General features: G+C 44.0%; 1 protein-coding gene across 1 annotated transcript; it reads right to left on the bottom strand.

Annotated features, from left to right (window-relative positions):
* Positions 1-600: 600 nt before the first annotated feature.
* On the bottom strand, positions 601-109,981 carry LOC111837684 (GDNF family receptor alpha-4-like). The gene is made up of 8 exons (XM_023799948.1): positions 109,331-109,981; positions 16,750-17,040; positions 14,432-14,512; positions 8,785-9,130; positions 7,020-7,129; positions 5,519-5,653; positions 2,167-2,327; positions 601-1,522 (listed from the first exon to the last, which is right to left on the bottom strand). Exons 1-8 carry the CDS (start codon positions 109,371-109,373, stop codon positions 1,385-1,387), a joined length of 1,305 nt encoding a protein of 434 aa, XP_023655716.1. The 5' UTR covers positions 109,374-109,981; the 3' UTR covers positions 601-1,384.
* Between the last annotated feature and the right edge of the window lie 11,915 nt (positions 109,982-121,896).

Below are 121,896 nucleotides of genomic sequence, written 5' to 3'. Positions count from 1 at the left end.
CCCAGTGGAATGCAGCTGTCGTGTCAAATGTTACAAAGTGGAGGTTCTGGAGAGCAACACCATTGAGGCCAAAGCCATTCATGTACCGCAACCTGGACGACACCGAACCGAGTCTGCAGATAGGGTTATGCTGGCACATATGTATAAGAGCATGGTTCTGTGGTACTTTCATTGCTTATATTTTGTTCTGGGGCTCAAAAAACAATGTCTTGGACAATAGGGTACCAGTGTCTACATTGCTGTGCCCCTTCAACACATCGCATCTGGCCAGCTGACTGAAATTGTCGGCTAAATGGGAGACTGGCTGGTTAGATCGGTGGCTGGCAGTGTGAAACGCCTGGTTGGTTGGCTGAAATGGCTGGCTGGCTGTATAGCCGGCTGGTTGGTTGGCTGAAATGGCTGGCTGGCTGTATAGCCGGCTGGTTGGTTGGCTGAAATGGCTGGCTGGCTGTTTAAATGCTTGGCTCGCTGGCTGTATAGCCAGCTGGTTGGTTGATTCACTGAAATAGCAAGCTGGCTAGAATGGCTGATTGTGTCGGCTGGCTCACTAGAATGAATGGCTTGTTGGCTAAACAGGAATACTCAAGGACCGGCTCCCCCTAATTGGGAAATCCTTTATTCTGTCAGCCTGGAGAAAAATGCCACCATCCATCAGTTCCCCTCTAGGTGGCACTGTTACAAGCTGAAGAACAACATATTCATATCTCTTCATAAATGGTACTGTACATTCTTTTCAAAACGATAAAGTACTCTTCCTCCAATTGAAATGGTACAGTCTTCCTTGAGGGTAGATGTACACAGAGTGTATGGGGATGTCACACATCATCCTGGCATGGTGCTGGGGAATAACTGTCCACACTGAAGCACACTCATTACAAAAATATAGTTCCAATCTCACAGCCAGTGGAGGTGGCAGCAAGAAACATCCCAACAATACAGACCAAAGTATCCAGCCGCTTCTGCCATACACACCTGCAGGGAATGGGGCATGAGAAAAGATGACATGAACCATTTCTATACAGCCAGAGCATCCAGAGGTGGTAGCTCTGAGATAGTCTGCTTAACTGAAACATTTAGGAATGTTCTGACAGGGAGTCCACTTCTTCAAAACGGAGAGTGAGACACACATTTTACACCTGGCATTACGCCAGCTTGCACATCTGCTCCCATAGACAGGCTATACACAGAGCAAGCTTTTGTACACATCTCTCAAGGAATCACAAGTGCAGCTGGACCTCTGAGATTAAAGAACAAAAAAAGAGATAACTGTAGGTAGTCAGTAGGGAGGTGGGCTCCACATTCTCCCCACTGACATAGAAGTAATACTCCACCAGCTAGCCCCACATAGTTCAATCATGGGGCCCCTGAATTAGGACAGCACCCTCTAGTGGATGTAGCTCAGCAGCACAGAGAGCAAAAGTCCAGTCCAGGAAGCTGACAGCACGTCGACATCGCTGCGGCTGGGGGGGATGGGGGCCGCCGGCAGGGTGGGGTCACCCCACAGCTTGTCCTTCTCCATGGCCTGTGGGGAGGAAGGGAGGAGTCAGACATCAGAGCCACAGCCAGCCCCTTCGTCACGGGAAATCAGGCTCCAACATCTGCGCCGACAAGGTAGATGATCTGTTCGTCTGACCTTCAGATATATAGATACTGGGGGGCAGGTTCACAAAATCATGACGGATGCAGAAATTAGCATTCAGATGAAGCGAGGGAGGTGATCCTACCCCCCGTTCATCCAAAGAGCAGCCAGTGAGCAGTGAATGAGCACAGCGGAGGGAAAAGCCTTAGGGTCTACACACTCAAGGTGCTTCAGAAAACAGCCCAGCAGGTAGCCGTGTCACATGTTAACACTCCTGGGTGTGCATCCCGCTGGATATTGCATATATACAGTACCTTATGTTGGGTGGATTTTGTCAGAGAACAAGAGTACATTCAGTGACAAACTGAGCTGAAGATAAGTGCTTGAGGTGTAGCCCAGCTCCTATCATTTTGCTGGTGACACTGCTGTCAGATTTCGGTAAGCCTATCATAGCAGATGTGCTGGTTTAGGATTAGCCATGGTAACACTTAACCAAATAGATCAATCTGTGATGGTCCCTGCTGGGCAGCAGCCAAGCAAGACACAGACTGATTGATGAAGCTTTACACAGGTATCAATGTGGGTACCTGTGTGGGTATCATGGCACTCAGGATGCTTCGGTCGGTCACCATGACGACGGGAGGAGCGGCGCCTGGATCGTCACTATCCGGCACCGTGCTGGGCTGCCCCGATTGGGTGGGAGTGGAGCTCAGGTCTGTCCCATTCCCAAATGCCAAAATAGCATTTTCTGTTTTGGAAAGAGAGCATCACATTGTTTCAACATGGGATTGTCATCCTTTCACGCATCAGATTCTCTACTGACATCTAGTGGATTGACTGCTTTACCACATCTGCCTTGCTCTCTAAGACTTGAATTCCTAAAACAGTAAAAAGTCAAATGGTAATCAGGCATCAGCTGTGATTGTTTTTGAACACGAGCACAAGCAGCAGTGGTAAACATGTCCCTATATCATCAGATTGTCACCCAGTAAAATATATGCCATAGCATTCCAAGGCTTTAAAATTTTAAATAAATAACTTCCCTCAGTAGTGTAACAGTTTTTGCATCCTTCTGTTGAAAAACATACCACAAAAGAACATCAGGGTTGTGTTTTCTTAACTTGCAGGACTTGCAATCTGCTGCCCATCAAAGCAGCCACAAAACTGGACCTGGTCAGTCTAATAGCCATCACACAGCAGCAGTTATGGTTCAGTTCACTGCCACTTATCTGATAATGGCTTGGGAGGGAGGGGTGGGACTGGGGTTGAATTAGCGACAAGAGCCCTGATGTGGGATCCTCCAGGGAGGAACGATTACATGTCAGGGGAATCAGATCTCACCTCAGCCGGTCATTAGTCATAAAGGCCACCTCCTGATAAGCCGTGATAGCATTTCTGTAAGCGTTTCTACATGCTTAACACAGTGGGGGGGAGACGTGAAAGAACGTGTCATCCCATCTACATGAGGTGTCCCTCTCACCAGGGGGGCAGATCGGCAAAGCCTGCATGCCATAATCCATAATCCATAATAAGGCCAGCCTCCTGTTCCTTTGGAGTCCTGCTTTATCGTGGATTATCTGAGATATGAGATTTCAGAAAGTTTGCATTTAAAGGCTCTGACCCCAACTGTTAAGTGTGGTGGTGGATTTGTGATGATGGTCCCAGAACCCTTGAGATCTTTGTTAGGGTGCCTGGTATCAAGGAATACATAAAGTACCATGAGATTTAAAATCAAAACCTGACCACCTCTGCCAAAAAGGTAAAACTGGGTTGTGTCTGGATCTCCCAGCAGTACAGTGACCTGAAACATACCTCCAAATCATGAAACTGACCACAGAGTCGTCTATGACTGTCCCAGTCCCCTAACCTAAACCCCACTGCTACCTGTAGGGTCAGCTGAAAAGGAGAGAGATGAGACTCTAGGAGACACGTGACCCCTTGGAATGCAGTGCAATCAGGCTTGACTTCATAAGAATGTCCTCGGTGAAGGACCCCCCACCCAATATGCAGCCATAGACAGGCACATGTGCACGTTTCACCATGGAATTGCTGTCTCTCTCGCACACTGATTAACTTTCTCTCTACGTGGTCCTATCCCACTTGATCCTTCCTGTTTGCCCCATTAAGTTCCACAGGAAATTTAATTATCTTCAATTATAGGGATTCAAGTGGTCTTCAAGGACTCCATATCAGCAAATGAGCCATGGACACATTCAACAGTTTGGAAAGACAAACTTGACTCCTTTTTTTCATAAATGCACTTGACTGAGCATGAGCACATTTTTGGAAGGCCAGCCATGAGCCACATGCTAATACCGTCTGCATGTTTGGACAATAGATTTCAGGCCTCTGCATTTCATGTGTCAGAGCCAGTTGGTGGTAATTAATTGCTCTAATCAATCCTGAGCACTGGGTTCTGAACACTTGAAGTGAGCCAGCAGCATATCACAAGGAACTCGGGATACAAAACCGGGCTCATTTTCTGCTGAATGACAGTCCATCAGGGGGCGCACTAACTCATATAAGTGACAAACACCACATTCTATGGGACTGGGAAGGAAGATACCAGTAACACTCTCAGCAAAAAGCAAACTTAATAGGAGCTTCTTGTTGCATGTTCATTTTTCATGCCCATTTGGAAAATTTGGTGTGAAAGCTAATCTTAAGGGAAACCTACTAGTAATATTTGGCCAGTGATAGCTCTCATTAAATATGGAGATAAAATACTGCAATGGCTTACAAAAGACATAAACACAACTGATTAATCAGGAAAATTTAAGAGATCACCAAACTGGAAAAAAAATGTGTGATTGATTCAGAGTCCGGATGAATTACATCAGATAAAGGATCGTTATGTACAGTTTCAGCCAGACAAATTAATCTTTTTAATAGGACAGCTGTGAAGCGGTTAGGCAGCAAGCAGATTTTTCAGACTGCTGGTGTCCCTGAAGTTCCAAGAACATGCAGGATCCTCCAGCTGCTGGCATTAATGTATACACCTGCCTTTCTGCCACCCCACATCAAGACCTACAGAGATAAACGTCTGCAATGGGCTCAGACACACAAGAGAAGGGATTCTCCAAACACCTTCGTGTTTGGATGGCTGGTCAATAGTGATTGAGGCATCAACAAGCCGGTGGTGGAGTGACGTTTTGGGGAGGAATAACAGGAAGTGAGATGCTAGCCCCCCTTTAGGGTCCCTGATGGTGTTAAACTGACACCAGCAACATCTGTGAACATTTCCTGCCCTGATACAAAGAGTCGTGCCTTTTGTAATAGTGTGACCTTCATGTAGGGCAATGCACCGTCACATGCTGCTAAGGACACCAATGACTCCCAGGGTGCATTAACACAGATCCAGTCATAGTTTGGCCTCCATCATCCTCTGACCTCAACCCTATTGAAAACCCTATTATGGAGAATTTTGAAAAGGAAAATCCATAAGGATGGGTGGTAGGTCACCTCAAAAGGGCAGCACTGGGAGGCAATACTGGCATCTTCTACTAAAATAGGGGCAGACACTATATATGCACTCAGCATTTCAACAGATGAGAGTAGGTAAAGTAATTTCAAGGAAGGTCTTGTGCATTAATATGTAACTAAGTCACTTAAGATGCTTCTTTTTTAAGAACAATATGTTTATGCAACAAATACACCCGATTTCTATTTTGAGTCATTAAACTGAATGTTCCAAAACTGCAGCCTGCATAATGATTTGGAAAGCTGTGTTTTGCAGTTGCTCAGAATATATGACAGTTGCCGCTATTACCAAGTATTGCTACTTCTGTTTACATCTGCACTCAAAAAGCAATTGGCAATAAAAAGTGCCTGAATTGAGCTGACATTTTTTTTAGAGGAATCGGCTCCTACGTAATCATTTGGTAGAAGGTGTGGATGACGATGGATGATTTACAGATGAGGTGGAGACTCGCCACTCACTGAGACAGACGTTGTCCGTGAAGTAATCCAGGAACTCGGCGCACTGCTCTCGCTGGTTGCCACTGGCCGCACAGGAGCACCACGGGGACACGTTGGATGTGGAGTTGTCTATGTAGTTGGGAGTGATGGTGCTGCCTGCAGAGACAAAGGTTTTCACCTCCCGTAAGAGAAGCACTGGTTCCTGCCACCCAGACCCCCATCAGGGGTATAGTTATACATTCTGCCCCCCCCCCCCAGGGCTGCCGCTATCAATTTGGAAATACGGGTCCCCCATGAAAGATTGAATTTGGCAAGGGGGGGAGGGATTGCATAATGTTCCCCAAGCGTATAAATTATAATTTTTCATATTCAGGGACCCCTACAAAGTGGCCGGCCCTCTGCATCGGCACTGAATGCATTATTCATGCTCCTCCGATGCCCCATCTCAGGAGGACTGCTGTGTCCCATCCGTTTTCAAGCGAGATCCTCACCAAGAATGACTGGCTATTTGGGGTACATGGCCTCAGTTAACTGCTCAGAATGGAAACCCTCACACTACAAAGTGTCCTATCAAAGTCATTTTCGTTGCCACCTCACCTATAAGTAAGCCGCTGCAGATCATCACGACGATGACTCATCTGAACCAAATCATTTCCTGATGTTTTTCAAGTGAGCTGAAAATTGGCTGCCCGTGCTTAATAAGACATAATGATCTTATAAAAAAAAAATACAACTCTGAGAATGAGGGACGCCCGAGAAATCCTCACAAACAGACAGGAAACGGAACAAAAGACGCGGCGTCCTTCTGCACATGACGTCCGTATGAGGCGTTAAGCTCGAGGAGCGAGAAGCTCACCATTCTGTGAGGTATGAGGCCCGTGGTTCTGTTAACTCACTGAGGATTGTTCTGTAACCATACATTTTTGTAAAAAACAAAGTACACCACGAAATCTCTAAATCCTTATAGATCCTCTGCTCTACCTGGCAGATATTATAGCACTCAAAGGCTTCCAAAAGAAACATCAAAAATCATAAAAATCAATAGATAATTTGATGAACACCCACCGAAATTACTAATACTCTCTAAATCTCTCTGGTTTAAGAGTAAAAGTTGAAGGAGGTGAGAGGTTGTGTGTAAAAATAAGGCAACAATTTCGATAAACATGACCTATCACCTCTCTACCACCATTATCTACATTTTCTTCTCATTCCATTTGCCCTTTTCCTTCAACCTGTCTTTTGGCATCGCTGCTCCATCCAGCATCTCCACCTCCTCGCCACATCGCTTGAGTGGTATAACGGGAAACATGACACCTCTCCGTTATGTCTGTTCCTGTGCAGCAGCTTGTGAAAATGCTGCCTTTTCACAAACACGAGACTCATGACATCTTCTGGTAAGTTTCAGTCCCGTCACCGATCATGCCTGTGTAGCCCAGCACACAGCACTCACCGATCATGCCTGTGTAGCCCAGCAAACAGCACTCACCGATCATGCCTGTGTAGCCCAGCAAACAGCACTCACCGATCATGCCTGTGTAGGCCAGCAGACAGACTCCGTAGTTGTCCTGCTTGCAGCCGCTGGCCGTCTGCTCAGAGGGTTGGCAGTCGTATTGGAACTGTGCCAGGCGGGACCTAGGGAGACATAACTGATTATCAGCGGCCCCCTCATCCTCCGATCAGGCAGCCTGGGCCAGGTTCCAGACAGACACAAGGCCCAGCAGACGCCCCCCTCTTACTGAGTGTGGCCAGGCCTCATGTATCCTTAGGATACTGAGCGTGTGCATGTACTGTAGATGTCTATATCATCATTTGAGTAGATGTCTCCCTCCTGCCAGCTGATATCACAATAGACCTCATGCTTGCCTCATGCCTAAGCCATCGACCCAGTCACACCTAGCATTCTCACTTCACGCACCGTCATCGATATTTGACCCCACTCCCCACCCCGTTCGGAGGTCTTGGAGATATTTAGCAGTGGACCGACCCATCAAGCCATCCAAGCGCTTCATTAATAAGTGCCAGAAGCTTGTTTAAAGGTGGTTCAGAATTCTCAGCACAGCAAAGCTCCCTGGTGTCCATTTTCTGAAGTGCAGGGTCCAAGGTCCCGTGCCCCGTTCTGTGGCGCCCTCCAGAGGGCCGGCACCAAACGGCGCCAGACTCCCTGTGCCATTATTAGTCATTGCCACTTCTGTGACCGTGACCGGCCTGTGAATGAGTGAGCAGCCAACGGCACAAGGACAAACAGCGTGCTCCACACAGGCCTGTGAGAACAACCCCCGACCCCCAGTGTCTGATTCACCATCCCTCACCTTCAGAGTTTACAGCCGGAAACAAATTGCCAAAGATGTTGGCATCGCATTCAAAATCAGACCTCTGTTTACCATTTTCTACTTTATAAACTAATGTGAAAACATTAACAAAGGTCATAACATGAAGCAAAAAAGTTACTATCTCTCATTGACTCATGGATTGGGTATGTCATCCTTAGTAGTAAAGCTCATTCATAACTATACCATCCAGCATGGTTATGGATATGGATTAGAACAAAGGAAGTCCAAAACAGTTGCTTTTGCTGATTTGCATTTCAGGTCACTTTCTTGCTATATTAACCAATTGGACTTCAACTCACGGATGGATGGTCCACTAGTGAAATTCATGGTTTCTTCAGCTTCTTCGGCAAGTCACTGGCATACAGATTTGGTAAAGTAACTTCAAACTACCACCATCGTGCTTGACAGTTTACAGCATTTTACAGATCTACAAAGGAAGTGGAGCATTTTGTTCAGCCATTATTTATTTCTTCTTTTCCAGATTTTCTTGAGGGCCAAATAAGGTGTTTTTGTTAAATTTCAGATTTATGTAATTCATTCATAAACACTGCCCTTAGGTCAGAGTGGCAGGCAAACATTTGTATGTCATTCAAATGTTCTCTATGTCTTGCCCAAAGACATGACCACTCCCAAGGAGATTCAACTTGGAGATCATGGCTTCCACCTTGCTGACTATCAGTCAGAATATTTGAAAGGATCGGAAAGTATCAATTTGCCACCCATTAAGAGAACTTGGTGGGATAAACTGCCAGTTCTCCACCGTTACCCCAGATGACCCTAATTATTCATCTTTAAAAGGGGTGTGAATTACGAGATGAGCTGGCACAGAAAACTCCTCAGGCTCCATGCTGAAGTTTATCACGTCATCTGTAAGGTGCCCTGGAACACCGTGCGAGTGAATCAGAGATTAGGGTTTACTTTGGCAGTGCAGACAGGGCGGCGTGCATTCATACTCACCTGCAGACATAGTCGGCTTTGCAGGCGCGCAGCTGAGCCAGACAGTTGGGCTTCTCCTTGGCCTCGTAGGAGCAGGCTGGCACCACGGTCTGCCGGCGGCGCTCTGCGCAGGCCGTGTCCGTGCAGGGGCAGAACAACAGCTCGTGCGTGTACTCTGGCGGCACGCGGTCGAAGAACTTGCGCAGCGCCTTGTGACACTTGGGCCGGTTGCAGTGAGCCACGCGGCCAGCCGGCTTGATGCACGCCGATACGTATTCCGTACGCAGCTTCTGGCATGTCTCGTCCACATTGCAGGCCTTCGCTGCATCCAGGCAGCGATTCACTGTCGCCACTCCAACTTCCGAGCCTGATAAAGGCAGATGGGGACATATAGGTTAAATGTGTATTATTACTAATTCACGTATGGGCTTCAAATGCATTAGAATCAAGTCTAATTAGGTTAAATGTGACACCTGATCTTTAGCTAAAATATCTTCGCGTCTCAAGGTCAACCTCATAATTAATAGACGCCGACAGACGGAGTGCAGACAGGGGTCCCAACGGAATGCAGCACCACAGTTAAACGTTTCCAGGTCACGATTCCAGATGCCTACACTACCAAGCCTGGCCTGGTCATCCATGGCGACCGTGGCACCCGATTTTCTTGCAGGCCTCTGCAGGTCTCTCCTGGACTGACACGTGCTTCCAACTCTGGGAGGGTACTGGTCAGGGGGTCATTTTGTAGCACCGTTTCAGAGCCATCATTACCGGGGATCTCCAACAATGGCCCGGTGACACATCCTCACCTCAGATCCTGACCACTGCTGGCACAATCTGTCAGATGTTCTAGATGCCTGGAGCTTATGGCGTGACCCAGCTGACCAGATGGAAGATGCCACTACAATAGGTATGGCCCATAATTTCATAGTGCCATTCTTGAGCAAAGCACTCCAGATGTGTTCTACTTCCTAACAAATCTGAAAAGTCTCTTCACGACAGTGAGGTGGAGGTGCCAAGGCGTAGGCTTCTCGACATCTGCAGGTCGTGAAAGAACTAGGAGGAGAGCCAGGGATGAACGTCAGTCATGGGCCTGGCTCTCGGTGATTGCGACCTCACCTTCCATCTCCTGTTTTTCACCATCTCCCCATGCTCTGACACGCGTCAGCCTTGCTCAGTGGGCTTATCACAAAGTTGTCATCACACATCTATACACGTGAGTATTGCACACAAATGATACAATGTATACTACCTACTTAACTTTAAAATGACATGGGTTACAAAGATAGGACCATGCAGAAATTGATCTTCCTGGAAGTGTAAACCAAAGCCTTCCATCTCCCGATTTTCACCATCACTGCACTCTCTGGACGTGCATCTGGACCACCCTCAGTGGGCTGCCGTTTTTCTTAATTTCATACTGTACTTTTTGTTTATGGTATTAAGAGAATATTCTTTATATCCCTGCTCATGTAACTAGCAATTACATTCTACCATAGTGGGCAGGAGCAAGAAATGAAAAAATGCCATCATTTTGATAAAACAGCAGAAAGTAACCAATACCAAGCAGAAATCCTTCCACGTTTTTGCTTGGATGATGTTCCAGAGAGGCCAGGCTACACCTGCAACACACTACACAGCATGTGCTGCTGTCATGGGTTGTTTTTTGGCACCTAATCACCCTAATCACCTTTATCCTATCTGAGCTGTTTTCCCAGCATTGAACACAGATGCCTTTAGGTAGTATATTAAAAATAGAAGGTCTTCTAATAAACATTGCAGTGAACAGTGACAGAGATTTATGATCACTAATTAACTCATTACTCTATGACTTATGAACATCCAGAAATGATCCTGACGCAAGAGCCTACTTTTCTTCCGTGCTGCCTTTTGCATATAAGCTCGCATCATCTTCCAAATATTCGGTGGAACAGCAAACACCTGGAACGTTAAAGTTCACAAAGACTTTGTGGTTTCATCTGAATCCGACTTAAAACCACAATCAGATAAATATTAGGTTAAATGCCAATTAACGGTATGTTTCACCAAAAGATGCCTGACAGTTCCACATTCTAAAAGCTCACATCCATCACAGAGGCTGGAAATAAACTGGCACCGCTGTGACTCAGTTACACTGTATGTCCTGAGCTTCACAGAGCAGGAGTCAATGGCAGGGCTGGTGTGTGAAAAACGCTTGTATACGGGGCAAAGGCACAAAGATGCAAATCTGGTCAAAGGAGCACAAAGCCTGAGCAGCGGGAGGAAAGAAAAGCTGAAAGATGACTCATTAAGTCGTATTTTCCCCACAGCCAGGTGCTTTTACCTGCAGTGCTTTAGCCTGCAGAGCCAGTTGCTGACTGCTAACCAAAGAGGGGGTTACATATCAGTATGGATCCCATAAGAACATAAGAAATTTACAAAGGAGAGGAGGCCATTCGGCCCATCAAGCTCGTTTGGGGAGAACTTAACTAATAGCTCAGAGTTGTTAAAATCTTATCTAGATCTGATTTAAAGGAACCCAGGGTTTTAGCTTCCGCTACACTAGCAGGAAGACTATTCCATACTCTAACTACACGCTGTGTAAAGAAGTGCTTCGTCAAATTTGTTTTAAAATGTTCTCCCGCTAATTTCCACCTATGGCCACGAGTTCTAGTATTGAAATAGCCATTTGGCTGAACAGCATCCAGACCCGTTAGAATCTTATAGACCTGGATCATGTCCCCCCTTAGTCTCCTTGCTCAAGGCTAAACAGATTCAGCTCAGCTAGCCTCTCCTCATAAGATATTCCTCTAAGACCAGGAATCATTCTCGTAGCCCTCCGTTGCACCTTTTCTAAGGCAGCAATGTCCTTCTTAAGGTATGGTGACCAAACCCACACACAGTATTCTAGGTGGGGTCTTACCAAGGAATTATATACAGTAAATGTAACATCACCTCCCTTGACTTAAACTGCACACACCTAGAGATATAACCCAACATTCTATTGGCCTTTTTTTATTGCTGCCCCACACTGGCGAGAGTGGGACATGGAAACATCAACATACACACCGAGATCTTTCTCGTAATCAGCTACCTTTATTTCAGTGGAACCCATAAAATATATGTACTTTATATTTCTGCTCCCTGCATGGATTACCTTACATTTATCTACATTTAATTTAATCTGCCAAGTATCAGCCCAGTTGCTAATTAAATCCAGATCCCGTTGTAGCCTCTCTGCTGCTAGATCAGTATCTGCTACACCACCCACCTTGGTGTCGTCTGCAAATTTAACCAGTTTACTGTATGTATTGGTGTCAATATCATTAATGCATATTAGGAACAATAGTGGTCCTAAAATTGAACCCTGCGGTACCCCACTATAAACGCAGGCCCACTGTGACATTGTGCCTCTAATAACTACTCGCTGCTTCCTGTCAGTTAACCAGTTTTCGATCCAAGCTGCCACAGTTCCTAAAATCCCTGCATCTTTGAGCTTTAGCAAGAGCCATTTGTGGGGGATAACATCAAAGGCCTTCTGGAAATCTAAGTAGATCACATCGTAGGCCTTTTTGTGATCAATTTCACTTGTAGCTTCCTCAAAGAACTCAAGTAGATTCGTTAAACAGGCTCTACCTCTCCTAAATCCATGTTGGCTATCCCTCAGAATGTTATTTGCATCCAGGTAATCTACCATTTTCACTTGGATTATAGCTTCCATTATTTTTCCAGTAATGCTAGTTAAACTGATTGGCCTATAGTTTGCTGGATTACTTCTATCCCCTTTTTTGAATATGGGTGTTATATTAGCATGCTTCCAATCTGAAGGTACCACAGATTTCTGGAATATTAAAGTTAAAGGTTGGCTAATAATATCCCTCATCTCTTTTAAAACTATAGGTAAGATGCCATCAGGGCCCTGCGATTTATTTATTTTGAGTTTAGCTAGGCTTAGTACCACATCAGCCTCAGTTATACATATATTGGTCATAAACAATGCTGAATTCGTACTAATTGGTGGTAAGTTACTCGTGTTCTCTACTGTGAACACCCATGTAAAATACTCATTAAACCCATTTACTATATCAATTTCATTTTCAATTATAAGGCCCTTACTATGCTGCAGATTAGTGATTTCAGCTTTTAGAGCTCTTTTGGAGTTAGAATATTGGAAGAAACTTTTATTGTCATCTTTAGCCTCCAATGCAATTTTTCTTTCTACATCCCCATGATTCCTATTGCAGTATTTGACTCTACGAACAGTTCCCTAGAAATATTCCCCTATACCATAAAAGACAATGATACCTCAGCACTAAACAAATTTAAGCATGATTTCACCAAAACCCCAGATGGACTACACACCCTAAAGAGAAGTCCTGTAACCCTCAAAGAACTGGAGGCTTTCCTTTCTGAAGGTTGCTCCGATATCCCCTCACATGCAGTTCAGGATTTTTCTCAAGAAGGATCAGAGCTGTTCTCAAGGTACAAGCCAACCCTGCTTCTATCAGGTGCTTGATATTAACCTGTGATTGGGTGTTTCTGCGATTCTGTCCACCCCCTGTGTATTAAGCCTTAAAGTTGCCTGTGTTTATTGGTGACCATGGGAAATACTAATCCCTATATACCTGCTATGTGTAGACACTGACATTATATCCAAATGTATCCAACATATACAGTTAACTGACACAAGAAGAGACAATGAATCATTTACTGATTAAAAGACAATTCAGTTATTTTCTATTTTAAATGTATTTCCTGTCCTCATCAATTATCCAACGTGCACTACTGACTTACTCGTTTTCTTTTTATTAGGATTTCCAGCAGCCAGATTAAAACCAACAATTACACGTTACTTTGCAAAAAGAAGCATCACGGCCCACCATTGGCATTCACTTTTGCCATTTTACGAATTCAAGTGTGAAACTATTTAAATGGGTCTCGATCAGTTTATGTTGAAGTTTCCTGAATGATTTTGAGGGGTTTTTTCTCAATAATTATTGGATTCCTTAAATTTATTTAAAGACACTCAAGAAATTTTTATTTGCTCTGGTAATTGATAATTACAGTTTCTGAGGATGTTCACCAAATGGCTTATGGGCACAATGCAGTTTCTGAGCCTGTGCCTGTTCTGGAGGGGGGGATACAGATTTTAAATTTCCATAAACAGTTTAACAAAAGGAATGATGACTTCTCAGATAAAAACCATTCCTCAAAGCATATTCACCATTGCCTTACCTCCTGCTGACTCGAGTTAATAATGGTAATCACTTCTTCATACTAGTAAAAAAAAAAAAACAGTGCACCTATTCTACAGTATATACAACTGCTAATTTGTAACTTTCATACATTGCACATGTTTTAAAAGTCGCACATATCACTGTTAATTTTAAATTAATCAGCCATGATGTTTGATAAACTAAAATGGGCATCATTAGTTGCTTGAGAATTCTTGAAATTCAAAGTTAATTGATCAAACATTGTTAACACATTTTGACGTCAAGATTCATGCTCATAAAAAGTTGATTTTTCTTAATGACAATTTAAATTTCATTGCGGTAATTATTTTACAATGATATATTCGACTTAGTCAAGCTCAGTCAAGTCAAATGATTCAAAAAAGGACAGAGAAATTGGGTTTAGAGTGACTTTGTAAGTATAATTAAGACACACAAAATGCCAAGGGGACTCTTACCAGCAGCGATGGAGGCCAGACGCACGTACTCGTACCCTTTCTCGACTGCTTCATATGGGTAGCTCTCCACCAAGTTGAGTCCTGGGAAGACAGATACAGACAGAAATGGTTATGCCTTCCAGGGAAAATCTCTCTAGCTGCCCAGTCCCTCGATTTCCAAACCATTGAATGTTGAGTCCTTCGCTCACACCCACAGTCGGCATTTTCACATTTCCACATTTTCAGCATCCGTCTGCACATAAGAAGCTGAAGATGTAGCTAAACGTTGCTATGAAAAAATGCACACTTCCCACCTTGCGTGTTTTATCAGTAATCCAATAACTTTTGTATACTGACACTTATAGCACAATGATAAATCCTGCTTCTCAAGCACAACATTTTTTTTTTTATTTTTAGTTACTTTTATTTGAAAGCATCTCCAAAAAGTAAAAACTGCCACCCTTCTCTTCTTAGATTATCCATAATATATTAATGAAAGAATTGAGGGAAATGTAACTGAGGAGAGTCACTCTCCATAGCTGCAGCTAAAAAGCATTTCCTGAAAATCAAACCCAGGCAAAAACAAGACAGGGGCTTTTCAAACAGGGTTGGATCAGGTGCAAAATCCTAAATCATTTCTGAAGATCGTCAGGGGTGTACATCAAGGTCAAAGCAGCCCACCCTGGTGGTGAAACTGAAACATTCCGGGTCACTGATGTGTCCTGGGAACGAGAGATAGTGTGATCTGGGAATTTCATGCATAGGGACATGGTAGCAGGTTAGCATGCTGGTAGCAGGTTAGCATGCTGTGAGGCCCTCAGATACAAGGGTATCGTTTCAAGGTAGCATCCTTTGGGAGGCTTACAGCTTTATGGAACGTTTCAGGTTAGCGTCCCAGGGAAATTTCATGCGTTGGGAGTCCTCTTAGGTTAGCATGGTGTGAGACCCTCAGATATATGGGGCTCATTTCAGGTTAGCTTCCTTTGGGAGGTTCAGCACTGTGGGGAGTATTTCAGGTTAGCTGAGTGGAGGGGGTAGAGAAACTGAGAGTAGCGACACCACACAACACAGAGAATATTAATGGAAGGAGACATCGTGGAGCCGAAACATGTGGCTGAACAGATGCTCCTTTCATATGACAGGATTAATATATTTCTCCAGCGAAAACAGATATTTTGGCAAAATAATGCAATTCCCAAACATTCTGCCTCTGGATGAGTACGTCTGGCTTGTTTCCTGTCATTTTACGCGACACTACATGCATCTATTTCAATCAGTGTTTACTGGCTCCTCACATAATAGTGTCTTATAGTCTACTTCAACCAGAAGAAGATGACACGTTGTGTGAAAGAGAATGTCTTAGTCATGCCGTTTTTTGTATTATCCTTAAAAATATCCAGAATGGACATACAACTAACATACTGGTGATGCAGATTATTGTAAACACACTTCCAAAACACTACGGCCTCCGTGGACCATAGACGCTTTGGAGTCTCGAGGTTTCCCATGCTGCAAGTGTCACTTAATTTCATGCCTGCAAATGGCATGAAACTGGACTGATATATAATACGCCACCCATCACTAAAATGTCTGTGCAAACTAACAGCCACTATACCTGCTAAGGCCTGCATTTCGTCAGGGCAGCAGCTACGAAGCCTGGTGTTCTGTACTTACTATGGACAGCAGCATAATCATATCACTCCTAGTCCCAGTTACACCAGGAATGCTGGCTGACTTTGGGTTTGGGGAAAAAAAACAAAGCGTTTGCTAAGATACATGTAAATCTCACCCAGGTGTGGCTCTCACCCATATCAGTCTGCTTTGTTACCACAAGTCACCACTACTCCTCACTGGTACTGTCTCCTCAACACTTGCATCCTTGCTGTAATACGAGTGGAGCCTCATCTTATGTTTCCGTCATCTTCATCATCGTGACTCAAATTCCCCACTTCGCCCTCTCAGCAGCTAACACAAGCTGGCATAATAGAACTACAGTTATTATGATTAATTGATGTAATTTTAGCTCGACTGCAATGATTAGCCATAGCTGCCTCCCAGTCAGACACTCTCTCTCTCTCTCTCTCTCTCTCTCTCACCCCCGTGGGCCATGGCTGCTCTGGGTGGAAGCTGACTGACATCCTCTTCATGCTTGATAGCCAGCAGACTCTCACCACATAAGGTGCCATCTATTACATTTTTATATGAATAGCTGTTTACAGAACTAAAACAGGCATTAGTGTTTTCCATATGATCAATGTGATCCATTCTTAATCGGCTAGCTGTGGGCCCCCGCCGGCCCACTCCGAGACAGTAAACGCCCTGATTCAGGGCTCACTCACCGTGCAGGATGGACTGGTGCAGGCTCCAGTAGATGCTCAGGCAGTTCTTCTCGCGTTTCATGCCTCGCTTGCACTGGCAGCCGTGCAGCGGGCTGGAGAGCAGAGCCGACACTGCATTGGCGCACTGGTTCCGTGCGCCGGGGCCCAGCTTCACGCTGCCATCGCCTGCCACGCACTGCCGCAGGGTCCGCAGCCGGGGACTGCACGCCTCGTCGCTGGAGCAGCTGTCACCCGCTTGCAGGCAGTCCTGACCTGCGGATAGCGCCACCTGCAGGATGCCAGCAAGAGAAGCTGTGGGAAGAAAAAAAGATGAATACATAAAAAATGATTTAACAGATGCTTTTGTCCAAAGCAACATACAAGTAAGGCAGATAACACATTACAATCACATGTCAAAGAGTCGACTCTAGGTTGAACTTTCAATGAATTAGTTACACTGTAATTAGTACAGGAGTAAGAGCTACACAACATTACATTTACATGTATTGCTTTAGCAGACGCACTAGCTTTAATCCAAAGTGAGGCACATTTTTGAGAAGACAGGGTCAACCAGTTCCTGGCCACTTGTGCTCAAGGGCTCTACTCAAGGGCCCGACCGTAAAATCATACTGCCAGCAACAGCTTAAAATAATGGCAAGATAGCAACTCAAGTCAAACCGACCAAGTGCAATACGAAGAGCATTCAGGGAGCTTCGGTTGGTGCAGACTTGTACAGGTGCTCCTAGAACAGACAGGTCTCGAAGAATTTCTTTAAGGTTGACAGAGAATCTGATGACCAGATGCGGTTTGGTTTGGTTACGGGGAATGATGTCACGCTGATGTGGGCTGTAAAACCTGATTGGCTGACAGCGGCATTCCAATTTGTGTAATGAAATATTTATTGCTGTTATTACATCCTAGCCCTGTGTGTTTTTGCCTGGATCGTAAAGGAGGAAAAGCGGGGCAGTCTATTTAGGCAAAAATAAAAGGATCAAAAGCTTTGCGGTGAAATTTTAGATGGACAGTATAAATGTGTCCGCTTTCCATAAACTCGTACCCATTAGAGGGTCATCGTGAGCCTGGAGCCCATCCCAGAAAGCACATGGCATCCGACCGTGACGTCTCACAGCCTCGCCATGGACACCAGAGACCCCCAGAGGTACGCCAGTGTCCCTGATGTGTTAGTGGAGAGCAGAACAGAAGCGGAGAAGCCGCACACGGTGCTGGGGAAAGAGTGTCACTTGGAGGCCTGAAGGACAGGAAGCGAACCGCTACGACACACGCCAAACAGAAACTACCTGCAGAAGGTATCTGTGAGCTTCTGGGAAGCCCCAGGCAAATAGGAGCCTCTCGCGTCATACCGATCGGCGCTGTGCCATCTCTGAAACCACAGCACACGGCAGCCTCCCAGCGCTTTATAAATCAGTGCGGAGGGACACAAGCAGCAGTTTAATTTGTGATACCGTGAAAAATGGCCCAGTAAGTTGCTGGAACAGAGCTCCCGTCAGGGAGACTGGAGCCAGATGTATGCATTTATAAAGGAATAACCAAAATTATTATTCCTTTGACCTCTAATCGCTGCGCTAGTTTGCAGTCTTGTGATTGTCTCATTAAGTACCATTTAATATTAATGGAAGATCAACGATTTGCTATATTAAATTTTATGATTTGTATGCAATATGACTATTTTATTCAGAATGTCAGAAAAAGTCGCTTTCGCAATCAGAAATTATTATAATAAAAAATCAAGGAAGAGGCATATTTTACAGATTTTTCAGCACAAACAATGACATCACCTGCATTTGTAGTGTATTACAGAGGATCACCTTATCTGCTTAGGAATTCTTGTTCAGAACGGACAGGAAGGCACTGGCTAGTCAAAGAGAATCTAATGAAAGCGGTTCAATTTTTTGCTTGATCAAGAATGGCTAAATTCACACATCACACGGTTTAAGTTAAAGTTGGTGGAGCACTGCATTGCTTAAACTCTTCATTCTGCCATCCCTGCTTCCATAGTTCAACCTCAGCGGCATCCACAAGAAATTCAGAAGTTAAATTCATAATTAAATCCCCATGGCCGCTTCATCTCCTGCCTTTTGGCACTGTTTGTGCATCGAAGACTCTGCAATGTCATTGCAAGTCATGTGTGTGCTTTCGGATTGGACACTGAAAACTGACCATGTGACCGTTCCATTTACATCTGAATGGCTCTTTCCCTCTGCCAAAAAGCATCCACCTTGCAACAAAATACACATTTCTCAGGTTTGAATCCCATGAAAAACTCACACACAGCACAGTCGTAAAATGCCAGTAATTGTGACACAGACTACAAGAGAGATATGAAAGGTTCATTACATTATTACGCTCTGCTGAGACGAGACTAAACGTTGAGACAAAGGTGTCAAAATGAGAAATGTCTCAGAAACGTCCCTGTTAAACGAATGAAAGAAGCTGCCTGATAAATCACTACAAAGGACAAATGTTACTCCAAGCATCTCCTTAAAGGTGAGTTTCTTAAGGAGGGCCTGCTTCATTGCATATACAGTACACTGAATGCCAGCGCATACTGTATGCACACATGCAGAAACTTACAGGGGTATACCAGGGTCAATCTTGACAATGTCTACAGTCATCTCAAATTCTTATTGAGAACTGTACTATTCTGTATATGACACAACCTATCAGAATCAAATATATATATATATGGCTATATTCATTCACTGCCCTGGTCTTGCCACAGGCAAATCCCCCGTTGCAGAGAATCACTGTACAAGATTTGCAAACAGCCTCTTCGACAGACATTTTCCATTGGTGCATGATAGACCAGCTGTACTGCCGGATGTGCCATTTTTACCAGTTATTTACATATCTAAACTACCAATAATGGACTGCAGTGGGAATGCCATCAATTTACATTATACATAGAATTTTGGTGGCTTAAATGATTTTAAGGTCTGCAATTAAAAAGCAATGGCTTCGATGAGCCATAATCTTGTTTATTTGAAGACTGCTCTCCAGGAAATGAAAGATCTATAGCTTTCAGCTCTTCACAGTAGCACCGTAATTCACCGTAAGTCTGTGTTGGGTGTATTGGCACATAATTCAGGCTTTCACAGGCCTGTATACTGAACCGAAGCCCATATAAAAATGTGAGAATGTAAGACTGAGCGAGAAACACGGCTGAAACCAAAACTGAAAAATGACTGCAAACAGGAATGTTGGATTAAAGGAGTTCACACCTGGGAGCTGTGACAGGCCAGTGTCATCAGAATCTGCATGTGACAGGCACTGCAGTCTGTGCTCCTCTACTCCCCGCACAATGAATTCATTTTCAAATGAGAGATGCAATGTACATGTATAATTAGATTCAATGCTTCAATTCATACCATGGCTCGTTGGTCTAGGGGGTATGATTCAGGTGTGTGAGGTCCCGGGTTCAAATGCCGGCCGAGCCAATTACAGGGGGCAGTGTGTGGCTCAGTGGGCTAAGCCTCTGTGCCTGCGATCAGAGCCCAGCCCCCACACGTCTGTGGGTCCTTGAGCAAGCCCCCTAACCCCCAGCTGCTATGGGGGGCTGCCAACTTGCTCTCAGCTACAGAGAGCAAAGTGGGGGAAGCACAAAGAGAATTTCCCCATGGGGATCAATTATTATTATGATAGCTTAATATGTATCAAGTTCTCACCTTTTGCAAAATGTTTAACTACTAGCAGTTAGCACCTATTCAATTGGGTTACCAACTGGAGAAAGCACAGCTCAATAACAGCCAAGTGAACTTCTGTAGTAATACATACAGAGCAATGTGTTATGATTTTAGCGACAGCTTAAATCAGACTTTAGTAGATAGTTCTTTGCCTTAATCCAAACACCATCTATTATTCATAAACACTTAGACAGTGGAGGATCACAAGGAGCCTGGGGTGCATTCTGGGACACACAGAGTTTGAGGCTAGAGAACACCATGGACAGGATGCCAGTCCATTGTGAGGTCCCAAATGGAAACGTCTCACTTGCCATAAACTTCTCCAAGCCCCCAGGCCCTTCCCCTGATGCCTGTCTCTTAAAGAGGAACAGGTGTTGGAAAGGTGTATTTCAGGTGGTGCATCCATGAGTATCCAAAGGCATCTTTAGGTCATTATGTGCGGAATCCCTTAGCGCTAACTGCTAAACCACCACACCTTTTATAAAGATGTTAAGCCGATTTGGACACCCTGCTTATATTTCACCGGTTTGCATTGGACACACAGCAGCGAGCAGTAACGATTCCATGACCCAACCGGGATTATGGGTGACCTGTGTAACGTCTCGTTAGGACACCTCAATTCACAGCGCTAACGCTGACATGGCTGGGTATTAAGGTTGATCGTGGAGCTCCGTCTAACCAAGGCAAACTCGACCTGAGGTTATGTGGCGGAAGGGGTCGAGACGGGGGATGGCAGATGAAACGCGATGCTCCCAGGCCGGGGACGTGACCGCCACACTGAGCACTAATCCGATCCACCGGGCGCTTGGTGTGGAACAGAAACACTTTGATATTCAGTGGAAACGTGATTGTGGCGATAAGGCTGAAAGTGAGCCTTAGAGCTTTAGGTCAAGGAGCGGAAGTCAAGAGCGATCGTGGAGATTTAAAGTCTCGTCTTTCAAAATCATTCCATCTGCTTTTATCGTAAATATTAAGTGTCATTTGTGCCGATTTTAGGAGGGAGATCTGATAAAGACGATTGCTGCTTCCTGTTGGCTTGTGTAAAGAGTGAGCTGTCTCTCCGGGCCTGTGGTGGGCAACTACTGTGCTGTAAGATCGAAAATGGCACTGGCTGATCTTACTGCAGCCTCTTCAGCAACTGGGTGCTAGGGCTGTGGATAGAACAATAAAGTCAGTGTCCAATTAAAATCAGGTCCTATATGACTGTCAGATAACACAGCTTCTGTTTCTAATTATAATCAAAAGCTTGCAAAAAGTTATACACTGCACATGGAAGCTGAAAAGGGCACTATGGATAGCCAGTGGGGGGGGGGGGCTATGCCTCAAACTTCCAGGGTTTGCTGTGTCCAGCAATGCAGTGGCATCTCATCCAAGCTGCCCCTCAGCTTAATGCCTTATACTGTAATAGCACCATAAAACGTGCTCCAGATGACAGATTGAACAGAACCACATGGTAAAGGCATGGGAGGGCAGAATGGGGTTTCGCAGAAAGAAGGGGCAATTTGGACTCGGCAAAAGAGACACTTGAAACAAAATGGCGATCGGAAGGGCAGGACAGAGGATCAACCAGCCAGCTGGGAGATGAAGTAGCAGTTCATTTCAGTGATTAGGCACAGGCGAATGAATGAGCTCGCCAGCTGGCTTTGCCCCGCCCACAAAGGCTAGGGATTTGAAAAAGAATGAAATAATAAATAAATTAATAATAAATTATTTTGGGTTCCTTTTTCTAATGTGAAAACAGCATTCTACAGCACAGTGATCAACTCAATGCCCAGAAGAACCAGAGGATTCATCAACATAACTATGCTCCAGGAAGGTCATCTCTGAGGTTGGACAGTGCAGGGGCTCAGTGGGTAACACTGTGGCCGCACGCCGGGGCGTGGGTTCGATTCCCGTCCCTTGCTCGGCGTGAGCGAAGTGGGCATAATCCAGTTTTCCACATTATTCCCAAAACGTCTTTGAGAATCATTGACTCCAAGGGCATTTCTGCATGCAAACGTTTGTCCGGCTATGTTTCTGCATCAGGCGAGTAGCCTGTGCTTCCTGAGACAGCTTCCACGCTCACCCTCGGTGATAAGCGACTCAGGAAAGCAGATAGATATCTGAGGACAGGTAGGTGGTTGCCTGGAGGGACTCTAATTGATTTGTCAGGAAGTGATTTTACCTCCTTAATAATTCAGTTTGCAGCAGCGGGGGGCTATCAACCTTAAAGATTCCTTTACTTCGTTAAATATGCTTCCCCCCAAAATGAATAAATACTGTCTATCAATACTCAGTTACTGTTAGGATGAGTTTACTGCCTAATTTACATACTTCATTTAAACACGGTGCAGGTGAGCTTTGTGCCCCAGGGCATCTGAGGAGGAATCCTGTGAATATGGTTAATGTTCCCAGTCTCTCTGGAATTTATTACACCTCTACCTACTTGCTTTGATTTATGTAAAATATGTTTGATATAAGAAATGGCTTTTATTGTTCTAGTTTAATTTCTAGAAAAGTTTTTGAGCACAAAGCATATTTATATGCAGACCTTTCGTAAGCATGTTCTTAGATAAAGTTGCATTGCCTGTCAGGGACAGGAACCAAAAAACAAATAAAAGAAACGCTTCCATTATGACTTATAAATGGGCCAGAGACTCATGGTGCTCATTGGGACCATCTGTAGTTTGGCCCTTTGTTGTTGTATCTGTCTAGAGGAGGGGTCTCCAGGCGCCATGAAGCTGAATTATTTATGCAATTTCCTGTTATTTTGTGATAAATTAGCATTACTAATCGTACCTGATGATAAAATGATATAATGAATCGACAGGGGCAATGATGATGCTTTTTACTGCATGGGCTCCTTTTCATAAAGAAGGCCCTTAATTCACTAGTATTCTTGCCATCCCATGCAGTTATATGCGGATACACTTCAGAATTTGAATTATAACTTGAGAACAGATGGCTGCTTTTTATACACACTCGAATCACCACGTGACCTGCATCCCCAGTGCTAAAGATGGTCATTTCTACCCTTGTTAAATCTAAATGTGTTTCTTCCACACATCCATTCACATGTCACCCAGCGGCGTCACCTGTGCACGGCCCGCATGAGTGACACGAGGTGACCTGCTTCTGCCGGTGGTCGGACAGCCAGGCGTTTCGATGTCTCTCAGTGCCTCTGCTCTGGCCCCTAACGATCAGCATACGATCTTCATGCCATCTCTGCAGAAATCTGCAGCGCCGTCTATTTCAGACACCTTCTCGAAACGATCGACTCAGCAGAGAGCAAGGGCAGAGCGGCAGGTCCCGGCCACGGTCATGTGATCCCACGGCCAGGGTCCACACAGGCTATTTCTCAGAGGTTGTGTGGGCTCGTGGTGTCTATACGTGTGCCGAACACAAAATGACAGTGACGCTAAAGAGGATGTGCTCTCCTCGCGACCCCTCTGTAACAGATAGGCAGTTACGTAAGATACATGCCTGGCTAAGTGTGCAGTGTGCAGTTTCTGAATGAGTCACTGTGAACTCACCATCCCCCAACAGGTGAGGTGACATTTTGAGCTTCCTTCCCGTTTGCTCACCTTAATGGGACTGGCCATGTAAAAATAAGGAAAGTTTTTTTTGGACAAATTAAGCTGCCTGTTCCTTCCCGTCACGCTAATTGTCGAGCACTTAAATAGAAGACACTGCCTTCCCAGTTGTTACTAGTTTGCAGCTGGTTTTCTGACAGATGATAAATGTTTGGGCCTAAGGCAGCAATAAACAAACAAATACCCTCTTTTCTGGCCTTTTCTCTTGTATTTCGGCAAATTTATTACATGAAAGATAACAGTGTGGAGCAAACTGATCTCTCCCTGCCTCCTCAAAGCAGTTTGTACCCAAGCCGTAGGGAGATGCAGTGGTTACAGATCGCGAGCGTGATACAGTGCATGGATATGTTGGGTGTACCTTTTATGCCATTAGGAATACCGGAATTCCGTCTGTGGTGTCATCTGCAGTGGGAGCCTCGGAGGCGACAATCTTAATCATCAAGAGGTATCCGTTCCATTTGCTATTACTCAAGTCGACCACCCCCATGTGCCAACACTCCTGGCATAATGATCAATCCAGGTGCCGTGACAGATCGAGCCCTTTTCCTTCAGTGATGGGATTTAGTGTGGACTTGCTGCATTGCTTTGAATGGAAGAGATCGATTAGTGGGGCGTGTCACACGGGACGAGAGTACAAATGGAACCGCAATCTGCACACGTCGTATGTGAAGGTGGCGATTCTTAAGCCATGCAATGTACATTAAACCCCTCCGCCAGCCATCCAATGCCCCCCCCGCCTCCGCCCCGGTGGTCTATCTCTGCCTCTCTAGGTCAAAGAAATAGTTATTAGGGTCATATGATGTACGTACATTTGAAATCCTTATATTCCCAGTCTCCACGATGAACGGTTTAATTAGCACATGTGACTGGGTGTGACAGAATCTTAATCTTTTTAAGCCTGATGTCATTTGTCTTTGTGGCGGACATCCTTGCCAACAGCGGGGAGTCATCCGCTAATTGCCGATTAAGGCTGCACTCTAATTGAATCCACTGTCAGATGTATATAAATAGATTGTGTTGATGTGATATTCACAAAGTTAATGCAGCGTGCTGAGTAGAGATTGGCCCTCTCTGAGAGGCTAGTTTCAACACGGCCTTCTAATAACCTTTTTTTTTTTAATTTTTGCTATTCTAGGAACTGGCTACATATCATGCTTCGGGGACAGACAGGTCTCTACGCTACATTATTTAGCTAATTTTCAAACCTTTCTCGACATAGGTTGACCCACGTGCTGACACTACACAGAACCAAATTATCCAGTTCTCCAGGGGAATCTGCCTTTCATGATGATAAAATGGAAATAAAACATGAATTTGTTTTATTAACATTTAATCAGGATGGGGAAATATTAGGCATTTGACCTTGTGTGTTTTGAGCTTCATTGGATAGACTGATGCAAGAAAGCATCCCTGTTTTAGCTTGCCTGTAACACACTGACACATCTCCCACCTGAGAGCCAGTGTCTCATTTTGTGTCCGGAACTTGCCTTTTGTCGGGTGTGTTGCCTCTGGATATGCCGGTTCTCTCCTATAGTCCAAAGACATGCAATTAGGCTAACGGGTTTCTCTGAATTGCCTCCTGTATATCATTGTGTGTGTGTTCAGGAAGTACCCCAGCCCTGTACTACCTGCAAGACACTTCAGGCCCTCCACGACCCTGACTGGATGAGCAATTGGAGGATAGATGTAGAATCTCAGATGGTGAATATCAAGCAGTGAGACCAAAGTGAACTCAATATTCAAACCTGGTTTCCGCTTAATTAATATCAAGATTGGAACATGTGCAGGTTGAATGCACAGCTTAGATATTCAGATCTGGTCAGGTTATAAAAACGATCTCACATGGTGGCTCTCCGCAGACCAATCAGAGAATCATCTTCCATGACCGGAAACCTGCAAAAGAACCTCCTGTAATACGTGACCCGACACCACTTTCCAGGAGACTCCAAAGCTTCTCCCCTCATCGATTTGTCTGTTTACCTCTACGTCTCCCAGAATGCATCACTGATGCAAATAAGCAGCAGCCATTGACCGGGCAGTGGTGCATGAAGCCAAATGACCAAGTCAGTGATCAATTTCACTACTCCAGCTGAATACTCCGTTGTCCTCCTGTATAAATCACTGACAAACCAGCTCGATTATAAAGGATCAGCAAAAACACATATTTATAAAGTGGACTGGCTCGAAATGCACAGTGGCTGAAGAAGTTACAAGGAGGCTGATGATGGATTCTACGATAGACTCTACCTTCAATCACAGCATAAGTGGTGCATTACGGGGACAAACTAGAAAGGTTTAAACTCATACATGTCAAAATGGAGCTTGAAATGATGTTAATTGGAAAACGTTAAAAGTTAAACTTTGTCCAGGATACGACTGGATGATGGTGATACACCAATACAACAAAGAAGTGAGTCAAGATCACCTTTAAAGAAAAATATAGATTTACCGCAAGTTCTAATCGCACATTGTCTTAAGACAAACTGAAGATTAGCATTGTGTTCACACATTTAAATGGCCTGTACATATCAGGAACAAATTCCAGCTATGCAAATTATAAAAGTAATAAGAAATGTTTTCTTCATCATATGGTCTGATTTCATCATTGCAAAGATTGATGAACGCAATCTTCTGTGCTGCCTTTGAGTTAGAATTCTAGCAACAGTTTGTTCTATTGCTAAAAATGATCCAAAACATCAATCAACTATACGTTAGCTTTCAGATAAGCCTTAAATGAACACTCCACACCTGAAACATATGTTTGTATCTGTATTTGGTATTTCTGTATTTCTGTATTCATGATTATTTTTCATCTTTGACTACTGTGATGTGAATTGTGAAGCCCTAGAAAGATGAGTAAACCCAAGATCATGAAGGTTATTTCATAAATAGTACATATGAGGTAGACTGGAGTGTCAAACGGCCGGGTTAATGATTACGAATAATAAATACTTTAGTAAATATAGTTAGACCTGCTGTCACATGGGTAAGGTGGATGTCAACATTATCTCACACCTTCAGGTTGAGTGTTTGAATTCTGTTTTTCATGTTCATTTACTCTGTGTGATCTGGCTGTACCTCTGCCTCTGGTCCTACACTGTTCAAACGACTGGGATGTACTCCAACCACCCACAACCCTGAAGCATGCACCAAAATCTGGGGGCCTTGTGCAATTTGGAGATATAAGGGGAGGCTTGGGAGACTACCTAAGAAATAAAAGTCTACTTCTTGCAAATAAACTCTAAAATTATCAGAAAAGTCACCATGTTGGAAAACACAGCCAAAGAATAGTTACGGTTTTAGCTGGAAGCTGGTAATGTCACATTAGGAGGGGAGACGCGTGTTTTGTTTTCCATGATTTGTAAGTCTATGAGTGGTTGCATGTTCACCTAGAGCCAGAAGAAACCACCAAGAAAGTCATGGAAGGACTTAAACCTGGAATTTCTGTTCTCTGGCCTGGGCTCCTAATGACCATCCACAAGATCAAAACATCCTCCCTCTCCTGCCTCTCCACATGTTAAGGCCTTCACAGACGGCTACACAGCCTGCATTTCTCCGTGACAGAACACATGGCAGGCCCACACAAACACACTCACCGACCTGCCTTTGTAATTATGGCTTTTTTGTATATTGTTACTATGATCTGTCACAGAAAAATAGTAACGGGGGCTGGGAAGTCGACGGCCACGGCTCCTTAGAAGACAAAAGCAAATTAATAGTGACCAATAACTGTAGGCATGTGTTCTTAACCTTGATTCTTTGCTAATCCTGCGGCCATTTTTCATCAGACCGGAGACCCTGCATGGGAGTCAACTGTCAGGACGATCACAGGGAACACGACGGCAAAATCGACGACACTAACAAATATGCTGCACAAAACGAACTTGGAAAAGTGCTTTGAACGACATCCATTCAAAATCTCACATCCCTTAGTCTGGACAGTGTGGGTATTTCAGTAGTGAAACCCTCACTACATTCACATCAGACGCAAGCAAGGTGAGTGGTAGAAGGGTGAATAGCTACAGTATGTGTGCAGGTTATCACCCATACAGTAAATGTGTGCAGAAACATGCAGCAAACATGCATCCCTCCCGCTACAGTCCAAAGCAGCCTCTGATTTATATGTAGCCAATTTTCAACATAATGCCAGCGGGTGACCAACAGACACTTTTTCATCTTCATTCTTTTGATATAGAAGACACATGAAAAGAGTGGTCGGTTTTGCTACTCACATTCATAAGCAATTACACGTTCCATAAATTGTACACGATCTCTTAGTATCAAGATATACCCAGTGGCGCCCGACACCGGTACAAGAGACGGGACAATGATGCCCCTGTTTCACGCAGAGTTATATTAAATAAATTATTAATAGGAAATGATCACCTTGGGTGCTCAGTTCACAAAGATCTCTTATGTGGCGATGACAGGAGCAAAAGCAGGGCATCCTCAGCATCCCAATCGATTGGACAAGGGATTTCTGCACGTCTGAAGTCTGGTATAAAGCCTCTGGCAGGTGTGATCACGGAGTCTGAGTGGGTCTGTGCACTTACAAAACAGGCACAAGCATATGTGAATGTGTGGCGTAAGATTTGACAGCCGCGGCTTGAAATGATTTTCTCCCGATGTGTAGGCTGTGCCTGTCGCCATGGTGAACTGAGTCCACAGTTTGAGTCTAGGTAGTAACAGCGAGAGAAGGTGCGTGAGGAAAACATTTTAAAGGATGAAAGTGGGGGAGCCAAATGAAACCATCAACTGTGATAAATGTTAAAACTGCTGGGTATGTTCACACACGTACAACATTCGGACGAGTCTAAGCAAGTGGAAGAAGTCCAGCTGCTCCCCCAGGGAAAGTCCTGGAAACTTTTAAGAGCCGTTTCTATGAGCTGAAACTGTGAGTTGTTTCTCTGTGCAGGGGGTCACTGTTTATTTGGACAGTTACATGACCGAGGCGACCTACACAGATAGCCAACCATCAGAGTACATGACCAATCTGCAAATGAGCCAATGCTTTCATTAGCATCGCGGTGGTTTCCAGCATCGAAACTAATTGACGATAAAAATATAATCATTACATGGGGAGCTTAATGCCGTTATACAATTAAGAAATAAAAAATGAAGCAGAGTTAATCATTCTAGGCTCCCACTGGCGTTTTAACTCATCTCGGTAAATACAAACACTGTTTTGGCATCCTGCGGTCTTTGTTAGTGGGTGTCACACATCCACCCCTGATACTCATATACCACCCAGTGCTTATTAACCTCAGATACATGTGGCATAATGTAACATTTGATGCAGAATATTTTGTTTCAAGATGCCACAATACACAAGTTTGAATTCAACCATAGACAGAAACATTTATTTCCATCCAGACCATTAGCCACTGAATATATAGTAAACAGACACAAGAATGATTTAAAATTAAACCATTCCTAAAACTACTAAATATTAATGAAAGTATTGAGTGTGAAAGCTAAGAGGCCTCTCTTATGATTATAAAATTCACCTCCACTGGCATTTTGAGCTCTGCCTAATCAATCGGGTTATCTCAGGGCTGAAATTGATCGGTTGGCTTTTATAAAGTGCAGTGTCACTGAGCAGGTTCGATTGCCGGCTCTAAATTTACTGAAATGTACGGCCGCGTTCGGTATAAGTTATCAGTTACTATGCAGGAGAGTAATTACCATCTTTAGAATGCAGAGATAGATGGTATGTTTCAGAAAAGACAACAAGCCTTTTGTACAGATCAGTGTTTCTCAACACCAGGGACCTGCAGACAGTCCACTCCCAGCTCACTGCCAGTTCCCTACTGCACTGTAGCTGAGAGGGAGAGAAAATATGGACCGCCTGGGGGTTCCTGAGGACCGGGTTGAGGATCATGCACGCAGGCCCACCTCCTTGTTCAAGTATAGGGACCAGTGGACCAGTGCAAGGAGAACCATGGCAGAGAATAACCTCAAAGAAACCAAATAATCAAAGCAAAGGCTACAGACAATGAGGAAACTGCACAGATCTCAGCCAACCTAAGTTTTAGAAGCAAAGCATTACAAAGGACAACTAGCATGATATGTGTGATTGTGTGTATGCCTTGTGATGGAGTATACTTCCTGGAATAGGCCCCGGACTCTGTGACCCTGTACTAATTAATGGTTGGAAGAAATAAGGGTGGATGGATATTATGGTGTCTACTAGTCCAGGCATCTTTGGTAGAAAACAAAAATATGAATTTGAGCTTTCAGTCTCTATGTGTATGTGTGTGTTGATGCTGAGGTGTGGTCTAAGTCAGAGATGGGTAGTTCAGTTCCAGAAAGTAAAAATCCAGACCAAGATCCAGACCAAGATTGAGTACTGAGTGACTGTGACTCTTTATACTCAACTGTTTGGTTGAAACAAAATCTTTGTCTGGATTTTTACTTTCTGGAACTGAACTACCCATCTCTAGTCCAAATGCTGCAGCAAGTCTAAGAATACGAGCTGCACAAGAGAAATGCCGACTTTCATTATTCAAAGTCAATTTTTCATCAAGCAGGACAATGATAAATTGAAAATATAATAAAAGCTCCTTACCCAGCAAGTGCCTGGCGCTGTCTGAAGATCACCCTGAATGTGATAAATCAATGCTGCTGAACTATATAATTTCATTAAGAGCCAAATGATACATACTTCTCAGGTACATCCCACTTCAGCCGCACTGTATCTCGTACCGGAATATTTTCATTTTTACCATCTTACGTCACAAGCTGGATGTAATGCGAGAGGATGGCATCAGTAGATGTATAATAGTAGGGAGGTATTTGAGAAAGATACAGGTCAAAGATGCAGTGGTGTCATGCCCCTCCTCTGGTACGTACCGACAGGCCCTTTGGTGTCATACCTCCCCAGTGCATGCTGGGTAGCCGAATGTTTTTTAGTGTATATGAGCTCCACGCCTCCTGCGAGACCCTAGTGAGGCTTATTGCTCAGCAAATGAAGAACTTGCTCCCATTTACTGTCCGGTCAGCCTTCTTACAATCGTGAAAAGCTGTGACAGAGATGGTGAATGACGGGTATCCTGCAGACGTGCTCACTCTGCATGGAATTGGCATTTTACTGTCAGCTGGAGTATTCTGTGTGCATCTCAGAGTAGCTCTGCGTCTCCAGCACATCTCTGCGAGCTCGTCCCCCCCCGCCCCCCCCCGCCTCATGCACAGAAGGTTATCTGGGCCTCTCCCTTTTTCCGTGAACGTTTCCCTTTTGTCATATAGCGATGGATGTCGACCCGTATCTGGTTACACGGAAAACAGAATCTCTACCCCGGAGCCCAAAATCCCGTCACGATCGACCCTGCCTCGACCAATCAGAAGGGCCCCGTGGTGGGCTGGCGACCGCTGGCCGGCGGTTCTCTGGCGACGCCGGGATAACAAGCTTAACCCGCCGCTGTCAGCTTAGAGTGCGGACGGCTGGTGTTCTTGAGCGCGAGCCGCTGCCTCTCGAGACCTGAGCACCATGTAAGTAAAGGCTGACAGTAGCCGTGTGCAGGAAGTCGGCTGATAACAGCTCCACCAGCGGGGCTGCATGCTGCTGCGGCTCTAACGCCCTCTGCTACTTTCAAGCGAATGATGTCATTCGGCACAGTTCGTGTTAAAGGGCCAGGATTCATGGGATACTCTTACACTGTGCCTGGCCACTCATGACTAGATGATCACTTCAACACCCTGTGGCGCAGGTTGAGACTGCCTCAAACTCCAGTTGTGACCAGCATGGGGCGTAATCTGAGGTCACATGTGCTAAGACAAATACCTCCTGCCCAGGGCTCAGGGGGTATAATATGGCTTGCATGATGACCGGTACATTAATGCACAAGTGAAAATCGCACAACTATTAAATTTGTGCCAAAAAAAAACAGGCTAAACAGATTAACTACTGACTTTCAAAGGTTTCAATAAAGGACATAACTCATATCTCTGTCATTCTGGAAGACATGCCTCATTAATGCAATAATGCTTAGCAGTACCATTAAAAATGACATCTTAATAGACAGATTTAGAGATCAAAAGCACAGTGCTGGCCAGCAGAATACCAAAACACAAAACTAAATAAAAAAGAAAATCATCTTGAAAAAAGGCTAACAATTCATTTATATACACATAACATTTCAAATGGCAGCTAAACTGGTTATGTAAGAGCAACTTCAACAGCTTGAAGCAGTTTCCAGCTTTGGAAGCGTGGCAGCAAGCTTTAAAATTCCGTTTTATTTCATGCAAGAAAAGTAAAAATACCCAGGTTTGGACCACCTGTCGTATAGTGTGACTCAGTATCAGTATTCTTTTATACAAGAAAATCGCCGTGCTACGAAAAAGATCTTCATAATCCAAAAAATTTTTTTGGAACATTTTCAGTAATTATGACTTAATAATTTTAAGTAATATTCAGTGAAAGATTAGCTGGGTAGTGCGGGGTAAGGAGGGATAGTTTTAATGTTAACCATTAAATTAGTTATGTGTATCCCAAAGAATCCTGAACTAGGAATTACATCATAAACACAAATGTTGAATAAAATATCAATGGGGTTAATCAAATTAATTAAACTCCTGTATATTATTCAAATTACCGGGTACAATTAATAGGGGGACTAAGATTTTTCACAATCATAGATTTAATTCAGCAGCTGAAGGGTTAAGATAATGTCAGGGGAATTGAATCAAAATCCCATTACACATAGCCCTGCGGAGGGGGTCTGCGTCACACCTGCCTGCCCTATGGCATGTCTCACAACGCCGGCTCAAGTGCGCGTCAACGAACTCCAAATGTATATTTAGCGATTGTTCGGAGGACGATTCTGAACAATTTTCTGGAGCAGCTTAAAAAGCTGTCCAAGCATGGAATAGCGTGGATGTGACGTCCGCGCTCTGTGAGCGAAGGTACTTGGCAGGCTGTGTTTAACGTCAGTGGCCATCGTCTACATGACACTGGGGACTCAGTCACCCATCTATCCCGCTGAATCGGGCTTAGCTACAGAGTCGTCAGGAATCTGTCTGTAGAGTCACGTCCCTGGGCACATGCTAGTTCAGCCACTTCCTATCACCTTGGTGCTGTCAGTGGAATCCCCCACTGCCTCATTGACTTCCCTCATAATCATTATCCACTCATAGTGTCTATAGTCAGTCATCATCGCAGAACACTGGGGCATCCTTACTGCTGTTCCTGCACCAGAAGATGAATGGTATAGTAAGTTCAAGTTGACATGCCTATTATGCTCTATGTGTGTATATATACATACAGTGGTACCTCAGTTCTCGAGCTCATTAGAACTTGAATTTCTTAAGTCGAACCAGCCAGTTTGAAAAAAAATTACCTAGAGCTCGATCTGAATCTCAGAAGTCAAACCGTGAACGCCGGCCTAAGATAACTTGTACGTGCGGGGAAATTAGTCACGCGGCACGTCTCTCAGCGGAAACAAAGGGTAAAGCTTCAGTCTCAGCCTTGCATGCGCTGTGATAGCGCCGAGCATGTTTACACTAGCTGAATACATATATTTAGACAGTAAAAATACATTTAGACAATGATAGACAGTGACAGTAATTATTATTATATAATAAAATACATTTAAAAATAAAGATTTCTTATTCATTATTTTAATATTAACAATAAACCATTAATACATTTAATTATAATAATATTGTCGTGCAGAGCGGGGACGGAATGGAGACAAAGGCGCAGACGTCAGGGTATCGGGGAATACGGGGTTTAATTACAGGTAAGGGAGGCAAAACGCAGACGGACAATACAATGACCGGACTGGGGAAACAAAATACAGAGGACTAATGACAACAACCAGAAACAGCTGATCACATGGGGATTCCACATGGGGTTAACGAGGGGGCGTGGCACACGGAAGGAGAGGACGATTGGGGCAGGACACATTGTTTTTTTTTTAACACATTGTTTGGATACATTTATTTTCTTACTTTACAAATGATTGTTTTGATAAATGTGCTTAGATGTGTTTAGTACAGTATATGCTCTTCTTGTTTTATCCGGTTCATTTTGTGTTTAAATGCTAAAAAAAAAAAACATATTTAGGTGCAATTTTTTGGGGCCGGGAAAAAATTAATTGGTTTTCCATTATTTCTTATGGGGGAAATTCGATCACAACTCGAACTTTTTAGGATTCGATCTGGAGTTCGAGTTCGATTAAGTTCGAGTTTCGAGGTATCACTGTATTTATGCACACATTTCATATATACATGCAATGCATATATACATTTTATTATCTTTATATATACACATCAATGTATTGCAATTGTCATAATACTCCTGAGATGAGTGAAACATTAAAGCTAAATGAAAATACAAAACGTAAATATACTTTGATCCTATTGTATAATTAAACCTATGGTATTCATATCAGCTTGGTCTTATACTAGGATGTCTTGCATTGCCCAGTAGGGCAGTTCATGCTGTCTGATTCGCATACGATTAATTCTTTTTATGATTTTGACATTCACTCTGTTATTGTTACATAAAGCTAAATGAGAAATATTGTCTGTAGACCACCTCATTAAAGGCATGTGAATGAATCATTTTAATATTTAATGAAACATCCCCTCGTGCTACCTTAAAGCTGAATAAATCAGAGTACCTTTAGTCTTCTTGCCACATTTCCCACTGAAAGGTATCTCTGAAGCATAACAACACATTCACGGCAGTGAGCGTCAGCACAATGGACGAGTCTGATTCATTTAGCTCTTTAAGATGTAAATGCTTTTTGGCACCAAAACCGTGTGCTACTGGAGGCCTTATGGGCTTGGAGCTGCCTGGGTAAAGGTCAATACAGTTTAATTTCATTGTAAATCAACGCGAGGGCACTGTCTGCAGTGCCCGTCCTGTGATTGTGCAAAATCATCTTTAGTATCAGCGACGTGAGAGTGCAGTTGCTGATTGCTGATTTCTGGATCTGTCCACTGGCTCTGTGTATCTATGAATGCTGCTAAACAGCGCATCTGATTTCTTTTCCCTCCTCTCATCCTATATGACCGTTCCAGATATATCCATTTTCCATTATTGATCATACCGAGGGCTACATTTTTATCATTTTTGGATTGCAAAATTAGAGAGAAAAACAAGGACAATTAAGTCCTTTATCATGCTGTTAGTGTATCCAGTATTAGAGTGCATTTTTCGTAAATGACAGCATAACATGCATCTGCTTCTAATAGAATCAGTTCTAGTTTCAAACACACATTATCTAGCATCTCTTTCTCTCCACTCTTTCGTTTTTTGGCTTTGAATATTTCCAGAGCACCGATGGACTGGCTCTATGACCTATGTCAGAGAAACAAGTAAGTACCCTGTGGTGGGAATGGCCAAGGCGCCGTGCGGTAAACTAGGTGAGTATCCCCGTCCTCAGCCGCAGTGTAAGGAGGCTGTAATCGGTTTGCTCTAACAGTACCACTGCAGTCAGCATGATTAATCTCTACCTCAGCAAGGGAACGAGAAAACCAACTTCTCTGGATACAGCAGACTTCCACTGCATTATACAGTGCACCAGGTCAGTGTCTCAGTCATTACACTTCATGTGTCATATCCAGCTGCAGTTACACCAGGTTTATCAACAGAGAGCCCACCTGCATGGCTCAAGGACCCCGAATATAAACAAGGACATGCCACTTAATCCTAAAAACAAAGGACCCCAGAACAGCTTTAGTGTAATCACAGGACCCAAAGCGAGGGATCACTCCCAACTACATTGCCCACCCACCAGTTTGTACCACCTACGGGAGTTTCCCCGATGGCTCCTGCATTGCAGGCTGCATAGAGAATGGAGATGAGTCAGAGCATATGAGAGCTAGTGGAGACACTTTGTCCTGTGGTGCAGGGTGAACCACCTGCAGTTCAACGTCAACAAGACAAAGAGTTAGCGGTGGACTAGCGGCATGCTGAGGAGTCTCAGACAGCAGTTTCCATCCAGGGAGAGGAAGTGGAGGTGATGCAGTTCAACAGGTGGCTGGAGGTTCACATGAACAACAGACTGTACAACACAGTGGTGCCGTACAAGAAAGGCCAGAACAGGCCCTACTTTCAGGCTATGGCCTGATGTGATGTGTTCAGCAAGTTGCTGGAGATGGTTTACCAGTCCCTAGTGGCTAGTGTACTTCCCTATGCTGCAACCTGATCTTTGAGCATGGGGTGATGAATATAGTTTGTGTAGGTCCGGCCTTCTTTGATTAAATGGCCATATGTGCATGATGTACATCAGCTGAGGTATATAGTTTGAGGCTCTATAATCAACTCCGCAGCACCAAGCACAGAGGAACCTGGTACTCAGGGCCCCCTGAACGACACATATCATTCCGGCACACAGACAGCCCCTGACTGCTTGGGAAATAACATTTTTTTCCACTGATGATTCATCTATATGCTGAGGCATAAACCACAATCAAAAGCTGATTGGCAAATAATATTGTGTCCCTGTATTCCAATGTCGACTCTTCTCACCCATTCAAAATCAGGTTGGTAAACAAACAGCAATTTCAGTCATTCCACAAACAAAACTATATATCGATTTATAAAATGAGACCGATATCACAGTTACCAGTATTTTTAAAGCTTTATTGCATTGAACAAAATTGACACTTAATTGCTCTGCTAAATTTATAAGGAAAATATTTCTGGCCAGTGCCCCTGGTGATCAGCCACAGGATAAAGACATGCCCCCCCCCCCCGCCTTTCGACTAGGCTGGATGGATTAAATTACGTCTATGTCTATACCCACACCTCCCTTGTTGTTGTGAGCACAGAGGGACTACAGGGCCAGGAAGGATGTGGATAAAGTGTTAATTTACACAAAGCTTATTAAATATTTAAAGGTTTTTAGCCAGGCACAAGGACCTACCGTAAAGCAAACCCTTGTAATTCCTGTCACCTTGGGAGCAAAGACCAACCTATCAAAATAATGGATGGATGCATGGCACAGAGCAGTTACAGAATTCCTCCTGCGTTCATTTTTCATAGCTGATTAAGAACAAAATGGTATTGGGATTATTATCCTCACTGTTAAATACTTAAATGCAAATGATCAGAAAATGAATTTGTTCTGTGAATTGATCTTTAATTGCGAGTGTTTTGCATCTCGTAATTCAGAAAAGTTTAATAGGTATCTTCTGAAAAATTGGTAATAATTTGAGCTATTATATAAGAATGATAAGGTGTCATATAAAGTATCAATAAAGATATGATGGAATAGATACTTGGGTAATAATAAGTATCCAGTAGCTCTCCAAAGACATCTCTCTTTGAATAATGCTTATTCCTTTCTGAACATGCCATGAATCAGAGCCTTCAGACTTTGTTTAATGTGAAACGTCTGCTACACATGCAAACCCTTTCCAAAGGCACACTTTTAGCAAAGCCCTTGGGTATTGACATTAGCCTGTCCATCCGGGCACTATGGCTCAAATGCCAACTGTCCTGTAGTAGCTGCCAGCTCCTCATTGTAGATGCCAAGTCATCATTACAGAGAGCCAGGTAATGCCAAGGCTTGTCAGCACAGAACAAATGGTCATTGTCACCGTCAGCTCTGTCACTGTGCTTCCAATGTTTGATTTCACCAAAAGCTAAGATACTCATCACTCTGTTATCTGTGGTCACCCTCCCCATCAGATCATCTCTTAGCTTGCTTCTTCAGCACCACCCTGGTTGCTTATGCCCCGTTCTGCACTAGCAGAGTCTCCAACCTCCATCCTCCCTGGTTTTCATCTCTTACCAGACTCTTCACGACTCTTCACCACGTCACAATCCAATGGAAGTTTTCATCACACAAGGTCGTATTTTTTTCCCCTGAAATCTCTCTTTCCATAAAATGTTCAATATTGTTTTGAACCACAATCAGAAAATCTTAGAAAATCTGTGCCACAGACTGACATTAATATACTTCTCCATATCTCACACCTTTGTAACCACAAACATTATTGTACAATGCTAGGCACATGTTGCAACTCTATGCGCCTCTACATACCTCTAACCCTGAAGGTAACTCCACAAAAAGTTCTATGACTGAAAAACAGCTCGATTGCTTTATAAGAGAGGAGGCCCACACACAGCTTTACAACACCACAGTTTCATAACCATGATCATAACCATAATCACTTTTACACACATATGACTATATCAAAGTGCTCTTGCAACTGTTTAGGCATCACACTCAAATTCATTAGAGTCAGCAATAAAGCACAGAATGGGGAGTAACTGCACATCTTACTGTAATGTATTAGGGAGGGCAAAGTCAGCTAGATGAATTCATGCCAGTTATGACCTCTCTGTCACTGTACAAGGGTCATACTGTATGTTGACAAGGGTGACTGATCAAAGCACTTTAATGTGAGGTGCGATCCTCAAACACAGTCACTAGGGAGCAGAAAGATGCTGTAGCCGGGAATTTCATCACACCCGAGTTACACACATTCCAGTACAACACGTTGGAAAGCCATTTAGCAATACCAGTTCTAGCCCAATTCATCATTAGCTGCTGTTAGCAATACCAGTTGATAACAACATAGTACATGGCATTCTGTGCATACAAGCATCACAGATAGTGATTGGACAGTTCTGTGTGTACAAGCAATTTAATAAGAAATGACAAATAAGAAATTAGTGTTAATAAACAGTATTTAACGACACATTTCACTTCTGTTGATGAAGGTCTTGAATTTTGAGGTCAAGGTTGCAGAAGCTCCTCTGACTTTCCCAGTCAGAATTCCGACTTCGGTGCTTCCAGTTGAAATTTCCGACTAGGAACTTGGAATTGCAGACATACCATTCCCCATCCCAGACTCATGATGCTACACCAGAAGGTGCTGATGAGGAGCTTTTAGCTGAGCCTCACTGTCCATAGGAAGCCTTTTAAAACCGACTACATTCTCTTCTTACAAATGATCTCCATGGCTGGTGCTTCAAACCACACTGACAGGCCACCAGGGGTCCGGGCAGAGGGAAAAACGCACAGCACTGATGAGAAGCCTTTAATGTCTTGGGGGCAAGAATGCAGCCGTGCCCTAGTGATCAGTCATGACAGCATGTCGGCAGGGAAAGGGCTGCGATACCAGCATATTGATCACACCGAAATGGACACATGAGGAAAAGCGTCTGGATTGCGGGGCATGACTGGGTCATGTGACTCAGCTGGAGCGAAGGCTAACTCCACTCTTTGACAGTATTCATATTCTTCATTTACATCACTGCAAGATGATAACCTGCAAGAAGCAGTTATTGAGGCACTTGTTCATACTTAAAAAGGATCATAAACACTTATGGGGAGACGTAAGACGAAGCAGAGGTGTAGAGCAGCCGTTCTCCTCTGTGGCCTCTCGCTAATTACAGCCAGGAGGAGGGAACCCTTCTCTATTTGTCACTGAGGAGAGGCTGCTGCCGCAGGGCGATCCGGCACGGGGCCGCGTCTTCCCAGAGGTTCCAGACGTTAGAAACAACCTTCAGCACGCGGACGTGACTGTCCGCGGCATTATCTGGCCGGCATGTGCGCATCGCACTGCACGAGACGCCCCTATGCGGATGTCTGTCAATCCAGTGCACCTGGGTCCACTCTAATTAGAGCACAATCTGTTCTCTGGTATATGCTAATGACGCACACCGACCAGGCTATGTGAATCAGGATGATACACCGTATAAAAGGTGCCATTTTAGCCTTGATAATCGATTAAAATAACACAGTCAAAACACTAGCAGTTGGCATCCACACAATTCGCATATAATAAACCAATTTATATTCTAACATTCAGGATAAGATGGTAGGTAATATGGTTGTTTACTACACAGGATTCCAAACATATTTAGCTGTAAGCTTGTTGTGATAGGTTTTACTATTTATTAATAGCTAATCTTTATATTAATTGGTTTAGTGTTGTTACGCATTAGACTGCAATGAATAATAATTTACTCACATCTAAATAAAGGTTAGTCATTACATACACCAAACAAACACATTTCCCAGTCAGCCTGATAAGCATATGATATGAAATATTGTAAAACACAAAGATTCTGTTGTAAAAACAAAGTTTACCCATTGACACAATACTAAGCGATGCCCATAAAGGTAATATTTATGTGGTAATTAAAAGAAAATTAAGGACAGAAGACATATCAGCAAAGGACAATCCATCTGTTCAAACACTCCCATGTTACAAAACCACTCTGAACTGCAGTGGATGATGAAACAGATGCATGGCTGTTACACATAACATCAAAAGTCAGCGATTAATGACAGAGGGTATGTTCTGGGAGTTTCATGTGCTATGTAATATTGAAATGCTTATATTTTTCTTAATTGCAAAATACTGTGATACTTTAAATTATTAGTAGCATGGAGGCCCCAGTAAACAGGGCTTGTAGGCTCTGTAATCATTGTGTGTCCAATAGCACCCCTTAGCTGTCAGGATGTTCATGACATGCCACAGCTGCTCACGCCTCATTTTTTCAGTGTGCCACTCCACAGCGCAGTAATGCGCGTTAAGCAGTGACGCATAATTCTGCAACCCAAACCAGCCAACTGAGAGAGGTACATTCTAATATAAAACAAACCAATCCACCCACACAAAAGGAATTTCAGACAACATGCTAATGTAAAACAATCCCGCTCAGTCAGACAGGTGGATATACGCTAATGTAACACAGACCAGCCTAGTCAGACAGGTGGATACACGCTAATGTAACACAGACCAGCACAGTCTGACTGCGGAATACATGCTAATGTAACACAGACCAGCACAGTCAGACAGGTGGATACACGCTAATGTAACACAGACCAGCACAGTCAGACTGCGGAATACATGCTAATGTAACACAGACCAGCCCGGTCAGACAGGGGCATACACACTAATGTAACACAGACCAGCACAGTCAGACTGTGGAATACACGCTAATGTAACACAGACCAGCCCGGTCAGACAGGGGGATACACACTAATGTAACACAGACCAGCACAGTCTGACTGCGGAATACATGCTAATGTAACACAGACCAGCCCGGTCAGACAGGGGGATACACGCTAATGTAACACAGACCAGCACAGTCAGGCTGCGGAATACATGCTAATGTAACACAGACCAGCCCGGTCAGACAGGGGGACACACTAATGTAACACAGACCAGCACAGTCAGACTGCGGAATACACGCTAATGTAACACAGACCAGCCCAGTCAGACAGGGGGATACACACTAATGTAACACAGACCAGCACAGTCAGACTGTGGAATACACACTAATGTAACACAGACCAGCACAGTCAGACTACGGAATACATGCTAATGTAACACAGACCAGCCCAGTCAGACAGTGAGATGCACACTAATGTAACACAGACCAGCCCAGTCAGAGAGGGGGATACACACTAATGTAACACAGACCAGCACAGTCAGACTGCGGAATACACGCTAATGTAACACAGACCAGCCCAGTCAGACAGGGGGATACACACTAATGTAACACAGACCAGCACAGTCAGACTGTGGAATACACACTAATGTAACACAGACCAGCACAGTCAGACTACGGAATACATGCTAATGTAACACAGACCAACCCAGTCAGACAGTGAGATGCACACTAATGTAACACAGACCAACCCAGTTAGATAGTGAGATGCACACTAATGTAACACAGACCAACCCAGTCAGACAGTGAGATGCACACTAATGTATCATAGACCAACCCAGTCAGACAGTGGGGTACACTGTAATGCAACAGAGACCAACCCAGTCAGACAGGATTATACACACTAATGTAACACAGACCAGCCCAGTCAGACAGCGGGATACACGCTTATGTAACACAGACCAGCCTATTCAGACAGTGGGATACACATTAATGTAACACAAGCCTCCCTCATCAGAGGGGGGATACACACTAATGTAACACAGACCAGCACAATCAGATGGGGGATACATGCTAATGTAACATAGACCAGCCCGGGGACAGGACCGCCCTCAGCTGTCCCTGGTGGTCTAATGGTTAGAATAAGCGCTCTCATTTCTGTGGCCCGGGTTTGATTCCCGGTCAGGGAATATTGTTCTTATGTGGGCAGTGGTGGCTTAATGGTTAAGGAAGCACACTTGTAATTGAAAGATTGCAGGTTTGAGGCACGCTGAGGTACCCTGAGCAAGGTACTACTCCCCGGGTGCTGAATTAGCTTCCCCCTGCCATGTCACAGCATCACATACGGGTTAAATGCAGAGGACACATTTTGTTGTTGTACCCTGTGTGCTGTGGTGTGTCAACAATGACCCCTGATCACTAAATTATAATTCTAAATTCAGTCAGACAGCGGGATACACATTAATATAACACAAGCCTCCCTCATCAGAGGGGGGATACACACTAATGTAACACAGACCAGCCCAGTCAGACAGGGGGATACACACTAATGTAACACAGACCACCCCAGTCAGACAGCGGGATACACACTAATGTAACACAGACCAGCCCAGTCAGACAGGGGGATGCACACTAATGTAACACAGACCAGTCCAGTCAGACAGGGGGATGCACGCTAATGTAACACAGACCAGCCCAGTCAGACAGGGGGATACACGCTAATGTAACACAGACCAGCCCAGTCAGACAGGGGGATGCACGCTAATGTAACACAGACCAGCCCAGTCAGACAGGGGGATACACGCTAATGTAACACAGACCAGCCCAGTCAGACAGGGGGATGCACGCTAATGTAACACAGACCAGCCCAGTCAGACAGGGGGATGCACACTAATGTACTGTAACACAGACCAGCCCAGTCAGACAGCGGGATACACGCTAATGTAACACAGACCAGCCCAGTCAGACAGCGGGACACACACTAATGTAACACAGACCAGCCCAGTCAGGCAGCGGGATACACACTAATGTAACACAGACCAGCCCAGTCAGACGGGGGGATACACACTAATGTAACACAGACCAGCCCAGTCAGGCAGCGGGATACACACTAATGTAACACAGACCAACCCAGTCAGACGGGGGGATACACACTAATGTAACACAGACCAGCCCAGTCAGGCAGCGGGATACACACTAATGTAAGACAAGCCTCACTCATCAGATGGGGGATACATGCTAATGTAACACAGACCAGCCCAGTCAGACAGGGGGATACACACTAATGTAACACAGACCAGCCCAGTCAGAGAGGGGGATACACACTAATGTAACACAGACCAGCCCAGTCAGACAGGGGGATATACGCTAATGTAACACTGACCAGCCCAGTCAGACTACTGGATAAACATTAATATGACAAAAACCTGCCCAGTCAGACAGGGGGAGGACTGATTACAATACGTTGCCCCGCCCACCACACAACACACCACCTCAGGGATGATAATCTGAGTGCAGCCATGCAGCGGGCGATACCTTAGCACTACACTAGTCCAATGGAACTGGGTTTTTTTTCCCAGTGACTGGAGTGTCAGTCATGCCAACAACCCCCAAATTTTCTCTGTAAGCTGGTGTACCTGCTTGCAGGACCGGATGTAAAGTGACGTCATACTCAGGACAAAGCGATTGTAGGTTAATGGCCTTGCTCAATGTCCCAACGGAGTAGAATCACTCCAGGATTCACACTAATGTAACATAGAACAGTCCAGTCAGACAGGGGGACACATGCTAATGTAACCCAGACCAGCCCATGCAGTCAGACAGCTACACGCTAATGTAACAACTAGCAGTGGACATATACTGTCGAATGTGAATAGCTTTTCCCAGAGAGTATCAGTTGGTATATATCAGGTTTAAGGTTCAGCATCACAGTTTGACAAGCAACACAAAACTTGCTGCCCTTTTGCATTTAAATTAAGGAACAGTATGTGGCAGAGTGTGGCAGTATGTGGCAGACCTGATTCTCCCTTCTCTGAAGATCAGTTCACAGATTTACTCTGGAGGATACTGGGACATAGAAAATTGAGAAAACAATGTGGTGTTGAGTGCCTTTGTAAGCCCCACTTGCAGAGCGACAGGTCATTTGTAGTCATCAATATATTCTGTGTTAGGTTTCACACTTTTTTCAAAAACTGGAAAATGGCACTTGTTTGCTGGATAATTACTTATTCCTAAGGATGTGCTTTACGTATGTTTCATATGTAGATGTAATTCATGAGAGAACCGTGTGGTAATGTTCTACAGCAGGATTTTTCAAACCACGTTTTTGTGCCCTCCCAGCTCCCTGCCAGACAGTCCACGTTTTTGCTCAGGAACTGGGAGGGAACAAAAATGTGGACCATCTGGGGGTTCTGGATGACCAGGTTCAGAAACAATGTTCTTCAGCCGATCTGGTCAAGCAGCAGCTGTATTGTTGTACTTCTGCCCATTCATTATCTTACTCATCTTCAGTTGTGGCAAAGTCAATTCACTTAAATTGTTCTGAATGAATTGCCACTGACTCAACAGGTTACAAATAATCACATGTTCTAAATCAGCTGAAAATAACATGGGGAACTACTGAGGCACATTGCTAGATTTACAGACTGGGTGGGGGATCCCCTTCATTGTTCGAATTACGGGGGGTACTGGGAGGTACTGTACCCCCTGATCAAGACCCAGACCCCCCCCCCCCAAAAGAGACAAAAATAGCACTTTGGGGGGGTCTTAACATTTTTGTTTTGTTGTAAAAAAAAAAAAAAAAAAGATAACCTCACCTTGTAGGAAAATTTTATGTAAAACGATTTCAGACACGATACCCCTAATGTGGACCGTACCATTTTAACCACCTCGGCGCTAAAAGCAGCCAGTCGGTTGCGTCATTCATTCTCATTGAGTGACCTGTTCATTGTGTTCGTCTGTCATGGTACTGTTTGTCGTGCGTTGGTAAATGTAAGTAGCCAGCAGAAGTCTAACTTATTGAAAATGTGTTATTTTACAACCTTCATTTATTCGTTTAAGTGTTTCATCGTCTAATGCAAGCTGGCGTCTTTATAAGTTGAATTATTTACCATTGTCCTTCTGAGACCGGTGTTCCGTCGAGTTGAGCTACTTTGTCGAGGTAAGTTACCGTAGTGCTAATCGATAGCTCTAACCATAGCTTACGTCGAGAAAGTAGCTCATCTCTACAGAACAGCGGTACAGTCAAATTTAGCGACGTTAACTAGCAAGATAAGCTAAGTTCTCTATTTAAACCAGGTTTATTTGGTGAGGTAAAATCGATCATGGTCATTTTCCAAGGAGATGAACTCCCTATGTTTTCATTCTCATTTTATCATGAATAAATCCTGCCTTTCTGAAATTAATTCGCAACTTAGCCTGTGTGGTTGCTTATTAGGCTAATGTTAATGCATAAGAAGGTCTAACGTTATGCTCTGAAAAAACATTACTATAAGTGAAACCTATAGGGGCAATGTAAAAAAACTAGCTAGCAAATAAGCCCTATTATTTTAATTTTAGTGGTATTGATTCTGCATTCCACAATTTCATATTTATAGACATTTTTGAAGCTTCATCTGATACTGTTTTGTTATATAGATAAGATTTTATTGACAGACACAATATGAGGAAAAGGAAAGATGGAGACATCAGACACTTTTTTGGTGGTAAAAGAAGAGTAAGTAGGAAATATTAGTGTTAAGAGGTACAGAACATTAGAATAAATAATTGTACACGTGCAGTTTTGCAAACTGTTAATGTGTAAGAAGGAAAGTGGTGGTCAGCAGAAGGCAGGAGAGGCACAGGAGCAGGCAGCAGGAAGATGGCAGGATGAGGACAGTGTGCAGGACAGTGAGCAGGCAGCAGGGAGATGGCAGGATCAGGACAGTGAGCAGGCAGCAGGGAGATGGCAGGATCAGGACAGTGTGCAGGCAGCAGGAAGATGGCAGGATCAGGACAGTGAGCAGGCAGCAGGAAGATGGCAGGATGAGGACAGTGCACAGGCGGCAGGGAGATGGCAGGATCAGGACAGTGTGCAGGAAGATGGCAGGATCAGGACAGTGAGCAGGCAGCAGGAAGATGGCAGGATCAGGACAGTGTGCAGGCAGCAGGAAGATGGCAGGATCAGGACAGTGAGCAGGCAGCAGGAAGATGGCAGGATGAGGACAGTGAGCAGGCAGCAGGAAGATGGCAGGATCAGGACAGTGTGCAGGGAGATGGCAGGATCAGGACAGTGTGCAGGAAGATGGCAGGATGAGGACAGTGAGCAGGCAGCAGGAAGATGGCAGGATCAGGACAGTGAGCAGGCAGCAGGGAGATGGCAGGATCAGGACAGTGTGCAGGGAGATGGCAGGATCAGGACAGTGTGCAGGAAGATGGCAGGATGAGGACAGTGAGCAGGCAGCAGGAAGATGGCAGGATGAGGACAGTGCGCAGGCAGCAGGGAGATGGCAGGATCAGGACAGTGTGCAGGGAGATGGCAGGATCAGGACAGTGTGCAGGAAGATGGCAGGATGAGGACAGTGAGCAGGCAGCAGGAAGATGGCAGGATGAGGACAGTGCGCAGGCAGCAGGGAGATGGCAGGATGAGGACAGTGAGCAGGCAGCAGGAAGATGGCAGGATCAGGACAGTGTGCAGGGAGATGGCAGGATCAGGACAGTGTGCAGGAAGATGGCAGGATGAGGACAGTGAGCAGGCAGCAGGAAGATGGCAGGATGAGGACAGTGCGCAGGCAGCAGGGAGATGGCAGGATCAGGACAGTGTGCAGGGAGATGGCAGGATCAGGACAGTGTGCAGGAAGATGGCAGGATGAGGACAGTGAGCAGGCAGCAGGAAGATGGCAGGATGAGGACAGTGAGCAGGCAGCAGGAAGATGGCAGGATGAGGACGGTGTGCAGGACCAAGAGGTGAGTTAGAAATTAGGCTGTACTTTAAGATCTACTGTATCATCAAGACAGATATTAGCCTAATAGGCAAATATTCATTTCTGAAGGCTGTTGGAGCTGGGGGGACTGAGAGGGCAGGAATAACACCAGACTGCTGGACCAGACCAGGCTGTTTGTAAATGTATAGGCTTATTACTTTTACTAATATACTACTTCTAGGATAATTCCTGGGAGTTACAGTATCAAAACCAAATTCTTTTGTATAGGGATAAGGATAATGAGATCTTCTGTATTGATTCTCATTGTGTCGCATGTCCAGACCATGGCCGTGTATTGCATACATGTTAGTAAACACCCCTGGTGCATCTTGCAGTCTTAACATTGATCCTGGTGGCAGCTATTCATATTGACGCGGTAGCGGACCATAATGGTCATAGAAGTGTTATGGAGGCAGTACCCCCCAATTATGGAGGGGTATTTCACACTCTGATCCCCTTGTTATATTTGGGTGTGACTGTCTGATTGTTGAGGTCAACTAGGAATATTTAGATTGGGTTGCAATTAACTGGTTGGCGACCACTGAACATTCTAAATTAATTTCTGTCCTATTTTGTGTGAAGAAAACAGCAAGTTTGTGGTAAAAATGAGCCTGACAATCCTGCATTATCAACTATATGAACTAAACAACATTTTCTTTGATAAGTGATATGCTTTTATTTGGTCAGGGGCAAAAAGTTATTTTATTTTCAGCCTAATTTTAAACCATAGAAACCCTGTACAGCATTATGTATATTGCAGTACATTATACAGTAACTCAAAGATGCAGTCAATCACCAATCCCCTTGACTTCCCTCTCTCAGCTTGGCATCATAGGGACTGCTCTGCACTGGTTTGACTTGAACCTATCCACCAGATCTTTACAAGAGGCTTGGGGTGTTCAGGTCACAGTAGATATCATCTGGTGTTCCCCAATGTTCTGTCCTTGGTCCCCTTCTTTTCTCTCTTTACATTACCACTAGTTCTGATCATCCAGTTATATGACTTCTCCTTCCACTGCTATAGCACTGATATCCAGGTATACCTGATCTTTCCTCCTGATGACTACACAGTCCCTGCTTGGATCTCCATGCCTCTCTGACATCGCAGCCTAGATGAGGGACCATTACCTCCAGTTAAATCTCTCTAAGACTAAACTTATTGTCTTTCCTGCCAGCTCTATCATGACATCACTGTTCAGCTTGTATCACTGACACTGTCTCCATGAAGGTCTGCCAGGAACCTAGGGGTAATGATAGACCACCAGCTGTTCTTTGCTGAGCACATAACAATGCTCTCCTGATTTTGCAGATTCACCCTTCATAACATCAGGATGATCAGGCCTTATTTGTCTGGGTATTCTGTACAGCTTCTGGGATTTGTTATCACATAAGTAGAGTACTGAAACTCACTACTACCAGGTTTACTAACTTGTACTGTCAGACCACTGTAGATGATCCAAAATGCAGTAATGTGTCTGGTATTCAACCACCCTAAATGCTGACATGTTACACCCCTCCTTGTCTCTGTTCATTGGCTCCTTATATGCATTTGCATCAAATTCAAGTCCTTGGGGTCTGGGTTTCAGAGCCATTAATGGACAGGCACCAGTCTCCGCCAAGAAGTTCCTTAAGATCTATGTCCTATCTTGCCATTTCAGTCAGCAAACCAACGCTGCTCGGAGATTTCGCGACCATTCGAGTTACTCCAGACATTTCTCAGCCTGACAGTAAAACAAGCTGCTGAACCACATATGTTCATCACATTCCCCCTCCAACGTGCCTCCAAACCTATCTGTCCCAGGAGCCCCTTCACTAGCCTGATGTCTCTCTGAAGTCTCTGAATGTTCTTAATGTTGCACTTCTCATCATTGAAGTGGCTTATTAGGTTCTTGCTTTGTTGGAAGATCGATGTAGCTCTTGATCCTATACAACTTGCACTTGTAAGAAGGAATTCATTGGACCTGAGCCTGGGCACACTTATGCCTTATATTTGTAATTTGCTATTTCCTTTACTTGGACAAAATAAACGTAAATGTATAGTGATACATTGTTTTAAGCAAATATAACCTGGGTAGTGAGGCAGTTCAAAATCTATTGGTTCCAAGAAAACATTTATTGGGTCTTTGATACCATCTGAACAATTGCTCACTTTATTTCACTACAACAGACTGCAGTTAGTTGTTGGAAGATGGAAGCCAAGAACTCACAAATACTGCACATATGCGCAATTTATACTTTTTAACAGCTAAGTGAAATTTCCATATGCTATGAATTAATTGAGTCATTTCTGTGAGGCCCAGTTGAAATGTTAACTGCATATATTTCTTATAACCATTGATTGAGACTGGGTGCATTTAGTTGCTATTTTACAGCAATGCTGTATATCTGACTAATACACGCCTGACACTGGAGCTATTTTGAGGCTATGGAGGAGGAATGATATAGGTGTTATTTTTATTACTGTGATTTGCAATCTTTCAGTGGTAACTTCACAAAAAAAATCACTGGTCTCCTATAGCTAAAAAAACATGCATACCCTTGTTCATAATACCAGTGAGAAAACGAACATGTGAACTACAACAGACACCAAGGATGTGACGATCAATAATGACAAACTAATTTACAATCCATTACTTCTTTATAGATTTCCCTTTCAAACATCAAATTTTCTGGTATTTGGAATGGAAACAGGAAAGGGATATCTAATCAATACAAACTCCTTAATCAGTATTAAAATGCTGTGGTGGGTCAATCGTGTGACTCTTCCACAGTTGTCTCCCACAGTTGTTAGTTGACAGGCTACTGATGAATATGAGCAAAGATTTACGGGACATTGTGTCTTTTTCAATTAGTATGCGAAGAACTTGTGCAGGAATTTGTGTGTGTGTCGGCAAGTATTGAAACCATCAGTGAATGCAGTTCACTGTTAATGACCTCAGGAAAATAAAGTAATGCAATATCATGGAACATTTTCCTACAGCATCTTTAACCATATTCATCATCAATTTCATTATCCGTGCAACATCACGAGCAGCTTTACCATCTTTTCCTTATTTTTTGCTGCCTCCGTGGGTACATACAGAAATAGGCATTCAGACCTCAGGAGACAAAGCTGGACACACCAACCAAACCAAACTGAAGACAAACAGACCCTCACTGTTACAATAAACCCTGGTCTGCATCTAATTTTTCAAGTCTGAGTGTTGGTGTGTGGCACAGCAGGTGAGGCCTTCGTCCCTGTGTGTGGAAGGTCATCCCTTTGAATCCCGTGCTTGGCAGAGTAGCTACATCTCTGTTGGGCCCTTGAGCAAGGTCCTTAACCCTCTGAAAAATGCTCCAGGGGTGCTAGATGAATGTCTGAACCCAAGCTTTGCTTTCACCTCTGTACAGTATTTGTGTCTTAGGAAAAAAAAAAACTGCAGTGGGGATATGTGAAGACATACATTCCAGTGTACCTGTTCTTGTACTTGTACAAATGGCAAATAGTGCATTATTTTCATTTAAAACGAAAAGAAAGACTAACACTGAATATGATAATGAGTTTCAATCAAACAAAGGAGGTGGTGACCACAAATGAAATGGGTCATCACCTGAAAGAAAGGGAGACTTGATTGGCTTCATAAGATGTTGTCAGATGAAATATCAAACCAAGAGACTGAAGACCTTGGAGGAGGAACTTATCTCAAATGAAATAAGCAAGGACCTTCAACCAAATGTTTGGGAACATCAGAGTTTGGAACAAATTTTAACCTCTAATGAAACAGTTGTTAACTTTTAACTGGACGATCAATGACCCCAAATGGTAACACAATGTGACTTATAATGCATAAAGGTATATCCACACATCCTACCACAACTTTAGAAATAAGCAGAGAACCTCTCTGAGACAGAAAAAGTTTAAGCTGAACATGGGAAAAATGGTTTCGTGTATTTGAGAGTGTGGGCCTCTTATGGCTGTGTGTATCTGAGATTGTGGGCCTCTTATGGCTGTGTGTATCTGAGATTGTGGGCCTCATGGCTGTGTGTATCTGAGAGTGTGGGCCTCTTATGGCTGTGTGTATCTGAGTGTGGGCCTCTTATGGCTGTGTGTATCTGAGTGTGGGCCTCTTATGGCTGTGTGTATCTGAGATTGTGGGCCTCATGGCTGTGTGTATCTGAGAGTGTGGGCCTCTTATGGCTGTGTGTATCTGAGAGTGTGGGCCTCTTATGGCTGTGTGTATCTGAGTGTGGGCCTCTTATGGCTGTGTGTATCTGAGAGTGTGGGCCTCTTATGGCTGTGTGTATCTGAGAGTGTGGGCCTCATGGCTGTGTGTATCTGACAGTGTGGGCCTCTTATAGCTGTGTGTATCTGAGAGTGTGGGCCTCTTATGGCTGTGTGTATCTGAGAGTGTGGGCCTCTTATGGCTGTGTGTGTATCTGAGTGTGGGCCTCTTATGGCTGTGTGTATCTGAGTGTGGGCCTCTTATGGCTGTGTGTATCTGAGAGTGTGGGCCTCTTATGGCTGTGTGTATCTGACAGTGTGGGCCTCTTATAGCTGTGTGTATCTGAGAGTGTGGGCCTCTTATGGCTGTGTGTATCTGAGTGTGGGCCTCTTATGGCTGTGTGTATCTGAGATTGTGGGCCTCATGGCTGTGTGTATCTGAGAGTGTGGGCCTCTTATGGCTGTGTGTATCTGAGAGTGTGGGCCTCTTATGGCTGTGTGTATCTGAGTGTGGGCCTCTTATGGCTGTGTGTATCTGAGAGTGTGGGCCTCTTATGGCTGTGTGTATCTGACAGTGTGGGCCTCTTATAGCTGTGTGTATCTGAGAGTGTGGGCCTCTTATGGCTGTGTGTATCTGAGAGTGTGAGCCTCTTATGGCTGTGTGTGTATCTGAGTGTGGGCCTCTTATGGCTGTGTGTATCTGAGTGTGGGCCTCTTATGGCTGTGTGTATCTGAGAGTGTGGGCCTCTTATGGCTGTGTGTATCTGACAGTGTGGGCCTCTTATAGCTGTGTGTATCTGAGAGTGTGGGCCTCTTATGGCTGTGTGTATCTGAGTGTGGGCCTCTTATGGCTGTGTGTATCTGAGAGTGTGGGCCTCTTATGGCTGTGTGTATCTGAGAGTGTGGGCCTCTTATGGCTGTGTGTATCTGACAGTGTGGGCCTCTTATGGCTGTGTGTATCTGAGAGTGTGGGCCTCTTATGGCTGTGTGTATCTGAGAGTGTGGGCCTCTTATGGCTGTGTGTATCTGACAGTGTGGGCCTCTTATAGCTGTGTGTATCTGAGAGTGTGGGCCTCTTATGGCTGTGTGTATCTGAGAGTGTGGGCCTCTTATGGCTGTGTGTATCTGAGTGTGGGCCTCTTATGGCTGTGTGTATCTGAGAGTGTGGGCCTCTTATGGCTGTGTGTATCTGACAGTGTGGGCCTCTTATGGCTGTGTGTATCTGACAGTGTGGGCCTCTTATGGCTGTGTGTATCTGAGAGTGTGGGCCTCTTATGGCTGTGTGTATCTGAGATTGTGGGCCTCTTATGGCTGTGTGTATCTGAGAGTGTGGGCCTCTTATGGCTGTGTGTATCTGAGAGTGTGGGCCTCTTATGGCTGTGTGTATCTGAGAGTTTGGGCCTCTTATGGCTGTGTGTGTATCTGAGAGTGTGGACCTCTTATGGCTGTGTGTGTATCTGAGAGTGTGGGCCTCTTATGGCTGTGTGTAGCTGAGAGTGTGGGCCTCTTATGGCTGTGTGTATCTGAGAGTGTGGGCCTCTTATGGCTGTGTGTATCTGAGAGTGTGGGCCTCTTATGGCTGTGTGTATCTGAGATTGTGGGCCTCTTATGGCTGTGTGTATCTGAGAGTGTGGGCCTCATGGCTATGTGTATCAGATTGTGGGCCTCATGGCTGTGTGTATCTGAGAGTGTGGGCCTCTTATGGCTGTGTGTATCTGAGAGTGTGGGCCTCTTATGGCTGTGTGTATCTGAGAGTGTGGGCCTCTTATGGCTGTGTGTATCTGAGAGTGTGGGCCTCTTATGGCTGTGTGTATCTGAGATTGTGGGCCTCTTATGGCTGTGTGTATCTGAGAGTGTGGGCCTCTTATGGCTGTGTGTGTATCTGAGAGTGTGGGCCTCTTATGGCTGTGTGTATCTGAGAGTGTGGGCCTCTTATGGCTGTGTGTGTATCTGAGAGTGTGGGCCTCTTATGGCTGTGTGTATCTGAGTGTGGGCCTCTTATGGCTGTGTGTATCTGAGTGTGGGCCTCTTATGGCTGTGTGTATCTGAGAGTGTGGGCCTCTTATGGCTGTGTGTATCTGAGAGTGTGGGCCTCTTATGGCTGTGTGTATCTGAGTGTGGGCCTCTTATGGCTGTGTGTATCTGAGAGTGTGGGCCTCTTATGGCTGTGTGTAGCTGAGAGTGTGGGCCTCTTATGGCTGTGTGTATCTGAGTGTGGGCCTCTTATGGCTGTGTGTATCTGAGTGTGGGCCTCTTATGGCTGTGTGTAGCTGAGAGTGTGGTCCTCTTATGGCTGTGTGTAGCTGAGAGTGTGGTCCTCTTATGGCTGTGTGTAGCTGAGAGTTTGGGCCTCTTTGTGTTAACGATACAGCTGCAATGCTACCTGCTGCACAAGCACCCACTTCCCCAACTTCTGAGGCATGACTTACATCTAAGGGAAGGGAGAAACAAAAAAAAGCCCCCCCCCCCCCCGACCCCCATGCTAATCAAATCCAGCCATTATCATCCTGGGCACAAAATTGTTTTCGAGATGAAAACTGACCCAACATAGGCAGCAGAAGTAATCGGAAAAGAAGATCCAATCCTGAGCACGGTTCTTTCATGATGAAGTTAATCCTGTAGAGCACCTGAGTGCATATTAGCTGTCGCCGGAGATAGATACTCACTTACGGATGCTGCTGTTTGGCTAAGTCACATGGACTGCAGCACAGAACCGATCTATGTTTAACAGTCTGATTATCTATGTTCAACCCTCTGCAGCATTATAAGATGACAGAATCTATGATGAGTCATCTCTGTATTTGTGTTATTTAAGCTCCTCCTTGTGATCTACATTTGTTTCTTAATACTGTTGCATGCATATGCTAAGCTGGCTTGAACTAGGGCACAGGAAGGACAACCTTAAATGGGTACCCAACATTGGAAAACTCAAGAGTTTCAAGTTCACTGAATAGTTGTGTGATGATACTGCAAACAAGGGATAAAATTACATTGTGATAATTGTAAATTTAATGGATGTGTCGTGCAACAATTTTCAGTATATATTAATTTTATCCTGATGCTATTACATTGCTTTAGTGTTAAGCTTATAGAAAGAACAGTATTTAATCAGTTCAGTGCGTTGGCTTGAATTTTATGAGACAATGAAAACAAAGGCCTTTGAAGAACCCAATTTAGAAGTATTGTTTCAAACTCCAGAGATAAAATATATCCTGTTAAAAATTCTTTGTGTTTGAAAGACAAAATTATTTTCCATACTCATTAAACAATGCTTTATTTTATATTTAATATCTTATGGAACTTAATTTATTTTAGTGCATTTATTTTTATTATAAAACTGCTGCTAAAAGCTTAGCATCAAAAATTTCTACAGCTCCCCAGCAGCTCTGAAAAGCTGCATGATTTTTGGTTCTGCCCAGTTTCTGCTGCTATGACCTCCATAAAAATTTGGGGAGGATCCTACAAGCTGATACATCTACACACTGCAGCTGATAATACTCATCCCTGTGCCCACGCTGTCACAGCTGAGCTAACAGCACATGCCTGCCACTGGTCAGAAACTTATCCAAGACTAATGCAGACTTGATTTGAACCTCCTGTGGGCTTGATCTTGATGGAATTGTAAGATTTTTATTTGATGACTCTGGGGCTGGATTAAGCTGGAATCTGCCTGACATGAACTCAGTCTGGGCATTGGAGCTGCAGCTGTCTCCCATAATGATCGTGGGCAGTTGTACTCAGAGGGTGTTTGTGTGCATTGCAGGTCTGCCGAGTCAACATGCCACCAGTTATCGGCCTCGGCGAGTGTAATCAGCTGCAAATAACTCTCAACGCTCCGGCGATTAATCTCAGCGTGTCCACACTGCACCGTGAGCTAACTGCGCTGAATTACATGAAATCAAAACGACAAGACAGAGCGCCGTGTGCTCATGTCATGTACGATGATATGTACGGTATACTTCCCACACGGTGGCACATTGACAACGAATTCATTCCACCAATGAGACGATAGCTATGCTAGAATGTCCACCAATGAAACGATAGCTATGCTAGAATGTTTCATGGGATGTAAAGGTGCCTGGAAACAGGGGTCAGTCTATCCTTGACTGTGGAGCCTTTTCTAGCCCCTGTGTCTTTTTAAGGGAATTTCTTCACCTAACTCTGGGAAATCACTGCAAATGCTATAAATGAATGACATGCCCTTTACCCTGAGTGGGCCAACCTCAGTCCTGTCACTGCCTCTCCCTGCCTCTGCAAGGTTAAGCGTGCCACACTCGCATCTGCAAACATTTTCTTCATAACCTTTTATAGGAGACCTTGCATGAAACAGAACTCAGCTTCTTTGTGCTGCTGCTTCATCTTCGGCCTGCTTGCACTGCTTTTGAAAGCACTTCTCATGTGTCGTGCTGGGAAGGCGCCAGTGTGCGGAAGCGTTTTATCACTGCAAACACCAATATCCCACAGTACAACAAATAACCTTTAAGAGAACAGAAATATTAACATGTTCGCAAAATATCCATAATATTGAACACGAAGGCTGATACAATTTTTCAAAATGGACACTCAGCAGTAAGCTAACCTCCCAGAGAATGACAGTTTAGACTATGCCTGTTAATAAGAAATGTCAGGCATAAACACATAAAAACAAACAGGGGAAAAGAACAGAACAGCCTGCACCAAAAAGACAGCCCCGTACACAGAGCATAAACATTGGACATTTTCTAATTCCTGATAAACCACAACATTCACACCATAGCCCTGCATGCTAAAGATCAAGCGCACCACAGGAGCCGACATGCAGGGCAGGGATTAAGGTCGGCGATCTCAGGGGGTTCTAGTAGCCTTGAGAATGGTAGTTCTTTTGTCACATTCCATAAAACTGTGTCTTTGATAAAGCTCTGACAATAGCTGTTCATTTTTGTCAGTTTGTGAAATGAATGTGTTTTATGAGTCCTGATGACTTTTAGACAGTAGTCTTGCTCATACTTTAATGGGATTTATAGCCTTCCAGTCATAGACATGAACTGACTGAGATTTGCAGTAAAATAATGAATGAGCAAAACTCACAGTAGCCCGTGTTATAATTTCCATACCCAGCCCTTCCAGAAATAATGATTTTCTTTCGAGCCCATATGCACCCTCATGGGTGTCAAGTGAGAATCCTTGACTGAGGATGTGTGGAAATGATAATTCCATAGCAGCTCTGCCTGATACATTTCCAAGGCAAAGGGGAACAGAAGAATCCCAATAATGTCCTTTTTCAAGGCCATTTCTCAATCATCTGCAAAACTGTCTATTCCCTGGAGGCCTGAAACAAGGACAGACGAAACGTCAGGTGATGGCATCACTGTGATGCCACTGGAGACTGAGCGTATGATATTGATAAACAGAATCCCAAGTAGAACAAAAGACACGAGTAACAAGGTGCACTGACCAAAGGCAACATGCTGTGGATTACATGGGTATATTGTTAAGTAGTACTAAGAACCATCAGTTGGGCTCTAATTCCACTCAAACAGAATTGTGCAGAAGGGATGTCAAGTACACATTATTCAACACTGGAGTTAAATATGATCGATACTCCTAAACTTTTCATGTAGAGGCAACAGATTTACATATATACTCCTAACTATAGCACTGCAATTATGGTGAGTTTATGTATTTATAACTGACTCATCCATAGAGTGCAAGATGCCCATAAATAAAACTAGTAATGTTTCTATTTTAAACAGGCCAATAAAAGATTGTCAAAACATTGAGAGATTGTCACCAGTCAAGCCCAATATAAGACCATCTTAGTACTCCGAGGATTGTGGCGTGAACTTATTGTGAATAAATAAAAGGAGACTATTATAGACACCAGCTGGACTAATTCATTTTTGGCAACGGAATACATGACACTGTTTTGAAAAGACTGCGGTGTGTGATTCCTTCTGAAAGCAAACTGATGACTTTTGGTTACGGCAGAGTTGCACTTAGGTGTCCCATGCAATAATTGGCATCTGTCGTGATCTAATAGTGCTGATGGCACTTTAAATGTCAGGCTAGGTCATTAAACATCTTAAGTTTCCGGCAAAGGAACAGCAGCATATCCGTTCAGTAATAACCAACTGGAAAGATCCAGGGCTAAAAGGAGATCCATGTTGATACCAACTCCTGATTTTGATACGTGTGCAGAAAGTCCCAACTGTTCTTCTGAGGAAATGATTGCATCCTTAACTGAATTAAGTTGAATTTAGTGTATGCTTTTGTCCAAAGCAATATAAAAGTGAGGCAGATAATATAGCACAAAAATACAGTGATCAAGGACCCAACTTTCAATAAGTGAGAAGTAACAAGTGCATGATAGTAATATAGCAAGAGCTATAGAAAATCTATAGAAGTGACGCAAGTAGAACATAAGAACAGAGCATCTGGCAGTGCCAAATGAAAGTGAACAATTGGAAATGGCATACTGTGAATCTCAAACATTGTTGTTCCCTCAATGAAATATAATTCCTGAATATGTAAATGAAGGAAACTGAAAGGGCTGTTTTGAACATAACATAACAGTCTTAACCACGCCGCCAAACATAACATAACACAACAGTCTTAACCACGCCCCCAAACATAACATAACAGTGTTAACCACGCCCCCAAACATAACATAACAGTCTTAACCACGCCCCCAAACATAACATAACAGTCTTAACCACGCCCCCAAACATAACATAACAGTCTTAACCACGCCCCCAAACCTAACATGTGCCAGCCTGCTTTCAAGCTCAATGGGCATGTGCATTTGGACTTCGACATTCGTGCAGGTGTTGTGAAGAGCGAAGAGGAGGACAGCAGCGAAAAGGCAGACTGCATGCATAAGTGTGCTGTCCGAGGCTCGGATGGAGATGACGGCACTTTTCATTCCCTGCCCAAGGCACCGAACTGTCAACAGTTATGGCTGATGTTCATTTTCATGTTGACGTTCTGTGCGTAGTCAGAACCGTTCGCTTGCATCGTTCTAACTATGTACAGTAAGTCGCTAATTATGTGGCTAGCAACTATGCTGTTGGGAAACCGTACCCCAGTTTAACAGGGGAGTAGTAAACAACGTTAGAAGTCTGTGATACTGACATTGAAAAGAGGCTTCTATACATCCTGTAGCCTACCTCTAGCTACATGAATAAATAATTAATACTGCAGTAAAGAAACAAAAGTTAAAGTGGAACTGCAAATTCATTACAAAACAGCACATTTACAAACTGCTCCGCTCGCTGTTTGGGGTTCTTCATAAAACTTGCATGACGAAGTGAGCGTTGTAAAATCATTTGTTGCGTGAAATGAAAAATAATTTCAGTCTTCTTGTTACAGTTCTGAAAACAAATTTATTATTATGCTCATTTTTTTGCCTCACTAAACCAGCCAATCAGAGCAAAGCTCATGAACATATTAATGAGCTCACAAAATAAGGGAAAACAGCACATTTTACTTCTAGGGTCAAATAATAGGGTTGTACTAGAGAAGAATTTGAAAGAAATGCATGATATGGCAACTTTAAACATACAAACATTTGTTTGAAAAGAAATGGTGCCACTTTACAATAAGACTACCCATATAAAGAGTTTATGAATGGTTTATAATCTGGTTATTAATTAGATTGTAACACTTTGTAAGTTATTAATAGACAATTTTAAACAAGTTGTAACAGACTTACTACCATTTACAAGTGGCAAAAGGGAGCCTTATTGTAAAGTGGTACCAGAAAAATAACCTCATGACACAAAACTCAGAAATCCTTCATTCTCAGAATACACCAGAGACATAGCTGTTTGTGTGCCGTCGTGAACGATCTCCTCACTCATCTCTGCTTCCTGCCCCAGTGACTTTCTGACAATTCACTTAGTTTGAATTCCAAGCCCTCTTGATCCATTTATCCTCTTTCAGTAATGCTGGTTTTAGATTTACATTTCAATAGACTAATGAGCCAATTAACTGTGTATAATAATAATTCTTAAAACCACAAAGAGCAGAGATCAAAGGACAGCCAAACTCACCTATAGTCCAAAGACTAATTTCCGCCCTGTAGCCTCAAACTGCTGTGTTATTGGGTTGTGGCTTAAGCTTTAATGTTTTGTTTGTGTGTGTGTGTGTGTGTGTATATATATATATACAATGATGAAACAAAGTCTCTCTCTCTCTCTCTCACACACACACACACACACACACACACACACACACAATATATGTATGCACCCTCATATATAACATGTGAGTGTAAGATATAAATAAATAATACATTTATTTAATACTAAATGTGAGATCATAAGCTCAGCCATTCTGCATTTTGAAAGAAAATGGTAGAATGATATATCTGTTGTTAGGGGTGGATTGGCAACAGATAGCAGCCTGGGAATTTGCTGTCAAACGGCCCCAATTTGATATTTTGCTGCAGATTGGAGGTGGGGAGTCCTCCTTAATATATTTTGCTGCCCTTTGAGGGGATGGAGGGGGCCGTTGTTACATTTTGCTGCCGAACAGGGGGCAGGTCCCGCACTTCCCGATGGCCGGTCTGTTACACTGAAACATCAGGGTAATACAGACTCCCAGGCCAAAGCCAAAGGATCCTGGGGTGATCTAAGAAATAGACACTGCTGAGGCTTCAGGGGCTGCGTCTAGTGCTTTTGATGTGTGTCAGAAAAAGGACTCCTATAACCCTGCCCTTACAGAGCATGATCAGAGTGTGAGAGCCAGCACTATGTCAGCATGGGACCTTAAAGAGAATCCGGCTTAGCCTAACACAGGGGGCCCCACAGACTGAGCAAGGCTGAGCAAAGGCTCCCGCTTTGCCATCATTTTTCTGGGTGCTGGGACCTCTGAAGTGTGGTGATTATGGACGTGGGATTTGTATCTTTTTGCAATGCTAGAATGTGGAAATGAGGAGTCTGTGACAGATACAGTGAGTGGAATTAAATTGTACATGCACCTTTGAGGCTGAATAAAAGAGCAATCAAGGAAATATATATATAAGTGAATGTGACTTTAGGAGATTAACCGCGGTACATTATTTATCTAAATTGGCAAAGGTTCTATTAATATGTAATTCTTGAAGGCTCAAAAGACATTTTCTCCTTCTCCTCCTCCATACTGCAAATTTAGAGACTGACTTGACAGATAAAAGTAAGCAGTTGTTAAATTGGCACCAAGAGGGAGGGTGCAGTCAACTTACATGATTCAAAGATATACTTTCAATATGAAAAAACAACTAGGGGGTTAGTATCGTAATGAATGAGGGACAGGGGTAGACAGCCACACTGCAGACAGCCACACTGCAGACAGCCACACTGCAGACACTGCAGACAGCCACACTGCAGACAGCCACACTGCAGACAGCCACACTGCAGACAGCCACACTGCAGACAGCCACACTGCAGACACTGCAGACAGCCACACTGCAGACAGCCACACTGCAGGCCTCTGGGAGGAACAAATGCACAAGTTAGCCTTCACTTGACACCATTTACTCAGGGATATAAAGGTGGAGTGTTGTTTTGTCTATAATGGTAACCCAGTAATATAATTTAGGATAGATAAGGCCAATCTTATAGCCTATTGCTTTGTATTAAACTTTTTCAAATGCTCTGAATCTTGTCTCTCCAAAAATGAGCATCATGAAGCCTGAAAAACCGAGGAACAGAAATAATCGCACGAGGAGTGCATTCCTTTTCACAAAACGCACCCTACAATCTACAGGTCACTGTTAAAAAGCAAAGATATGAAATTGTCAGAAAGAAGCAATGGGGCGATAATGCTGAAGTATTAACACCATTAAGTACAGCTGCCTGTTAGTGCAAACAGCCTTCCTCTCCAAACAGACAATCATATGGTTATAACCAAATACATACAGCATGCAGACAGGGTAGGGAGGTTCACTTACTGAATGACTACGATTGATAATCAAAGTGATATTAAAGGTGGTACGATTGCTGCCGTACATGATGGTACAGAAACAGTCACCGTCCTGGGATTTTCACATGCTACAGTGTCTAAAGTTTATAAACAAAAACTGATCCTGTCGGCAGCAGTTATGCTGCTGAAGAGAACAATGGCCCGACAGGTTAAAAAATAAAGTCCAAAAATAACAGCTCAGTACATCGGCCGTATGCAGCACGGCTTCTATGGATGCATGATTTATCAACCCTTGAAGTGGTTCTAGAGACCAAAAGGGGTCCTAACCGGTTGTTGGAACATAGGGGTACCTGATATAGTAGACATGGAGTGTAAATTCAAAGTGAAAGCAGTGAAGATACAGGTCTGGGTCGGGCATACTTACGAAATAGCTGATAAACCCTGAATATTCATATAGACAATGTAAATCATCAGCAGAAACTGAATTATTAAACTTATGAGCATGCAAAACACTGTTCCCTGTTGTAAGTGCCTTAAGAATTTTAAATGAAAGGGAAGGAGAAGTTGTCCTGCTGGACTCCAGGAGGAACCTGGCAAAGCTGCAGAAATCTCTGTCAGATAAAAGTGCCCATCAGGGCTCCAGGGATGGTTATACCAGGGCTTTGATGCAAAGCTAAGATCTAGGATTACGGCAGAGTGATCTGAAGTGACAATGACTGAATATTCAACTGACTCAATAATGGGACGCCATTATCCATTAAAAAGAAGCTTCATTAAAGAGAGTACACCTGGCAAACTTGTGAGAGAAAAGAGTATCTGTGTCCATGACCACTGACGGCCAACTCATTAATGACTGAGACAAGAGACTGCTATAGAAAAACAATGAAATAATTTATTCTCTATGCATGCATAGCTATCTGGAGACATGGGCCTTCGAGGGTACATCACAAAATATCAAATCAGAATTAAATAAGAAACAAAACAAGCTTAGATGCTGCAAGTTGCTCAGCACACCGTGTACATCTCATACAAATTGAACAGGCAACCAAAATACTAAATGAATAAGGAAAATTAAACCAAAAAGACAAAAGAAAACATACAGTATATAATAACATCTCCACATCCCCATACAAGGACTGGCCAATACTGACAGTGATGGATGTGCAACAAAGTGGAAGATATGTGTTTACATGCACAGGGTGGTGGCCAGCCTAAATAAATATATGCATAATCATATATATATATATATATATATATATATATATATATATATATATATATATATATATATATATGCTAAATCACAATAATTACTAAAAATATTCCGATTAGTTCAAACATTATCAAGCATCACAGGACAGTCATAGACCTACATTAATGACACACTGCATATGACCCCAAGAAATCATTGGGACTAACTATTGCTTATGTGGAGTCAACAAATTACTTGAAGTAAAATACTACACTAAAGAAAAAAAATCAAATTCGCAAAGGGGAAAACAGAAAAACCACACCAAGAGTAGTAGTACATAAAAGTATAAGGCAATAAGCAACCCAAATGAAATTAAAAAAAAAATGCATGTTAATGCCATCAAAAATACTTTACCATTTTTGAAAATACTAGCAACAACACTACCTTAGTATACCACAGGAATACAAAAACTTTGTCATTCTCGCTCTGACCAATCCAATTCAATCCACAGGGAAGTGACATAATTCTTCTTGGCTCACCCAATGACACAAGACTGTCTTTATATTATCCAAATGTCCACTTCAAATATTAAGTAATGAGAGTTAAGATGGGGATGTGAATAATTTCTTTATAAGACGCACACTGTTTCTTGAGATATATATCCCTTAGTCACTCTCACATAACTGAGTCTGAGATGTAATCCATATCACCACATTTATCAGTACAGCTCTGGCTAAAATAGGGTTCGAAGAGACTGATATTCAGCAGTTTGCAAGTGTTACCTGGGCTTACATAGGCCTGTCTTTGATCTCTTTCTATTAGCAATATCTATGGATCCATTGAAACCTGCACATTCCATTTAAGGATTCTAACCATGTTCCAGCTCCCAGAGATCCAAACACACAATCGGCCTTTGAATTACAGTACCATGCAAAGGTCTTTGGTAGTCACAGAAGCCTAATGTTTCAGTGATCTTCATTTTGGTGTAAAACAACATTATGGTCTGTCAAAGTGTGTCAGCTTAGCCATTTCTCCTAAAATCACCCCAGTCTTTGCAGCAAAAGGTGTACTTACATGCTGCTTATGAATGTTCTATGAAAGCATTATGAAGGTGCAGTTAAAGCATTACTGATAATACTGTATGAGCAATGTGTACAAAAGTTTTGATTAGGAAAATAGAAAAGGGGAAATTGAAAGTTACATATTCTGCCTCCAACTTTTCAAACTGAGTAATATTTAAGCTCTAAACAATTTTGTGAAATGTTATTAAAACTGCAGAATTTCTCTTTCAGATTAAAAAAAATCTGCTTTCTTAGGTGGTTATATTGTAAATACGCTATGTTACCTTTCTGTCCCTTTTTTGTTTATAATTAACACTGTATGACAGGTACAACATTTCCAACTACACTGCAATCCAGCACAGTAGCTGACCCAGTCTAAGTGCTTCAACTGTACTGATTTTCTCTTACACACTTGAATACAAAATTAATTGAGTTTTAGTTGAATGTGTGTAATTTCACAGTTGCATGGTGAAAATCATCTTTGAAAATGAATTGCATGGCTACTGAACAGAAATGTAGTGGTTTCTCTAAAACGTATTTGGAAAAGCTTGTTTGAATTTAATTGGTTCTAGAATTTGTACTACAAGATAAATTAGCAAATCGAACGGATAAACCTCAGGAACTATTGTCCCATTTAGTCACTGAATCAGTGTGCACTGGGCCATCGATTTGGCTGAGCCAAAGCAGCACATTCAAGAGAGTTTTTCTGCGAGTCAAACATGGTGAACGATAAGAGTAATAAGAAAACCTGCTCTCAGTCGCCGCCGATCTGACCGTAGCAGACACAGAGAGGCAGTGACAATTCACAGCTGGGGCCCATGCACCGCTGACCTGCTCACATCATTCCCAGTGAGCCCCCCCCCCCCCCCCGTCTTGTGTACACATAGCTGTACCCTTGAAGCACGAAGCATGCCACTTAATGGCCTTTTCAACTCAAGGAGGAGCGCTCAGGGTATTCCCTTTGCTGGATAACTAGTTGGAAGATGGATGGAATAGTAACAATGATCATAATACCACTGTGGATTCAGGAACAGACGCAATGTGGCTGAAATCCACGGGCCGCCATTTCCGGGTAAGTGCCACCTTGTCACTGTCGTAATCATATCTACCATTGTACACTTGGACTCCTATAGGACCTCGTGAGGAAATTAGAATAAGGCGTTCATTTCACTTTGCCTTATGTCTTATACCTGGGGCTGGATGGTAATCGGTGCACATTTATAAAGGCTTTTAAATCACCTGTGAAGTTGAGACACCAGGAGTGGATGTAGGCCTTGAATCAGACCATGCAGAGATAGAACTTGCCTTGAATGGAGCTTCTGATGAGTAGCGTCAGCGAGAAGGAGCAAGAGGTCAGAACGAAAGGCGTCGCCGATGCAGCACGAGTTTACAGGAGCCTTTATGATGATGTTATTGCAGCCGCGTGGAGAGCCCTGCTTGTTTGAGATGAAGAACCATTTTGTACCTGCGAGATTGCAGCGATAATGAGGACTTTAAGGCAGGCAGACGGAGAGAGTGACAGATAGGGTCAACAATGAGTTTAGCATCCCGAGAAGTAATACACTTCTTACTTTTAGTGGAGGTTTCAAGGAGCTTTCTTCCTGTTAACGCTTCTGCCCTGCTTTCTATAGATGAAAAGGTGACTAACAGATGCTATCAGCAATAAGAGAACAATATCAAAAGCACTGCAAAAAATATAACAATTCTAGCAACTTTTCCAAACAAAAGATCCTTCAAAGTGCAACTGAAACAACGAGTCCATTTGGTCTGTCTTGTGCAATATGATACTTAATGACAACTGTGTTCTACATAGTGATGTTTTGGATAAATCTGTAGCCCTAAACAGTTTATTTCAATCCACCACTGATTTCATGCGTAAAGAATGACTTCCCCCTTTCTGATGCAGATATGGAGGGTGGTATGTATGGTGATCCACTGTATCCTCAAACCCACTTGTCTGTGTGGGTCGAGTTTGCAGACGATCCTTGTATTTGTGAGTTTCCTGTCACGGTCCAAAAACATGCGCTTACATGAGCTGGAGTTTCTAAGTTGCTTATAGGGTCTGTGTCCTGCAATGGACTGGTACCCCCTCCTGAACATGCCCAGATCTTCCTGGGTTAGACCAGCTCACTATGCCCCCCCAGTGTAAGGGATGTACTTGGTTGATACAAACAGGATAAAATCTGCCTTCTGTGGCAGGGACCTTGTACTGTATCTATCCAAATATATAGGTCCTCTGGGTTGAGGTTATGTATGTTTTATAGACTTGGACAGTGACCTGGGTCACCTTTGCTTGGGGCTATAAAGACATAATTCTGCTACACTGTCCTTGTATGGCAGCTCTTTAAAACAAGGAATTAATTTTATAGCTAAACTCCACACTTTTTGAAGTGTCATAACTAAAGCTGTAAAATGTTTTCTCAAGGTAGATCTGCACCCATTTCCTGTGCATTTGCCGCTGTTGTATTGCATAAATTCCATTACCTATCTTCCAGCCACTTATCCTGATGTACAAGGGCATGACGCACCTGGAGGATTCCCCAGGACGTACAGGGCACAAGGCAGGGGACACCCAGGATGGCAGGACAGCCCCCAATGGGGCACCAACACACTATTGCAAATTTAGAGGCAGCATTATGCATGTTTCTGGATTATTGGAGGAAGCAGGTCCCTTACAGGAAGACTGCAGAGGGATGGGATTTAAATCCCCACCCCTGTTGACATCAGGCTGGTGTGACCCACTAGAGCACCGTTAAATATTTACTGTGAAAGTTAAATAAATCTGGTGTTGTGTGTGTGACTGCTGGGAATATATTACACTAATATCGTGGCATGTTTCCGTGTTCTGGGAAGAGCTCAGCTACTCCTGCTGAAATAGTCTTCACTCATGCAGGAGCTCTGTAATCCAAACTACCAGGTCTGGAACATGCAGTGGCCATGTGCAGTGTGGCCACGTGCAGTGTGGCCACGTGCAGTGTGGCCACGTGCAGTGTGGCCACGTGCAGTGTGGCACCTATACTTCTGAATGGCCAAATGTCAGAATCACCCTAACAGCACAGAAGCATATACTGTATGGGCACATATACTAAGAACAGATATTGCACAAATGTATGGATTTGGGCATAGCGCAGATTACCATTTAACTTAATTTTTAAAAGCATGGTTAATCAGAAAACCAGTGCTGCATGACTGGAGACATGGAAGACATGAGCCAACATTTCAAAGCCGCTGAAGCAGTAGCCATAGTGTAGTCATTCATTCCTTGAGGAAAATGCAGTGCCGATATTGCATTTATCTGGACCCATAATACATGCCAATAGATTCCAGATAATTTAAAGATCTAATTTAGTTTTAACAACCCATATATTTCCAGCTATATGCAGTATATATTATATTCTTCTAAAGAGCGCACTGTGGGTGGCGTTCAGGGAATGAGTCCCCGCCTTTAAGTGATTTTAAAAGGCAATTCCCCTTTCACACAAAACATTCTTCATGTCTGAGGTAAAAGTGCCAATTTCAGCCTGTACTGTGCCAGAGGAACAAGGAGTATGCTGTGTTTTTTGGGACCGCAGCAGATTAATACGAAGGCATCACAGCGCCAGTGAGCACTGCACGTGAGAAGGTCACTCCAGGCCCTACTAGTCAATCACAGAGACTTGCTGTTGGCTATCAGGTGGCTCTCTCAGGATACGCTGCACACAGAGAACGCTGACTCCATGACACATAATTGAAATTCTATCCAGTTTAGCACTCAATGCAAACCACTGAGTATCAGAATGCTCCGGCCGTGAGCTGTGTACAGGTAGGCTGGCTGGACGCTTTCCGCTTTTAGTGAGATTACTTTATTGATTGGAGGCGAGGCATCGCCCTACTCCCCAGTGCCAGAAAGTATAATCAATTTTGCTCTGTTGTGTGGTATACAGAGCGCAGTCACTCAGATGTGGCGAATGGTGGCGGATTCAACTGGGACAGAGCAAGTTCGGGGGAATCATTAAGCAAACTCCACGTCCAGAGTGGGAATGCAAACACTTCTTCTGTAGTGAGATATGAGTCTGACCAGAACATTAGAGGCAGATGGGGCACATTCAGAGGCAGCTGTGCCTCCCTCAGCCAGTAGCAGCTCATCGCCCTTCTTACCCCCTTGCAGCTTTCATTGAGAAATAAAAGTTTTTGGGCCCAAAAGTAATCAAAATCCCATTTAGATTTGAAAAGGTGTCACAGTAAGACAGACGGCTACCGTTTCATTTTATAAATACTGCACTCTGGTCTCAAACCAATAAAAACAACTGACAGTTTTAAATTGAAAATGTAATGTCAATAAGACAAATATGCATCAAAGTTTTAGCATCATTTCTATGTTAACAGAAACATGGGGAATACAAGAAACACCTGTCCAGGTGAATTACCATAATGACCTCCAATCATTTGTTTGACAAGAGCCAGAACATGATGGATAGTCAGGATACATTAAAAGTTGAAGGGGAAAGTGCTCAACCATGTCCGTGTTATCACTACTTTGGAAAATTTGTTTTTGCTGTTTAAAGACTTGAGAGTCCTTGGTACAACCTTGGATGTTCAGGCCTGAAATTAAAGGCAAGCGATATGAATCCATAAATCCGCAGCAGCTCCCACTCCCTCCACCTAAGCTAGGTCAGTATTACTAAAAGCAGTGTGCCAATCAGTGTAAGCGACACACACCCTCTACCGGGGGATACCAAGGTGTTCCCAGGTCAGCCAAGATATATAATCTCTCCAGCGTATCCTGGGTCTGCCCCGGGCCTCCTCCTGGTTGGACATGCCCAGAACACCTCCCCAGAGAGCCGTCCAGGAAGAGTCTTAGAACCACCTCAACTGGCTCCTTTCAATGTGGAGGTGCAGTGGCTCTACTTTGAGCCCCTCCTGTATGTCCGAGCTCCTCACCCTGTCCTTAAGGCTGTGCCCAGACACCCTCTGGAGGAAACTCATTTCTACCGCTTATATCTGCAATCTCATTCTTTCAGTCACTAACCAGAGCTCATGAGGTGATGGGTAGAAACATAGATTGACTGGTAAATCAAAAGCCTCACCTTTCAGCTCAGCTCTCTCTTCGTCGCAACAGAATGGTACAGCGTCAGCATTACTGCCGACGCTGCACCAATCGGCCTCTCGATCTCCCACTCCCTTCTCCCCTCACTCACGAACGAGATTCTTCTACTCTTCCACCTGTCCAACACGATCAGGCAGGCCATTCCTCCCAAGTGCCGAGAGCCAGTATTGGGAACCGACAATCATCCATTGAGGCCGCAGCCTTCAACTGCCACCAGAGCTACACTGCACCCGACTCCCACAGCTCCCCCTGCAGGCGGTGGGTCCACAGGGAGACAAACCCTTGTTACCCCTTCGGACTATGCCCGGTCGAGCCCCATGGGTGGAGGCCCGGCCACCAGGCGCTCACCTTCAAGCCCCCACCCCAGGCCTGGCTCCAGGGCGAAGCCCCAGTCTCCCCAATCCAGGCGGAGTAACATCCCCCTTGATCTTCTACATCATAAGCGACAATATGAACCGCACTCTGGCCGCTCACCCTGGACCAGTTTGCCTTGGGAAACCCTGCCAGGGGCAATCGCCCATGACAACGTAGCTCCTACAATCATAGGGGCACGTAAATCCCTCCACCACGATAAGGTGGCGATTCATGGAGGGGTTATTGATTAACTGCTGATTAACTGTTGGTTATAATACAAGGGCTTCACTGAGGTAAGTTTACACACAAAGCCATACTGTGGTTCTGCGCTCTCCGCTCTCTATGTTGTCTCCTTACTTGTGGGTCTGGAAGTTGGGAATAAACAGTTTTAACGGAGGGTAGGGCCTCTCCAAACAAAAACTGTAAGAAAAAAACTTTAAGTTATATAATGAGGTGTATTAATCGCATGTGTTTTATGTAAACCAGCCATTATACGTGATATTATTGAGAGTGATGATCCCTCCCCCCAGTCTCAACATTGGGGGGAATATGTCCCCCCCATCCCAACCTAAACCTCCATCTATGGATTAGAGGATGCTGAGGGATAGATGACCTGAGAATGATGGAGCAGAGAGGAGCAGAGGATGTCGAATCAAAGAAGGTGGTAACACTTTGTTTGAGGCTGTCATCTGTAATGTATTACCGATACCATCATAATGCAATATAATGGCTGGTATAAGAATTAATAAAGCATTACCGCATGTTCTATTGACAGTCATAATGCATTACAGTGTTGATTATAATACTTCATAAGCTCCAGTGGAGCTTTCATTTATAATGCATTATAATGGTTGGTATAAGAATGAAAGATGCTTTGTGCTGCACTATGAATCCTTCATAAATCTTTCATAATGCATAATAAACATGGTTATAATGTGTTATGCCTTTATATGCATATATTTATATCCATGTTCATAATGGTTAATGAATGCATTATAATGTGTTACGAATATGTCCGTACATTATTATAGACATACCATTCAGAAAAACTGTTACCTAGAAGTTTTATGGCTATTAAAGTGTGCAGAATTAGCAGCCATCATTGTAAACAAGCAATGTTGCAATCTGCTGTTGCTGAAAAGGTAAACTGTGAATGAATATTACATTTGTAATATTATAAGAAAAACTAAAAACTGCTAAATGAGTTCAGTATTTTAAAACCAAATATCTCTGGAGGTAGAGAAAATCTACATCGCATATGCCCTTGGATACCCGACCTGACTGCATTTGTTCTGTAAGAACAATTATTATTTCCTTCCTGTGTGTCCCCTGGAAGAAGACCCATTAATCACAGTGTAGGAACCAATATGTCATGCACACTCAGCCAACGAGTGCCGTGAAGATCCACATTCACGCCGCACGCTTCCCGCATCACTTCCTGTCAACAGTAAAGAGTTGGTGATTAAGGTTATACATGTGTAATTTATAGTATAAAAATAGGTGGCATGTCATCTTCTGCACTGGCACATAAACAAACAGGGAATCATCCGAAATGAAATGAAACAAAAGCCCAAAAGGTTCGATAACCAGCCCAGATGCCAGGTGAAATGGACACTTGGCGCGGCATTTGTAATTTGCATACAATCCCCAGTGGTTCCTGAAATGTTGGTTGTTCCTAGTAGCTGCTGTGTGTAGCTGTACCTCCAGTGCCTATGAGACGTGACCCTCCCTGGCGTCTCCCTAATTCCCCTGAATACTGCCAGTCTGAATACTGCCCTTTTGAGGGGTGACATAAACACGTGCATCCTCAACACTTATACAGTACAATAAAAAAAACAGTTTAGTATAAATTCACCCACTGGTGTAACTATTACAGCACTTTCCTGAGATAACAGATTAAAAAAGGTACTGTATTTCGCATGATAAATGGGTTTAATTGCACTGAGAATAAACAGTAGAAAAAACTGAAGGAAAACATAGATTACCGAAGGAAAACACAAATGTGTTTTGTTAGGGGAAGACAGTGGAACAGATTTACTACCTCTACTGCATAGGAAAGTACCCAGCTGGAAGAAATCACCTCCCAGCAGGGGCAAATTCGTGGAAGGGAAACACTGAACCAGTGTATCTGTGGTTTACCTGTGTAGATTTGAATACATATGTAATGAACAACACTGCACATCACATGTAACTGCAAAATTATAACATACTTTGGGTATTAATGCCATGTGACCCTATCTGTTGTCCTTGTTTCCCTGAGCTAATGTTTTTGTGTTTGTCCTCCCTGAAATGCATTCCTGCCAGACCACGCTCACCTGCGCAGAGACTCTGCACCTACGCAGACAGGAGATTATCCTTGTCCGTCAAACATACACCGCTGCCCATTAACAATGTTGAGCTCCAGGCCGTGAAGACTCACAGGAGCTCAGTGGTGTTCTGTGAATCTGTGCTGGAACGTTCCACGGCTGGGAGACGAGGTGTCCGTGCTGTGAGCGGATACGGCATGCGTGACCATGGCATTTCAGAGCACGTCGCTTTGGGCCCCACAGGGAATCGGAGGGCACTTCGCAAAAACGAACCTCTAATGTATATCGGCAGCAAGAGACAAGCAAATAAAAATGACACAAAGCCTCTTCACAGCTTCTTTCTCTGCAGAAATTAAGTGGGACCGACCGATTCGACAGCACTGAGCATGAGGAGTACTGTCTCACAGCACGTCAGCGTGACGAAACCACCACTACTCGCTCACCTTTTTAAGGCATTTTGTTAAATGTCAGATGCTGTGCTGTCATTCCCCTCAAAGGGGTACCTTGAAGGCCTTCACTGTGTCACTGTCTGAATTGACTGGGGGCACAATCAAGGATCATGCCTTCGCTATTGGGAGCTGAGTGCAGAAGCATACCTTTGAGTGCAGAACTTTAATTCAGTCTAGCACAGTCACTCATACAGTACCACGGTGAAAGAGCAGCACAGTGTGAGAGTAATATAACTTAAGAGTGCTTGTAATTTGGTCATCAGATACGTCAAAATGCTTGATTTATTTAAGTAAAGCCACGCTGATTGCAGCAATTCGCGTGTGAGTCATAAATCTCGTCTTTATCTGTGAAGCAGGCCGTCCACAAAAGCTGGCAAACGGTCTAGGACACGTACCTTGCCCCGGGGAAGAAGGCAAAGGCCTGCCCCAGAATACCGCGGCCCGTTCCTCTGGCCACCTGCTGTGTAAGCTCTGAAACCAGAGCGAGGATCTGCCCGCTGATTGGCTTATCGCGCGGCTGCCAGCTCGCGCTACATGCGGCCTTTGATGAGTAATGGTGTGTAACTGGGACCTCCATTCTGCCTTTCCACTGCTACGGAGTCTCTGTGTCGTCAGAGGCAAAAAGAGATAAGTCACTGGGCGCAGGTCGAAAAGAAATTCATGGTGCGCTCACAGGTGGCAGAAAGGCAGCAGCTATTTATATCACCATTTGCTCAGAGCGTGACTTCCAGCGAGCCGACACACGTGAACCTGGGAAATGCATATCCATGATTATCTCCCTTTGTTTGGTACAGCGGCAGTCGGCTCATATTGCAGAACCGTGCAGCAGGTGGTAAGGCAGGGCTCCGAGAGACCGGGTGCTCGATAAACAACAGCTAGAGCCCAAATCATGTGTGAGAACCACTCTGATCAGGACGGTACACAGGAACCATGTGACGATGGGACCTTTTATTCGGGCCAGAAGATGTGGAGTTCGCAGGGAGAGAGAAAGACTGTAGGCCCCATGAAAACAAACTGAGAGGGAAAAAACTATTAATTTTGGCGTGGGACTCGGGGGTGGCTTAATGGAATGGGAATCAGGATGGCCATCTGGAGCAGGGCTGGTCCACCGGAGGTGAGAAACAACAGCACTCATAACTACATCTCATCAGACAAGCAAACATGAGGGGCAGGTGAGGTAAACACAGCCGGCCGTGGTCACATGACTATCCCTGTGGAGAGGGCCACACCCTCCCGCCTTCCTACACAGACCGCGAACTCTCTCAAACGGCAGAGCAGACTCCTGCCTTATAGCTGAGTACCAGCATGTCTGCTTTTCCTAGAGAATTCAAACCAGCAGCCACACATGCTCAGGCAACGGTTCAGCTGTTAAATATAAAGCCAAAACGAAGCCAAAAAATGAGTCTGATTGCACACGGAAGCAAGGCAGCGACAGTGAGCCGCTTTCAGCGGCCGCGTCAATGCCAGTTAGGCGTACGCAACTAGCATGGCGGGGTAGTTTATTAATAAATGTGTGAAATCAGCTAGACTATTGAGCTGCAATTAGCGGTTAATTTGTGCACAAAAAATTGCCTCTAATAGACCCTCATTGCTGGACTGAGGGGCGTCTTGGAAACTGTCGCTGTGGTTACATCAGAACTGTCTGAACAGCCATCCATCTTCCAATCTCCCATCCTAAGCTGGGCTGTGGTATTGGGCTGGAGTCTATCACAGGTGGCGTAGTGGACAAGGACAAGGGGGTAGATCGAGGTAAAGGTCAACTTATGCCAGTACATGGACTCACAGGACGATGTATAAAGATGATACATTATCTATGTAGAATAAAGAAATGCACAACCGGGATGAATTTTGCAGGGAATGAGAAAATCACTGCATCACTACTCTGTACAGTTTGCTTTTCATTCCCGCCAACTCCTTCACAGAGAAGGACTGACAGACCGGAAATATCGTATTGAATGTACATTGAAAGGTCTGCCTGAACCATTAGAAACTAAAGACCAAAAGCACAGAGGGATTGTATCAAATTAAACCGAACACTCGGCCCTAATTGGTAATAACAGAATTCAGCCCCACGGAAATGATTCTCCATCTACCGAGTTCTACCATGTGGAGGCGGCTGTGTGGCTTCATGGAGGCAGCGGCGAGTCTCACACGCCCGCTTTCAGGGACGCGGATTTATATAGCATCCCGCCATGCGGCATTCTGGGACCTGCGTCCACGGCTGACAAGCTCTTGTGGATCTTGCCGTCTGCGCCGCCCTACAGAACATACACCGTTCTGCTCGCTGCACAGAGAAGCACCAGTCAGATGTTCCTCAGATGACCTGGGCAGAAATGGAACTGACAACCACCTGCATCTGACTGCGGCGGAAGGACACAGAGAGAAGGACGATCCGTCAGCGAGGGCCTCTGGGAGAGCAAGACCGTCGGCATACAAGTTCAATTACATACCTGTCCTGTGCTATGTAGAGCTTAGCGTGATTTATCACATGGATGAGGGCCCTTTCAGACTTCAGGCAATGTTTGGTTGACATGGTGCAGAGGTGGAGACAGCTATATGTCAGCCAGACAGAGGATGGAGTGCTTTCTATCCTGTAGTGTTGAGTCAGCACTACTTCTGACTTGCTAAGAGTAAGTATATTTTATTGTATACTGTATTTTCCTGTCCCATCTACGGCACTAAATTACCCATTTACATATTGTAGTCTATTGTAGTATACTGTGGTAAACATATTGCCCTGAACTCACATAGAATACAATGGATGTTCCACCAAAACATTATGCCAAGACATCAAAATCCCTAAGCACCAGGATAATTATAGCACAATTATAGATCCTTTGTCAGCATGCATGATGGGTAAATTGGTGGCTGTTCACAATGTTGGCAAGCAATTGACAAAGCAACACTTCCAATCCTGGCCCAGTATCTGCATTGTGCAATTATAATCTTCACGTACGCTGTTTGTATAGGGATTAGTCATTGTCATGTTGGTTACATTTTCCCAACGTGTTCATGTGTCTATGGATGTGTTAATCTGTGTATAAATGTGAAATGCATATAGATGTATGGTATATACAGTAGTGACAAAGCATTGCTCGATCAAGTGATCAGATGCAAGTCGTGTAAAAAAGCAAAGCAGAGAGAGAACAAAGGAGGGCAACTATTAGGACTGAGACTCAGCTACGTGGCAGTAGATGCAACAGGCATCATCCGTGCTCTACTTTCCTATGGGAAGGTTTTTAATTATTCTTTTTTGAGTCATGCTAAAACACCCAGGGCTATTTATTTACATCAGGGACATATTCTTTCATTAAAGTTATGTAAAGTGTTCCCTCAGATCCTTGAGCTGTCTGTAAAATGTGTGAACTTCTCTCACACAGTATCTGATCTTCGTCACAACTGTTGTGTAGTTTGCACTTTGAGTCCCAAGCTTCATCGTTTGTCTGCAGTCCAAAGCCTTGAAGATTTTCCCGCACAGCCGCACTGATCCATTTCATCGCAGCCTCACTGCCCTGCCATGGTCACCAGTCCAGGGCTCACGTCATTTCCCTTAGGTTAAACACTCATAACTATGAGATTACGCATCATGAAAACAGTGAGTTCAAGTGGGGTCTTTGGTTCCTTGAGTGTCTGAGGACCCTGGGTTTGAAAGAGGACACAGAGCAGTACATGATGAAGCCTAAATTTCTTTACAGCACTAAATTATTTATAACAACTCATCGGACAAAAACATGCTTTTTTGAAACCCTCAAGGACTTTGCAAGGCTAGACCTAGTCCTCCTGGTTTTTCCTAAATATAGAAAAAAATATCCTTTGTTGATGTACTGGCAACCCATCCAAGGTGTCCCTACCTTGTGCCCCATTCTTCCTGGAATAGATTCAGGAGTCGCACTGTACTGGATAATTGTACTAGACTTGGATTTAATATGAGGCATGGGTATTACCTTTGGTTCTCTGATGTGATTTTAGCATTTGCGTTCTGCAACTAGCACAGAGACTGTACATCTCCAAGATAGCAGCAGGTGTGATACAGATGTGGAGAAAATATTTCTGGATAGATTGCACTGCAAAAGTTCCACAACATTAATGATCACCTGTCAGGCAGAAATTCTATGAATTCAGTGAAAATCAATGTAAATATGAGCTTATTAAACTGACGTGTGAGCATTTTTCCTTGTTGCCTGACTGGTAGCGCTGTTAGGTTTTCATCGAGTGGTGCAGTTAATGGCTATTTTTATAGGAATCAGCCTGCCTGCTCTTTACATTGTATTTCTTTCATTATTAGCACAGGGTGCTTGGGACGGTTCATGCCTTTTTAATGAGTCTGTATGAAGCCGAATGCAAGCTCGCAAGGCAGTATAATTGAATTATATGTGCTGAAGGTACCACAGTCATCATTTGCTGATCCTGAATCATTTCATGTATTGATTTCATTGAGGCCTGACCTTTTTTTTTTTTTTTTTTAATTTTTAATAAAAGGTTTCCTTTGCTCAGGCGAGAGAGTGTGGCCTGGTTCTGGGAATTCATTTTCATTCTCAAACTCTATTGTTCCCCTCACCCTCCTTTTCCAGATACTTTTGATAATCGACAGCTGAATAACCACATCATAGACAGGTTCTCCGTTTCAAACTACATGGTAAAAGGAAATTTTATGTTGCATGTCAGCCCTGTTACCATACAACATTAACCTGAGTGCTTTAAAATGAGCAACACAAGTACGTTCTTGGATATTACACACTGTGTGGCATAAATATTTATTGGTCTCTTCATTTTAGTTTTATAGACAATAAATTAAATGCCAGTTGATGTATGTGGGACAGCAGCTCTTCGCGTTACACTGTCAATGACGTGAGGTTAGTGTAGTTGAAATTTTCAGAAATATTTTCTGAATCTGCTTCATAACGCACCTTAATTCTACACTCATTGTTTGGGCCATAAATAGTTAAAAGTGGGACAGATATAGAAGGGAAAAATGGGATTTTTTCTATTAGTTTTCACCATATACAAGTTACTTTCTGTTACAGGAAGTCCTTTGGAAAGTGCAGTACAGTTTTTTTTTTTGCCTGTGACAGTAACAGACACCCTTGGTAAAGCCTCAGGCGTTGTGCTGCTGCCAGGACTTCGCTGTGACAGAGCAGTAGGTGCCTGTCCAGATGTCTGACGAGCTGCGGCCCAAAGTGAAGCGAGGTCCAGGCTGAGGAATACAGCAGGTGGGGCGAGCGGGGCGAGCGGGGGGGGGGGACATCCGCCACAAGCGCCCGAGGGACAGACAGCCACGTCAAACAGTTTTACTTCTTAATCTAAAGAACTTTATTTTTGAAGTGCATGTATTCCCATTGAATTTCTGGGTTAAACACAGTTGCTGTATGCTTAGAAATTTGAAAAGTATCAAAGCAGAGAGGTGCTGCACCCATAATGAACTGGTGGGCTCCTCCAAATCTGTATACTCCACTGTCGCCAGGCTTCGTGACAGACCGCATGCATGCCCTCCTGATGCACTCATTGCAACCTGCTGGTGAAAGACAGCTAGTGTTCATTAGTAACGCGGCTGGTCAGCTTAAACCCCCGTCCCAGAGCTGCTGAGCTGATGACACAGGTCTGCTTTCATCGAGGCTTTAATTGCTGTTTTGGAAAAATCTGACAGCAATAAGCAAAGCCTTTACAGTGGGGTCTTGATGGGTGACGCTGTCGCCCCTCCACCACATGCTGGAGATTCGGCAGATGGGCTCTGCTCTCTCTTGGTGTCTGTGCACATTTCCTTTGGCTACTCGGGTTCCCTCTTGCAAACTGGAGACGTTCCATTCTGGTAAATAACATCTGCAGGTCCCTGTGAGGAACCAAAACAATCCTGCTTACACTGCCATACGCTTTAGGAGCAGCTGTGGGTCAGGACTGGACGGACATTGCCTAATATGGTGCATAAAGATAAGCAATAAAATGCATTATAGAGTAAGACCCACAGCTTCTAATGTACCATAGTAAAGCGTAGCACAGTATGGAGCACTACATGTATAGATCTACTGAGAGAAAGTAAAGGACTGTGTAAAGCAAATAGATTTCAGGCTCTGTATCCAGGAATATACCTGTCACAGTCAGGCATGGTCCACAGTGCGGTTTGGGAAAAGAAGGGAGTTTATTGAAACTGAACTTAAATGACATTAGGAACAAAAAGGACTAAGAGGGTTCAAACATAAGGCGGGAGGGTAAAATGTGACTAACAAAGACAACACTAACACCGGGAATGTCTGAGGCAAGCAGTACAAACATCTGCTTCACATCTGGGTAACGTGCAGGAAACAAAGGCACATATATACACTGGGAACGAGGGGTGGATGAGAGACAGGTGTGGCTAATTAACAATCAAGCCAACAGTAGGAAATGAACACTAGGAGATACCAGGAACTAAGGTGAAACAAGACATAACAAAACCAGATAAAATTCAGGAGAACCAAGAACAAAGGCATAGTCACTTGAACCAATACAGAAATATACACAAGTACACAATAAAAGAGGGGAATCTGATAACTAAACGAACCAACATGATTGAGGCTAAACCTCCAACTCATACCAGAGGAGACAGCCAGACGTGAGTCACCACTTAAGCTGATTTGGCCATGAGGCAGGCTGGGGAGCAGGGAAACACACTAGGGACATAGAAGGGTGTTACAAAAAACAGCAAAAAGGATGGGATGGCAAGCGACACCTGCTGGTCAAAGGGGGAGTTGACAGACTAGGCAGGGACAGTAATACCCTGCAGAAAGTGAAAGGCCAAACCTAAACCTGCAATCTCACTATTTAAAAAACATATTTTTACAGCTAGGAATAGTTAGAGAATGCTTTTAGACTTTTAGAATTGCAGACCAGAATTGCAAAGAATTAGAATCCTGCTGTTTGATACAGAAAAAAAGATCCACTGATGTTTTCTGCTTTTCTGAGAGGAGTTTTTGGACTGTCATCTTAGCCTTTAGTTAAGATGCTGCAACCTGCCACAGTCTCACATTCTAAGACCTTCAGAAAGTCTATTTGGGTGCACAAAGGGTTTAGCATTTTGGCTACTACATTAATCTACAAACTTCCTCTCATCCTAAACTGCGTGATGTCAAGTCTTATCTGTGCAAAAGCTCGTCATCATTCCTTAACCAATGTTGTAGAATATGCTATTCTCAACACGAATTTAATACAAACATCATTATCACATACATTAAGAAAGGATTTGTTTTGTTTTTGTATTCAAATCCTATTTATATAATTTCTCTCGCACTGTTGAATTATCACAAGTTATTATAAGAAGTTTGCTTTTTATTACTGTTGATATCAAAATAACCCATGATACAGTAGCAGAATATTAGATGTAATAGTTATCAAAACCTGTATATTCTGACAAAACCATCAGAGCTGACTTTGTGTCAACTGGTCTAAAGTGTCCATCCTGCTCTCTGCCATTGGAGCCTTTAGCTTTGTGTCAGTTGTTGTAAAGAGTTCCTCCTGTGCTCTGCATTGGTTCCCTTCCTGAACTCCACTGCATGCACCTGTAAAGCATTAAAATCTCACTTTCCAGCTGAGCTGAACGAACGTGTCCCAATAAATCACTGCAACATGACGCTAATCTTATTTTCCTCAACATCTTGTTACCATTTTAATGTCCTATGTCATCCATCTTTAGTGACTGCTTCTCCAGTACATGGTCATGCTTGTTCCGGAATTTACCCCTGGAAGCATACAGCGCTTTGACAGGCTGATAGTTGGTCACAGGGCACACATTGAGGGCACTTTAGAAACAAATGATCTGAATGTTTTTGGTTTGTGGCTGGAAACTGCAATACCACACACCGCAAATTCCACACACCCAGTAATCAGACCCACATGCTTGTTGGTGTGACAGCATTGCTGCACTGTTACACGCGCACACTTAAAAATGTGAGCACCACCACTAGAAGTGACTGCGGGAAATCTAATCTGACGATGGGTTTGATCTTTTCACCAAATCTCGTTTTCGCCCCTGGATTTGTTATCGTAAGCTGCCTGTGGACGATGTGGGATGTAGAGTTGGCCATCGCAAAAGATACAGCGCAGGCTCAGATGCCTGGCCTGATTCTTAAGGGGTGCTTACAAGGACAGAGAATGGCCTTAATGAGGACAGATCTGACTGGAGCGGTCGATTGCCGGCGATACCCTTCTCTTCGTAAATGTTCCTCAGAGCCAGCTGTCACATGCATAGTGACAGTCTCTCCATCCCCGGTTCCATCCAATTACCGGGGGGAACAACAAGCCGCCGGCTACATTAACCAGCCCGTGGAGTGGTGCTTAAACAGACCCCTCGGTAGGGTGGAGCTTCCGGGCTCTCGGGTTTACTTAGGAATGGGTGTTGTGGTAGAGCAGCCCAGGAAACGGGGACTGTGATTCCAGAGCAAACTCTCCACGATCCACCCAAAATGACTGGTTAGTCAGCTGGAGCGCTTGAGCAGATGGAATGTGAACCCAGTCCCGACTTCTATATTACCTGACCGTGGATGGTGGCACCGATTTCCTGTGAGGGGGATAAATCTCGAGAACGGAAGCCAAGTCTACAGAAGGTTTCTCCTACAAGGTCAGAGGCAGCCTCCGTAACTCCCCCCCCCCCCCCCCACCATGGAAAGCTCCCGGCAGGTGGGGTGCGTGCCGCGTCTCCGGGATGGAAACGCTTGAGTGACACACCTCCGGAGGGCATGGCAAAGAGGGAGGATGCACACAAACTCCAGCAGGCCCCACAGACTGACCTCTCAAGGAGGCCTGAGCAGAAGATGACCACATAAGGGCAGCGCCACGAGAAGTTCTGGAGTCTAAAGAGGAGGGTGAATTGGGGTCATGCTTTCTCTGGCTGAAATGCTCTCATTCATTTACTGTGTGATGATGTCGGAGAACAAGAGAAAAAAAAGAACGAGTAATTAATGGGAAACTTTGGTTTCATTTTATGAATTCAGTATATGCTACTAAATTAAATAAAACCAGATGATGGAAATTTTAACAAAATCTACTTCAAAACCACATAAAATGTGATTTTAAATGGAAAACATGCAGTACATCTGGGCACTTTAGATCCGATTACATCAGAAAGTAATGTTTTCTAATGGATCTTGGGCTGCCAGTGCTGAATTACAGGTGTAGTTGGCATCTCAACACTATATCTGTGCTCCCGTTTTATGGGGGGGCTGGCGGGGCGGGGCGGGGTGGGGGCACAAAGCCAAGGGCATTCCTTTGCTGAAAACACCATCCCAAAGTCCCCCAAAGAGTGACTTTTTTAAAAAGTGGGGTATATAAGATTAGCCGACCTTATCATTACCCACTGATGGTTTTCAATGGGTGACAGGGGAGGGGGGCACTCCGGGGGGTCAGTGTCCCTATGGCTATGCCCTTGTTTTTTTCTCTTTACAAACAAAACCCTGGATATCTGGTTCACAAATATAAGCAGAAGATTTGTGTCCAACCACAGTGTTAAATAAGCACTGTACCTTTAGTACTCACAATAAAGAAAACAAATGAGATGCCATTATAGTCTGAGGAGGAAACTGATTCCTTCTCCGCTTATCTTTCTTCATTATCCTCCTTTAAATGTTTCCCTGTTTCCAGCCTGTTTCTGTTGATTATAGTTTCTCAGCTCCTTCATTTAAATGCCGGCGATGGCTATAGGCAGCGAGTGTCGGGTCAGGCATGCAGCCCTGTCAGCTGGTGCCCATGACAGTGTCCCACATAGCTCCTCCAAGGAAAGCAGAGCGGCGCACAGCTCTGCGCACAAGTGCCTCTAGGGGGCACCTCTGCCACAGTAGGCTGAGACAACCCAGCTCTTCCGTGCTAATGGGAAACGTTCCACCGATGTGCAAGCAAAGGACGGTCCCCAAAAGAAATGTCCCTTTGCTATCAGAATCAGCTCGCCGTTCAAGCCAAACCCAGAAGTGTCTAAAACCACACTGTCGAGCCAGCACGGATTTGCCCGCGGCTCGCTTAACTTTGGCGTGTTGACGGGTTTCCTGGCCGTTAGCTGGTACTTGGAAGGTGTCTTTTTTTTTTTTTTTTTTCGCTTTGTGATGCTAACGTCGCTTTAGCTATGGCAGTCATTCCAACTTTCCCCAAACGAAGGAGCTTGTATAATCTGAGAGTGAATATGTTTTCCGGCGAGGCACTTCAAAGTAACCACAGAAACGCTGGGGTATTGATAAAGTTTGATTTGATTAATCGTCGGGCCTTTCATGGAATTCGCAGCAGCTGATAGACGGTTTGGCGGAGATTGCCTCCGCAGAAGAGGCTCCCAGCTCCGCCGGTTGCATAAAAGCCTACTGCACGCACAGATAAGGTACCGGTTTATTCCGCTCCTGCCTTGAGGATAATTCAGCACCTCCTTCCATAAGATCGCACTTCCTTACAGCTCCCGGACAACTGATTCCGGGAGAATTTTAACTTGCGTTATTGTTAGTGAGATCAGCTAATGACAAATAAAATAAAACGTGTGCAAAGGTGGGGATAATTCTCCTTCAGAGGGGACGGCTCATTCATCTAGGTTGTCAGGGAAACGATACTGCGACCTCAATAAAAAGTGACAGTTGCGTCCATCACAGCGTTGCCACTGGCCTCTTTCTTCAGTTCTGATTCAGGCAGTGTTTACATTATGATGAGGCATGTTTTCCCCTCACTGCTTCCAGGCAGCTTGGGCCATAACAGTTGGCCTGTTTCCAGTCAAGCCACCTGGGAAGTGAATCTGCAGCTGAATCCAAGCCTGGGTCTCCAGATGATTAATGCTGGGTAAGGATTTTAACCCCGCCCCCCAGTGAGACCTGACCTACAGAACTGGATGCCAGGCGACCTTGTATTCCTGGAGGATGAGGCTTAGGAGCAGGAGGATTCCTCGGCTGTGCAACTGGTGGCCTGACATCTCCTCACACAGATTTCTGCTTCAAAGTTCTCTGGTGAACTGTAGCTGAAATGTTTCCTGCTTACAGCTGGTGACGTGCAGCCTCCTGCTGTGGCCTGAATGTGCAAATCCATCCCATATTATGAGGTGCCCAGACCTCAGACAGTTCAATACATTTGATGGATGATTGTGTGGAATACAGGTTAATGGCAGGCTAAAAGGTCGGAGCCTTCCAAGCTCAGAAAAATGATAAACTGTCAGATTTCAGATGCAGGCTCCAGGTTAATGTGCCAACAATAATACAGTTGCATTTTTGATAGAGTCAGGAAGAATCGATTAACAAATCGCTTGTCCTTATGCAGAGAGCAGGTGATGGAATTTCATGGTCGATGAGAAGGGCAACTCAGGTCCTGACATCTTGGAAACTATCAGATGCATAACTGTGCAAATAGGCACCGTGACAGAAACACACAGTAGACGCTGCCAAAACGACACTGACATTATTTGTCTTAATAATCAAATCAGTTAGCAAAGACGTCATTAGGACTCAGATCGGATGCTAAAATAGCAGTTTTGGGCTGGTGCATAATTGAAATATACATACTCACAGAAAGTCTTGGGAAGCTTTCTTAATTATGTAAAAATGTAAAGCAAAAAAATGTAAAAACATTGGTTTCATAACAAAAGTTCATTAACAAGCAATGCTTAACATATCTGCGCATATCTTCCACACAGACATTTTCTTTTCATTAAGTCTCTTAATTTTTTGACTGACTCATTCAAGCTCTGTTCTTGCCATTTTGCTATTAATTGTAGTTATAGTCACTGGCTCCCAAAGTGACACTAAACACAAATGTTTGGTGAGGTATGTTATTGCAAAGGTGTTTCTGATTAAAAAGCAGCCAATCAGACAGCTTGTCAATGTACTTTTGTTTTTTTTTATCTCAGAACAGCTCTTTTAGAACCATATTTTGAGTTCCATTGTAGTAATACTTGAAATGAAAGTTTTACATAAACATTTTACATTTATGTAAATGTGATATATATTTCTTGTAAACCTATGAATAAAGTAATGATTTCATTTAGGAAACCAATAAAGTTGCATTATTTCTATTGAATTAAGCAAGAGTCCCAAGACTTTCTGTGAGCACTGTATGTGCTTCACTGCCCTAATAATTCTGTAATTCTAACAGGTGACCAAAGGTCAAGGCATTGAAGATGCCTGAATACTGGGTAGCTGGAGGCGGTGGGTTGTTACTGATCAGATCACACCAGGTTGTGGGGAGCTGTGCTGTTATCGGTACATTTGCTGGGGAGGGATGCCCATTGTGAACACCTGAATGTGACCTGCAGCCCTGGTGGGGTTGTAGTCAGTATACAATTGCAAAGTTGGGACTTTCCTGCCACCTGTGAAGAGAAGCATCTGTGGCGGTTTGCCACATGCGATCGCCTTCAGACAGCGGCCTTCGTCACTTAGATGAATACATCCAGGCATTGAGCGACCGAAACAAAAACCCTTTTCAAAATCCTGAACTTTTGAGCGGCAGCTCTTGAGGTCCGTGATCAGCATAAATCCTCACCCTTAAGCAGGCGCGTTTGCTCTCAGCCTACAACGCTCCCAGGGAAAACACCAGTTACAGTCTATATGGGGGGAAAAAGTCAAACGGTCTATTGAACATAAATCTCCTGGAGGACATTTACGATATTTACCGGGCAGGACTACAGCTTGAATATGTGCGAGATCAAAGGTAACCAACAGGTCCCCTTAAAAAGACAGATGAGGTAGAGCTGATGGGATGATGATGGACAGATGACATTTAAGTTCATTCCCACAATTTATTACCTAGAGCAAATTTAAATAGTTTAATTACTGGCATGGATGATTAATGCACTAATTCAATATTTCTCTGAATTTCTATGAACCTCAATATATTTTTATACAGTCATTTTTTTTTAGTTTAAATTTTTTCTCTACACAGCACAAGCATAAATTCCCTAAGTAATTAAAACCGATGTGAGTTTAAGTATATAGCACACAGATTGCTCTAAATTTGTTCTAGGCATTAGAATTAGCCAAAATGTTAATCTACTAAATCCATTTAAATCCATACTTGAGGGCTGTGTAAAATGCTTTTCCTGATCAGGTCATGTGACACATGATTGTACCTGCCCTTGATAGGCTGGTGTCCTGACCAGGATATTCCTCTCTGCTCTGGAAGCTTCTTCCAGGGACAGGCTCCATACTAATACTAAGCTGTATTTATGCATATAAGAGACCTTTTACTGCAGTTATCAAAATAACCAGACACCCTCGGCAGTCAACATGGGTGCCACAACGTCGATATCCATAAATATTATGCTTCAGTATTTTCTGGCTGAATAAGGCAACAGTGATACTGAGGAAAGCCTGGATCTAGCGTGTTGGGCTCTGCGATCCGCGGGGCTCTGCCCTTACGGCTTCCTGGTGGTGTCCCTATCAATTTTCCATTGCACATCTGTTACCGATATTTTGCTGTCCCAGACTGCAATTATCACAAACCCGAAGCAGTCACGCCGGAGCCCTCCGCAGCATGTTTTTTTCTCCTTTCTCCTGCTGCTCTCTGCATGGATTCTCTCATATTGCATATGGTTCTTTCCCCCGGTTCTTCAGGAACTGGAAGCCTCGGCCCCGTGTCTGCTGCATGCTGATATTCTCCACATTTGGCCGGGAAAAAAGGATGTCATCTCTTTTGCAAAAAAAAAAATAAACAAATAAAAAATAACAAACATGGGAGAGAAGCCATGTGACAGATGAGTGCATCGTTATGCAGATAGGGCTTTGATGGAGGCAGGGAGGAGCAGCGTTATTGAACTGCTTTAGCTTTAGCTGATTTGACAGACTGAGATTTTATACAGTGAATAGAATGAACAGCCAGGTTTTACTGGTAAAAGCAGTGTTTAAAGACACATTAAAATATTGGTTTTTAATTAAGCTGAATTGCTACAAAATTGATCCATATTCCAAATTATTATCCAAGTAGGGGTTGCAGGGACCTGTGGCCTGGAGCCTATCGCAGGCAGTACAGGGTATAGGGCTGTGGTACACCGAGGATGGGATGCCAATCCATCATAGGGCACAGGGCTGGGGTACACCCAGGATGGGATGCCAGTCCATCACAGGGCACAGGGCTGGGGGACACCCAGGATGGGATGCCAGTCCATCACAGGGCACAGGGCTGGGGTACATCCAGGATGGGATGCCAGTCCATCATTGGGCACAAGGCTGGAGTACATCAAGGATGGGATGCCAGTCCATCACAGGGCACAGGGCTGGGGTACACCCAGGATGGGATGCCAGTCCATCATAGGGCACAGGGCTGGGGTACAGCGAGGATGGGATGCCAATCCATCATTCCCATCACAGGGCACAGGGTTGGGTTACACCCCAGATGGGATGCCAGTCCATCATTGGGCACAAGGCTGGGGTACATCCAGGATGGGATGCCAGTCCATCATTGGGCACAAGGCTGGGGTACACCCAGGATGGGATGCCAGTCCATCATTGGGCACAAGGCTGGGGGACACCCAGGATGGGATGCCAGTCCATCACAGGGTACTGGGCTGGGGGACACCCAGTATGGGATGCCAGTGAATTACAGGGCCCACTATAGGCTTTGTTTCCCCAGGTAGCCTATCTGTATGTTTGGACTGCAGGAGGAAACCTGCAGGATACAGAGAGAACATGCAAACTCCTGATACAGAGTGAATGCAGGAAAGCTTGATGGGCCACTGCACCCTCGCCCCTGCAATAGATATCCAACAGAAATTTTTACAAGCTTCTTAAGATAAAAGTACATGAAAAGCAGTTAAATGTCAATTTAGAAACCTTTCATAATTTTGGAGTGGTGATTTTCAACTTTTATGAACAATGGGCATTTTCTTTATCTAAATAGCTACAGGCTGTTAATTAAATTATGTGAACCCAGTGGATTTTAAACAGCACACCAAACTAAATGTTTAACCATAATTTAAGAGGATCTTATTTTTTTGTCTTGCCTCGAAAAAGGAACTTCTCATGGGAAGGGGTAACTTTAGCATTGCTTAGACACTGGTCTGTTATTTTATCTTAAAAAACGCTCTTAGCCATATTCATGCGCCCAAAGAGATAGGAAGAGAAGAAAATATTCTTGTTCTGAGGCTGATTATAGGGCTCTGTTTTGATATTCTGCACTCGAGCACAGATAAGCTTTTTCAATCTCAGAGGTGTGATGCACGTAGACGCTCCAGAACATTCCGTGTACACTGACACTCACCAAGCCCACGTCCTGCACTTAGGAGGACGGAGAAAATGTCCAGAACATCCAAACCCGGCTTCCTTTGAGAAGTGCTACCCAGAAGATACGATCAGTGTTATCGCTAAGGATGTGTTTTCTGAAAGCCATTCCTCTAGTCCTTTGGGGAGTTGGTGATGGGGGGGGTCAGTCATTCCAGATCAGCTCCATCTAACCCTGTGATGTGGGCCCTGCCCCCAGATGCGAGTTCCCCCAGAGATTTGGTCCCTCAAGTGCAGAGAGGAGATGTGAGAGGCAGGATAAGAGGAATGCGATAATACTGCCTACCTCGCAAGCCACCCCGACTAATGCGACAGCCGCAGCCCCGATTGCGAGCGATGGCCACGGACGGTTAAACGGCTCCTCCCGCGTTCACTGTCAGACCCCGATCATTCTTAAAGGGGCAGTAACGCTCTGCATGCCCTTTAAGAACACACATGTTGACTGCGTATCAGTGAGCTGGTGTCACCGATCAGTGAAAGGTTTAAGAAGAAAAGGCGTGTTATCCCAAGAAGACAATCATGCGCAGCTGTGTTGGTGTCCCACTGCTGCCACTCTGTCACACTCAGCTTTAATGCCCTTCCAAACGGAAGGTTCTTGCATTTCCGTGCCATTCTTCACATCTAGAATTTAAACACCCTGTACTACGATTCACTTTGTGTTCAGTATCCCTGAAATCTGGAATATTTTCTTAATTATTCAGTGGCATATCATTTCTGCTCTTTATGGAGAATCATACCTAAGTGTTACTCCTGGCTTCTTCAATCTGAACCTACAACAAGCGCACTAAGGATATTACGACTCAGAACAATGAGAATAAAATACGTTTCATTGATGCCACATTCTCCGGGAGCAGCAATGAAACAGTATGGGGCTTAATCTTCACATAATTCTGGGGTTGAATTTGAGGAGGATGGCTGTTAAAACGAATAAACAGCCCTGTTCCAGTCTTAAAAAAATCTCTAGAAGACCTAGAGCGGATTCATTGGGCTGTTTTATATGAACCATCTGCATCTAGATCAATTAGCAACTGTCAGTTAGACTCTTGCGCATTTGGATTTCCTAACACACTGAGCTGGAGGAAATGAGTGCGTCTCCTGCTTATAAGGCATTATTCCCAAGCAGGAAAATGCTGCTGGATTTAATTACAATTTAGATTATTACCCAACAATGCACATCAAAATGCTTTATGAAAGAAAAGGAAATTGAAACAATCGAAATGGGTTTCAAACCAAATCAGGCTTAATGAAGGGTGTCAGTGTTGTTACTTTTAAACAGAATTGACTAATTTGGAAGCTGATTCACTGTGTAAGTGACAACAATGGGGTGGTTTAATACATGGTTTTAAAATATCTTAACCAAGGCATTTTCTCAGTATGTCGGTGCATACTGTCTTTTCCACTTACCAACGCCTTTGCACTTAAAGCCATATTACCGACATGCGACCGAGAGATGAGCAGCTCAGTTAAACAAGAACTTGTTGCCTTTTAACTTTTCAGAAATGTGATATGTGTCACTGCTCCCCAGCAGCTCAATCAGGCCAAATTAATTAAGAATTCGGTCGAACAAAAGCCTTCTTTTGGGATCCCGAAAACCCTAATAAGAGGAGATTGAGAAGGGCTGCAGAGAATTGAGGGTTTTGAGTGGCAATATTACAGATTTTTATTAAATTCCCATTTTAATAAGCTGGAGAACCGAGCACTGCCCCACAGCGTAGCTGCAGTCCTACGCGTCTCAGCCGGGGGCCCCTTTTGCAGTATAATGCCTGTATGTGCTGGACCAGTCTGGGGGGGTGGGGGGGCGGGGAGTGATGGATCTTTTACAGCTGGGCTGTATCCTGTGTGTCTGGGCCATGGATATGCCATGCTGACATTCCTACTACGTGTGGCATCCACACTCCCTACGTCTACCTTAAGGAGTACACCACACTCCCTACGTCTACCTTAAGGAGTACACCACACTCCCTACGTCTACCTTAAGGAGTACATCACACTCCCTACGTCTACCTTAAGGAGTACACCACACTCCCTACGTCTACCTTAAGGAGTACACCACACTCCCTACGTCTACCATAAGGAGTACACCAACTCCCTACGTCTACCTTAAGGAGTACACCACACTCCCTACGTCTACCTTAAGGAGTACACCACACTCCCTACGTCTACCATAAGGAGTACACCAACTCCCAACGTCTACCTTAAGGAGTACACCACACTCCCTACGTCTACCTTAAGGAGTACACCACACTCCCTACGTCTACCTTAAGGAGTACACCACACTCCCTACGTCTACCTTAAGAAGCCCCAACTCAACACACCACTCCCTTCAACTCTGCCCCTAAAAAATCTGTAACCATTGAACTTTATCTGAACATGCTGCAGCCCTTTGGTACTACTTTAAATACATCATGCCCCTTCTCCCTCCAGTTGCACCTCTTTAACTCCCAGGCTGTGTTTTAATTAACTATATTGCCATTAATTAATTAGGTGCATGTTTTCAAATTCATTATACTAATACTGCATGTTCTTCTCCCACTTTTTCAATTCAAAGACGCTAGTCTGGAGTTCTAGGTTGTGTCTTAAAAACAGAAAAAAGTCCAGTTGCAGTTTGTTTTTATGGAGTAGAGCATCTTCCCAGACAGTTCTGACCACCGTCTGTTTGTACACAAGTCACGACTGGTCCACAGTGGACAGTATATCACATACCCCCAATAAACCACCCGGGACAATAAAATCTGCCACGCAAGGCTACTCTTTCATAGACTTCAGCTTAGCATTTAATACTGTAATTCCATCCAGACTAATCCCCAAGCTCTTCCTCAACACCTCTTCCTACAAATGGCTTCTACAGACTGCAGCGAAGGGGCACCGACAGAAACACCCCTTTCAGTATAATCCTCTGCACCTCTTGAGCAGTGATCTGAACCACTTGCCATACTCACTGTTTACTAACGACTGTGTGGCCACACACAGCCACCATTGCAGTCCTATTCAGAATGACAATAAGGCTGCCTACAGGGAGGATGTTAGGCTATTGACAGGGCGCTGCCAGGAAATGATCTCGCCTTAAACACCAGTAAGACTAAGACACTGGTCACTGAGAGGAAGCAGAAGGCTCTGTCCAATTTCTTGGGACTCGCTATATCTGAAAACCTCACTTGGTCTCACCATACCTCAAGTTACAAAGGTCAGCCGGCATCCTTACTTCATCGGAAGTCTGAGTATGGCCCGTCTGCCAGTGGCCGTGCTAGCCACAGTCACTGGAGTCCATTCTAACTGGTTGCATAACGTCCTGGCACGGCAGCTGTTTGGCAGAACCCCTCAGAGCGCTGTCGACGGTGCTGAAAACGACTCCCAGCGTCACAGGCACGCACCTCACAGCAGCAGAACACATCATAAACGGTGCCAGGCGCCTGAAAGCAATAAGCACTCAGACCACAAGATACAAGGACAGCTTTACATGCATGTAATTACGCTGCTTTGCAAATGCTAACCGCACATCAATGCATTGTGCCACTTTAGTCAACAAATTCTACCTCAAATACATAAAATGATACATGTCTAAGTGTATTTTCTAGCTTTCTAGGTGTTTTTCTTTCTATTTATATTTTATTTGTTTGCTATCCATTGTTGGCTGCTGTGTTTTGTGTTTGCTGCCTTGTATTTCTCTAGAATGTTCTATAGGAAGCAGGCAAATAAGAATTTCATTGTATTACTGTATCTGCAGTAAAAAGAAAAACCTTGAACTTTGAAACTCTTATCAGCAAAACTTGTTAGGCATCTTTTTTATGAATTTTGATTTTCAGTGTAATGACAATATTTGGAAGCCCGTTCCCACCCAATGCAATTAACTTAAAATATCATTTGACTACCTTAACATAACATGTACAGTACAAAATAAGAAACAAAACATCCATCAAACTTCCAGCTGCTTATCTAGTACTGGGTTGAGCTGAGCCTGGAGTCGATTACAGGAAGGACAAGGACACCCTGGACAGGATTCCATCCCCGAAGGACGGCTGGGTGTTTGAATCCCCTCCTGCTCAGCGTGTGTGGAATTCATTCTGTGTTGTTTGCATTTCTCCCACAGTCAGGCTAATTAGTGTCTCTAAATTGCCCATAATGTCTGAGTGTATGTGCCCAGTGAAGAACTGGCTCCCCTTCGTTGATGTGCTGCAGTCTGGTGTCCTATGCTGGCTCAGGCAATGTCAGGCAAAGGCTCCAGCCCCCCCGTGGGATCCATGGATGAAAGCTTCTGTTACACCCAATAAAGCAGGATGCCACCTGCACAGAGGCTGACACTAAACCACACTGACACTAAACCCTGATATTTTAAGCATTTGGAAAATCTCAAAACCCACCCTGATTACTGCAGTGATTGGGAAATGTAAAACATCTCCATCTGACAAGCAATGTAGCAGTGAACATAGATGAGCTATGAGCGTTGATGCATTTGTTTCACTATTTTAAAGAGACATATAGGCAGGGATTGACATAACAGGTGCGCAAGTCAAATCGGCGCAAATGCACAAAAAATACGTACCAATTCACGCTGTTACAACAACCGATTGCCGCACGTATCGCTTTTAAAGGTGAATGTGTACTTGCGTACCAGTTACGTCAATCCCTGCATATAGTGGAGGAAAGTGTTTAATGCATCCAGTATTAAAATCATGTGCTCTCCAGCCCATTCAAGTGATTCATCAACCCACCAGCTGCAGGATCTGGGTCTGGAGTGATAATCCACACAGCATGGTTGACACTTGATAACTTCACACAAAAAAAAATGCAAAAGTGTCTCTAACAGACCATTTTAAAGACTAAAGAACATGTTCGTAGAAGTTTAAGATACTAAATGTGAGAACTTCTTGCCATTTTCTGAGGTGAAAAAGGTAATCATTGAGTTCAGTTGGGTTTCCTCCTTTGAGCGTCTACCTGTGTGGGGTGGGCGGACAAAAAGAAGAGCTAAGATTGCGAGCAAACAGCCGGAACTTGTAAACTAAACATTCATTACTTCAGACAGAGAATTTTTATCAGGTTGTTAGTTAATGAACCCTGACCTGCATCCAGGAGGACCGATGCCTTTACGCGGCTTTACTTAAACTGGCTAACAGACGGAATGCTCTGTTTTAGGGCTCAGGGTCTTAAGGCAGTGACAAGATTGATGTCCTTGGACAGAAAGAACATTTTGTTTTACGCTTCATGTCTTCAGACTTGAAGCGTAAAATCTAACAATTCTTTAGTTATCTTGCCCAAAGGGAGGCTCGTCAAGCCCTGGACTGACTGAGGTCAGACTCTGTGGGCCGGCCTACACTGGGGGTGACAGTCCCCCTGTCCAGGCAACTGGAAATGCATGGGTACCCCTGTAGTTGCCTTAGATTAGGATCTCTGCATGGGAATTCTGGATATCGATGCAAGTGTCGGTACAGACACAGAATGACAATGAGCCCCTACACATTACACTCCACTACTTCCTTCTTCCCTCTTTCTCCAACAGCTAATACCCTGCAGACTGCAGCTGTTGACCTTCAACCTATTGACACTGCATGTCCAGTATCAGTCGTTTACATCATACTATGCCTTCAATGGTCTGCTTTTCACCATCATATACTGTGTGTGTGGCAAGCAAGCAAGGTCAGGGAGATGCCGATCAAATAAACCCTTGCACTCCTTATTCCTGATAGACTGAATCATTCCAGTGATGACTGACCTAGCATTCTTTTCTCATCAGAAAAAATCATCAGACTTTACCCCACCCCAGGAGGCCCAGATCATCAATCCCATCTCACAAAGACAGTGAATATTTCATAAACATGGCAAATGTTATAAAATAATCAAGACATACAGCATCAATGTGTGCCTAAAAATATCCATATTAATTTTCTTGTACTGTACATGCAGCTATTAACATCTGCCTTGATAGTTATTGCTCTCATATATCTCGACTATGATCTATGACTGTTGATCTCATTCTAAAATTAACTTCTCTTATTGTCAAGTCACGTCATAGCACAATACCTACCATAATTAAAACTATTAAAACTTTGCAGGTCTCTTTTGTATATAATTAAAAGTGGTCTTTTAATCTATAATGACTCTTCTGGTTGTACTGAATCACCTAGTAATTGCATTCCCAAGTTAATTTCCATCCATTATCTGATTCCTGTTGCTAATTTCCTGCCTTGTTACTGCTATTGACACCTGTCAGTCAGAATTTGGGGGAGAAGCAGTAAGTTAATGGCAGACGGGACAGTTAAGAATGCAATGGTGTTGGCAGCACTCTTAAGAGTCACAGTGAAATGCAGGATGGTTTAGCCATCACAGGGTGCAACCCCCTTCTAAATCAAACCAGGGACCAGCATGGTGGCTATGGAGCTGATGGAGAGAGCTGCGATGCATGATGTCCATTGGCCGCGTCTTTCAAATTTTGCCATTTGTGATGGACTCACTTTTAGCTAAGAATGCAGACTTTCTGTTATTGAGGGTCCATCCATTCATAAGTAGGTCTGAAATTCCTGTGGTGGATTGGTGCCTCTGAGGCTAGGGATCTGTCCCAGTAATCGGAAGGTTGCTGGTTTGAATCCTGTGAATGCCATGAGTAATCCTACTCTGTTGGGCCCTTGAGCAAGGCCCTTAACCTGCAATTGCTTTGTCCTGGGTGTGATGTTAATCTACATCCAGCTCTGTAAGGAGATCTTCCAACTTACAGGGATATTTGGGGATTAGTGGCAGGATTGGCACTACGACCCGCTGTGTTTGGGACTATGGGTGATGTGTTAGGGGACCGACCAGCCTGCTATCCAGAGCATGTCAATAATAGCATCCCCCCTGGAAAAGCCCAGGGTCAGCATTACTATGTGCTAGTCTTGTCCAGTCTCACAGGAGCTGATAGTCTTCATCCAGAAGCCCTACTAATTCCTCTCTGCCTGCTCTTCAAACAACGATCGATAGCCACTTCACGAGATCACTTAATAATTGTCCGTTGTCCCTCCTTGAAGCAGTAAGTGTCAGTCAGTTAATCTGTCAATACACCATCCTGTACACCTGCTTAATCTACTACAGTCAATTGAACGCATACTCTGATGCAGTTAAGAGACGTTTGCTTAAAGCGCAGAGAACTGAAAAACTTAGATATATTAAGGAATGTGTTAACAACCTACACAACTTCCATGTCGGCATCGCTGTAATGAAGAGGGCCTCTTTGAAGCCAGAGACCAAATGCTGATCAGAAGGTCAGAATTAGCAATTCACTAGGATGCCAAAAAACTAGATTACTTTGGGAAGACTAGCTAAAAAAATACATGATTTTGTAAAAGATCATACAGGAACCTGGATACACAGTGCCAGCATTCTTAACAGTAGCTCTTGGTACTCTGAGATAACCACATTGCCTGAGCATTTCAGCCATTTGTCAGGGAGTAGTTTTTTTCTGTTCACTGGCACTGCTAAATTGCTAATGGTTTTTAGAAGATTGTATTTGCCCAGTGTGAGAATGGAGCTCAAACTCATTTAGGTCGGCAAGGTAGAGGTTTGTTAGTACGAATGACTATGATGGTGTAATGAGATAAAGCCGGTCGATATTGCCTCATTAGCCTGCCTTTTGAGCCAATCGACGGGAATCGGGCCTGTCACGGTGTTGAACTGTGCTGGGGCCTTAGTGAGTGAGCTCAGGACACAAGGCCCCCGAACTGTAGTACATACACTTCAGCTCCAGTGCTGGCTGCCTTAAGTGTAAATGCTGCTCATGGAAGTTTTACTTTACTTTACAAAAAATGTTCTGAGGGCAGAAGGCACAATGATTGGTTTAGAGTGATAAACAATCAAAGTGTAGAGGAGGTGGAACCAGTCAATCAGATGTTTTGGCCCCACCTCCTCTAGTTGTTTTGACCCACCTCCTCGGAACCAATCATTGTTCCTTATGCCCCCAGAACATTTTTGTGTAAGTAAGACTCCTATAAACGTAGATGCTGCCCACGTGAAATGAAAGGTTCTATGCGATTTCATACTGACTTCATTGAAATCCCACCCATATTCATGGAGTTCTATTACGGTTATATGGCAATTATGAAAAGTATGACCATGCAGTCTAGGGCTGGTTGAATTTTGGAACTGAACCATCTCTTTTGGTGTCCACCTCTTACAGCCAACATGCCTTTATCCAAAAGAATTTGAATTTTTTAATAGTTCTGTTATAGTATAGTTTTTACTAGTGAAAAATCAAGTTGGAATTCTCCGTCTGTTTTAGTGTGGTCACATACATGCAGGGCAGTGGGTTTGATTCCTGATCCCTGTGTCTGCATGAGTCTGCATTTTCTTCCTGCATTTGCAGAAATGTAGTCCGGGTTCCCCAGTTTCCTCCCACAGTGTACAAACATGTGCTGTAGGTTAACTGGTGTTTAGTGTGAGTGTGTAGCCAGTGAAGGACTGCCATGTACCCAGTGAAGGACTGCCATGTACCCAGTGAAGGACTGCCATGTGCCCAGTGAAGGACTGCCATGTACACAGTGAAGGACTGCCATGTGCCCAGTGAAGGACTGCCATGTACACAGTGAAGGACTGCCATGTACCCAGTGAAGGACTGCCATCTCATTCAGGGCGTATGCTGGAACGCATCCAGGATTGTGATAACCTGGATGAGCCACGATGTGTGATGGGTGGGTGAATGGAGACATAGGTGGAACATGTCTTTGGCTAAAGTGCTGCAGAACAGATGGCATTCAGATGTAAAGAACAGGCTGTCTATACACACAACTGCACACTCAAAACAAGCCGTCCTTGAATTAAGCATGATACGTTTATTCCCAAATTATTTTTTCATAATTTCCAAAGACGTAACTGATAAATGGGTCACACTTGTAAACATGTAAGAAACACTGTGGTATTTTGTTGCTCCCTGGTAATTATGACTGAGATGATTACTTCGTCTGTGGTAGGCGATGCAAAGTCTCACAATTACAGCCAATTGACTCATCTGATCTGGGTTTTTCTTTGCTTCAGGAATGAGGTGGCTTTGTCCAGTGCTGTGCTGCACCGTGTGATTAAATAGTACCTCGCCTTACTGTGAACCCTGGAAATAGGAATTAAATCTTAAAATTAAACCTGCAAACAAAGTGAGAGGACAGTGTACTTTCCATAAGTGTTAAAAAATGGTCCCCGGGATGTTTTGAGGTAATCGATGTCCCTCTATGGTGTGAGATCCGTTCCAACTGGGGGTGGCAAACAAACGCACCTGAAATGGGGACAGCGGCCAGAGTAATTGGCTTACTGGGCATCAGGCTTACCTCTCCAGTACAGGATGTCCCATTTTATGCCTTACCAGGACTTGGCTCCTACACTGACAGCACAACGTAGAGGTGAAGAGAAATAGAAATTAAATCAGGCTAGCAAGATAAACGGTAAAGAGTAAGATGGACGCCAGTGTCCTGCCTAGTATATAAAGTGATGTTTCCTCTTGCTCCCACAAAGGGACTGATGGAATGTATCAGCATGACCTGCCCTAGCCCCTGATGTGCCCCCCCCCCCCACCCCGCCCATCCTTTCTCCATACCATACAACAGACCTATTGTCCTCCATCAGTTTTACTCCCAAAGAAAGTCCAGCCTTTACTGATGGACCCCATCATGCACAAATTTCACTACTGCAACTTTTGTTTCCAAGGTAAAGAAACTCGCCGGATGTCACGAAATGAAAAGTGAAAAGTCGTCCACTTCAACTGTGTTACATGAACTTATGGCGCTTCTCCATTAGCACAGAAGAACCAAGCCATACCCGACCGGTACCACAAACTGAGACTATAGTTGCAGCTCGGTTCCAGCTAGATTCTGTAAAGGCATTGCTGGGTTTGGAGAGCAGAAGCGACATAAAACCAAAGAGATGCTGGTTGCCTGCTCACAAGGTGTACGTCATGATTTGCGGTGTGCTAATGTCCTCATTTTCTAGCACGTCTATGAGAACAGTGGTGTTATGATAGCATCAAACTGTGGCTGTATTAGCTTTCGCTTGACTAAATGTGTATTACGAATCCATTCTGCTCAGCTGTTCTGTAGATTTGTAGGCTGGGAATTTTCAACTTCCGAGTTGCACTGGGAATGCATCAATACATCGCAATGTGCGATTCTACTAATAATGAATAATATATAGATTATGCCATTTTTCCTTCAGCTAATCCATGCATGCCGACGCAGATCACTACTATCTCCGTGCATTTCACCCAGTCAGATGGTGGTGACGCAGCTAATTTATCCTGTTCACTGATTCAGGATCAAAGGCTCGTAAATACTGCTGTTACACACATTTACCCATTCCTTTAGCGATGCATGTCCAATTTAACAGTTTAACTTTTAATTAAGAAATTAGCTCCTCAGGAAACTAAGAAGGCGAGCTGTTAGCTTAATCGCACGTATGGAAGTGCGCAGTCCAGTGTCCACATGCACATTATGAGACAATGAGAAGACTGATCATTATGTCGATCCACCTGCCCCTCACTAGGGATCGACACACATTGTTCTTTCTTGTTCACCAGTGAACTGTATCCTTATCCCCACTCCAGTCCAGGACTCAAGCTGAGGAAATATTGCCAGACCCCGATAGATTTCCAGGAAACTTGGAAATGGAGGAACCCCTCCAAACAAATGTTATGATGTTTGCTGTTCTTGCCCGAGTGATTATCCCAAGATCACAACACGAATATGGGACCACCAGACTACCAGGAACATCTGGTGAAGCTTTACGTCCAACACTCACTGGGCATAGCATGGGCAAGCTGATACACAGATCCTACTGGTATACATCAGTCAGTCTTCAGCATCAAACCCAGTACTAGTTCATTTCCCAAATTATGTTCTACCCTTGTATTTGTAATGAAAATTAGGGCAGAGACTGCGACTGGATGGTTCTATATAAAAACAAAGTACATGGTGTGAATGCCTATAAAGAATCCCATGCTATTTTTGGTGAAAGTGAGGCATTGTAAAGGTGTACAGTGTGAAACTGAAATGATCTCAGTAATAAAGGTGTACAGTATGGAACTGAAATGATCTCAGTAATAAAGGTGTACAGTGTGAAACTGAAATGATCTCAGTAATAAAGGTGTACAGCATTCTCTGTATCCCTGTATTATAGATGTACAAAGAGTTCTCTGTTTGAGACATACTGCATAAAAGCTAAGTTTTCTCTATGCTAAACATGTACAATATGAAAGTAGAATATTCTGTTAACTCCGACAGACAAAAGTTAACAGTATGCCCAAGGGCAAAAAAATGAAATATGTAGCTAAGACTCTTATATTTGAAAAATCTTTGTGTGCAGTAAATGCAGATGCAACCATTGTGGAAAAAAAGTCATTAATGAATAAAATGAACAATGACACTGAACCTACTTGGTTCAACAAATTGTTAATAGTTAGCAGGCTTTTTCTGAGTGCCAGTGATGCTAAAATGGGCATTCCAGTGGATAACGATGTTACACCCCTGTATACTCCTGCTAAGTTCTGCTATGCCGGACATGTAGCTCAATCGATAAAATGCCTATTGAAGGCCAATGGCTCAATTTTGAGTCTTAACCTCCCACACTTCTGCTGTCCTGTCACCTCCAGGGAAAAGCCTTACACCACTCGTGAGTGCGTGTAAGTAACAGTGCGCTGCCTTTTCGCTGTATTTTATTTACAGCCCCTTTGCGCCGTGTGTTTGTCTGATCTCAGGACCTGGTGCCCAGTGGGAGCTCTGCAGACCTTGCAGCTTGGACTCATTCCCAGTGCCTTGAAGCTTTGGGATCGTCCTACAGAAGTTCTGGGTCTCCCCAACTGAATCAGCGTGACATCATTGCTGCCGTGCTGGAAGACGACGTTAAGAGTGATAAAAGCCTAGCGAGCCCATCTCCTGGTAGATCTGGGGTCCTGGGGTGATCACATCACAGATCGTTGAAACCCCAAACTGATTTCTATTCTGGCACGTCTTCTCAGTAACGTGGCAGTAATTTCCTCTGCTCTTTGGCCGCATCCTCTAATAGATGCAGGAAGGACAGCTTGTTAGCATAATACGGAGGTGTGGTCCCTTGGCTCCAAGGTCCTTCTTATCTCTCCTTGTGTGGATTCTTCCTGCCCTACACAAAACTGGCATGATTACAACAGTCAGCTCACGTGCTCTGCTCTACTCCAGTGACATCGCTGATATTAAATCAATTCCCGATGAGCTAAAAAACACAGAAATTGGCAGTGGTTCATAGTTTTCTTATGAAACATTGGCAGCGTCAACTTCCCTCCCAAAAGCATATAGATTAGTTTAGATTAGATGCACAGTCGGCGAACAGCAGAGGATACATTTTTACTTAAGCTGCATTTGTTTTTCTGCTTATTGAAAAACTGATACCCCTATTACACTTTTTAATCAAGCCTTTTCATTTCTTCAAAAAGGCACCTGAAGTCACTCTGGATGTGACAAAGACATTTACCAGGCAGATCAGAGGCAAAAAAACCTGACTGCGCAAGTTAAGGAAGATGCACGGAGCCCTTTAATCCGGCCTCGTGTTAATGCTCCACGGAAAGCCTGCCATTGTCAAGGCCGGGGCTATTTTTATGACAACCCAGCAAGATCGTCCGGATGAAAGTTGACTTTTCTGCTGAAAAGCAGCTCTCTCTCTCTCCCTTTCTCTCTCAGCGCTGTAGTTTGGCATTGTGCACCTTGTCCTGGAGACAAAGTCTCTTAAATCAATATTTCAGATGAAGTATGTAGCAGCTAATACCCATGTTCAGGATCCTATCTGTACCCAGTAATGTAATGAGTAATCATACTCCTACCCGTACTGGTCAACTAGGTTTAAAACATCCCTCACTGCTAATCTGTAGCTTACATTACTAATGCCGGGTAATAAAAGCACATAGCCCAAGTAAAACACCTTCTGAAATGCGTCACGGGCGTGTCTGTATAACAAAATGGTGTATTAATGGTGACAGAACACAGCATCACATTAGACCGAATTAGCTTAAATTTCAGCCATGTTTTATGGACACTCCAGTATCAAGTGGGGAAAAACACACGGCTTTGTTTCATTTTTATAGCTGTGTTCAGCAACATGCCTGGCAAGGGATTACTCTCTAAGGTGGTAGTTCCGTCATTAAAAAAAAACATAAAAAAAAACTTATGCAACAGAGTTCCACATGACCCAAAAACAAGTGAAAATATAACAAAACTTAAAAGCGCATCGTTTCCATGCAGTGTTAATTTAATAGGTGTTTAGTCGGCTCTTTGCACAAAGCTTCTGCACACAGAACAAATCAACATACTCACAGTGCCAACAAAGCCATTGTGACAAAACAGCTTTTGTCAGGCAGCAATAAATTAATTATTATTAATGTTCTTATCAACTTTATAAAGGATTCGTATTCGTATCTTTGGAGTAGCGTAATTGGACACTCTTGCTTTGTAATCAGTAGATACAAGTTCTTCACAGTATGGACACATTATTCCTCTATAGTGGTAGCTGCTGTGATAAGTACACTGCTATCCTGGACCTCGATTTGATGTTTTCTGTCACCTAAACCGAAGCTGCAGATCATTGCTAAGCACAAAAGCTGTGACATCATACAGCTCTTGGCATCAGCAGCTGGGGAGCTCGTGAGGAATGGATAGCTTCCCATCCCATTGTCACACACGGAAGCTCCCGGAAGCCTCTTATCCTACAAACCAGAGCGTGATAACCAGGCGGCACGGGCTGTTTACTTGTCGAATTGCTGGGCCTCATCTATTGTGCACTGACCATCCATCAGCTCACGTACTATCAGTGGCATTGCCTTATTTCTAATGAGTCAGGAAAATTCAATTACAAACTGCATTTGGGGTCATTTTCTTCAGGGGAAAAAAAATAGGGAAATTGGGAGATATCTCATGGCCAATATCCCGGGATTTCTCATTATAGCCAAATGCCGCTTCCCAAGTCCAGCCTGGGCTTCTGAATCATGGTGCTCTGCTAAAGTCTCCCGTCTCTCCTCCTTGACCACGGACATCAAAAATCCAGAGTACAGCAGCTTCACTGCGGAAGAAACTAACCTGAAGAGTGCATTTCTAAAGGAGCCTTCAGTATTGAAACTGTTTGAATTTAATAATAATTGTGAGAAATTCCGAAGAGGGTGTACTGTGCTACACACGAACTGCCTGAAGGGGGAGTTAGCAGATGGAGTGACACTGGATCAATTGTATGTTTGTTTTACTTTGCCCTTTGGGAGTCTGAGTGCAAAAAGAGCCATATTGTAAAATTTGGAAGTTCTGTATTATTCATTATTCTATATTATTCATCTTCTATATCCATTTATTGTTACTTGTATTTGCAATTGTTGAAAATATTTAACAAAAAGTAACTATATTTAATGTCTCTCTCTCTCTCTCTCTCTATATATATACAGGTCCTTCTCAAAAAATTAGCATATTGTGATAAAGTTCATTATTTTCTGTAATTGACTGATAAACATTAGACTTTCATATATGTTAGATTCATTACACACAACTGAAGTAGTTCAAGCCTTTTATTGTTTTAATATTGATGATTTTGGCATACAGCTCATGAAAACCCAAAATTCCTATCTCAAAAAATTAGCATATTTCATCCGACCAATAAAAGGAAAGTGTTTTTAATACAAAAAAAGTCAACCTTCAAATAATTATGTTCAGTTATGCACTCAATACTTGGTCGGGAATCCTTTTGCAGAAATGACTGCTTCAATGCGGCGTGGCATGGAGGCAATCAGCCTGTGGCACTGCTGAGGTGTTATGGAGGCCCAGGATGCTTCGATAGCGGCCTTAAGCTCATCCAGAGTGTTGGGTCTTGCGTCTCTCAACTTTCTCTTCACAATATCCCACAGATTCTCTATGGGGTTCAGGTCAGGAGAGTTGGCAGGCCAATTGAGCACAGTAATACCATGGTCAGTAAACCATTTACCAGTGGTTTTGGCACTGTGAGCAGGTGCCAGGTCATGCTGAAAAATGAAATCTTCATCTCCATAAAGCTTTTCAGCAGATGGAAGCATGAAGTGCTCCAAAATCTCCTGATAGCTAGCTGCATTGACCCTGCCCTTGATAAAACACAGTGGACCAACACCAGCAGCTGACATGGCACCCCAGACCATCACTGACTGTGGGTACTTGACACTGGACTTCAGGCATTTTGGCATTTCCCTCTCCCCAGTCTTCCTCCAGACTCTGGCACCTTGATTTCCGAATGACATGCAAAATTTGCTTTCATCCTTTGGACCACTGAGCAACAGTCCAGTGCTGCTTCTCTGTAGCCCAGGTCAGGCGCTTCTGCCGCTGTTTCTGGTTCAAAAGTGGCTTGACCTGGGGAATGCGGCACCTGTAGCCCATTTCCTGCACACGCCTGTACACGGTGGCTCTGGATGTTTCTACTCCAGACTCAGTCCACTGCTTCCGCAGGTCCCTCAAGGTCTGGAATCGGTCCTTCTCCATAATCTTCCTCAGGGTCCGGTCACCTCTTCTCGTTGTGCAGCGTTTTCTGCCACACTTTTCCCTTCCCACAGACTTCCCACTGAGGTGCCTTGATACAGCACTCTGGGAACAGCCTATTCGTTCAGAAATTTCTTTCTGTGTCTTACCCTCTTGCTTGACGGTGTCAATGATGGCCTTCTGGACAGCAGTCAGGTCAGTAGTCTTACCCATGATTGCGGTTTTGAGTAATGAACCAGGCTGGGAGTTTTTAAAAGCCTCAGGAATCTTTTGCAGGTGTTTAGAGTTAATTAGTTGATTCAGATGATTAGGTTAATAGCTCGTTTAGAGAACCTTTTCATGATATGCTAATTTTTTGAGATAGGAATTTTGGGTTTTCATGAGCTGTATGCCAAAATCATCAATATTTAAACAATAAAAGGCTTGAACTACTTCAGTTGTGTGTAATGAATCTAACATATATGAAAGTCTAATGTTTATCAGTCTATTACAGAAAATAATGAACTTTATCACAATATGCTAATTTTTTGAGAAGGACCTGTATATATATATATATATATATATATATAGAGAGAGAGAGAGAGATGCTTTGCTTGACTCATTGCAAGATTGATGCTAAGGCTACATGCTGATGGGCTTCTGCATATTAGAGCTACTATGAAATCGCATAGTGTATAGTGAGGCTGTACCCAGTGTATAAGTACTTATAACACACATGATCATATTCAGCTCTCCATCACAGTTTCATTGGAAATCTGGATTACTTTTACATGGCCTGGCCTGAAAAAAATGGTGTGTAACTTCAAAAAGTACTAACTGCTCTGTTTTTTTTTGAAGCGGGAGGGGAGTGAGAAAGAACAGAAGATGCCAATTTAAGCAGGAAGCGAGGTAAGAGGAACAGGCGGAATAAATCAACACAAATAGCCCGTCACCTGACACCTAACCCCCAAGATGGCTGGAGCTCCTTGTCTATTCTCCTGAACTCATTTTCAGGCTTCCCCCTTCCTGACACAGCAAGCTTTTACATCCACGTTAGAGCCATTTCCCATTCAGCAGCAAACACTAGGGAGGCGCTAGAGAGCACAGGTTAGATATCATGTGTGCCTTTGTTACAAAATTGTTGAGAAGTTATTGAGACATGCTTCTTAAACAGATGCAATTATTTTTATTCTAAGCCTGGTGCTTAAGTTTGTTTTATTTATATGTTTACCAGGAGGCATGGAGACAGCAGCAGCTACAGCATTAAATATTAGCCTTTTCGAATAATTAGGCATTTCAAACTTTCCCAGCTTCGCCCAGGGCGACGACGTCTCTTAGCCGATGGCGGAGCTTTGTAGCACACCTGCCTCTTCTGCCTCTTCTAAAATGGCATAACATGGACCTTTGCCTGGGGCAAAAAAAATGTAAAAAAGCTAATTTAGTTAATAGGTTTCATGGGCACAGGCATGAAAACCCGCAAACCTTGCTGCACAGCAATTTTCCATAGCTAGGTTGATCTGCTAAATTCATTTAATCTTTGACTGATGTATATATCAGATATATATCAGATATGTATACACACACACATATATATATATGTCTGTGTGTGTATCAGATGTGACAGTCCTATACATTTCTTGTCTTGATTTTAAACAGATGAAACCTTTTTGTCGGGCTTTTTACCAGCTAGGAAACAGGATCTGTAGAAGGATCTCCATTAAGATTGTTAACAGGATACCCCATAATTCTTGTGTTTTACATACTGATGAAACCATCGGCAATCAGCAGAAAGTGAGCGGGAGAGAAGGGCAACAGCGGTGATCGAAATGCAGCAAAGCAATCAAAGATCATTTTAACTCGTTTACCAACTCAAACACCTTCGTACTCAACATTTGGTGCTGGGAGAAAAAGGACGAGAAGTGAACTGAAATTTATGGACTGGGATACATTCGCGGTCGAAAGTACAGCACCCTGGAGATGCAGAACTGAAGAATGGGGCAGCTGTCTTAGATGCAGTAATCATGAATATTAACCAAGGATACGGGCTAGCAGAGGTGGATATTTCAGGTCCAGAAAGTAAAAATGCAGACCAAGATTTTGTATCAACGGGCTAGTTGAGTATAAAGAGTCACAGTCACAGAGTCACAGTCACGGAGTCACAGTCACGGAGTCACAGTCACGGAGTCACAGTCACGGAGTACTCATTTGGTTAGTTAAAACAAAATCTTGGTCTGGATTTTTTACTTTCTGCACTTGAAATATCCACCTCAGTCAGCTAGCAGTACAAAGTGGCCCACTAATGGTTCTCTAGTAGGTGGTATTCCTGCGAAAAAAATCAATGCAAGAGTACTAATACACTGGGGGGTCAACACAGGGTCAAGTTACAGCCGGCCAGCCCTACTGGAGACTCACTCCCACCTCTGGTGATGCTTGTGGGTTTTGTTTCAAAGCAGCCCCAACACTTGCTTCCTCTCAGAGGCCTGAGATCCGGCACAGAGACAGAAAACGTGGCCCAGGTCGTGACTCCTATGCCGACCGCGGTGAGAGATCAAAGTCAGGCGTGAACTGTGGGGCCACCTCAGGGTGAAGAGCAGCGCTTCGCTTTAGGGATTTACGTTACGCACTTGAGGAATCATCTACACGATGTACCAAACACTGGTGCATATGGCAGCCTTCCAAAAATTAGAGGGTATTACAGGGTAATATTCTTGTACCATTTAATTATTTTACCAGAGAGATGACATTTTATAAGGTCTTTTTAAGTGTACAGTACTGCACTTCTGCTATCAAGCCTTTAAAAAATGATGCATGTAAACCAGAGGAATCTATTGTACTTCATGATTTATTGTGTTTTTTCTGCAGGGAAGCCCTTTACATTGCAGTGGCTGGTGTGACGTGTCACCTTTGGTTCCTCCTGGGATTTGCCCCTGATGACAGGAACCCTAATAATAAGTAATTAATAAATATGGGTGGATATGTGGGGATTGGTTAACTTGTTAAAGTCCTTTGCTGGGTTTTCCTGGTCACACAAATAGCTCTTCCAGAGCAAATGCTGACATCACACCAATATTTCACCCTCTGAATTCAGGAGCGCCTCTGACTGTTTCGCTTAAGGACAAACAGTTTGACCCTCATCCTGAATAGCGAAAGCGGAAATAGATCGACAGGCGGCACGATGCATCGTTTGCCGGCACACTTGAAATTTCACGCGGTATAAGATGCTCCAGAAATGATGTGAGTGGGAATATTTTTTTTTTTTTACCCGTGAATGAAAGATGTTACGTAACAGTCACCTAACCCCTCGCTGCGGTTTGTACAAGCACACAGTGAGATGATGAGAACGCAATCAGAATTTGAGGAGACTAACAAATGTCAAAGATGCTATATTTATAGTGACTCGAAAGCTATTGGGCTTAAATACACAACACTAAGCTGATAGAATTCACGTTCAGCCAATCAGCTTTAGCCACTTCTGCTGTTAAGGATTGTGGGGAGGCCTGGAGTCTAAAACTGCCAACCCTGATAACTGGACCTGTCGTTATAACAATGGCATTTTATTGAAATTCAACTTACTCATGCTATTGTACTCTCCCTGACACACATGCAGGTAAGAGTAAGCTTGGTAGTGAAGGGCAGCCACCTGCAGCAATACCCATGGAGTTATGGGTTTAGGGCCTCACTCAAGGGCCCACGGACGTAGCTATACTGCCAAGGCTGGGCTTGTATTGGCAACCTTCTGGTCTGAGGTACGGAGGCTTAGCCTGCGGAGCCACACACAGCCACACATAGCCCCCTTACTGTTATGCTTGCCAGCTAAATGGTACTTTAGTGTGACTGAATGGCGCATCTTTCTTTAGCACCCCCCCCGCCCCCCACGCTACACAATGAGTGCTCATTTTACAAGGGGAAGTGAACACAATGGAGCCAAATAGATTCGCAAAAAGGCCTTGGGGAAATTGCTAACATTGGGGGGTCTTACTTCAAAACCTCTCAATTAAAGTCAGCACCCACCGAACCTCCCCAGCAAGCACAATGGACTGTTCGGCTCCATTCAGTGAAAGCCCATGCTCTACTCTCTGCCTTGTATTAAGGCTCCTACCACTTAAATCAGGCCATATTCCGAAGTTTGGCACCAGATCAAGTGCTACCACCAAGGGCTACCAGTAATTGAACATGAGCACAGCTGCAATACCTCCTTGGTGCCCTTAGAGGGCGCCGATGCCAGCAGGCCTTCCTGGGCAGTGTGAAGTTAAAATATAACTGCTTAAAGGCCATTGAAGCTGGTACTATTATGTAACTGAGGGCCAAGGCTTTCCCAGCACTTTGATGAGAGGACAGCCCATCTAGAGTCCCTGCTGAAACAGCTTTCCATTCAATCTAGCTCTCTGCCGTAGGACGAGGACTTGCTGAGGATCACTTTGGGACTATGATATGGAATGTTTGATATAACACCATGTATCTCCCATGATGCCTTTCTCCTGCAGTCATGAGCCCACTAGAGGTTCTACTTCATAAATCACAAACCACAAAAAAAAAATCATCCCTGACACAAGCCCAGTTAAGGCCCACTGTATTTCATATATTTCATATTATTTATTGATATTTGCATAACAGAGTGGATCCGTGCTACCTACATTTTCTGTACCATTGTTCCGATGAACATTGGTGAATGAGTGATAATGTTCTGATAGGCTTACAGGTTTATTTTCCATTGTTCACTCCTAGATGCTGTACTCAGGCACACACTGCATCACCTTGCAGACACACCGCTAAGGCCAGCATAATAGCCTGATGCTAGTTACATACCCTGCTGGGAAGAAGATGATTTTGTCAATGGTTTGTGAAGGTCAGCACATGCTCGAACCAGAGTGAGAACGAGGGCCAAAATCCTAAACAGTTCAGTATCTCCCAGATAGATACTGTAAGTCTGTTCTTATAGCTTTCAGTGAAACGCAGACCCTGTGTAACTTCACATGAATGCAAGACATGCTTGGAATAAAAGTAAAGTGAGAAAAACTGACCAGCAGGAGGCAGTGTGAAATGGGCCTCATGGAAAGTCACATTCCCTTAGGGCCATGGTTGCTCCTTTGACCTACCCAGGTAATTTGGCTCACTGACCCCTGCTGTCCAAATGAGGCCCGGCCGTTTTATGGTGCTATAAAAAGGTCAGACCACATCCAGTGCTCATCAGGTCCTGTGCCGGCTACACTGGGTCTAAGTGACTGTAATGGAGAGCTGCAGTGGCTATGCTGTGAGTAAAAATCCACTGCATTGTGCTGGGGGGAGGGGAGGGGAGGGGGTGAATAATATAATATGTCGGGGACTTGTTATGACCCTAAAAATGTGAATGACAGCCTACTGAGTGTCAGAGTGACTGTATGATTAACATACTTTGAGACTCTAGCTAACGAACACGCATGAATGTAAATACAACAGTATTTTAATGTTAGTAGGTTACACACAATTATAATCCAAATCCCCTTCATTCTAATTCAATATATTCAGTGCACAGACATGTTAAGGTAATTATTGGCTAATCAATGCATAGTGAAATATGCTAGCAGGTAGTTAAGTGTAGTGAGCTCATATGATATATGGTACTGTAAAATAACAAGTAAAAACCCACAAAACGAGTCATTTTTAAAACTACCAGTTTCTCGTTTCATTCTTGCAGTCCAGTTGTGAGAAAAATGACCGGACGTCAACACTGAATTAAAGAAACAGCACTGAAGGCTAGTTTACAGGGTGTAACGCCTATTTCTCTACCCATCCATCCATTTTCTATGCCCGCTTGTAATAATTTATGAAGATGTTTAATATGCCAGTGAGCCAAGATAATTAAACAAGCAACACGTACGCTGTCACACTATTCGGTTCTGGACTAACTCCGGTCCGTTTGCGTAAATGCTGAACCTTACAGGCGCCATGGAAGCTATAAGGGTATTTTACACACTATGTCAATATGAATACTGTGTTTCCGAAAGCAGCGGTCGTTGATTTTGTGCAGACCTGCCACCCGTCGCCGGTCCACATCAAACCCACGGGGGTATTTATGTTTCATTTACAGACATCCTCCTTCTACTGTACTTCATCACCAATAAAATGCACATTAAACAAATTTGTATGGGCAAGACGCATTCAACAGTTAGATTCTCCCGCCTGATATATCTACCAGTATTCATATCGTATTTAAAGTGTGTATACACTACAGTTTTAACGGATTACAATTAACAAGCATTAGTTTACGTTAGAAAGAAGTAGAAATATATATTTATAAAAAAACATATTGTGCAAATGAGGAAAAAGAGTATAATTGTACAACCCGCAACTCACATTACATGTGGCTGTGCATCTAAACCGAACATCTTAAAACTGTTAATAAGCTAATAATGCAAAGGCGATAGGCAGCAGTTCACTAAATGAGGGTGTAATTGCAACATGTCAGTCATGTTACAATGTTTCAAATCAATTAAGGAACGGAGCCGCCCGGTCCGGCACAGCGCAGGCATGTGGAGAAGCTCTGAGCCCGGAGTAAAGCTCGCTGCACTGTCCTCTGCATGTGGGTCCCCCATCAGCACATTTATCTTCATGAAACATTACGCGAAGAAATAACTAATCATGGACAGCTATCGCCCTGCCACGGCCACTGGAGAACGTCAGTATGGACATAAGAGAATATTATTAATGTTAAACAATCACTGGGTGCTGATTCTGTGTATATAATCTATTATATTATATATCATCGGACAATAACAATTATTATTAGTATTCATGTAAGCAATCTAAAGGTGCACACAAGCTTCCGAAGTAGACACTGATTTAAGTATAATAACGGTCCTTCAAATGTCTGGTATATCGCAATATAGCGAGAAAAAACGTGCAATTGAAGGACGCTGGTACTATAAATTAAATGAGAAGGCATGCATTCTGCTATTTGCAAGTTATTGTAAATTCAAAGCAATACTGAACTGCGTATTCTTAAATATGCAAAAGTACAATGGACATGCTTGTGTTTATTTCCCCAGATTCCCACATCTGATTAAGCATCGCGAATTTGAGCTGACGGTCGTTTGTAAGGCACAGGATTAAATCACAATGATGGGACGTAAAGTTTAGCTTGGTTATTATCCGATATAGTGACAGTTAGGCTGTTCGGATTTTCGCGCATTTAACATCAGAAGAATAGCAGTTCACAGCCAAAGTCGTGTGGTATTACCTAGTAGGTGCGCTGAACCAGATCGCTTTTTGGTAGAAGACGTGATAGATCAAATACAGATTTACCTAGTTCAAAAGCACATTGGTGTCCCCTGGACAATCTTTCCCTAAATATCCATATATGTTTAGGAACTACTCACCAATGAAGATCAGCTGAAACAGGTAAATCCCCACAACGTCCATTCTGAAGTGCGCAATTAAATACAAACAATCCCAAACGATGTGGATGCTTATGTCGTTTCTGTTCTTCAAATTGCAAAAAAAAAAATACAAGTAATTGACGAGCCGTTTTAGATTATCTTTCCGCAAAGATATAGTCCACAATCCCAAAGATGCGTTTCCAAACCGAACTATTTAGGATCATGAGCTGTCCTGTTTGTCGGCGAAGTCTGAGACTTATATAACCCTCGTAAAATAGGCTAGATAAAACCTGGAATATCTGCAAATTATAAGAGGGAGCGGATCGAGATTAATTTTCTTACAATGAGGAATAATTACAAGCAAAGCATTTAGAATAAAATGATCATATATACATATGTTAAAAAGTCAAAAGTTTATATTACGGAATAAGCCTCTTTTCCCTCCAGCCAGGATATGTTTTTGTGGGTAAAGTTTAACGTCCTCACGGCTTTAATGTAGAGATATCGAGGTGATGTCCCGAATGCAATAGTTTGGTACTGATGCGCTGGTCCTCTTGCGTCGCCCCGGCGTCTCCGTGAGCTCAGCCGTGTCCAGCTGCAGTAAAAGCGCCTCGCAGCCCCCGCCGACGGCTGAGAGTGACGGAGGCAGAGCGCCTGGAGAGCGAGTCTGGCGTGATGGAGGAGCGGGGCAGTGTGTTTAAGTGCTGCCAGTAAATTGCATGCATTACGCTGACATTAACAATAACTACAGTTTCATTTCATGTTAAGTTAGGTAGGTAAATATTTTCCCCTCTCCATCCACTGTAGTTCACGTTTCTCTGGTGCAGTGTTGGGATTCCACATATGTTAATTGCCCCCTTGTACATTTGACAGCGAAAAAGTCATTCTTTTCGTATTATGAGACATCTTTCAGAAAAATCGTGTTAAATTTGTCACATGGAAGCTGAAACTGATTTGCAGTTTCTTTGTGGGTATTGCTAGTTTGCTGGTTGATTTAAATTGATGCACTTCTGGAACATTAACATATTGATTCCACTCAATCTGCGATCCAAAGTCACGCTCCAAAGCATCTTTCACGCTTTACGCCGCTTAATTACATAGCATTAACAACGGCACCTTAACATCCACTGTATTTCAGAGTAATATTTGGAAGAACCTGGATTTCAGCTGCTTTACTCAAAAATTATGGAAAGTAAAAGCCTGTGTTTCCCTAAGCTATAGCCTTTGTTTCGATGTCACAATCAGTACTCTATTGTGTAACACGGCCCCAATATACATCAACACAAACACAGTCAATGTACCATTGAGCCCCCCCCCCCCCCCCCCCCCCTCAATTGCTCCTCAAAATATTCTCTTTTCCTCTCAGAATTTTAAGTGAATTAGAATGGTCACGGTGCACCAAAGTTTAAACAGCAGTTCACATCCCACGCTGCACTGGCTAATAGTTCTCCCATGTCCCTTGTGGAAATATTTACCCCAGTTTGGCCTCCAGACACATGTGACATGAACATTCCAGGGTTCCTGCTGTACCCCTGGAAAAATGATTGCCCCGGTCTGCCCTGTAGACAGAAATCAGTGGCATAAAGTTGCAAAGGCCAATAGTCTGAACCAGTCTAGTGCCTAAAGTGAGGTTTTAAGAGGAGGTGACTATGCAAGGAGACCTGTCCTCATTTAGAAACACAAACTGATGTATATAAGTTATGAAAATGGTCTTGGGCAGGTTTTCTGTGTAGGGACAGGGCTACACACCGGAAGAAGCTTCAGAGTTTCAGCACTGAACAGCGAGATCCCAAGAATATTATCGGATGTGTAAAAGATCCCACAGTCCCCAGCAAGGAAGCTCGCGTCTCTCTGCTGGAACATAAATATCACCTCACAGCGGTGCAGCCCATCTAACGCTGGGCGTAAAGTTTATTTACGGGCTGGGGCCAAGCCGGCACTTCCGAGTGCTGCCACACACACACACACACACACACACACACACACACACACGCACGTTGGATAAACATATCTTTATGGGGATCGCTCATTGATTTCTATGGGAAAAATGCTAATGCTAACTATGGCAACCTTAACCCCTACCCAACCATAACCATATCCATAAGTAACCAAGCAAAATACAAGTTTTTGCATTTTTCGTTTTTTCATTGCGGTCACAGATTTTTATAAAATAGAGTTTTACATTATGGGGACCCATAAGATAAAAAAAACGGGTATTCAGACATTTGGTCCCCACAAAGTAAGGTATACCAGGACCACACACACACACACACACACACACACACAGACACAGACACAGAGACCCACACACACGCGCGGTTTCCTGCGTCTGCCGTTTATCCCCAGCTTAGGCAGGAAGAAGCAGGTCTGACTGAAGGCGGCTGCTGCCTCGGAGCATGATGCCACAGATGCCAGACCTGGTGAAATCCTGCTCATTAATAGCATGGGGAGCGAGAGGGAGAGGCTGGACCGGGGAGTCAGCCTTCATCTGCGTTACCTTTCCTGTTCCCGCCCATTTCCCAGCTGTTTGCCGCCTTTCTTCCCCCATTTCTCCCTGGTTATGAAACTAGCCAACAATTTCAAGCCGAGCCGCCGTAAGCTACTTTGAAAATGATGAAAGGCAAATTATATTCACTTTTATCCCCTTAAACAATATTTTACATTGCATCCCATACAGAATTGGGTCTTGAACCCCGGTCATACTGAATGGAATGTTAATGCACATGAGCAACATTAACAGCCACTCCTTAGCAGTACAGGTTATAAACGGCCCTCAGCTATAGTCTCTGTAGCTGCTTAAAAACGCAAGATGTTGCAAGATGTTAACCATAAGCAAATGGCTGTGAAGGAGCATTTGGAATTGCTTTTCCCTGATCACTCTTGGTTCCAGGTTTTACACTCAGAAACACACACGTTCCTCGCTGCCTCACCAGGGCATCCAATCACGGAGCTGTTGAAGGCCTCGATGTCTGTTTGCCGGCCGCCTCATTTCAGCCATTAGGCAGTCGTCTCCTTAAAGACGGAATTCTCCGGAAACATCCGACGCGCCTCCTTCACTGAAGCCGGCTTCTCTGTGCGGCGCGGCGGCCGGAGCTGGAGGCTGCGTGCTGCTCCCGGGCACTGGGCTTGAAGGCCGCCCCACAGGCCCTGGAGTGCAGCTCGGACTGCCCGCCTTCTAAAGCTCTCCCCCTCCTCTCGTATCCATCATTCATTCCCTTTGATGACAAACCCGGGACTCCACGCACATCCGCTAACCTTTAGCTCTGTGGATGCCGGGATGTGCGAGGTGCCCTCCTCCCTACAGGAGCCTGACCCCGGGACCTCGCACGACGGCAGCCGGCTGGCAGCCCCGATTTGGAGTAACTCAGCCACATTCTGGGATGTTGCGTGGAAACGTGGCCACGTTAGAGACTGATCTGCGCTCTGACGTCCGTCCAGATGGGCCCCCAGATGGGGGTTCGACACTGACTCCACCTGAGGTCATTCCTGGCTGCGATCAAGGTGAACAGATAGGAAGAGCCTAGATTGAAAGCTAAACACAAGAATTATTCCTTTAGTGCGGCACATCTGGGCTTGTGACCAAAACATTACCATGCCATAAAGAAAGGTATATTATATCCAGGTTAATTTATGGGCAAAATACCTTGAGATCGCCTATTAAGGAGCTACACGTTAAGCATAAATGCCATATATTAAACAAACACAGCCATAGTTCACAGTTGGCAGCAATTAAACACGTTTAGAGACTGTAAACCAGAGGAGGGGGAAGCCAGAGTGCCTTTTTCCTTACGCATATGTGTGAGGGCACCGATCGATCGCCAAGCGGCTCACGGCCCCCCAGGGGGCTGCTCATGGGCGTCTCACAGGTGTAATGGCTCTTATTTATGATATTACCCTCATTAATTGCTTGGGGTGTTGCACGGTAGCGTAATAGGAAGGGACACGGCCTCATACCCACAGGGCTGAACTCTCTGTCCCCAGCTCAGTTCTGAGTCTAACCATGTTTGTGTGGATTTCTGCTCACAGTCCAGCGACATGAAGATCGGGAGAATAAATGTGCTGCCTGCATGGGGCCTGAGCTGGGGGGTATCTCGACCTGGGTGTCCCCTGTCCCTCAGTGAGTGCACGGGGCCTGAGCTGGGGGGTATCTCGCCCTGGGTGTCCCCTGTCCCTCAGTGAGTGCACGGGGCCTGAGCTGGGGAGTATCTCGACCTGGGTGTCCCCTTGTCCATTAGTGAGTGCACGGGGCCTGAGATGGGGGTTATCTCGCCCTGGGTGTCCCCTTGTCCATTAGTGAGTGCACGGGGCCTGAGCTGGGGGGTATCTCGACCTGGGTGTCCCGCGCCTCATGCTTACTGTCTTCTGGGATGGGCTGACGGCTCACCCTGACTCTGCTTAGCATTAAATAAGTGGTTCTAAGGTAATTGATATAATTGCTTAACTGGCACTTATTCAAAGTAGCTTTGTTTATGCAGCACAACGCTTTCCTGGTAAAATTCAGGTCAAGGTCCTTCCTCAGCGGAACCACAAATGACCCAAGTGCAGAGCCCACAGATTTAATGATTCACGGGAGGAAAGAATGAGAAGTGCCAGTCTACCCATCTTCTGAAGGGGCACTGATGGGCAGCACCAGTGCTGAAGTTTGCCTGGGCTCAGCTCAGCAAACGGACTTCAACCAGTACTGATGACAGGCACCAGAGATTATGTTCTACCAACCCAGAGCAATAAAGCCAAGTCCAAATCACAAGCAGAGTACAGAGTCAGAAAACCACTGGGATCCCTAGCAATTCAGCAGTTCAGTAACACCTGACTCAGTACCTCAGATAGAGCCATGGATGTGAGCCATATTAAGGGGAGGCAGGGTGATCCCGTTGCAGGGGTTACACCACCAGAGCCCCTCCTAGAGCGTAACCCAACAACCTAGTTTACAAGCCATTATTAGCCACCAAACTCTCCGATAGCTTCAAATTTGCTCAGCAGCCGTGACAAGCTTATCAGCTTGTACAGGCATGAAAATGTGACAAGTTAAACACTATTAACATGTGATATATTAAACGGGAACAACAAATACAAGTTTTCGCAGGTCTTACAGGCTTAGCGCCTAACGGATGTGACAGGTGTAATGAATTTAGCGGCTCTGCACTCGTGCCTCCCAGGGCCGCAGAGGAGGGATCTGGCACATCCGGCTTTCGGTGACGAGGGACCAGGCAGAGGTGTTCCCAGGCAGGTCCACGCGTTCCAACTGTGTCCTTGGACGAGTGATTGAAGCCGCAGTCGCATCCCTCCCCACCTTTGGCTGCCATTCCGGACACGTTCCCTTCCTCTGGGTCTGCATTCGACCCGTGTGCTTCCCAGCGGGCCGTTTGCGGCTCTGTCCGAAAGCTGTCAGGCGGTCGCGGTGATGATAGACCGAGCTTGGCGCCAATACCCTCCCCTCCCCTACCGCCGTGGCTGTTTCATAAAAGGGCCTTTTCAGGAAGAAGTCCTGCTCATTTTACGCCGACGGTCTGCTTTTGTGAATCGAGGCTGCTATAAATTTGGGGTGTAATCGGCGTGTTAATTCCCACATTTAAGCAATAAAGTAGGCCGTAAAAAGAGATGGAGCGGCAGGTCGAGGAGCTAGTCTGGATCGCTCTGCGTCTTCCTCCACCCTCACGGACACGACGGAACAGAAGTACCGCGAGCTGGTGATTACGATTAAGAGAGAGGTGAAGCCGGAATCCACCGCTTCCTCAAAATCTGCTTCATTCTCCAGATCGGAACTCAGTGTGTAGGCAGAGGCTTATGCTGCTATAAGGAAATGTTGCTTTACTGGGACCTTTGTGTCTCCAAGGTACAGGATGTAAGGGGCTAAGCCATTTAACACTGGGGGAACTGAGCGAAACGGGCAAATCGCAAATAAAACGTCTTCGATCAACAATGCAATAATACGCTGCTTTGCCGTTTTATCACTCCCGAAACCTTTCATTTATTAATAAACCCTAAATCGTAATAGCGTCGCACACGATTCTTGAAATCTGGCTGCAGGGGCTATTGTCGTGGCACACATCATCAGGTTTAACCGGGTGATGTTAAATCTGTAGATAATGTTCTGTTACATAAATGCATCTCCTGTCTGTGCTTTAATACAAAGATGAACAGCAGCCAATGGTGAAGCGTGAGATCGCTTTCTCTGGAGGAATGTGTGAAACAGACCAAAGCAGCAAGAATACACACAAACACAAAAGGTCTATAAGTGCGAAATGATTCAGAGCCACGTGCATGAATCTGTTTGGGGCAGATCCAGACACGTGGCAATGAGAGTGCAGAGCGTAGCAATATCGCTGAAGAGGTTAATGCCTGGTCTCACGTGTAACCTTTGAAGTTTGCATTCTGCTTACAGAGACAATTACATTTTTAACATACATGAAAGCAGGGTTTATCATTAGCAAAATAGTCTGGCTGCTATGAAGATAATTTCAGCGAAAGTTGAATCATCAGTTGAGGTGACATCCACTCTGCATCACATCGACTTGAGAACTAAATCATTTTTAGCTGAAATGATTGTGATCTCCAAAAAAAAAAATCAAGTCATATTCAGCAAAGAAAAATGATTGATAAGCTTTTCATGGTAATGCAAAATGTTACAGCCTTTCCAGAAGATTCTTTGCTTTAAACAGATTAACCCTACTAATCAGCAGATCTGCTCTGTATAGGACCTTGCAGAGGACAAAGTAGTAATGACTTGCCACTGAGGCATGCTGGGGAATATTTGTATTTCATAGAAAAATTAGTCTTATGCAAAACACTGGCATGTCTCAAAATACCAGAGAGATTACCTGAGAAAAGGTTTTAAACTATTAAAATACTCGAAATGTAAACGAAAACTTGTGACTTTATTTGACAAAATAATTAAATTTGACAAAATAATTAAATTTCTGTTGTAAAAATAAGAAGTAAATGATTAACAGCCTCCTTTAATTCATTTAGAGGAAATACTGAGAGTATAATATTATGCATTTGGAAACAACTGAATAGACCCGCACAACACAACAGCTGTAATTATAAATATAATACATCCTTCTTCCAATATATTCTTCTTCCATTCTTCATTCTGCTTACCTTGGACAGGGTCATTGGGGGGAGGAGCCTATCCCATGCAACACACATCTCATATTTAAAAACTATCTAATATATCTACCTATCTAATATATCTGATTTAGTACCCTGTCCAGGCTGTACCCCACATTGTACCCTATGCTTCCTTGGATAAACTCCAAGTGCTCCTTACCCCGTCCTCGATTAATGGTCAGACATCTGATGGATGTGTGGACTGGGGTTATGCAGAGTTAATTTACAGATGGATTTGCCTTTGTGTGCATTGTGTAGATGAGTCTATTTACTGTTCATGAAAGGCCTGCCGCACCATAGAAACCTCAGACTGTAACACAGGACAGTGTGTGCTGCTAAATGTGACCATGTGACCAAATGATGATCTAAGTGGGTCACCTGAACAAGCATTGAAAAGCCATTTTCACCAGTTCAAAGAGGATCTACAGAACCAGGACGGAGAAACTGTTTTACAGGCTCAAAGTGAGTCTCAAGAACTTGGGGTGAGAAACTGTCTTACCAGCAGAGAAAGTGGGTCACCAGAACCAAGACTGAAGAAACTGTCTACATGTTTTCAGAACCGATATTCTGAGCATGGATGGACCCCTGGCTTAGGGTTTGCAAACCCCTGCAATCAGCCTGCCCAAGGTGGGCTGGCGACCGCCACACAGGGATGATGCTGAAGTGGTGCCAGGCTGCTGGCATTGCAATGGATTTGCCACCCACCGGCAGAGAGGCTGGCCCATACTGCCAGTCCCTGTAATGCGGGGGAGGGGGGTGCATCACTGCACGGGTGGCGTAGGGGTGGACGGGGGGGGGTAGCCCATGAGGGGAGAGCTGAAGCTGCTCAGTGAGCTATCTTAGGAACGGCAGGGTAGTGAAAAGGTGGTCCTGCTGGTGTCATCTTTATACAGTATCTGACGGCGACAGCTAAGAGGCAGCTGGGCGAGTAAGGCCTCCTGCAGGCGCCCAGGTCCACGGGAGCAGTGCTTTGGTCACGATGCAGGACGAGGCGGCTGCTGTCTTTACGCTGCTGTGGCTCCTCCCCGTCACACCGGCTCACGTACCGCTGCTCCCCGTAATCCTCTTCGGCTCTCCGCGATTCACGCCGTCTGAGGACAGAAGCTGAAGTCGGCCCAATCTGATGGGAAAATGACCGGAACTAAAAACCCCAAAATAATGTACGCATGCAATATACTCTGTAACAATTCTCAACCAGGTCGTCAGGGATCCCCAGACAATCCAAGTTTTTGCTCCAAAAATGTGGCCTGTCTGGTATGGAGCTGGGAGGGAGGAAAATATGTGGACTGGCTGGCTGTCCCTGAGGACCGGGTTGGGAAACATTTCTGTATAATATAATGAAAGAGTTCACTGATGTTCATCTTGAATATAACGTGAATGTAACATCTTTCAGACAATTAAAAATGCACTCTGAAGAAAATAAAGTCTGACAATTTAGTGACAAGGAATAAATGAGTTTTTAAGAGTACAGATAAAATGGGATGTTTTTATGAACAGCTTGGGGCATCACAAGTACACATAATATCATCCTCTCTGTCTTCATTTCTTATTAGCAATATCCACAGATACGTTAAAGGCACTTTGCCATGTGGAGATAACTATGAAATATTCTTGGCCAGATATTTTGCCAAGGGTTCAGGAAAAAAAACAGAGCTTGTTATATTAACTATGGATTAATAGCAGATAGAGATATCACAGAGTATATTCAGAGTATATTAATAACAGAGTATATTCAGATATCACAGAGTATATTCTTCTGAAATACAATAAAGGTGTTTTTGTTATTTTAAAAATGCATATTCATGAATAAAACATACAATGTGATCTCTGTAGGCCTATAAAGGAGACGGCACTAGTGTGGTTGTGTTTACCACCTCAGGACAGAGGGTATGTTACGTCTTTACCTCGCTGCTGAAATGCTACCGCGGTGAACATCAAGTGCTCGTCAAATCAGCTATAATTCACAAATATGCTGGGAAACGTGTCTTGGGGCAGGATCTCAGCGAACCTTACAACTAAGGACATCATCGTGGTATGCAGAAGGATTTACATGTGCCTGTCTTCCCAAAATGCAATGTTTATTTAGTGTTGAGTAAACTTTGAAGGACCTTCTTTAAGCCGCCATGGACAGCCGATTACAAAGCAATGAAGAGTAAGTCATCTGAGGACTACATTATTATGAGTTGGAAATTATTTTTTTATTTTTTGTGAAGACCTTCACAAAGTCATAAGATTGCAAACATATACCTATGAGAAAATTGCTCAATACACAAGGTTGTCTTTTTTATTTATCTAAAGAAATAAAGCTTATCCCAGAAGCCTTTTTTTTTTGAGGAATAAACTTCTTTAAAAGGATACTTAAAAAGGCACTGGTAACTGGTGATTGAGGTACAGTGGAGGAAAAGCAGACATAAGAACATAAGAAATTTACAAACGAGAGGAGGCCATTTGGCCCATCAAGCTCATTTGGGGAGAACTTAACTAATAGCTCAGAGCTGTTAAAATCTTATCTAGCTCTGATTTAAAGGACCCCAGGGTTTTAGCTTCCGCTACACTAGCAGGAAGACTATTCCATACTCTAACTACACGCTGTGTAAAGAAGTGCATTTAAAAATGTTCTCCTGCTAATTTCCACTTATGGCCACGAGTTCTAAATAGCCATTTGGCTGAACAGCATCCAGACTTGTTAGAATCTTATATCATGTCCCCCCTTAGTCTCCTTTGCTCGAGGCTACACAGTTTCAGCTCAGCTAACCTCTCCTTCCTCTTCCTCTAAGACCAGGAATCATTCTCGTAGTCCTATGTTGAACCCATTCCAAGGCAGCAATGTTCTTCTTAAGGTATGGTGACCAAACCTGCACGCAATATTCTAGGTGGGGTCTTACCAAGGAATTATATAATCGTAGAATCACCTCCCTTGACTTAAACTCCACACACCTAGAGATGTAACCCAACATCCTATTGGCCTTTTTTATTGCTTCCCCACACTGGCAAGAGTGTGAGAAGCATCAACATACACACCAAGGTCTTTCTCATAATCAAATACCTTTATTTCAGTGGAACCCATAAAATTCTGCTCCCTGCATGGATTACCTTATATTTATTTACGTTAAATTTCATCTGCCAGGTATCAGCCCAGTCGCTAATTTAATCAAGATCCCGTTGTAGCCTCTGTGCTGCTAGTTCAGTGTCTGCTACACCACCCACCTTTAATTTATCATCCCAAATTTAACCAGACCTCATTCATGAATCTCAGTCCGCTAGTTACCATGAAAGAATGCTTGGGGTTAAGTTACATCGTTGTTGGCTGGAAGGCCACTTAAGGTATCTGAGCTGGCCGTCTTGGGTGTCGCTGTTAATCCCCCCCATTAGAAGTGTGTGGGGCGGGGGGAGCTGTGGCTGCTGTCAGAGAGGCCGCAATGGTTTGGTTGCAGTGGGTGGTCCCAAAAATGATGCTTCCGAATCTGTGGATGGAAAACGACGCATCTCAGGGAAATTAAAATTCACAATGAGATTGCTTAGAGGCTTCTCCAAGGCCTAGCAGAGATCTGCTTTTCAGAGTCATGGGAGCCTCCTTTGAGGTTGCCGGAGAGATGAGAAATCTGAGAAACGGAAGTTGGAATAAGACCCCCCACGCAAACCCCGTATTGCTTTAGTTAGACCCAAGATCTTGTTATGTGATTGTTCATGTAGAGACACCCCAGATCGCTCAAAGACCACATTTGTCCAAGAATAATGAATGCGGAAGTTCACGCTGGTTGAAATGTGTAGGAGAGCAAGACCTTTCCGTTTTGTTAATATACACTCATGTAGGTGGTTTGACCCCAGTCACCTTCATATTGGTCTTCACACTGCACCTTTTTAACTAGGCCTTATTGCACACAAGCTGACCTCTGTTTGAAGAACTACACTATGTCAAAATGATACTGTGTCATTAATCTACACTCGCCAGGTGTCAAATACTAATAAGGGAATAGTAATCATTTTATACATCTACAGCATGTTCACAGTCAGGACCACAATGAACAGCAACATTACCTTTAGCATTAGCTTTACATTTTATAAATAATGAATGGTCAATTGTGATTCTAATCACACGAAGGCACACTTAGGGCAGTGGAACTACACACAGAGATTTCAGACAGACTTGAAACAGCTGATTAATCATTCTCTCTGTAATTAACAGCGCAGTTTAGGGTTAGCTATCTGGAGGCACATACAATTGGGATGTTTTGAACAAGAAAGAGAGATAATTACAAAAATTCCTAAGAGGAAATTGAGGAGTAAACACCATTGGGAACCTGCTGTAAAGTTAAATGACATGCATTTTAAACTGTATGCAATGATTAAATGCTAATTAAAATGCCAAGGTGGCAAAACAAGCTCTCAGTTGTTATTTGCAAATTAACTGGAAAGTCCAGCTATAAAAGTCTATTGAATACAATACATTTATGCAGGGAATATGAAGGCTGTTGGCACCATTTCTTCAGCTGTCAATATGTATGAGGGCTAACGTCCCAGCTGTACAGTAAATACAGCACCCCCCCCCCCCCCCCACCCGCTGCGGCTTCACAGGCAATGCCTTGACAGGCGATACGTCAACAGAGTGACACCTTCAGTAATCCCACAAGGGAGGCCTATAACTGTGGTTATTTAACCTGGCTGATATCATGACTAAAGTCACCTGACAGATGAGGTTGTGTCACACATATCATTACCAGTACCAAGAAAAGCTATTATATCATTATGATAATACAGAATTCCCAGAGCAATACTTTTTGCTATAGCATATGCAGTGATGGTCAGCCAGTAAGCGAAATTAAGATATACAGCCTTCAGTAAAAAATCTTGAGTGTTTTTGTGAGAATCTAGGTGTGAATGAAGGCAACACACGTGGAATAAGGTCGACTCAAATAACAGGCAGGCCCTATGCCTGCAGCACCGCTGGTTCGCTTCATAAAGCCAGAATAATAAGTGTGCCTTCAGCAGTTGTCTGTATGCTTCTGATGTGAAGCTACTCCAAGCTTGTCCCAGCACTTGATTTCTAAAGAGCAGCAATGAGATACGTGATGAGCCGGAGAGGAAGTCTTAGAGCCAGACAGGTTTCATGGTTATGGCGTCACATGTGAGAACGCCTCGTTACACAATTGTGCTCTGTGGTGTGAGCATCGCTGAGGTGTAGCGGCTGAAGCAGGCCGCTGCTTCGAGGGGCACGTCACCTGGCCGTGCCGATCCATAACAGCGGGACTGCGCAGTCTGATACATGTCACAGGTTTCATTGACTGATAAGGCTTGTTTGGGACTGTTCACTGTTTGTTATTGTCTACAATGGCCAAAACCTAAACAGTATTATGCTGCCTTGCTGTATGTTTGAACATGCTGACCACAATGTTAATATTGATTCTGGGTTTGTTTTTGGCGTGTGAGCACATGTTCAGGGTCATAATTCGTTCCCT

The sequence above is a fragment of the Paramormyrops kingsleyae genome, chromosome 12 (genome assembly GCF_048594095.1).
Source record: "Paramormyrops kingsleyae isolate MSU_618 chromosome 12, PKINGS_0.4, whole genome shotgun sequence".
NCBI classification, from domain to species: domain Eukaryota; kingdom Metazoa; phylum Chordata; class Actinopteri; order Osteoglossiformes; family Mormyridae; genus Paramormyrops; species Paramormyrops kingsleyae.
This window is presented reverse-complemented; position numbering and strand designations above follow the sequence as displayed.

What these genes read in the sequence shown, in the direction of transcription:
- LOC111837684 (XM_023799948.1), bottom strand. Translation starts at nt 109,373, where the DNA reads ATGGACGTTGTGGGGATTTACCTGTTTCAGCTGATCTTCATTG. An exon ending in GCACCAGTCCATCCTGCACG is followed by an intron (nt 14,513 to 16,749) that starts GTGAGTGAGCCC and finishes CTGTCTTCCCAG; the next exon opens with GACTCAACTTGGTGGAGAGC. An exon ending in GGCCTACACAGGCATGATCG is followed by an intron (nt 5,654 to 7,019) that starts GTGAGTGCTGTT and finishes TTGTCTCTGCAG; the next exon opens with GCAGCACCATCACTCCCAAC.